At 40.4% G+C, this 131,464-nt stretch overlaps 2 protein-coding genes and 1 long non-coding RNA gene across 17 annotated transcripts; 1 reads left to right on the forward strand and 2 right to left on the reverse strand.

Moving 5' to 3' along the window:
• Positions 1-1,077: 1,077 nt before the first annotated feature.
• LOC149320083 (uncharacterized) lies at positions 1,078-4,124 on the reverse strand. The gene is made up of 5 exons (XR_016279914.1): positions 4,067-4,124; positions 3,636-3,701; positions 2,660-2,716; positions 2,506-2,574; positions 1,078-2,410 (listed from the first exon to the last, which is right to left on the reverse strand). It is a non-coding gene; the product is annotated as an uncharacterized LOC149320083 (long non-coding RNA).
• Positions 4,125-10,010: 5,886 nt separating this feature from the next.
• On the forward strand, positions 10,011-92,685 carry PICALM (phosphatidylinositol binding clathrin assembly protein). 11 transcript variants are annotated; one of them, XM_089512881.1, is made up of 24 exons: positions 10,011-10,516; positions 45,474-45,616; positions 50,180-50,255; positions 50,803-50,905; positions 55,378-55,471; positions 57,344-57,455; positions 59,795-59,901; positions 62,294-62,335; positions 63,043-63,128; positions 64,077-64,200; positions 65,845-65,975; positions 69,261-69,361; positions 74,395-74,541; positions 75,400-75,483; positions 75,753-75,833; positions 78,690-78,794; positions 79,366-79,497; positions 79,611-79,641; positions 80,320-80,419; positions 81,623-81,646; positions 83,815-83,874; positions 85,308-85,412; positions 89,820-89,922; positions 91,098-92,685. In XM_089512881.1, exons 1-23 carry the CDS (start codon positions 10,387-10,389, stop codon positions 89,910-89,912), a joined length of 2,211 nt encoding a protein of 736 aa, XP_089369007.1. In that variant the 5' UTR covers positions 10,011-10,386; the 3' UTR covers positions 89,913-89,922; positions 91,098-92,685. The 11 variants fall into 11 exon arrangements, with proteins under 11 accessions (XP_089369007.1, XP_089369011.1, XP_089369012.1 ...); XM_089512880.1 differs by having other exon boundaries at positions 10,013-10,516; positions 65,839-65,975; XM_089512885.1 differs by lacking the exon at positions 85,308-85,412 and having other exon boundaries at positions 65,839-65,975.
• A 1,252-nt stretch (positions 92,686-93,937) lies between these two features.
• On the reverse strand, positions 93,938-118,727 carry CCDC83 (coiled-coil domain containing 83). Of its 5 annotated transcripts, none has more exons than XM_089512893.1 (13): positions 118,582-118,721; positions 117,453-117,561; positions 116,347-116,485; positions 114,696-114,780; positions 112,754-112,922; positions 111,945-112,112; positions 106,250-106,341; positions 104,079-104,147; positions 102,907-103,028; positions 100,156-100,226; positions 97,874-98,079; positions 95,034-95,223; positions 93,938-94,235 (listed from the first exon to the last, which is right to left on the reverse strand). In XM_089512893.1, exons 3-12 carry the CDS (start codon positions 116,454-116,456, stop codon positions 95,047-95,049), a joined length of 1,269 nt encoding a protein of 422 aa, XP_089369019.1. In that variant the 5' UTR covers positions 116,457-116,485; positions 117,453-117,561; positions 118,582-118,721; the 3' UTR covers positions 93,938-94,235; positions 95,034-95,046. The 5 variants fall into 5 exon arrangements, with proteins under 5 accessions (XP_089369019.1, XP_089369017.1, XP_089369020.1 ...); XM_089512891.1 differs by having other exon boundaries at positions 118,551-118,721; XM_089512894.1 differs by lacking the exon at positions 117,453-117,561.
• Between the last annotated feature and the right edge of the window lie 12,737 nt (positions 118,728-131,464).

A 131,464-nucleotide genomic window follows, 5' to 3' on the forward strand; every position in this document is an offset into this window, starting at 1 on the left:
TTGCTATTCCCTCCCCCCAACACCAGGTCCAAAACTCCATGATTGCATTAATTATTAAAAATAATACTTTTTTGAATATTTGAAGAACCCATGTTAAATAATTACAATCATATTCATTACTGTCAATGATATTCAATAATTTCATTGAAATTATTAAAATTTTAAAATTATTAATTAAAATTTTAAAAATTTTTAAATTTTTTTTTATTTCACTTTTTATATTTTCAGAAACTTACTCTTCAAGGCAAATTGCATCACTCACCCCCGCGGAGAGGCTTTGTTTAATTAGGCGGAAAAAGGAGCGATCGAATTATGAATTGTTGGGGCGCGAATTGATGGAAACCTCTAGGAAAAATGTGGAGAGTCTACTGGAAAACAGTAATGAGCATTTTAAGGAAGAAATGCAATGGAAAAAATTATATCTAGAGGAAACGAGGTCAAATTTCAAGGAGTTAATTGGTGTTTTAAAGGAGTTTACCAATACATACAAGGAGGAGTGTGCAAAGAGAGAGTCAAAGCCAGTCAGGATTGTTAGGCGTGTGAAGAGAAAGGTTGCTGAAAATGTACAAAGCAAAGAACAACAGCTTCCTACAAATGAATTAGATGCAGGCCCAATAGAAAACAAAACATCACAGTGTTCACAAGATCAATCAATCAACCCCGGGCCAAGTAATGCCTTGGAAATTTCTAGAAAATTCCGGGCTCCTAGAGTTATTAAGAAGCCTGTACCTTTTTCACCATGATTTAACTATTAACATTACGATTAGTAACTGCATGTCAGTTATTTTTGGATTTAAGGTTAAAAATTACTAGTGCATAGGTAATAGCAGAGGTGTTAGAGTTTTGTGTTAGTTTGTGTGCTGTAGGATTTAGATGTTTTATGTTTGGTTTTATGAACACTTCATTTAGAGCCAAAGGAGTGGAATGTAGAGACAACAGTTGTACCATTTGTTATGCACTAAAAATAAATCACAATGTTGTTGAAAATGTTACAGTAACAAAGTATTAACTTTATTAAACAACTGCATCAGTAAGATTTTTTATGAAACAATAAGTATATACATTTGTATTGGCACCAAGGAAGTAACAATGGTTCACCGCAGTGAAATGTGTATATGTTTATATCATATTCTTAACATGTTTTACCCGGTCAAACCATTGATATAGTTTTAGGAAGAAAGATGGAGACATATACATAACAACAAGCATCTGTAATGTAACAAGGTCTGTGACATGTCTTTACCTGAGATTGACATAGACTGTTATACATAATAGTGTTCCACAAATCTTACTATGATAGGAAAAAGAACTCAAACTTTGTGGTTGAAACAAGGTCTGTGACATGTCTTAACCAGACATTGACACAGTTTGATCAGAGCAAGAAATCTACCACCTCTGGTAGACATATGTAAACATTGGCTTGGCATAGAGGTAGTGCTGTCACTGTGTGCACTATCCAAAGTGCTCCACAAATCTTACGTTTATAGCAAAATAACTAACTAAAACCTTGCTGTTGAAACAATGTCTTCACCAGACATTGCCACAGTTTGATTAGAACAAGAAATCTACCACCTCTGGTAGACATAGTGCAATAGTGCTTTTAAACATTGGCTTGGGATACAAGTAGTGCTGTGACTGTGTGCACTATCCAAAGTGCTACACAAATGTTACTTTGATAGCAACATTACTTAAACCTTGCTGTTGAAACAAGGTCCGTGACTTGTCTTCACCAGACATTGCCACAGTTTGATCAGACCAAGAAATCTACCACCTATGATAGACATATGTAAACATTGGCTTGGCATAGAGGTAGTGCAGTCACTGTGAGCACTATCCAAAGTGCTCCACAAATCTTACGTTGATAGCAAAATAACTTACTAATACCTTGTTCTTGAAACAAGGTGTCTGACATTTCTTCACCAGACATTGGCACAGTTTGATCAGAACAAGAAATCTACCACCTCTGGTAGACATAGTGCAATAGTGCTTTTTAACATTGGCTTGGCATACAGGTAGTGCTGTCACTGTGTGCACTATACGAAATGCTACACAAATCATACGTTGATAGCAAACTAACTAAATGAAACCTTGCTGTTGAAACAAGGTCTGTGACATGTCTTAACCAGACATTGACACAGTTTGATCAGAACAAGAAATCTACCACCTCTGGTAGACATAGTGCAGCAGTGCTTGTAAACATGGGCTTGGCATAAAACTAGTACAACAGCTAACTTTTTGTAAGTGATATAACATTGCAAACCATAAAACCTATAAACAACTATCAACAGTAACAACGTTAACATTAAAAAACTTTTGCTAACATAATAACAATTTCAATTAGCAAGACTGGCCAGAGTGTGGGCAGCAAACCAGGTCTTCAGGTTATCCACTTCCTCCTGTAACTTTCTGACTGTGGAGAACAGTACAAATTTAACAATGAAATACTCGCCAACCCATCGCGTTATATTCTACATGTAAAAAGGGCTATGAGTAAACAATACGTACAAGTTTCAGGAGAAGGCAACATCGCAATATGTTGCTCCAGTGCCTGGACTCTTTGCTCCAATGTCATATCTGTGACAATGATATATAAGTAAGTGTACTGCATTTGAATCAGCAATATTTCATTCATTAATATCCTGTGCAGATTGATACTCACGGCTAGTACCGGGACTGGAAACCTGAGTCTCCATCCTTGCAACTCTTCTCTCCAAATCTGAAGAAAGCATACAATGTTATGGTTAAGCCTACACATATTAATCAAAATAAAAAATAATTCAATTTTTTATAAACAACATTGATACATGTCTGACTAGCAAAACTGAACAAATGAACATTCTGTAAGTCATACAACAGGTCATGCTGGCCTTGTTTTTTTGTGAAATGGAAGCCACAGAAGGTCAAGCAGGTTGGCAGTATCAACATTTTGTAATGGATATTTCCCCCAATTAATTGCCAAGCAAGGCATTCCTCCCTCTGGCAGCAAAGAGATGACAAAAGAGGTAGCATGCTTGCTGAACTCCATGGCAATGATAACCAGAAAGCAATTAGATAACAATGAAAACAATTTAACCCATGTTGATATATAATATGCAATGTTTATTACATGTTACAGTGGCATATATTCACACTACAATGTATCATTGTGGAGAAGTTCCACAAAACAATGGTGACCTTTGTCCACTGCATAGGTAAGCCTGCAAAGGTCAGGAGTCATGCCATGTAAGCTATTAGTAATGGTTTAAATGTTGATTCTTGCAATCCCTGCCTTAGGCATAATTCAATTTAGTAATGTCATGTTGGCCCTAATCTGACCCTTATCAGGAATTGAAGGATTGGAAAATAAAATAACAATGTAAAGTGCTCCTATCAGGCCTAGATGTATAATGTAATGGAAAATAATGAGACAACAGTACTAAACAATATTTATATAAATAGCAATATGCATATATGCATTAAAATGAAATGTTACCAAGGTAGTACTTGCTTAAAATATGAACTAATGCATTATGTTCTACAAAGTAATGAAACAACACTACTAACCAATATTTTTAATAATAGGAGTATGTATATATGCATTAAAATCCAATACCATTAATGCATTCTCTATGAGAAATATCAAATAATAAACATACCATTATCATCCTCCAAAGCTGGGATGGATGATGGGGCGGGAGAAGGATGCTGCTCATCACTCATTTCTACATATGAATGATAATCATGAGATTGATCAAAAGGAAATAACATCACATTATTATTATCAATAATGAATGCTATCTACAAGTTAGTAAACAAAATTATAAGTTCTGTAAGGTGAGTATGATTCCTAGCTTATATTTTAAACAGCCAATGTAATTTAACATAACCAATTATATATTTCACCTATTTTTATAGCTAAATCTATATACACTCACAAATACACTCACACATATGTAATTTTAAAACTTCTGAATACAGAAACATTGTTGTTTGATAATATTGCAATGAATGTATATTTTATTGCTAATTTATAATGTAGGATTTTACTTTTGGATTATTTGAAAATTTAAAAAAAAGGACAACTTACCCAAGTCTCCCTCAGGAATTTCCTCAGGAGCCCTGGGAGGAGGTGGAGATGCATTCCTCCCTGCATTGTAAGAAATTTTGTAGAGGTTATATATGGTTTTCATGTAATGCAATTTTTATAAAATATAATAATTCTGCATAGGCCGTGACTATGTGACCCTGATGCTATGTTGTCCTCTAATTGGAGGAACAGACAGCGAATAACATGGCTATATGTCTTTAGTACAGAAATAAATATAATTGAAGATATAAATAATCATATTAACTTGATTTTCATTATTATTAATGAAAATATTAATAATAATATTAAGTAGATGAGCTTAAGTCATGTGCTTTTTAAAAGTACATTCAATTATCAATAATGATATAATAATTGTTTTCTGTAAACAATATTGATCCTAACCATGTGTATGTGATGATATATATATATATATATATATATATAAATCTACATTAATATATCAGTGCAAATTTAAAGCCCCAAGGAAAATTAGTTTAATGAAGTAGAAGTAATTAAATTAAAGTTGAACTTCTACTTCAATTTAGAAAAAGTTATTAATTAATCTAATCTTATAAATCATTATTAAGTAACAGTAAATATTATTAAAAAAATTACCTGCAGGAAATCTCTCCCTTGGATGAGGTCTCCCCGCAATTCCCCACAATTCCCTCATCTTTTGGAATTGAGGGAATTTTTGAAGCTCCGAGGGAGGAGGATCTTGCCCAAACCTATCTATAAGGGCATAAAATGCCCCTTTTAAATATTTAAATTTCCGTCGGGCCATGTGCGCGTCCCGCACATACCCTCCCTGTGTCCTCAGCCCAGCAGCCACTCTCCGGAAAATATGTATATTTCTCCGAGGAGTGGACTGCATGAGCTGGGGAACCACTGCTGGGGTATCCCGAAGAACTTAACCTATTTGCTTGTAAGGGACTTCTGAAATCGATCCAGAACTGCAGGCTTCTACCTCTGCTTTATCCAAAGATACTCATGGACATAATTGCAAGAACAAACTTACTACAGAATTGATGGGGCCTAGCTGGGGAAAACAAGGAGCGTAATAAGATGCAGACAATGAGGGCAAGCCAACAAAAGCATCTGGAAATGGGTGTGGTTAGGGAGAGCAGCAGTTGTGGATAATTGATAACAATGGCAGTGTTTTTGGACTGATGGATGAGGGCCAGGTGGTGGAGCAGTGGAAGCACACAGAGCGATATCAAGGAGTAGCATATTAACATATAGTGAGGTGTTGGCCACCAAATGTGTGTTAAGAGTTAAGAGTTCTGCCAGATGTCCTGGCATAACATTCTCAATTGTTTCAACTTTTATGCCATTGTCAGTACTGAGTACTCTTCCACAAAGCATCAGGTCCCAGATACATTCACAGCTGCACACATACCAGTGAAACGTAACACATGATGCACAATAATACTATTATTAATATTTATCTCTTACCTGCCTCGCCCCATGGATCGAGGGAGGGAACAACAACAATTAACCTACAAACAACATCAGTTAAAAAAATCAGTTAAAACACATAAGATGTGCACATGTTAAAACAATCTGCTTTTAAGATGCATTTAAAACTCACCATTTAAAATTCCCAGCCTTAATTCCCAGTAGAATGATTCAAACCCATAAAAGCTCCACTTAGATGTTTAGGACACAAAATCTTTATCATGTGTTTGTGTTTCTGCTTGCAGTATTGTTTGTGTGGAAATTCAAACAGGCTGTTAGGGAGAAAAGCCTCATTTGGAGGTTTGGGAGATGCTGGTTTAAAGAATCCTGGTTAAGCAGGCCATACAATACCCGAGAACGAGAAGTTGCCATGATAGTTAAAGGGGGATATAATGTTATAACAGTATAGTATGATAAGGTTATGCAATCAACAGAAGCAGACTTTATTTCCATTTATTAGTCATGCTATTAAAAACACTGTAAAATTTGAATTTGTTGTTGCTGTGTACTTTCAAGTCATTTCTGACTTATGGCAACCCTAAGGCTAACCTATCAAGGGGTTTTGGCACGGTTTGTTCAGAGGTTTGTGACTGCCTTCCCCTGAGGCTAAGAGAGTAGGACTTGTCCAAGGCCACCTAGCTGGTTTTCATGCCTGAGTGGCAATTCAAATCCTGGTCTCTAGAGAGGTACACAACACACAAAACTGCACCACACTTGAAATGTGTGTTGTGTGCCTTCAAGTCATTCCCGACTTATGGTGGCCCTAAGGCAAACCTATTGTGGGGTTTTCTTGGCAAGATCTTGGAATACCAAGGTTGAAAGTCCTACAAACCTTGCTCTGTATCTTTCAACCAGTCACAATCTTGAGCGTAGGAATGAGTCAGACTCCATTGGGAGAGTTCATCTGAAGTTTAGGAATGAGGTATCATTAATGCATCGGTGGCACAAACAGGAGTTTATCACACTGGGGCTAATTTCGGTATTAAAGAGACATTAAAGCAAAGTTAAGCCATCCCACACAATGTAATTATAACCAAGTGGTTATTTTAAACATAAATAAATAAATAAATAAATAGTTAAATCATCCCACAAATAAAGGGGAAATGACATGCAATTTGACAAATGAGGTTCACACACATTTACATTCCATGCGTAATAATGTGAAAATGGGGAAAACCCCCGAAGTTGCATTTCATATTCAGCGATGTTTACAGCGGAGATAAAGTAGAAATGAAGGAGAATTGGACGTACTGCGCATGTCCACAAACGGAGGGGGACTCGTCCCGTAGCCGAAAATCATGGAGCCCCACAGCTTCTACCTCCTTTTGTGACGACAAGAAAGTGGGAGCTTTGGACTGCCACTGAGGTCTAGTGCCTCGTGGGGCTTTTGGGAAGGAGCAAAAGAGATCATTATGGGATCCTCCTCCCACCCCAACAAGGCAATCTATGCCAGGATTGTGAGTAGGTTGGAGACATAGGCCTGTTACAGTCTGCCAAAATAAAGTTGCTTCGGGTCTCTTTGGAGGTATGCTGTTTAAATGATGCATGTATCCTAAGAATCCGGAAGCTGCACCAAAGCTGCACTCTAGTGCTTAGGAACTGAGGCCGGTTACAAACCGGCACTTGGGACGTCCGCAGGACGTCCCATTTTAAAAAAGGGGCGTCTCTTCTAGATGCCCCTGGGTCTAATACGGACTCTGTCCGTACAATATGGCGCTGGCCGTTCCACACGGACAGTGCCATCTTTACGTATCGGACGCTGTGCGTCCGAACATGTCGCAGCGCCTGTGACGTCGCGAATGCGCCCCTGGCGCCTCGCGACGTCACAGAGGCGCCGCAGAAAGAAGCTCCATTTTGGAGCTTCTTTTTTGCTCCGTAAGGGAGCCGCGCAGTGTGGCTGCGACAGCTCCCTTATGGAGCAAACGGTGGCGGCAGCAGACCGCCTCAAAGCGGCGGTCTATAACCCACCTGAGTGTGGCTTTGGCGCGACCTCTGGACTCTTAGGACCCATGCATCATTTAAATGGCATACCTCCAAAGAGACCCAAAGCAGCTTTATTTTGGCAGTCTGTAACAGGCCATAGAAAGGTGCCTTTATCTATCTCCCTATTACACTATCTGTCTTCGTGTGTGTGTGTGTGTGTGTGTGTGTGTGTGTATGGAAAGATACTACATGTATACATATATGGTTTCATAAACCAAAACATGTCCCCACACATTCTGACAGCCAACATCAAGTCCTCCTGAACGCTGTCTCCCCGATTAATGGGTAATGCTATGCCTAGCCTCCCTTTCCAAAAGCAAAATAACCACATATCAAAACCGGACGCGATCCCGGGGGGGGGGGGGTAGCAGCACTTTCTCCAAGGCACAACCAGCAGCAATCCCGCCCCATAGAACCATGGGAAAACCAGAAAAACAAGGGTTATACTGAAGATTACGTAAATTTGGTGATCATACCATCGCAGTTTCGCAAATAAAGCAAATTCAAAAATGCATTTTCGCTAAAGTTCCAAACTTAAAAAGATGTGGATTAATCCTACTTTATGTCTGGTTTAACTGCAGTGTTTGCGTGACGTCGTCTGAAATTGTGTTGTGTAATTATGTGTGTGTGTGTGTGTGGGGGGGGGGGTTGAGATATTTTTGGGATAACGCCCCAATCTCCTTCGTGTGATAAACTCCACACAGCTCTGCATTTGGGTTATTAAACAGTGTGCTACATGCTATATCTTAAATTAGTATTTGGAGGCTGTAGTGTGTTTTAAGTCACTATAGGGACTAACTAATCAAAATCAGTTAAGATGGAAATTTTCCTAATGAAAAGGGGCACCTTAATCAAAAGTATTTTCAGCTGAAGTGATTGACTTCAGTTGACATTTCATCATGAAAGTTACCTGACAATTAAGTTATTTGTTAATGAAAATGTGAGACGGTGCTAGGCAGCCAACAATTTAGGGGGAAAATACACCTAGAATTTGCTAGCCACTGTAGGCCAGGGAAGTTTATGTCACAAGATTTGGGCCTCTTACTCAAGAGTAGATGCACCTTATCCAGTGGGATAAGATGGGTACTCCAATCCCATTAAATACAATGGCACAGTAAAATGGTGTCCCTTATATAAAATGGCAAAATCAAGGTTTGCTGTTTGGAATTTTTGGGGAATAGTTTCAAGCCATGGATGCTTAAATCCATGGATAAAGAATCTGTGGTAAAATGGTATAAGTGGTGTAAGTGAATAAATTATACACACACACACACACACACACACACACACATGTAGCTTTACTTGGGGGGAAACCCACAGTTATAAAAATAATATATATTATTGTATTATTAATAATATTTAATACACACACACAATAACTGTGAGTTTCCCCCAAATAAAGCTACTTTTATATATATATAATATATGAAAATAAAATATATTATTATATTATTACTAATATTATTATTCCAACTCTACGATTCTATATAAACATATATAATTATTGTGGGTTCCACCCAGGTAAAGCTATTTTGTATATAGACACACAAAAGTAGCATTACTTGCGGGAAAATCCAGTTATAAAAATCATATATATATTATTAACAATATGTTATATTATTATATAACATATCTGAGTTTCCCCCAAATAAAGCTACATATACACACATATATATCATATAAAATAATATATATTACTATATTATTATATTATATTATTTATTTATTTAGGTATTTATATCAGACAGTTCCCTGCCCTCAGGCTTACAATCTAAAAGGCATGAAACCAAAGAAGGGAATGATGGAGGGAAAGGGGATGAGGTCCAGTGGTTCTTCTCTCCCTCTGAGGCCTGGACCAAGGCAGATGGATTGGAGGGAGGGCTCTTCCTTCTTCCAGGCTAGTCCATATTATATTATGGGTTCCTCCCAAGGAGATATACACATATAAAAAATAATTGTGGGTTCAAGATATATATATATATATATATATATATTCAACAAGAGAAATAGGTGCGACTGAGGTGGCTATTTTATTTGTGGTGGTGAAGCATACAAAAAGGGACGCCATGAATTGAGACAACTTTAACGTGTATATATTTATTAACAACCAGAGAAACGGGAGCCAAGAAAGCTGAGGCTGCCACAACGTTTTGGGCGGGAAAAGCCCTCAACTCAACTCCCCTCAGAGCGAGCGACGGTTACAATAACCGCCTCTTTTCCCCAAAAGGGGCGTGGCCATGACGTGACGATAACAGAAAAAATAAAAGAGGCGAGGGGCGGGGCTGGAGGGGGAAGGCGGAGACTAGAGGAAAAGCCACGTGACCCGTCTCTGAGTTTCGTCACCGCCTTCCTCCTTATTACGCCGAGGGAAGAGAAGGAAAGGGGGGGAAAAGGAAAAAAGGGGGTGGGGTGGGGAGGAGGAGTCACGTGGCAGGGGCGGCGAGGGGCGTGGCCTAGGGGAGGGAGGGAGGGAGGGAGGGAGATGGAGGAGGCGGGGATAAAGTTTTAAAGGGAAGGAATAGGAAGGGCGAGAGTCACGTGATCCGGGCGTCCGGACCAGAGCGGCTTCAGCGGCGGCCATTTTCTTGCGGCGGCCAGATGTGTCTAGAGGCGTTGGTGGCCGCGGCGGCAGTCGAGTGGAGAGAGCGGCTGGGCGGGGAAGGAGGAGAAGGAGGACCTTTTCCCGGGTGACAGGCCCGGCCCTTCCCTTCCCTTCCCTTCCCTTCCGGAGGGCGTCGGAGGCTCGGCGGCGGCGCTTGGGGGCCGCCCGGGACCGCCCTCCCTCCTTCTCTCTCCTCCTGCTCCTCCTCCTCCTTCTGCCCAGTGGCTTCCCCAGCGAAGGACTAGCGGCAGCCTCCTCCTGCTCCTCCAGCACCATCATGTCCGGGCAGAGCCTGACCGACCGCATCACGGCGGCGCAGCACAGCGTGACCGGCTCGGCCGTCTCCAAGACCGTCTGCAAGGCCACCACCCACGAAGTCATGGGCCCCAAGAAGAAGCACCTCGACTGTGAGTCCCGCCCCGGGAGCCCCCCAGGCCCTTTGGGCGCCCGCCCTCCCTCCCTCCCTTATTGCTTGACTTCTTTATACGTTGTTGGCCGCCTTGGGTCTCGCTTTGGCGGAAAGGCGGGGTCAAAATACAATGCCAGGCTCTTCTGCCCCAAAGGCTCTCAGAGCGGCTTACAGATCGGGAATTGGACTCCTTCCCAGGTTTACAGGCTTAGAAATGAAAGCCATGACACCCGCCGAGCAGAAGGGAATGCAGCTTCCATTCGCATTAGCAGCAGCCTTTGCGTTCAGTAGCGCTCCGCACTCTCTTCCCAAAAGTACAAGACAGACGAGGGCTCCTCGGGCAAATCAAGGCTGAAGTCTCTCTCCCCGGAAGCCAAGCCGAGGCTGTCGTCCTTGGGCCCCGGTGTCACGGCAAGGCCCGGCTGGGAAAGCTTCAGGGGAGTCGAAAGGGAGGAAGATGGATGGCCTCAGCCTCCAGGACCTGAGCAGAGAAGGGGGGATGCAGGGGGGCTTGGGGACGTCTAAGGCAGCTAATAAGAACGACTCAACTAACATGCCCCCCTTCCACGTTTTAGTCCCTCAGCAGCTCCGTCAGTTGAAAGCCTTCGGCTGATCAGTCGGCTTTACTTCCATGCTTCTGCTGGACCTCGGACGCTCCCCTTTCCTCCTTTCTGTTCTCCCTGTATTTGCTGCTGCTGCTCAAAAATAAGTGTCTGTTGCAGCGTCTTCATAGCTTCATTTTCCCCTATCTATGTCGCATGCTTCATCCCCCATTTCTTGTTGTTTAAACATGGGCTAGGACTGCTGTATGCCTTCGAATCATTTCCCACTTAGACCCAAAGGCGAGACTGCCATGGGGTTTTCTTGGGACGTTTCCCCAGAGGGGTCTGCCATTGCCAAGCTCTCAGCCTGAGAGATTGTGACTTGCCCAGGGTTACACTGGGGGCTTCTGTGGCGAAGCTGGGATGTGTGGACCTTGTCTCCAGAGTCATAGTCCCACGCTCAGACTCCTAGACCTGGCTGGCTCTTTTTCCCTTTATGATATTTGCCCTTTTCTCCCTTACCTCGCCTTTGATGCTTTTCCTTGGCTCCTTCTCCTCCTCCTCCTCTTTACTTGGAGCTCTCTTGCTCACAACTTCAGGGAATTTTCTGGCCAGTGGTTTGGCCGGAAAAGGAAAAGGTTAAGCTGTTCTCACAGAGAAGCAGGAGAAGCCAAGCCAAGCCTCAACTAAACTCATGGCTGAACTCAACTCAAAAGTTACATGCTTCTGAATAGTTTTGGGTGAGGGAGAGGCTGCATATGGCTTTCCCACAGGATAATGCCCAAACTGGACCAGCCATCTTCTTCTTTCCTTGTGTCACATAAGTTTGTCTGATTTATGTACCCTTGCCTTCAGTTCGTACATATATTACTATCGCTGGGGCAAATCACACTCTCTCAGCCTCAGGGGAAGGCAATGGCAAACGCCTCCAAACAAACCTTGCCAAGAAAACCCCATGATAGCTTCATCTTAGGCTCACCGTAAGTTGGAAAGGACTTGACACAAGAGACACAGAAAAGGCCCACTGAATCAGATGTTACCTTTCTCTCTCTCTCTCTCTCTCTCTCTCTGGCTTTTCTTTGCAAATGAAGATCCAGGAAGGACTCATCCGGCACTTACATTTCATATTTCCCCATTGCACTTGTGCCCTGTTTCTCTTTTCCTTTTTAAAAGCAAATCCCCCTTTGAAAGTCAGCTGGTCATTTCATTGCTTCTCTTTGAATTGCCCCATTCCCAATTGAGTGTCACCATTGCTAGGCCTGTCAGAAATTATTATTATTATTATTATTATTATTATTAACCTTTATTTATGAAGCGCTGTAAATTTACACAGCGCTGTACATGCAATCTTTTTAGTTAGACGGTTCCCTGCCCTCAGGCTTACTATCTAAAAAGACATGACATAAAAGGAGAAGGGAGTGGTGGAGGGAAAGGGTAAGAGGTCCAGCAGTTCCTCTCTACCTCCGAGGCCTGGACCAAGGCAGATGGACTGGAGGGAGGGCTTGGCTTCAAAATGGAAGGTTAATCATTATCCAGGGAAAATACATACTCACAAGTAGGATAATACATATACAGTACATAGCAATACAGGAAATGGATCAATAAACAGTCAACAACAATGTTAACAAGAAATGTTAGTTGATCTGTCCCTTTAAATTCTTTCAACTCTTTAAAGCTTAGCTAGTGGCACCTCAGGACAGTACTGGAAGAGGTGCAAAGATTTACAACACTTTACAGTCTGTTAGAGCAACCTGCATGTTTTTTAAACTTTGTTACAGTTGTTCAGCAAAAACAAAACAACTTCAATGCTGTTGTTGATTTTCATTAAGTAACACCATTATCTTTTTGTGTAATTTCTCAAAGTGACACCAAATTACACATTGCCACTTGTTTCTGACACTGTCATCTTTATTATTATTTGGATTTAACAGTTGAAACCCATTTCTTTCTAATTGTAACCTTGTCTGTTCTTTATCTTATGCCTTTGGTGACAGTATCTTAATTCTGTGTTTTGCTTCCACACTGTTGGCAAATTCTGCTGAAGGACAGAGATTGACACCACCATCTCAAAATTGTTGTTTTTCTTAATGTTGCCTGCAATAAAGTGTGGATAACTTTGAATTTGTCATCCCTTGAGTTAGGCTTGTGTAGCTGCAAAAAGAATGTGAAATGCTAAGGTTTTTATTCAGCGGCTGTATCTTTTGAGTCTCATAGTAATGAAACAGTTGTATAATGCAGAACGTTAAGCAGGAAATAACCATTCTCTTCTGCCCTTCCCCATCCTTAGAATAACTGTTCACAGTTCCTCATTATTTTGTGTAGTATGTATGTTTGAATCTGACCCCACATTTTCTTTTCACATCTACAGCTATATGAGAGGGTTTATCAATGGTTACAAGTCTAATTTGGTTATGATCTTTTTGAGGAACTTGGGGACACTTGGGGCATTATCTGCTCCTCTTACGATGTCCTGTTGAAATCTGAAATATGGATTTGTTAATCTGTGTGTTTGGGGATCACACAAGATGTATCTGTATCTGTTCTTGGTCTGCCACCCATTGCAGGCAGTGAAATTTCACCTTGGGTCTTAGCAGCCCAGCTTGGGAAAATCCTTACTGCCATTGATTGCCTCAGTGTTAATATTCTGTGAAGCCATTACTGTTTGGTGTGTCTAGAGTGAAAAGTTACTTTGAAACATCTCTAGAGCAAACAGCCAGTTCATATGTCTTTCCTTTCCATTTCATAAAACAATCTGTGACTGCTACTTTAAGGTACAGCTGGCCCTCCACATTTGCGGCTTTGACTTCTGCAGATTTGATTATTTGTGGTTTTGATTAATATGTGCTCTCTAAGAATCTCTAGGTCCTCCAGCACAGTTCTGCCAGAGGTTGACCATAGAGTTGCACTGGAGAACCTGGAGATTTCCAGGGAGGTCTTCCCTCAGGTAAAAAGAATAACGTTTTTTATTTGCTTTTTTTCCACATTCACGGGGTCCTTCACTCCTAACCTCAGCAAATGTGGAGGGACCAGTGTACTTTGTTTCTGATGTAACGGTCCTTGCACATTTTTCATTAACTGGATTGTAAGACAGTGCACAGGAAGGTATATTAAGTAACAGGTTTACATTATAAAAATAGTTTTGAAGCCTTATGCCTTTGGGAGCAGTTTCAGAGTAAATGGGTTGCACATGACTGGATATTTTAACATTAGAAAGCTCTAAATAGTCTGAAATGATAAGCTATTGCTTCATAACAAATGACTTGGGCAGCATTGTAGGAGAAGAGTGACCTTTAATTTTGTTGTATGGTGAGGTCTGTGTTTATGTGTTTACATATTTATGTTGTTCTGAGAACCTCAGTATTAGGTGTTAAAGAAAAACACCAAGCTTTAGCACTCAGGTTACAGAAGAAAGGGCCAGCAACCTAGGAAGGGATATTTTTTGCTATGATTTTTTGTTCCCTCTTTATGTTTCTTACATTCCACCTTTGATCCTAAACTCCTTGCTGCTTCCTTCATTTTGGTTCTCCTTTTCTTCCAAGATTTCTGATAATACAAAAGATTCCTATTAGAAGAATGCTTGTGTTCACGTATTCTGGCTACAATATTTAGGTTTTCGTGACTTTTCTGTAATATTTATAGTATACACACAGTTGAGATACCCATTAACAACAAAGGCTCAACACTGAGCTTAAGAACACTTGTTTCATGTGCAGCTGAGCTGCAGGTGCATGAGGTGTGTTTTGAAAATTTCCTGTAGGAATCTTTTCTCTGATTGTAGTTTTGAAGTTGGATCTGCTGAAGCTGAAGAAGTTTCCAGCTGATCTCTTTCATCTTAGCCTACAAATGTTTCATGTCCTGGTCTCTGCTTCAGTAGTTTTTCGGTAGGAGGATATATCAGTTCATCTCTAAAACATTTAGAAGTAGATGACAAATTGTAAAACTTTCTGAATTTGGAAATTCTATTTAAAGTAGTAAAACTCAGTTGGAATATTAAAAACAAATCAAAATTAAAAATTACAATTGGAATAACAACTTCAAGTGTTTAATCTACAATATTCCTGTTGGAAAGGCTTGATGGATAAACCATGCTTATAAAGTCTGACCACTGTATTTGATACCAGAAAGGAATCCTCAACCCGGATTGATGTATTGAATGAGCTGGTTGGAGAAAGATGTGTTTCCCTTTGGCAGGTGTCTGGAATGGCTTGAGTAATTGGGAGCTATTTGCGTTGCTGACTCATGAGTATGATGCAGTTGTACAGTACTTTGATTCTGCTGCACTGTGGCTTGAGGTATGTTGGGATTTGGTGAGCGATTCTCATGTTTAACTGGGTGTTGAAGTAGATGGCCTTTTGAGCTCCTTGCAGCTTCCATCTAAAAATGCTTTTTTACTTCCTTCTGTAAACAGCAGTGGTAGAAATGAAACTGTTATATTAGTGTGTTCATTGCATACATAAAGATTCTGTGTAAGCTAGATTCTGAGTAAACTTTCCTTTGCTTACAACTTTAATTTCTGTATTCTTTGGTGCTAGCAGTTGATTCAGAATACTGCTTGTGAGGTCATAAGAATAACGTGAGATCCAATATAACGCAAGTTTGCTCTGACTTATGTACTCTGCCTTCTGTTCATACCTATATAACTATCACTCAGGGGTGGATTAGCTCTTTAGCATTAAAACAAAAAGCCCACTGATTCAGATGGGCAAGTTGTACCTTGCAATGTTGCCCTGCAATCAAAGAGTAAACTTGATGATGCCATTAAAATAGGAATCATAAGGTTCAAGGAGAAACATCTGGGCTTATGACTGCTGCAGACTTCAAAAGCCTGACTGTACAGTGTGATTTTTGTGATTGATCTACTTGCATTCTGTGAGCAGCATGTGGATATTGAATGGCTAATCCCTTAACTGACAACATTCATTTGGTACTAGGAGTACTTCAGCTTCCCAGTAATGCCTTTTACCATATGCTCTGCTGCCTCTGTGGAATCATCGGATTGAAAAATTCTTTTATTGCAGTGTTTTATAATACCAAGTGCTTCATTTGTCTTTCTACCCTGTTCAACATGTTGTCATTAGATAGTGGAATAAAAGTATGCTATGCCTGCACAGTATGTGTTTGGCTTGTCTCTATCTCAGTTATAATTGCTTTGTGGATTGCAGTAGAAGAGAGGATCACACTGTGGAGTGAAGAGAATCTTTCTGGGAGATGGATCTGGCAGAGACAATCCTGGTGGGATTGGACTGCTGCTTTCACAGGATTACAACAAACTGCAGCCAGACTTGAATTGTGTAATTTGGATGCTGTTAACTGAAGTCTTGATGAATTATATAACATGGAGACCTCGCACAGTCTGCCACTTAAATTGAAGCGTGTAGAATTGCTCTGAAGCTTTTGGAGAACATTTTTTTCAGGTGCTGATTCTGATACATCCTAAAAGACACAAATATTGTAAAAGTAAATGTTTTAGGTAGTTTTCGGTAGTTCTTAAAGTTTTTTAGATGATCTGTGTGCTTGATACTTGGTATGACAGTATATGTTTGAGGATCAGTCTGTATGGGTTTAGTGCTCAAGGACTTTTTTGTATATGAATGTTTGAACATTCATATTTTTGTTGTCATTCACATGTCATTTTCCATTCTCTTTACTGTTGGGCATGTTCCATTTGAACACTTAATTTTTCACCATCATATATACTGTGGGCCCTTGCTATCCTCTGGGGTTTGATTCTAGGACCTCCTGTGGATACCAAAATCTGTGGATGCTCAAGTACCATTAAATACTCTCTCTCTGGCTTTGCTTCGCGAACGAAGATTCAGGAAGGACTCCTCCCGCACTTTGTACAAGCGCGTTGGTGACTAAAAAGGCCAATCCGGGACAAACAGGTCCGGTTGCAGAAAACACAGCGGAAAGTCTCCTTGGGTGATGTTTCCGGGTTGCGGTTCTTTCTGTGTTGTCGTTTCTCTTCGAGACTCATTCGGCGTCAGCTTTCGAAAAAAGCTGCAGCATCGTGGATAATGCGTCTCCGTGCCTCCCGATGCAAGGCCAGGGCGGACCATTGTTGGCGAACAATTTGGCCAAGCCTGAGATGTTGTTTCAGGGAGTCCTTGTATCTCTTCTTTGGGGCGCCCCTCTTACGCTGACCCATGGCGAGTTCACCGTAGAATACTATTTTTGGGAGACAATGGTCCTTCGTCCTAGAAACGTGTCCTGCCCAGCGCAGCTGCGTCCTCAATAGCATGGCCTCAATGCTGGTGATCCCTGCTTGCTCAAGGACAGCAAAATTTGTCACATAGTCAGTCCAGTGTATATTTAGAATTGTGCGTAAACAGCGCTGATGAAAGCGTTTGAGGAGTCGTAGGTGTTGGCAATAGGTGACCCATGTTTCAGACCCATAAAGGAGAATAGACAGTACAATGGCTCTATACACACTGATTTTTGTGCTTCGCCTCAAGTGTTTGTTACTCCAGACTCTTTTGTGAAGCCTTCCGAATGAACTATATGCCTTTGCCAGTCTGTGATCGATCTCTTTAACAATCTTGGTGTCTGAGGAGAGGATGCTTCCTAGGTAGGTGAACTGCTGGACGGACTTAAGCACAGATGTGCCTACAGTGATGTGGGGATGGTAGTGTTCTTCCTGAGGTGCCGGCTGGTAGAGAACTTCCGTTTTCTTCAAACTGACTTCCAGTCCAAAGAGCTCTGCAGCTGTTGCAAAACAAGATGTTAGGCACTGCAGAGCTGCTTCCGTATGGGCAACGAGGGCAGCATCATCAGCAAAAAGCAGCTCACGGACTAGATGGTTTAGAGTCAGTGCGGGCCCGCAGGCGGCTTAAGTTAAACAGGCTACCATCAGTATGGTAGCGTATATAAATGCCGTCTTCTTCTTTGAGATCTGCTGTAGCCCTTTGGAGCATCATGCTGAAGAAGATTGTAAATAGAGTTGGAGCGAGAACACCACCTTGTTTCACACCATTGGTTATTAGAAAGGGCTCCGAGAGAGCATCGCCATATCTGACTTGACCTTGCTGGCCTTCATGTAGCAGGATGATCATTTTGAGGAATTTGGGGGGGCATTCTAGTCGTTCTAGGATCTGCCACAGAGCTTTTCTACTCACAGTGTCGAAGGCTTTGGTGAGGTCGACAAATGTTACATAGAGTCCTTGCTCGTCTAACCCTGTAAGGTCAACCATCTAAGCGAAGGAAACTCTAATCAAACCTACGACCCGAGGACCTCACTGCTACCGTCCATGCTTGTCAAGGCCTCAGCAGACGAACCTCTGGTTTAAAGGGTGAGGCCAGTTCTGTGCACGCTGCGCTCCACCAGAAAAATCCATTGCACAGGCTCGAAGCATACATCCAATCTCTGAAAAAGCCCTGTAGCGATAGGCGAGGGACGAAATGGCAAGTGTAAAGATGCACTGGAAGCCGCGGACCCACCCCTGCATGCAGGCGGTTCAGGACTTTGGTCGCTTGAGACTGACCGGGGATGACAGTCTTGGTGTATTTGTTCGGCAGCATCCTGAATGACCAAGCAGCCTTTTTAAAGGAGAGCACTGCTTGCTCCATATGGAGAGGGGCCTAGAAAAGGTGGCCTAAAGAAAGCTCATCCCCAACAACCTGGTTGGCTAGCTGTGGCCAATGGGCATCTTCTGATGCGGTCAAACAAAGACAAAGAGATAAAGGCACACACCAGCCTCCAAAGGTGCAAATAGAATGACGCTTGCATGCTGGAACATCAGAACCATGCAAGATTCTGCAGATAGTAGACGTCCTGAGCGACGTTCTGCTCTAATAGCTCATGAACTGTCACGGCTTAACATCGACATCACTGCACTTAGTGACGTTCATCTCCACGAGGAAGGGAGCCTTAAAGAACACGGTGCCGGCTACACACACTACTGGTCTGGCAAACCCAAAACTGAAAAACATCTTTCAGGTGTAGGCTTCATGATCAAAAACTCCATTGTGTCCAAACTTGAAACCTTGCCAACAGGACACTCTGATTGCATTACCTCTTTACGCCTCCCACATGTTATTCTCTTCAGTATATATGCCCTAACTATGCAAGCCGACCCTGTGGAGAAAGTCAAATTCTACTCAGACCTATGCCACCTTATACAAAAAGTCCCTGCAGAAGACAAAATCGTTATCCTTGGTGACTTCAATGCCAGAGTAGGAAAGACCATAGAAGCCTGGAAAGGTGTTTTAGGCAAGCATGGTGTTGGAAACTGTAATGATAACGGACGCCTCCTGCTAGAATTTTGTGCAGAACAGCAGCTGACTATTACAAACACCACCTTTCAGCAGAAAGATAGCTTGAAGACAACCTGGATGCATCCCCGATCCAAACACTGGCATCTCATTGACTATATCCTAGTGCGCCAGAGAAATATTTGCGATGTCCATCATACCCGAGTGATGCCCAGTGCAGAATGTCAAACAGATCATCGCCTCGTAAGATGCAAACTAAATCTTCATTTTAAGTTCAAACCTAAGAGGGGGTGGCATCCTAAAGAGGAGACTTCAAGTCAACAAGCTGCCATGAGAGACAACTTCCAGGCAAATTTGCAAACAAAACTTGAAGACCATCCTGTAGACTCTTCTTTTACAGTGCTTTGGCAACATATCAAAAACAGCATTCTGCAGTCTGCGGAAGAATCCTTAGGATTCTCCCTCAAGAAAAATCAAGACTGGTTTGATGAAAACCATTTAATACAATAGCATAGTAAAATGGTGTTCCTTGTATAACATGGCAAAATCAAGATTTGGTTTTTGGAATGTATTGTTTTTAAAAAAATATTTTCAAGATGTGGATGGTTGAATCTGTGGATAAAGAAGCCATGGATATAGGGGGCCAACTTGTGTGTGTGTCTCTCTCTCTGTTAAAATTTGGATTGCCATTGTTTGTTACAAGTGATATTTAATCTGTGGATTGTTTTTTTGAAATGTTGATCTATTGTTTCTGGTTTCTAGTATATTTTGTTTGTTATTAAATGCGTTGCCTTTGTGATACATGTTTCTGATAACTTGGTGTATTTGTTACAAATTGTATTAATGTATTGAGTAATTCTTGAAGCAATATTCCTTTTCTTTAGGACAAAGCCATTACTTGAGCCATTGTGTTTGCCATATCTCTTGATGTGGTGTGAGTTCTGAAGTAATACACCCTCATTTGTGGAGGGTGAGAAGGTCAAAAGGCCTACAATATGTTTGCTTCTATCAGTCATGTAATTGGGAAGCATAAAGTAAGAATGAACATGGTCCCAGTAGAAAGGATAAGAGAGTTGTGCTTGTGCAAAAATATCTCACCGACCAGTGAAAGATTTCTTATTAATTACGTTGTTTTCTTAACTCGTTTGTGACTGTACATTGGTTTGCGGAGTACAGCTTATCTTGCTTTAAAATGTCAAAGATACTTTGTTAATCACGTCGCAGATCTGTTAATTATGTCTAAAATTACAAGGAATTGTTCAGTAAGTAAGACAGTCTTTTATTCATCTTTAGGTCACGTCTTCTGTAAATTATATCTGTTGACTGTCCTGTTTTGCAGTAATCAGTTTCACTAGTTTAAGAAGCCATCTTCAGACATTAACTTAGCCAATATAAATCAACTGATGAGGGAGGAAGATCACTAGCCCTGGGCTCCCTTTCTTTGGATCCAGAACTCTGAAAAATAATATTCCTCACTTCATATGTGTTAATTTAAGATACAGCGCGCCCGTGCCATACGCGGGCGTGCCTTACGCAGCCTTGAGCATACGCGCTCAAGCCGCGGGGTGCGCGCAGGGCGGAAGGGGCGGCGCGTCCCATTCAATTGAATGGGCGCGCGTGCCTGTTGCGCCCTGCGCGCGCCTGCGCCACCGCACACGAGCCCCATTGTTTCCAATGGGGCTCGAGCATAGGCGGAATTCGCCTTACGCGGAGGGATCCAGAACGGATCCCCGCGTAAGGCGAGGACGGACTGCACTTAGCTACTTCATATAGTAGGTGAATAGAGCTACAGTCAGGACTGCCCCATTCATCCCAATAGTGGTGCACATGACTGTGCACATGGCACTGCCGTTACAACCAATGGGTCTTGAGGTCCCATGGTTTTGGGTATCTGGGGGGGGGTCTGGAATGGAACCCTTGCGGATGTGAAGGGCTGACTTTACATCTTTTACAATCACTTGTAAATATATTAATCTTTGTTCAAATAGTTGAAACCTTAGTATTTTTCAGTGGTTACTCACCATAAATAATGTTAGAGTTAAATTTCATACATCTGTATATCTGTACCACAAACGAAAGAGATCAGCACAGTCTGCTTGATGTTTCCAGCATTTAAATCTTGATCCTGTTTAGTGTAACTGGTGTTGGGCTCCAATGGAATGTGATTTTGTACCTTTTAATGCTATCCTCTGAGGTACTAATTTTACTGTCCACCATCTCAGAAATCAGCTTTACGACTATAGCTCAAAACTACTTAAGAATGTTTCCATTTTCTGGGACATAAGACTTCTATAATAATATATATACTTTCTCCATACACTCTTTATTGAATCATAGGATCATAGAGTTGCAAGAGACCCCCAAGGGCCATCCAGTCCAACCCTCTGCCATGCAGGAACACAGAATCTGGGCAGATTCAGCCTCTGTATAAAAACCTTCAAAGGAGACCCCAGTATACTCCAAGACAGCATATTCCACTGTTGAACAGCTCTTACTGTCAGAAAGTTCTTTCTGATGTTTAGTTGAATCTCTTTTCTTCTAGTGTGAATCTAATGCTCTGTGTCCTAGTCTCTGGAGCAGCGGGAAACAAGCTTAATCCATCTTAAATATGGCATCCCTTCAAATATTTAAACACTGTGGAACAGTATTTTGTAAAAAATGTTATTTTGTTTATAATATGACAACTTTGTACCTGAAAGTACTAAAACAGTAGGGAGATCCTTGTGGGATTTCATGTTAACCTGATGGTTTTACCAATTAATAGCTAGGTTTGCATGAACCGGTGTGCTGCCTTCCACCACCTGATTGCCCCCTCTGGGCAAATGCTGGACTAAATGTCCATGGTTGTCCTCTATAAGCAGGACCAGTTTTGGTACTGGTCCTGAATTGGTACTTGACATATTTGCTAGGCGATTCCAATAAAAGCATAATAGAAGCAGCTGCAAAATTGTTCTTTTGTACTGCTAAAAGCTCTAAGGTTTCGATCCACGCCCACAAATAATAAATGGATCTGTCTAATGATTAAAATTGCATCCATTTTAATGCTGTTTTTATTACTTTTAATTGATGCTTTTATCATATGTGAATACTATTTTATGTGTGTGAGTTATGGCATATTGATGATCTGTGATATTAATAAAGGGGGAGACTGGAATTCATTTTTTTAAAAAAAGAAATGGCCAATTAATATTTTTAACTTGTTTTTATAATTGTGTTCCCTATAAATGGTATTTTATATTGCGCTGTATGATGACAAGTATTTTAACTAAGAATGTTGTTTTATTGTATTGTTTCAATATGTATTTAATGTGTTGCCGATTGGTCTGTGGCCTGTAATAAAGGCTTTGGGTTCAGAACCAGTTTTCCCATTGTGCCAAATGAACATACTCCTAATGAGACATATTTCAGTTAAAAATATTTTTCTCCAGTTAAAACAGCCTTCCCAGCTGAATTCATCTAAGATTATTGGAGGCATTTGTAAGGTTATGTTTTATTCATCCCCTTGATTTCACTGTTTGAGATAAAGATGTCTACTTCAGTGTTAGTTCTTCTTCTAATTTAAATTATGGATTTCTTCTTTGACAAGAGAACAGCATGGCTTGGACATTACTTTTCATTGGCTTCATAATAGTAATAATTGGCCATAAAAGGCAAATGTAAAGGGCTGTGGTTATTCTTCAGATTAGTTAGGTGATCAAGATTGGCCCTTTTTTAACTTTAGATTTCATATTTATGGTTAAACTGGTGAGTGCTAACAAATTCTAAAACTGATTAGCATTAATGACCTTAAAACTGTTTAATTTTGGATCATTCAGTTTCATTATACAGTCGGCCCTTCTTATACATGGATTTTTTATACACGGATTCAAGCATACACAGTTTGAAAATGTTCAAAAAAAGTATAAATTTCAAATATCAAACCTTGATTTTCCATTTTTTATAAGGGACACCATTTTGCTATGTCATTATATTTAATGGGACTTGAGCATACACGGATTTTGTTATACACGGGGGATCTTGGAACCAAACCCCAGCGTATAACAAGGGTCCACTGTACTTTCTCAGAAGCTGAGGCAGATGACTGAAACTGTGGTTGCAAGTTACAGCGATAATCTCATGATCACAGAGACATGGAGGTGGCTGGCCAGGGAGTGGCTGCCGATATTTGAAGGAGATTAGGATACATTTTTTCCTGTTCCCTTGTGTATTAAAGGCAAAGGCTTTGCTGGATCAACCACTTCCTTGCCTCTAAGTACTCAGTAAAAGTTTCCAAAAGTAATTATTTCCCCTTTAGCATTTAGTTTCTGTTTTGGTATTTTGAGCAGCAAATTGCTTGTTAAAGAAATAAATTGCTTCTTCATATAGCCCTGTCACTTCCAGTTTGGGAAAAGGCCCCTCCTTTGCCTAAAACAGATCAGACTCCACTAATGTGGTGTAATTGCCCCATCACCAGGTGGGTGTTTTTGTCAGCTAAAAATGTATAGTTAGATTACAAATTTGTGTGTGTCTGTGTGAATAATGCACACAAACAGAGGACGAGAACATTGATTTTGCCATTTTATATAAGGGACACCATTTTATTATCCATTGTATTTAATGGGACTTGAACATCAATGGATTTTTTTATTTATATACCGCTATTCCAAAGATCATAGCGGTGAACAGCAAGTAAGCTAATTAGCAAGTAAGCTAATTTGCCCCCAACAGTCTGGGTACTCATTTTAGCGACCTCGGAAGGATGCAAGCCTGAGTCAAGCTTGGGCCCTTTTGCTGGTCTTGAACTCGCAACCTTGTGGTTTTGAGTGAATGGCTGCAGTACAGGCAGTACAGGCATTTAACCACTGCGCCACCAGGGCTTTTGATATCTCTATGGTCCGTTTTGCAAGACCTGGTTTCCTATTCGAAAAACTCTCCATTTAAATACACTTGTTTCTCTCTTTGGTCCCTTTTGCAAGACCTTGCTTCCTATGGAAAAAAATTCCATTTAAATCCACTTGCTTTCTTTCTCAATCCAATGTTAAAACCTCTCCTCCAGCACCTGGGAATATGTTGGGAGAGGTCCAGAGAAGGAGAAGGAGGTATGGAAGTGTTATTTCCAACTTTCCATCCTTCCTTATAGCCCCCCAAGTTTTATCCTCGACTTATCCACAGGTCATATCAAAATCCTGGATAAAGGGTAAATCCAAGGGTAAAACCTGAAACCTTTCCTTGACATACATGAGGTTGACTTGTACACGAGTATATATGGTATACTTAGGTTCTTTTACTGTTGGTTTAACTGCTGTAAGCCACTGAAAAACCTGTCACTCCAGATGTTTTGCTCCTTAACTTCTAGTGTGTGGTAGTTGTCTTATCCAACTTAAATTGGATAAATAATTTAGAGATTTCCAGTTCATTATAGTTTAATATCTTATACCTGGAAACCTTCTGAGTGTGTAACTGCTTATTTAAAATAAACACTATAAATTCAGGTTTGGGGTGTTTGTTTGTTTTTTGCCCTCATTACGAATTTTGCTGATTAATTGCATTTAAGAATTTTTCTGAAATGTTTGTGTACAGCTTTGAAGTAAAGTATTCAGTTTCTCTGAAGATGCCAAAGCCACAGATGCTGGCGAAACATCAGGAATAAACTCTTCTAAAACATGGCCACATAGACTGAAAAACCCACAAAAACCGATTCAGTTTCTGTTTATATGACATTTCATTGTTTTTATATGGAGATTCCGATCTCCATATAAAAACCTGTCCTGTTAACTTTTTAAATCTAAATTTGATTACATTGCTTATCCAGTGGGCCCTTGGTATCCACTGAGATTTGGTTCCAAGACCAACCGTGGATGCCAAAATTCGTGGATGTTTAAGTACTGTACCTTTAAATACAATGTAACTACAATGGTGTCCCATATTTCTAGTCCCCAGTTGTCCCCATTGGCAAAATCAAGCTTTGTTTTTTGGAATATCTGTATATCACTTATAGATAAGTAGATTTTCTAACTATGGATAGTTGAATATGTTGATCAAGAATCCATGGATACAGAGGGCCAACTGTATAAGTCTCAGAGCTCAGAGGTGTGTGTCATCTAAAAAGGATTGTCAGTTTCCTCCCTTTTTAAAATGCAGTGCATAGTGTCTTGAAACTTAAGAAAATGGCTAAGAATTTGAACATGCCATGAATGTATGGGTAAGATATCACACATTATTCTAGTGGGCACCAATTTTTCAATAATTGGTTATGTTCCTTTTACATCTCTTGTCTTGGAACAAAGTACAGTATGTAGTTATTGAAGGACATTGTAATACTACTTTTCATTTTTAAAAATCCCAAAACAGTTTCCCATAAAGGCATATAAACAAATATCAATTGTGAGAAAAGATGGTAATGATAAAAATAGTAAAGGTGATTAAAATCTGTTCAGTAATAAATGGGAGTGACTGCCAGTGCTTATAATGAGGGAAATGGTTGAGAAAATGCTATGATATGCAAATAAATCTTCATTTGATTGAAGAAATACACTGGGAACTGCCTGATCTTGATAGTGCAATTGTTATGGAAAAGGCCATCTTTTGCACCAAGACCACAGGATTTCACTAGGCTATTGTGTAAAGTTTCTTGCCATTGATCTGTTCCATGTCCAGATGACCTAGCAAAGGATGAGCGCATCTAGCTGTGTACCCTTTTCACCTGGTGGTAATTAAATTAGCAGGGTAAGAAAAACCAAGGAGCAACGGGGGGCTAGAAATCAGAGGAATAACTTAGATTTAGGCTGCAACTTGCAGTCCTTCAGGGTGTAACATTTGCAAGATTGCCCATGTTACTACTGAATCACACCATCTCTTTTCCATAAAGAGAGTCTTATTTCAGAAATTTGAGACAGAAATGTAGTGTTATAGTTCTAATTTGAGATGGGTGTGTATATATTTGGAATGGGGCTCAAGGGACAAGGAATACTTAAATTGTTCGCAGCTATTGAACTACACTTGTGCATATTCAGGTCACTGCAAGTCAAAAAAGGGAATAAGTAATCTCATTGTAGCTCAGCATTGAAGGTGAATGCAATGAATACTTCCAGACTATATTGTAGTGTCAGTTAAAATGTTGGATATATGCTCATGTGAAATATGAAATAATGGATAAAATATGTGTACTGGAACGGTGACTGTTAAAGGATAATTCTATCAAAATTTTATCTAGCTACCGTAGATGAAAATGAAATTGAATTCTAGAATTTCAAGTACATGGTAATATGTGAAAACTTATGTAGAACTTCTCCCTTTGGCAAATGATGAAATCCTTGTTTTAGGCTTATGCACATAGACGCCAACAGATCAAAATTACAAGTTGAGTCTACCTTATCCAGAGATAAGGGAATCCAAAATACTCCATAAACTAAAACTTTTTTCATGGGTGGCTGAGATAGTGCCCCCTACATTGCCTGATGGTTCGAGGTACACAAACATTGTTTCATGCACAAAAATATTCAAAACAATCTATAAAATGATTTTCAGGCTATGTATGTACGGTGTATATGAAAAATAAATGAAATATGTGTTTAGACTTGGTTTCCATCTCCAAGATACCACATTATGTATGCATATGCACGTATGGGTATTTCAAAATACATTTAAACACTCAAAAATTCAAAACACTTCTGTTCCCAAGCATTTTGGATAAGGGAGACCTGACTTGTATTCTGTTTGCTACTGGTAAATCTTGAATAAACTATTTCTAGCAGACAATATTGAAAAGGTCTTAAATCAGAGGTGGTGTCTTGGTGCCATCCCACTGGATCCAGGCTGCAGCTTCTGTACCTCCCCACTGTGCATAATAGCTATTGGTTGGGTGTGTTAGAAGCCAGCAACAACTGGAGAGCCACAGGTCTAGTCCTTATTCTTAACCTTTACATGCCTAATTACTACGGTTTATGAACAAGAATTTCAGGATCAAGGCAGTTAACATCAAATTTGTTATGTGTGTTTTTTCTGCCATTGTAGTTAGAATAAATGTTTGCCTGACATAAATTCAAAATAATACTAGTCTGTTGTACATTAGCAATAAACTGTGTTGTAAAGTGTACATTCCTAAAGAGAGGTTGTCACTGTAGTGTGCAATTTTGTCATCTCCTGATTGAACAGCTTGGTTCCTCTGTCCGGGACTTACATAAATTAAAGTTAAATGTTCTCTATCCTGACTGTATGGATAGATAACATTTTAGACTAAATCTTATGCAATTTGGGCTAGATAAGTTACTGGTAGCTTTGGATCTAATGCACTAGTGTTCTTGGTATGTGTCACTCAGTGAATGCCGCTCTTTGCTATCCTAAGACTAAAAAACCAGCAGTTTTCCTGCCTTTAAAAACCAGAATATTACATGCCAAGCTACTGTGTGTTCTGAACGAATACAAGCTTTTCCAAATGGCTGGGATAACTTTCATTTCTTAGAAAGTAAGTTTCATAACCATGATGTACTGTGCCATGAATTCTTAGGCTTGCTGTGGATTCCTGGCTATTCATTTTCATGAAACAACAGACATTTTGGGATTAGCACAATTTTTGTTATTAGTTGGATATAATTCAGATGCCTCCACCAAACAAAGTATGCTGTTCTGTAGATTTCCTCTTGTGAATCATCTTTGAAGAAGATGATCTGATACTGATGGCTTGGAAGTCTTTTTATCAAGTGCTATCAACTGGCTAATATTTTGATATGCTGTATATACTCATGTATAAGTCTAGAAATTTAGGTTAAAAAATTGACCCTCAAAAAACTGACTCGACTTATCCATGGGTCAATGTAAGAACTGTGTCTTAATTCTTAGTTAAAAGAAGGAACCATCTCCTGATGAAAAGCAATATGTGAAGTACTGACCCCCTCTACTCTCTCATCCATCCAACCTTAAGAGTAAGCACAAAATTATATCTGCTGGAATTTTATAAGTTCTTTGACATTGTTTTGCATTGCTTCATCCTTTAGATTGTTTGCGATATGCCCCTAAATTTTACCCTCAATTTATGCACGGGTCATAGCAAAATCCATAATTTTGGCCCCAAAACTTGTCCTCGACTTATACATGAGGTCAACTTATAGTCGAGTATATACAGTATTCTTGTAGTATGCACAGCTGTACTGCAAGTGCACTTCATCAAAAAAGATGTCTTAGTGTTTGGTAGATGGACATAAACTAATATTCTTATTTAGCAACAAGCTGAAGAAAACCTTGCTAGTAGTCTCTGGTTAAAAGACATATAATGGCTATAAAAAAATTTCTTCCCTTAAGTTTTTGTCACACTTTATTGGTTAACTATAATTATATTTAACTTCTTGAAATGTGGCCACACATCTCAACTTGGTGAATCTCAGCAGGCAGCCGGTACCATGAATCCATCTAAAGAAGGTGTCTGTTCCATAGGCAAACCAAAACTAGTTTTGTAAAAGATACAGCAGTGTTCATAGTTCTTTAAAATACTGCGGGCAAGTAAACTAGGCAAATAATAAGAGTGGAAGAGCTTCAGTTTGATCACCACAGTAACAGAAATAGAACCTATATGGGTTTTTTGGTTTTTGTTAGAAAAGTGTGTTCATTATTACTAAAAATGACATCTGTTCAAAGCTAGTTAGCAAATTATAACTCTAATGAGATATTTTTATGGCCTCTGTTTATCCTCATAGTGATTTTATAGCTTCTGTTTATTCTCATATTAATTAAGAGAACAAACTTCATTTACTAACAGATGTCCCATCTTGAATAAAAACAAATAACTCAGAATTATAAGAGCAGTCGGTATGATACCAGAAACCTGATTTCTGTTGTTAATAGCAACGAATTCTGTCAACTCGCATGGAGAAGGCTGAGTGGAAGGCATCAGAGAAAACAGGTGATTGGACTGGATGGCCCTTGAGATCTCTTGCAACTCTATGATTATGTGATTCTATGTAAAATCCTTAATTGAGCCAAAGGTTTCTGGGCAGTTTCAGGGTTAAAAGTGTGTACAGGAGGGGCAGCTACAAGCTACTTTTAATCTTTCTTGCGAACTAGTGGCAATTAAGAGGAGAAATGATGCCCTTCCTTGTGGTAGGTTTTGCACCCCTTGTTTCACCTTACTGTAGAAAAATGGTAAGTTATCCATTTTCACTGCCTTCAAAATGGGTGGAGGTCACCCCCGCTCAATACAATCTCTAGTACTATTCTAAGCAATTACAGCTGAATGCAATTCAGATCTTGGGTGCCATTGAATTGTCATATTTCTCCATCAAGTAAAAGTTGCAGTTGCTCTTGGATATCAGTGTATTCTGAATTTCAGACTGTCACCAGTGGATTGCTCTCCCATGAACAACTGCTGAGAAACAGAATGCCTAGACAATTATATATATTTTAATTTCTTGTGATTGAATCTCCATGGTCTAGCATGAGGGGGTGTAATGGTATCAGTAGCTAAAACAGGTTTTCCATATCTTTTGTGTAAGGCAGCTGAGTTTTCACTGTTGATTTTACTGTGCTTATGCATGATTCTAATTAATATGCTGTACAAGCAGTAATACGCAATGGTCGTGTAAGTTTTGAGTTGTCCTTAAAAGCTCTTGTAACGTGATACCTTTCATAGAATGTTACGCATACACCCACATCATGAAACCCAAATCTTTGTGTGCCACCCACAACTTCACCCAACCCATTCATTATACTCCACCTTTTTGCCATGCTAAATATTGCCTGTACTAACCTGCATTCAGTTAACACTCCATGTCTTACTTTCACCTTGAATAATTCAAAGGAGAAATTTGAAAGAAGGAGTATTGTATGCATGAAATCTTGGTATGGTATGCCAATCAAATAATTCTGTTTAAATAGACAGCTTTGGCTGACCTCTGGATAAAGTAGTCAGTGTTTATAGCCATGCGTGAATGAATTTATGAACTGAACTAACAAGCAACCCCATGTGGCTATGAAGCCTAAATTATCCTTAAACTTGTAGCTGTTGTGTAAGTTACAAGTAAAGGATAATAGTAAAATATACTTAAAAATAAGATTGATGAAGATTAATTAAACTTTATATTTGTTCCTGAGACATTTTCCAACCACACAGGGAGCTAGGCAGATAAATTTCCTTGGTGCACCTGATTAAAAGATACTGTTGGTAACTAGCCAATCCTTGGGTAACTTTGGCAAGTTTTGACATCACATTACAAACTTTGTCCTGTGGAATTATGACAAGGTGAAGGAAATCTTTAGGTGGTATTGCCTTGATGAACCTGTACTTCAGTATTTATCTGGTGAGTCCTCCACACAGATGTTGGAAAACCAAGGGTGTGCATTTTTATGTGTTCCTACAAAAAGTGAAGAATAATAAAGCTAGTCAAAGTCATCTGTATGGTGTTGCTCATTTGGGGTTGGTAAGATAAAATCTGAATTCTTGTTAAGCAATTCCTGCTCAAAGAAATGAATTAAAAGTGAGCATGTAGTAAAAAATGAAATAGTGTTTGGTTCCCATTTCATGTTGTCCTTAGACTTTTAGAATACCATATACAGGTTGTGACAAAGGTTGTCTACCACATGAGGAGGAAGAACACGAGTGAAGAGATTAGAAGAGGGACTAATAATCATGATTGTGATGGTTGAATAATTTTACTTATAAAGCTGATGGCTAGGTGACATGCTGCATTATCCTATTAACAATTCAACATTTGGAATGCCTGTGGTGGTTCCTCAACTCCAGGAGTTCCTAGATGAGGTAGATTATCTAGATTCATTTCAGTCTGTTTTCATGCCAGGTTATAGGACAGAAACAGCCTTGACCACCTTTGTGGATGATCTATGCTGGTACTGGACAAAGGAGTGTGTTTCTGTTTCCGGTGAAGTTCCTAGTGGCTTTTGGTATCATTGACGATTGTATTAATCTGAGTTGCCTCCCTGGCCTGGGGCTTAGAGGTACTGTTCTGTGGTAGCTTCATTCTTTCCTGGAGGGGGCTCTCAGATGATGATGCCAGGAGGTTCCTGCTCGACTCCTTGGCTCTTGGCCTTTGGAGTTCCTCATGGTTCTGTCTTCTCCCCTATGCTTTTTAACATGCATGAAAGCTCTGGGAGAATTTGTCCAGTGTTCAGGCATCAGATGTCACCATTATACCAGTGATAGCCAGCTCTATTACACCTTTTCACCTAATTCCAACAAAGATGTTTCTTTGCTAACTGATGCCTGGTTTCTTTGCTAACCTGGTGCCTGAGGTTCAACAAATTGGAGCTCAGTGTAGATAAGATTAACTCCTGGTCAGCTGGAAGGCAGATATAGGAATGGGGATTCAGCCTGTATTAGATGGGGTTGTTGTTGTGTGCCTTCAAGTCATTTCTGACTTATGGTGACCCTAAGGTTGAAGCTATCATGGGGTTTACTTGGCAAGTTGCTGTAGAAGGAGGTTGCCACTTCCATCCTCTGAGGCTAAAGTAGTGTGAGTTCCCCAGGGTCACCAGGTGGTTTTACATGGCCAAGCCAGGATTTGAACCCTGGTCTCCAGAGTCATCCAGCACTCAAACCACTGCATCATGCTATCTCTTTAGATGGGGTTACACTCCCCTTGAAAACTCAGGTTTGCAGTTTGGGGGAATTCCTTGGTTCAACTCTGAGCCCGGAGGCCCAGGTTTCAGCAAACCTCAGTTGGTTCAAAAAGCTGCACCCAGGTTGTGAACTGTGGCTAGCTGTAGGAAGTACATAACTCCCTTGTTTGCAACAGCTCCACTTTTTTGGACACAATTCAAAGTGTTGATTTTGTCCTACAGACCCCATCCAGTGTGAGTCTAGGTTATTTGAAGGACCATATCCCCCTTTATGAGCCCGTTGGAGATCTAAGATAATTTATAGAGGCCCTTCTCTCTGTTTCACTACCTTCGTAGGCTTGTTTGGTGGGAACAAGGGTGTAAGGCTGCTCAGCACTTGCTCCCAGACTTTGGAACTCTCTCCTTAGAGAAAGCAGGATGGCCCCCTCCTTGCTCTTCTTCTATCAGCAAGTCAAAACATTTTTATGCCACCAGACCTTTAGAAACTGAATGGATTGGGGTTTTTAATTTAATTTACTCTCCAGTATCTCCATTGAGAATTGAGTGAGACTTCTTTCTGAAATCCTGAAGCAACCACTCCACTTGAATTGTTAAGATAGATAGTATTAAACTAGTTGGACTACAAATTGATTGAAAGTACAGTCGGCCCCCGGGTTACGAAATTAATTCGTTCCGCCGCCGCTTTCGTAACCCGGAAACTTTCGCTAGCCGAAAAGCCCATAGGCGCTAATAGCGAAAGCCGCGATTCCGTGTGAAATCGCGCCGAAAAGCACCAAATTTTTCTTCGTAACCCGAAATAACCTTCGTAACCCGGAACAATGTTTTTAAATGGATTTTTTTCGTAACCCGGAAATTTCGTAAGGCGGCGCATTCGTATCCCGGGGTACCACTGTAGTGTCAAGTGTATTCCCTTGCATCATATGGACAATGATCTACTATGGTGTGATGCTTGTAATAGCACTTGGACTTCCTTGCAACTCTGTAGTGCATAAAATCTACTTTGGATGATCCCCCCCCCAATAGAATCTTCTTGACAGCTAGGTGATTACTGTTGATCTAGCTCAGAGGTAGGCAACCTACGGCCCACGGGCCGCATGTGGCCCGCCGAGCCGTTGGGACCGGCCCCTGCTCGGTCCTGCTGCCGATTGCCGCCGCCAAAGGCCCCACGGGGCAGCTGCGCGGGGCCTTGAGCCTCTCGCGCAGGCCCCTCAGAAGCCGGGAAGGGGCCTGCGAGGACGCGCGCGCGGGCGTCCTCCGCCTCCTTCCCGGCCTCTGAGGGGCTTGGAGGCCCCTCAGAAGCCTGGAAAGAGCCGGCAAGGACCCCAGCGCGGGCGTCCTCCGCCTCCTTCCCGGCCTCTGAGGGGCTTGGAGGCCCCTCAGAAGCCTGGAAAGAGCCGGCGAGGACCCCAGCGCGGGCGTCTCCTGCCTCCTTCCCGGCCTGTGAGGGGCCTCCTCTCATTTTACAGCAGGAGGGGCAGAGAGAGAGAGAGAGGAGTTGTGTGTATGTATGTGTAAGAGCAGTGTGTATGTAAGAGAGAGAGGTGTGTTTTGTGTGTGTGTGTGAGAGAGAAAGAGTTGTGTATGTCTGTGTGAGAGTGGGTTGTGTGAGAAGGTGAGGTTGTATGTGAGAGAGAGATGTGTTGTGTATGTGTGTATGAGAGAGAGAAAAGTGAGTTGTGTGTGAGAGGGAGAGATAAAAGTGGGTTGTGTGAGAGAGAGAGATGGGTTTTGTGTGTGTGTATGTGTGAGACACACAGAGAGAGAGAAGTGGGTTGTGTATGTGAGAGAGGGGGTGGTTGTGTGTGTTAGACAGGGCTTGGTGTGTGTATGTCTGAGAGAGAAGTGGGTTGTGTGTGTGAGAGAGCAAGTTGTGTGAGAGAGGGTGTATGTGAGAGACAGGGGGAGGTTGTGTGTGTGAGAGACAGGCGTTGTGTGTGTGTGTGTGTGTGCAAAATCCCCTCTCAGCACCTTGTGCCTTTCTGGGTTGAGACAGTGTGCATGCTTTCTTCTTCTTTTTCTTCTCCTTTTTTTTTTTTTGAATTGCTTTGTAGTAGTTTCCATGCTTGGAACTATTATTATTATTGTTATCACTCCGGGGGCGGAGCATGTGGCCCCGCCCCTGGATTGTGGAAGCTCCACCCCCAGCATGCAGCCCCGCCCCCAGAGGGTGGAAACTCCACCCCCCTGGCTTTGGCCCCCCAGTTGTCTGAGGGACAGCAACCCGGCCCCCGGCTCAAAAAGGTTGCCTACCCCTGATCTAGTTTCATGCTGATTAATTGTGGTGGGGTAGAGTTGGGTGGATAACCAAGAAGACAGTGATGTTATGACTTCCCTTCTGGATTCTCTGTGCACATGACATTCAGCATGGTGTTGGTACTGGGTGAGGGAATTGGTAATCCATTGCAAACTAGGTCTGTGAATTTTGGGTGCTTGCCTAACCCAACAGTAAAAAAATGTGTCTGTAAAAGGTTTGAAAGAGATTCAGTATTAATAAAAATACTGGGCAATTTACAGTATCTGAAGTATTTTCCTAGTTCTGTGCTACACCCAAGTCACTGGGATGCAACCTAGGCTTGCCATTGTACCCCAGTGGAATCCCACCACAGTCACACTCTATGATGTCTCTTCCGAATAACAGTATTCATAATTTGAAAACAAAAACATATATCCAGGCATAAGGTGGTCAGATGTTGTGAATGTTAGTGTATTGCTATCTACCTAACACAGTCCAACTGCAAAATGTTAAAACCTGATGGAATCATTAAACAATATGAGCATGTAACTAGTGACTGTTCTGGCTATTAAACTAAATAGTTTTCCATATTGATGTGTCTCTGCTATTTTCAAAGATTGGAAAATACTGTAATTGCTTCCAACTGAATACTCAGAAGACATATTGGCTGTATTTAATATACCTGTTCTGTAGTCACAGGCCAACATGGAGTCTTTCAAAGGCTGAAAAGGGGGTATAAAATGCTTATTAAGCTGTTAGAACTGCCATGTTTATTGACTGCTCTTGAAATGCCCATTCAAATATTATAGATCTGGAAAATATTTGGGCTTAAGTGGATCTCTAGAGCAGATGTATCCAACTCTTTAAGGCCAACTGTTGCCTTCTGCCTATTTGTACCCTCATCAGAGAATGAAAAATGTTATTTGTGACCAGTTCCACTTCTTTATGGAGAATTGTAGTCACCATAATCTGTTCATCAGTGGGGAAAGCTGAATGTTGCTCAGCATTCCTGGATTCAGGGGCATGTGGTAGCTGCTGCTGTTCTTTCTAGGGGGGTGTTCTCACTTGTGATTTAAAACGAATTTAAATACAGCGGTTCATTTTAAAGCGATTCAAAATACAGCGAGTGTTATCCCGCTTTTCAATTCGCTTTATTTGTATTGTTCCCATTTACTTAACGTTTTATTTTAATTCGTTGTAATTGACCCTGTTTCGTCCCCATTCAAGGATGAATCGGTGTATATTTAAACCGGTTTTGTTACTTTTTCGTTCACATTCACTTGTTTCGGCTGTCAATCAAAGCAACGTCATCATGACGTCACATTAATTCGGAGTAACATACACCGATGTAGCCTGTACCTGTGTTCCCACTACCTGGCCGTTTTTAATTCGTTATAAATTTCGCGGTTGTTTTTTTTTAAAGAGCCAATCAGGAGGTGCTTATTCATCCTCTTCTGTGTCTCCCCATATTAACTGCCATAACTCAGTGCTAGGGAATCCTGGGAATGGTAGTTTATTATGGCACCAGCACTCTCTGGCAGAGGAGGATGAATGTCTTACAAACACAACAAACACAACCATCCCATAGTTCCTTTGGAAAGAGCCTCGGTAGCCCCAAATTCGCTTTGGCTGCCCCACGGGGAGAGAATCTTTGGGGAAGATTGCTCCCAGGGCTGTCTGGAGAGCCATGAAGTGGGGATATGTCCTGCAAAACCCATTCCATAGTTCCTCCAAAGCCCATCTGCTGCTCAGGCAGAGGTGAAAAAGAAAAAAAGAATAGTTAAAAATGGTGTTTAATGGCTCTCCTCACACATCGGTCTATGAAAGAGGAGCAGAGGGGAGGTTGCAATCCACCGGAGGAAAGGCTATTATGCGAATGGAAGAAAATGGCGCTGGCGATGCAGAAAGAGACCAAAGAGGGTGACACCCCCAGGCCAGCCCATCGCGCTCCGCTCCTCCCATCCAGTTGACCCGATTCAAAGGCCAAAACGTTCCTATTTAAATACTCCGAATCCTATCCCGAATCAAGGAAAAATTGTAGGTTCGACCCTTCTAATTTTTTAACCCAGATTATACGCCATTAACACGGATTAAATAAAAATCCGGTTTACGATTCGGATTTTAGTGGGAACGATTGCGGGTTACTCTGGAACTGTTCTAGAGTTAATTCGGTTTCTAATAGGAACGCTATACCTTGGATTCAATTTGTAACACAGAGTATAAGCCAGTGAAAACACCCCCCTAGCCTGTTGAAATGTACCTCCTGATTCACCTCCATTCAATTGAATTGTGGAACTTGGAAAAGGCAAGAGAAATGAGATGGTAAGATACACAGAAGAAATATGGCTGGACAGACTGACTATGTATATGGCAGGGAAAACAAACCAAGAATTTAAGACTAAATAAAATAATAAATAAAAAAATAAAATAAAACTTTTATTTTTATCCCGCTTTTCTGTAACTAGACAATCAAAGCGGCTCACAACATATTAAAATATCCACATTTACAACATTATGTCCCAAATTCCCCCCCCCCTTAAAACAGGATTAAACATGTTACAATTAAAATATCTATTAAAAACACAATTAAAAAACACAATAAAAATATAACAAGGACAGAGCGGTGGGCTAATACATGATGTGGGGGCAGTCATTCTGTGGCTGGAATGGGAAAAGGTTGGAAAACTGTGGTATTAGTAATATGTTTAAACCATGTCACAAAACCTGAGATGCAGTACTTCAATTAGATAAGTATATTATGTTATTATATTGAAATGGAACCATGCTTTAGTTGATATGACATTTATTTTTTATTTTATTTTATTTTCCATTAACTCGGGTTACATGCATTATTATTATTATTATTATGCTTTATTTATATAGTGCTGTAGATTTGCACAGCGCTGTACATACAAACAATAAAATAGATGCGAGTAATCCTGCCCATGGTGTACAATCTAAGAAATAGTAGCATAATACATATAAATAATACATAACAATACAGGCAACAAATTAAAAACGTCAAATAGCAAATAATAGTCACGCAGTGCCTGGGAACGCTTCTCTGAACAGGCTGGTCTTCAACTCAGTTTTGAACTAGTTAAAGAAGTGATTGACCCGTGAGGCTCGTGGGGGAAGAAGGTTCCTGGAGTGAGGGGCAGCAAGTGAAAAGGGACGAATCTGGGACGGGGCAGAGAAAATCCTGGGCTGAGACAGCCGACCTTGACTACCAGAATGGAGGGCCTGAGTGGGAAAGTGAGGAGAAAGAAGGTCTGATAAATAAGGAGGGGCCAGCCCATGAAGGGCTTTAAAATTCAACAACAGGAGCCTATACTGAATACGGAAAGGTAGGGGGAGCCAATGAAGGGATGACAACAAAGGAGAGATATGGTCAGAGCAGAGGACGATATCTCTCCTGTAGTATTGCAAGATGGAGCTTTAGAAATCATTTTATTCTATTGCATTTTGGCCTTATTCTGCCTTGTTGTATGAGGTGCAAAGGGTGATAAGCAACATTATGTGAGTAAGCTTCCATTTACACAGCAGGACATTCCAGCTTTGCTTATTGATTTTTATTATTTATTTAATGTATATACTGCTTGTTCTCTCATATGGGACCCCAAAGCAGCTCACGTCATATGATAAATACAAAATGTCTGAAATACAAAAATGAAAATAAAATCCACTTAAAAACATTAACATAAACAGTAAAAAGCACATTAAAACCTTCATGTTGTACTATCCCAACCTGTTAAAAGCTGAAGACCTGTTAAAATAAGAAGCTCTTTGCCTGTGGGCGCAAAAGGAGAACAGAAAATTCCATAGCCTGGGAACCAAGAAGGCTGTCTCCCCTGTCCTCACCAGCCGAACCTGTGATGGTAGTGGGGCCAAGAGAAAGCCCTTCCTCAAAAACTTTAGAACTCAGATAGTAGAGAGATATGATCTGTCACTTCCCCCGTAATCCATCAGATTTGTTGAGGGGCACAGGAACTGCAAAGGGAGGGGATGATACTTTACAGACTAATTTTGAATTGACAGAGTTAAACATAATTCAGATCTCTGTATTAATGGAGAATGGGGTGAAGAGAAAACAACTTAAAATGAGGCAAAAATGGTCACGCAGTTATCATTGTGTGTTCCTCTTAAGTGTGATGTTTATTATGGAGTTGCTAATTTTATTGGGCATTTGAAGTCAGGTTATCCTCTTCCTCGTCAAACAACTATAATACTGTCTTTTTACCCTCTCCCCTAATGGAGTTCCCCCTCTTTTTGCTGGGATATGGACTATTCAGACAACAAACACAATAGCTAATGCATCCAAACAATGAATCATACGAACACACTGGACTTTAAATACCATTTAAAATGTAAACTTGTGTGTGCGAGAGAGTGCCTCTCAAGGGAAAGAATGAATCTTACCTTTCAAGGGATGAACAACTCCAGGCATATTTACTTGCAATACCTACCTGCTTGGATTGTGCAAAAATGCTATATTACAACTACTGAAAGGCTTATAATTAACACTAAGGTATGCATTCCCTTTCTCTAATCACAGGAAGAGAAATAAACTTTGATCAGATGAGTGTTCTGTCATCTGTGTTTTTCTGGTATTTGGATTTAGGACTGACACAGTCTACCTTTCCTCTGCCACTTAACCACTGGAAATGTTGTTTGTCTTCTTCCTAGATAAAATTTAGCCAGAACAATCTCAGGAGGACAAGTGTTTTAGGAATGTGCATTGTTGCATTTGCATCTTTGATGGTTCTGTTGTTTTGGTAAACCACATAAATTTGTGTTTTTTTCTGCCTAGATATATATTTTTTATCTGATGACATCTCCCTGGTTTCTTAAGTTCCATTTGTGTATCATCTGTGTATCCCTTGTTCAAACAGAAATTGTAATAATAATTACAATTGTAAATGTAATAATAATAAATAATAATCATTAGACTTTAGTTTATATCTAAAATGTGTTGATTCCAAAATGTGTCAATGATGTTGCCTTCAGTATTTTAATAATATTTAAAGTGGAAATATTTAAAATGAAAAAAAGCATATTAACCTGGATTGACCTCACTATTGGGCCAAAATAGAAAGCAGCAGAATTCTGATATGCTGTTCATTTTCCTGTCAAAAGCATCGATAAGCAATTACTTTCAGTAGTTGTATCTTGATTACTTGCTTTTGAGCTGCAAGGTAGAACTGAAAGGCGCATAAAGTTATCCCAGTTAGCATTTTCTGCCACACCAGTTTTTTTTAAAAAAAATTAATAGAAGAACTAGTGATAAAAAGTAGAGCACTAGTCCATAACCTTCCAGCTCACTTCCCTGGTTATATGGTATTTGGGTGATCTTGGGTGGAAATCTGGTGAATTCTGGCAGAAAGAGATGATCAAGATTCACCATTTATTTGAGTAATAAGTGGACACGGAAGGAGAACATACAGCTCCAAAAATGCAGCTAGGTAGGTTAACACTAACATACTAACCATATAGTATGACCTTTGTGCATACTCCTACTTCATTCTTTGGAAAATTTGGTTCATTTGCTTTAGTGAGATCTGCTGAATGTCTGATCAAGTTAGACTCCATCCAGATACATCTAGAAGACGGGGAAATCTTAAGTATATTTGTGCATGTTTCCACTAGAATGGAAAGTCCACTGCCTCTTATGCTTGCCTTCTTTGAACTTAAGAAGAGGCCTGTTGGATCAGACAGAGGTTCTGTTCTAGGATCCTGTTGTTCACAGTGACTAATCATATGCCTCTGGGAATCCCACAAATAGATCATGAAGGCAACAGTGTCCACCAGGCACTGGTACTTGGTTGCATACTGGTACTCTGGTCCACCATCAACTGGTGCTCAGAGGCTCCCTTCAACCATTATGACAATAGCTGTTGCTCAACAGCCATTGTGGATTTATGGTGCAGTCTCAAAAAGCCACCATTATTTACACAACAGGCATTTATATTATAATCTTGGTAATTGTTTGAGATGGTGCAGTGAGTGAAACAAGGCTATCTTTGTGGTGTCGTTGTGTGCCTTCAAGTCATTTCTGACTTATGGCGACTCTATAGACAGACTTCAGTTTTGTAACCTGGCTGTCCACTAGCTGTAATAGATCAACACCAAGGCAATTCTTTAGTTAAGTTTTATTTCCCCCTTAAAAATAGTGCTCAGAGCAAAGGTAAATCTGGGGATTTTTGAAATAGCAATAAACATGTTGGTGGTTTGTTTTTTTTAAAAAAAACTTAATTGTTTAAGCAGCTGTACAGTTGTCTTACATTTAGGCTGCTCTTTGGACAGTGGCATCCCTTTAGTTTCTTGCCTGGCTTATTATCCCCCACAAAAGTGAGATAATGCATAGATAAAATCAAGGTGTAGCTAAATTAATAGAGGCCATGAAGTTCAAAGGGCCAAATGTAAAGGCAGAGTAGACTGATATGGGCTGTTCGTTTGACGTTCATCACCTTTTAAAAAATTATGTAACATGTAAATATGTGCAGTAGTTGATTCCTTCCAATGAACCTCTGCAGTTCAGATCATTTGTCTGTTTTAAGTAACATTTGCTCACTTTTAAATTTTTTCGAATTATTGCATTTTCATGGAGTTCATGTGTATGCATGCTTCAGTTTGGGGGGGGGGGGCAGCTAAGGAGCTAGCTTTTACTTGTGTCTAGGTGTGCTCCTACTTGGTAATTTCCATTGTACCTACTACCAGGATGTTGGAAGAACTGGACAGACATTAAGCTTAAAAGCGCAACGTATTATCAACCAAGCTTCCTCTGTCCCACTTCTGAAGACCAGCCTGCTTGAATGGAACATTATTTTTGTTATCAAATGCTTGCAAATATATCTAATGCTTTCTTTGCCTAGATACATAGAAATTTCCAGTAAACATGGAGGTGTGTCACTGTCTAATTTACAGATTCTAAAGATTGGCTGGCAAACGTATATGCGTTGTCTCTGGCTAATCTTTGCCTACCCCTCTCACTTTCAGTCGATAAACTGATTGCTAATATAGAATTGCTGACCGATGTTTCCATGGCAGTAGGTCGAAATCAAGAGCAAGATTTTGATTTCTCTACAGCTCTTTGCACAAAGAGTGTAAATAGGGATGAAATTTCTTGGCTGCAGAAAATGTGGAGCTGCAGCTAAGTGTGTAGAAATTGTCAATTCTAGGTTCGGAGTGACATTGCTAGTGAAATACTACTTTGTGATGGCTGCTTCATAATTACAGTTTTCACTTCATGATTCCACTGTGTGCTCAGGGCCAGAAGCTTTATATGCATTTTTCATTAGCTGTATCAAATGGTTCCCTGTAAAGTGCATCATTTACTATTATGGCATATTTGTAAGCCCTGAGATCCTGAAGATCTTCCAGTCAGGGTTGATGATTTCTCGTTCAGGTTTTTGAACTTTGGAAGGGCTTCCTTTCCCAAGGGAATGAGGCACTTACAGGATAAACATCTGAGAGGGCTGGGCCTAGGAATGACCCAGGCTTGCAATTTTTAGATTAATAGTGCACTGTTTTGCACATCTTGCTGTCTGTCCCTCTCACCCACCCACCCCCAATCTCCTATAGCAAAGCATTAGTAGTTTGAGAAAGGGAGCAGAGTATGGGAGGAAATTGGGCAAAGTGGAGGATAATGATATCCAGTTAATAGTTTTGGGGTCATTACATAGAGCAGCTGGGCAGATCTTGTTACAGGTTGAATATACCTTATCTAAAATCCTTGGGATCAGAAGTGTTTTGAATTGAAATTTAGATTTTTGTTTTTTTAGATTTTGGAATACCTTTATTTTCATATATGTACATAATGAGATATCTTGGAGATGAGCCTCAAGTCTAAACACTAAATTTATATAAACACCTTATACACATAGCCTGTATACACAATTTATATACACACATGTTTCATATACACCTTGTACACATAGACTAAAGGCAATTTTATACAGTACAGTGTTTTTAAATAATTTTGGTAGAATTCAGAGACGTAGCTGTATGAGTCTGGAATATCAGTATGCAAAAGAATTTTGTAGCACCTTTGATGTGTGAAAGAAGTTGTAGCATAAACGTTTACAGACTTGGTCTACTAAGTCCAAGTCTATGAAAGCTTACATTACAATTTATTTTGCACAATTAGTCTTAAAGGTGCTGCAAGATCCCTTTAATAATGTTGTGCATGAAAGAGGGTTTGTGTACACTGAGCCATCAGAAAGCAAAAGTATCACTATTGCAGCTATCCATGAAAAAAGTTTGGGGTTTTGGAATATTTCAAATTTCAGAATTCTGGACAAGGGAGATCCAACCTGTAGTACTAGTTCTAGTGATCTTCTTGATGTTTATGACCCACTGTGCTTCCTAGATCTATGGGGCATTTGGTTTTACTTGATCTATGGGTTATTTCATTTATTTTACCACAAAAATGTATATGAAAAAAGTGCTGCAGGTCTTTATTGTACAGATGCCTATACTGCAAGCCACAAGGTTGTGAGTTCAATCCCAGGCAGAGCTCCAAGGTCTACTCAGTCTTGCATCTCTCCATAGGTCGCTAAAATGAGTACCCAGCTTGTTGGGGGCAATTAAGCTGTAAACCGCTGAGACACTACTTAATTCACTGAAACGGTATAGAAATGTACTTGCTATTTTTATTGCTATTTATTCCATTTTAATTATTAAAAAACTAGGTAATGATTAATAATATCATTCATACTTGTTAAAATGATTCTTTTGGAGCTCTTGCAATGTGACTAGCTTGCTCAACACAGGCTGGAAAGTTGTATGTGTCAGGCAGGGCTGTCCTTTCACTTCCAGATTGCATATGAAAGGGAACATTGTATGAAGTGAAACTTGGGAGGCTTCAGTGAAAATACAGATAATATGTGGACTGAGCACAAATAATAGTTTTGGCATGTGTTCAACGTACAGTGTATTTTTGTAGGTGTGAATGATGTAAGCCCCATGGATGTGAGCTAAAATCTGAATCCAACGTGCTTCAAGTTGCCCCATCTATTGTAGAAAGCTTTGTCTTGGATTAGCACACATGTATCTTCTATGTATGGCCAAAACCTCAAAGGTCTTTGGAAGCTAGATGCTCATAATTCTTGAGCAAAATTTAGAATAGTGTATCTTTTTATAGAGCTGAACAGTGGTTGGAATTGTTGCAAATTACTTCAGCTGACGGCAACTGGGAGCTAACTTTTATTCATGAAAGGTGGGGGCAGGAAACTGTTTGGCTTGGTTAAGGAAATGGCGAATACCTTTCTAGTGAGCATTTTGAAGGCTTTATTTTTGTAAGACTCCATTTATAGACACGCCAGGGAAGAATAAAAAGAAACTTAGCCTTTTCCCTCCCTATAGACCATATCTGTCGCGTTGTCTCCTTACCCTCTTCTTCCTGGGTGCACTAACATTAAAGCCATTAAACTAAAACTTGGCAGGATGGCTAGCTTAGATGGCTGTAATGCTGCTTTAACATTTTTAATCTGTTAAATCACTTAAGCATCTTGATGGCTGCCAGACATAAATCTCTTAACTTTGAAGAAAGTCGTGGTGTAGTTGAGCTTTATCCTTGCTAATGGATGACAAAGCTGGTAGCTGGCTTTTCTTGCCTCCATTTTTGGGTTTTTTTTCCTCCAGTGTTCCAACACCCATGAGTCGATTTGAGCCAGATCACACACTGGACTGGTATTAATACTTGCAATATAGTACTGGTGCATTCAATGCTCGGACCTGGAAGAGTTCAGTTTGAATGGCTCTTGGGGTGAACAAATATGGTTCCAACCATGGCTCATTTTATGCGGCACTTGAGAGATAAATTAAAATTGTGCTATTTGGAAAACTTGAGGAGGATGATTCTTGGGTCCTATAAAGATGTTAATTCTCCCTTGGGGTGATATTTGGAATGGGATTAGAAGTGGCACTGGGCTCATGCAGTCTTTCTCTTGCTTTATAAGAAGGGTTAACTTTGGAGAATCGGAAAGGAAAATGTGTTCAGAATTGTAGAATCTGCCAGTTCAGTTATTTACGCTTCTCTGCTAGGGGCAGGGAGCATGAGAATTGGACACCATCCTGATATGAATGCTAGTACAAGCTGTCTGAAAATAAAATATGGTAAATGAGCCTCTCAAATGTTCTTGGGGACATCATAGAGCTGACTTGCACACACTCTGTGTAGCTCACTGAATCCACTTTCTCTTATTCCTTGTTAGATTTCTCCAAGAAGACTACATTTTTCTTTAAGCTACATATACCACAGGACTAGGAGGTTTCTCTGGCCTTCTTATTGTTCAGGCTCCAAGAATCAAGTTTCCAAAATGAAACAAGAGTCATGTCTTCACAATTAGTAAACCAGCTTGCTATCTGTAAAGCCTACAATGAGCTGCGACCTGATTATTTATTTTAAGAGCTCATGTATGAGCTTCCCTGAGAATTGTGGTCAGTAGAACCCTCTACTTATTTCATTATCTCCACAGTACAAGGAACAGGTCCTTCTTTGTGATATTTTTGGACAGACTTTCCAGGCTTCAGGTGGGATTAGGAACCTGGAGCCCTCTAGATGTGGTTAAACCACTATTCCAATAATATCGAAAGGGCTACAGATTCCAAGGTCTTTGTTAAAGGCATCAGTAGAAATGTCTTCTTTTAAGTCTTTGAGGATCTGTCTCAAAAGGTGTCAATGAAGTCTCTTGCTGGATTTTATCATCTTTTTGTTTGTAATTTACTGTGCTGCTTTTTTTTTTGGGAGGGGGGGTTGATGGCCATAAATTTTAAAGACCATTTTTATCATAATTGGTACTGTAAAATAGCAATGTATAATAATTATGTACTGTATAAAGTGCTCTTTTTGTTGTTGTACTTGAGATTAACACCCAGAAGTTCTAATGGATCTTAAAATTTAGTGTTGAGAATGGATAGAAATTATTTATGATGTTTATAATTTTATTAAAACTTTACTAGTCCTTCTCCTCATGTCATTTCAGAATAAACTAAATCAAAAACCAGAAACACCTTAGATCTCGCAATTCTTATCTTATTCTAAAGCCTTGGGTTAATGCTGTGCAGATAAATTTTGAATCTTTCCAAACTGCCTTTCCTCGGGTAGTTTTTTCTGCAGCAGTTCAGCTTTAGGGGAATTCCTTGTTATGGATTGCAGATGCCAGTGTGTACACAAAGCTAATATTGTTCACAATACAAGTAGCCAACACCATCAGAAGATGCTTTTCAGAGAGCACTCTCACACATATGTCCTCTTTCTTATCCATGAGACGTTTGGAGAATTTCCCCACTCTTCCATTGACCTGACCTGGTGGCTTTTTATTTGAAATAATAATATGTAGGAAAACTGAATAAAATTATATATATATTAGTGAGAGAGAGAGAGAGGAAATAATAATAATATGCTGTTGTTTTTTATGTTGCAGATTTAATACAGTGCACAAATGAAATGAATGTAAATATCCCACAGTTGGCGGACAGCTTGTTTGAAAGGACAATGAACAGTAGCTGGGTAGTGGTATTTAAGTCGCTCATCACAACTCACCATCTAATGGTGTATGGAAATGAGGTAACTGATTAATGCTGGTCACTAAAACTTTAGAATTGGCTTTCCCAGTGTAAACTGTTTTTTGTTTTTTTGCTGTCTTTAGGGACAGTGATTGGTGTTTAAAAGTAGTCTAAGAGTGTGAAGGTTGCAGAGGAAGGCCTTAATGTTTGTTAAAAGACCATTTACATGTCTGAGACAAGGCTATATATTGGTCAAACACAAGGGTGTGCAAACTGTAGCCTACGATGGCATGCAGCCTCTGGACTCACTTTTGAGGCTCCTGAAGCTGATTTAAAAGAGTTGGCACATTTTCCCAGCACTTACCCAAACATTGCATGGAGTACATATGCAATATGAAGACAACCAAGGTGAAAATATGCAAAAATACCCCCAGTCCACACAAGGGTCCCTCAGAACTCCAGAGAACTCCTAAATACTTCTATTCTGGTTAGTGAACCTTTTCAAAATAGTGACAGAAAGTAATGTAACATCATGCCAAGTCACCATTTGAAGGAGGATTCAGATAGAGTATTTGGGAACACTGTTGTGGGTGGTGGTGCGAGGCACTTGTACACTTGCCTATCCCCTTGGTTAAAGGATAAATGGGCATCTGTGGCTTTCATGATATTAAATTACAGCTTTTGTCAGTTTTAGCCCACATAGCCAATTGAAAGGGATTGCAGCCCAATAATATCTGGAGGGCCACAAGTGCTCACCTCAGTCTGAAATTACTACAGATATTAGTAAAAAAACAAAGAAACACACCCTACTATATTTTAAAATTGTTTTTGTTACTTTTGAGAACACCTACTGGTATATTGAAGTTGTTGTTGTATACCTTCAAGTCATTTCCAACTTAAAGAGACCTAAGATCAGTGATGTCCAAACTCTGGCCCTCCAGGTTTTTGGACTTCCGCTCCCAGAAGCCTCAGCCATCTTGGCTAATGGTCTGGGATTCTGGGAGCTTAAGTCCAAAACACCTGGAGGGCAAGTGTTTGGACATCCCTGCCTAAGATGAACTGATCATGGTGTTTTCTTAGCAAGATTTGTTCAGAGGAGTTTGCCATTGCCTTCCTCTGAGGCTGAGAGCAAGTGACATTATTTAATATTTATTTATTATTTATTTACAGCCCTAAAGGCTCTCAGAATGGTTTACAATTATTATTATTTTTAATTACATACCATCCAGTGGGTTTCATGACTAAGCTGGGAATTGAACCCTGGCCTCCAGAATCATAGTCCAGCTCTCAAATCGCTACACTGGAAATACCTGCAACAAATGAGAAGTTACAGAAAATGTATACAAAGATTTATGGGACTAATGAGGTATCATATAAAATAAAGCAGAGCTGCAAGTGTTTATATGATAATTAGGTCAAGTCAAGAAGATTAACATTCCTTATGTATACTGTTTCTGTTGCCACAGAAAAAGAGTGTATGACTTCTGCCAGCAGAGATGGAGGGAAAATGGCTTCCTTCTAAATCTGATGAAAATAAATTACTTGGCAACTGCCTCAAAAATAATTACATCTTACTTAGGATCTATAGAATCTTGCATGTATGGCCTATAACTTCTGGCGAATGCTAGGGTTTCCCTTATTTTCGAGTTTGGTCATACCTCATGTAGTTTTAGTGACTAAGCATCTGAGGAAGTAGACTGAATATATGAAAGCTCATGCTGCCAACTTCTTTCTTTCATTTAGTCTCAAAGGTGCTACAAGAACTCTCTACATACTAACATTTCCTTTAGTTAGATGGATGTACACATGACGCAGCCTTATACCAAGTCAGACTGTATCCCTCTAACTCACTGTTAACAAGAGTCTTACTGAAACTGAGCAATAAAGGAGGTAGACACTGAACATGAGTATGTAGGCTATAGATACCAATGCCCTGGTACCTCTCGACTCAGAGGTACTTTGTGTGTGCTCTTAAATCTTGGGGAACATTTGTTATCTTACTGTTTCAAATTCTGAGTTGTCTGCTTTTAGTATAACCTGTCATTTCAAAGTCAGACTAGAGAAAGATGATTGGTATCTAGGTATTTATCTTGATATTGGTATCTAGGTATGTTAATACAGCAATAAACCACCCTGTGTTTTAATCAGTTTCCACATACAGTCTGCCTGTCCCAACTGCAGGCTTTCCATCCACGGATTTGAGCATCCGCAGAAGGCCCAGTCCCATTCACCCCAGTGGCAGTGTATGCATGTGGCTGCACCGCTGTGGCAGCGCTCACGGAACACCATTAAAGCCAATGGGACTTGAGGTCTCATGGTTTTTGGCATCCACAGGGGGCCTGGAATGGAACCCCCACAGATACGAAGGACCAACTGTACATGATGGCACACATGCTGTAGCCTGTCTTTAATACAGTGACTTAAATTCCATGCTTCATATAGCGTAACTGCTTTATAAGTGGCGATAGTATAGAAAATAATCTCTTTTTATGCCTAATGTGACTTGTGCATTTGTTCCATCTAATTTGGCTTCCACTTCTCAGAAAGTAATGTTTTCTTTATTAAATATTTGTATACTAAAGTTCAGCAAAAATTGGTTCCAGAACAATCACAATAGTCCAAGATCTGGGGTGGGGGGATCAGAAGGAAAAGCCATGGGTCTGCCATATTCGTTCAGTTTCACGTCATCATAGGCATGGGCATAACTTGCAAGAATCCAGGCAATTGTGTTATATATACAGGAAGAACTTTGATTTTGCTGGTCTGATGTTGCCTATGCTAATTTATCTCATAGACTGTGATATTCCCTGTTGGAAAGGAGGGGTTGTTGAGTATGTTTGCAGAACAATGGTGCCACATCACTCTCTGAAATATGTCTAGGATTGTATTCTTGAAACTATTACCTCATGCTATACATTTATACTGAATACTTCATGTCTTTGGCATTGATGGGGCTTGATCAGTGAAGGAAAAGGAAGTTGTGGGCTGCCTGAAGGCTGTGGAATGAATTGGACTGATGTGAGTCATCTGAACTGTGCCTCATCACAACATGGCTGAATTATTGACTGACTAAATGCCCAAAGAGGCTCGCCTTCAATAAATATAATCCCATCCAATCATTTGGGTAGTTCAGTTTTGCAAAGAAGAGCTTTCATTGTTAGAATGAGATTCAAACTGAACTGGAAGATAATCTTTGTTGAGAGTTCTCATCTACTCAGGTCAAAATAGCAGCTATTCTCAATTTTTTCTAGACCAAGTAGACAAATAGAAGCCTTTGCATCTGTAAGCTCTCACCCACTTTAAAAAATGTTAGCTATTCAACATCAGGTTCACCTATTATTGGTCAATTGAGCCTTCAAGATTTCTTGCCTTTCCAAAACTTCAGATCTTACCAAATCTTGGAAGTGTTCTCAGGAAGCCTGCCAAAAAGAGTGTCTCAGGAATGGAGAATTTCTCAGACAGGGAAAGCATTCTAACCTAATCAACCCTCCATCTCTCTGGCTCTGTAAAAAGGTAGAAAGAAATGAATGGTATATCTTGACTGTCTTGTTGGTTCTATTTATATACACACAAACTTTAAGGATGAAGATTATTTGAATAACACAGTTTGTATTGATTAAATTGAGCATTGAAATGCTTCATGTGCAGCAAATTTGAGGCTTTCCTACACTAAGGATATACACTGGGCTCATCCCAGTCTTGGTGCAAACTCTCTAGAAAATGTAGAGCCACATCCACAGCAAAGCCACTGTTTCAAGCAGTTAATCTCATTTAAAAGAACTCGCAGTTTACTCTGGAGGCACTGAGGGGGATGGGACAGTGAGACCAATGTGGTGTCAGCCTGGCTGATCCACGTGCATAACAACATAATGTTGTACCAGATTCAGCCCATTGCATGTGGCTGCCATTGTGGTCAGTCGGGCCAGTCCAGGGCATGATGCTCTGTAAACGCCCTGGTAAAAGAGGTACACATAACACTCTGCATATAAAACATGAAAACCATTTGGAATGTATAGGTTTTTGCTCTTTTAAGATCTACTTTCAGAGATCATGTTGAATCATGGTTTACGTTTTCTTAACTAGGATGTAATGTTTCATTTAGGAAATTTTTGGTTGTCCTTCCATGGGCAGAGGTGATTTATAGTAACTTTTTAAAACAAGGAAACTTTATTAAAACAAGGAAGGAAAAGTGTGCTGAATGAAGTGCAAGGTGAAATGAATGCCACACAGATCCTCCTAGCAGCCAGTAAGGAGCTGGTAGTGTGCACTTGTCAAGTAGATCATTCCACAGCCTTGAGCAACTGTACAGAGTTCACACGTTTAGCCATAATCATTCTTATTTTCTGCTGAGTAGGAACATAAAGATTAGATGATTGGAACTGGTGTGGGATGATACACAGTGGAGTATTACACATTGCCATCTTTTGTTCTTACTACCCTTTCAAGGAAGGTTTTAAAAAGAGCTACTCATGAACATACCTAAACAGGGCTTTTCACCAATTGTTCAGTGGCAAGTTTGACAGAGGAGTGCTGATGTAGGTCACTTGTATTGTATTTCTTGGTGAGAAAAATACACATTGAATTATGAGCAACTCAGTCAGATAACTGTTTTTGTTTCTTCTAGCGTTTTATCCAGTATCTGGCTTCCAGAAACACATTATTTAACTTGAGCAATTTCTTGGACAAAAGCGGATTGCAAGGTAAACTACTGGGGTTGTTTCAAACAAGTCACAACATCTTAGGAAGTCTCTAACAACCACATGTTTTCATCAAAGCTATGTTACTATTCGAAGGATTGTGGGGCTTCATCTCTCCATTTGACCATCTCTGTTCAGCGTCTTGTCAGCTGGGCCGTATTTGAGTAGCAAATTCTGTCTATTTTTCCCAGAGTGTAGCAGAACTAACATTTATATGGAAAAGGCACCAAGCTAAGCCATCCATGAGAACTGATCTGGATTTGTGCCTATAGTGGGGTGGGGGTGCAAGGTGGAGAACGAGTCTTTTAATTTTAAAAAAGGAAACATTGGAAAACCAAAACAGAATACCCAAGGCACAGTGTCATCATCTGGAACTAATCATATAAAAGTTTTCTGGGCTTTTAATTGCCGACTAATTCTCACAATAGCTCATTTAACATATATAAAGTAACTGCTTGATAGTCCTTTGAATTTAATGTACCCTTTAATATTGATATACTTTCATATTTCCAAAGAGGAAGTTAACTTATTTTGTCTTTTCTTTCTTTAGGGTATGATATGTCCACATTTATCAGGCGGTATAGCAGGTATTTGAATGAAAAAGCAGTTTCCTACAGACAAGTAGCTTTTGACTTCACAAAAGTAAAAAGAGGGTAAGGATTGTGCTGCTTGTCATTAATCACTTTGAACATGCTGCCTATTAGCTTCTGAGCTCAATACAAAGTGTTGGTTATTAACTATAAAGCCCTATAAGGCTTGGATCCGAGTTACTTGAGGGAACGCCTCTCCCCATATAGTCCACCCCGCACTCTCAGAACATCAGGAAAAAATTTAGGTGAGACTAGCAGCAACTCACCAGAGGGCATTTTCATTGGCTGCACCAATGTACTGGAATAAACTTCCAGAAGAGCTTCATATGACCTCTGATCTTGACGCTGTTATTGGTTCAGAATCGAGAGTAGAGGCGTCCAGAGCTTCCGTGGACTCAGTTATACTGGATCAGTTTGAGTCTGTTAGTACCGAGGATGTGGACAGGATCCTCAGCAGCGTTAGGAAGACGACCTGCTCTCTCGATCCCTGTCCTTCATGGCTGGCAGTCCAAGGGGGAACGGCGTCAACAGAAATGTTGCGTCGTATTGTCAATTCATCATTCAGGGAGGGCCGTTTTCCATATAATTTAAAGACGGCCATTGTAAAACCTTTATTAAAGAAGCCCTCCCTTGACCCCCTAATTCGAAATAATTATCGGCCTGTGTCACTGCTGCCATTCTTAGGGAAGGTGATCGAGAGGGCGGTTGCCTCCCAGCTGCAGAGGGTCTTGGAGGATACGGATTATCTGGACCCATTTCAAACTGGCTTCCGGGCGGGCTATGGGGTTGAGACTGCCATGGTCGCCTTAGTCGATGATCTCCGTCTGGGCATGGACAGGGGTAGCGTGTCCCTGTTAGTGCTCTTGGACATCTCTGCGGCCTTCGATACCATCGACCATGGTATCCTTCTGGAGCGCCTGGGGGAGTTGGGTATCGGGGGCACTGCTCTGCAGTGGTTCCGTTCCTACCTCTTGGGTAGATTACAGATGGTGGAGCTGGGGGACTGTCGCTCCGATAAGAGGGCCCTCACATCTGGGGTCCCTCAGGGAGCGATTCTGTCCCCTATGCTATTTAACATTTACATGAAGCCGCTGGGAGAGATCATCCGGAGACACGGGGTGCGGTGTTATCAGTATGCTGATGACACCCAAATAGTCTTCTCTGTGTCTCCGACTGATGCAGTGACTAGGGATGGCATCTCTCCGCTCAATGCCTGCTTGGAGTCAGTAATGGGCTGGATGAGGGAAAACAGACTCAGCCTGAATCCAGAGAAAACGGAAGTACTGGTGATAGGCTCCCCTGGTCCAGGGATGGAAATTTTTCCACCCGTCCTGAACAGGGTCACGCTCCCTGTAAAGGACACTGTTCGTAGTCTGGGGGTGCTTCTGGACTCGTCGCTCCACCTAACTTCTCAGGTGGATGCGACAGTCAGAGGCGCCTGTTATCAGCTTCGGTTGATACGCCAGCTGCAACCCTACCTGGGCTGGGGGGACCTTGAAACAGTGGTACATGCACTGGTAACCTCTCAACTCGATTTCTGTAATGCGCTCTACATGGGGCAACCCTTGTACCAAACTCGGAAGCTTCAATTGGTTCAGAACATGGCGGCTAGACTGGTTACGGGTACCTCCAGAGCCAGTCATATAACACCGGTACTGGAGGACCTACACTGGCTGCCAATTGGCTTCCGGGCGCAATACAAGGTGTTGGTTATAACCTATAAAGCCCTAAATGGCTTGGGCCCAGGGTACTTGGAGGACCGCCTCTCCCCATACAATCCGCCCCGCACTCTCCGGTCGGGTGGGAAACAGCTTTTGAGAGTTCCTGACACGAGATATGTGATGTCTGCACATAGGGCTTTTTCTGCTTCGGCCCCACAGGCTTGGAACTCTCTCCCTGTTGAGCTCCGCTCAGCCCCCTCCCTAGAGTCTTTTAGAAAAAACCTAAAGACTCATTTTTTCCGCCTTGCTTTCCCCCATGTCCCTTAATTCCACTCTTCTCCTTTATGCTGCTGTAATTGTAATGTAATGGATGTCTTTGGGGTTATTGCTGTTATTAGTTTTAATGGTTTTAAAAGGTGATTGAATGATGGATATTTTTATTGTTGTATTTTATTGCTTAATGTGGGGGGATTTCTTTTATTGGATTTGTTGTATCATATTTTAACTGATTGTAAACCGCTGTGATCATTGGAATAGCGGTATACAAATAAAGATTCATTCATTCATTCATTCATTCACATTGGATGCCTTCAAAAAGGCTTTAAAGACCCACCTCTTCCGATTAGCATTTCCTTTTTAGAGACTGTCCCCCCCTCCTGATTCAAATGTCTAACTGCAATTGATAGATTCCATGTTTGTTTTACTTTATGTTCGGTTTTTATTAATTATTACTGATGGATATGTTGTGATGGTTGCTTTTTAAGATGTGAAATTTTTAAATGACTCTGTGAACCGCTTTGATCGTTTCGGAAGAGCAGTATATAAATAAAGCATATTATTATTATTATTATTATTATTATTATTATTATATTTTCCAAATTCTCTTTAAGGATTTTTTTTAAATAAACATATTGTAAAACAGATGACCTAATCTGCACAAGGCTGACTATACACATACCCAGAATCTGAGACAACTTATTTTGAAAAGCAGCCTAGAAATACAGTGCGCCTGCGTCATACGTGGGCGCTAAATGCGGTTTTCGGCATACGCTGAAAGCTGCACAGGAGCGCACAGGGTGCGAGGGTGGTGCATCCTGTTGGGCATGTGCGCTCCGCCACACCACCACATGCACTGACCCCATTCAGTTAAATGGGGCTTGAGCATGCGCTGTATTTGCTTTACGCAGGGGAGTCCAGAATGGATCCCCCGTGTAAAGCAAGGACGGACTGTACCTTTAAATCAATAAAACATTCACCATTGTGCTTTATTTTCTGGTGAATAATAGTTTGGTTCCCATATACTTACTTTTTTCTAAGAAGATAACTGAGTTTCCTTTTGAGAAAGCAAAAATCATTGCCAGTGGGTTGATGTAGCACTGATTTGAATATCTTCCATATTCATTCTTGAATTATGAAGATTCAACAGGTGTGTGTATTTGTGTATGTGCATATTCTGCACTTTAAAAAAAAGTCAGTTGAAGGCTAGAAACATGGTCTAACTTATGCAGATGGGTCAGCAAAAGCATCCCTTAAAAATGTATTGGCATGTACAGTTCTTAACATTAATTCCATACTCTTGCACCTGATGTCATGTATCCAAGTGGTATGTTCTTTAAAATTTTTGTTCCCGTTGGATAGCCTGAGAGCAGGAAGTACCCCAATGGCAGCCTCTAATATATGCATTTTTATTGAAGTTCAACTCAGACCCGTCATGCTATAGTGTTATCAGACATCCATCTGGAGTTACAACCAGTCTTGTTTCTATAACCACCTGATACTCTATAACCACATGATACACAAACAGCTCTGCAGCCCAAAGAATGTTTAGATTTGTGTTGCTTCACCAGTAGTCTAGTCCCATATAATGCCTGGCAAACCTCTGTTGAAGTCATAGAAAGCTGGAAAAGCAGGATGTGATAACAAACACAAGAAGAGCTTTTCTGGCTCATTCTAGCCCACTGTCCTGCTTCTACTGGAGCAAGTGCTATTTAGTGGTTAGTGCTGAACTGGATTTGGGGAATCTAGATTTTATTCTGCCCTGACATAATTTAACTCAGTTATGGTTCTGCGAAATCAGACTCTTGGTCAAGGGCTGCAGAAATATGGCTTGATCAACTTGTACCTTTTAATAGTACTCTGTTCTGCAGATAGTACTGTCCAAATCTATTTCTTTGTTTTGTCTTTTATGTACTTTCCCCATAATCCGAGATGTTTAGGAACTGCTGAATGACAATTTGAATTCAAGCTGTTTGGTTCATGGAGTTTGTTTGTTTGTTTGCAGTTCATGGAACTCTTCATAATAGTGCACGGTGCTTCCACATTTGGTGCATAGATACTTCAGACTGGGATAGATAATTGTCTATGTAGTTCAGTATTATGTACATTGCTGGGCCTAATTCCTTGGTTTCAGATATAATGTTTTTGCAGCCCTTGCTGGAGATATCAAACATTCAGTTTGGGTTCTTCTGTGTCTACATGCAAAGGCTGTGGTTGACTGTCCCTTCAACTTGCTATGTTTCTAATTAGCTCAGTTCCTTCAGTTTTCTTGCTTCTTATGAGCAGTGTAAAAGGTAATTATAAGGTTATGGAAGGCATATGTTGTAAGAACATGGAGGATGGAGAATTTATTGAGACAATTTAACTTGCCAAATTGCTTATATTGTCCAAAGAGTAAGAGCTAGCTGTCAGATTCTGTTATCCATAGTAGTTTAACATACTGATAATGTGCCTATAGACAGCTAAGGAAAGAAAGAACAGAACTTTACTGATTTTTATGGGAGTCATCAGTGAGTGTGCACTCGGCGCTTAAAAAAGGGGAATCATATGAAATGGGTTTGTTTTGTTTATATTTTTACAATTTCTCATTTCTCTTAGGGCTGATGGAGTCATGAGGACAATGAATACAGAGAAACTCTTAAAAACCGTACCAATTATACAGAATCAAATGGATGCACTTCTTGATTTCAATGTAAGTTTTTTTAGAGTTGCTGCATGCATAAAGGCTTAAAGAACAAAGACTCTTTATAGAATCAAGCCAGTAATTTAATTCAGATATCACATTAAAACTATAGTTTGAGCTATTATTATTCAGAACCCAAGGGTGGTTAAGTTTTCATATAAACAGGCAAACCACAGCATATTCTTTTTTAAGTAAGTATACATAGCATTGTCGTCAGGCACATCTGGATACAGTATATAAAGTCCTGAATTTACACAGGGCTCTAGAGGTGTATGGAGCATGTGTGTGAATGATCCCAGCCATCTCTCTCCAGCTCTAAACCTGGAGCTGGAATCTGCTATGGTACTTGACAGATGAGGAGTTCTTGAATACCTGTTTGTCTTGCCCAAATGCTTTTTTCCCTTCTTCTCCCTTGAGACCTGCAGGTAAATGCTGGGTTCATTTGATGCTAACCAGCAGAGTGTTCAATGTGTTTATGCCACTAAGTACCTAAATGGCAAGCAGAGACGTGGGGTGGAAATTTCCCATGGAAAATTTTCAAGAAAATCTTCTAATGCTATATTTTCTCATGGGAAATTATCCCCTCCCCCAGTTTATCTATAGTTATGTCGGCTGTTGTGATATAGTCAAACTTTTAGTGCAAAAGAATGTTCAGCTAGTTGCATTGAGTCAGATTTTTCTCAAGTTGAAATGCAGCTAATAAGTAATGCCGAGTGAGTGAGTGAAGCTGAAAGTACTACAGTTACACTTCATCATAAGAAGGTTAAGCTGTTGATGTAAGATATATCAGGTACAACTCTCTTTAGGTACATGTCCTAAAAAGTAGTATTATTTCTGATGTGGGCATTTAAGGAGCCCTGGTGGTTCAGTGGTTAAATGCTAGCACTGCAGCCATTCACAGCCACAAGGTTGTGAGTTAGATCCCAGGCAGGGCTCCAAGGTCCACTCAGGCTTGCATCATTCCATAGGTTGCTAAAATTAGTACCCAGCTTGTTGGGGGCAATTAGCTTACACATTGTAAACTGCTTAGAGAGTGCTTAAGTGCACTGATACACTTTAGCAAGAAATGTACTTGCTATTACTATTTTTTGGTAAATATCAAAAGTGCATCCGAGTCCCTTTGCATTATTACAAAAATATGAGTAAAATAATTTCTAAACAGAGCTTTGCATATGTTTGAATATAATATTAAGCCTTACATGCTAAATAAGGTAACATTTAGAATGCTGGGGGGGGGGGGTGTCTACTACTTTTTGGAAATATAGTAGAACCTTTTGGGGAAAGTCGTACTTTTTTCCAGAAAAATCCCCACATCAGGCAAGTCTAAGTCTTCTTCTTAGGCTTGAAATTTGATAAAAGAAGGTGACCACAAACATCCTCCATAGTTGGTTTGTGCCCTTAGTAGCTCAGCACTTGCATGAGGGACAGTCTTAGTTTCTTCTTTGACTCCCAAGTTGAACAGGAGAAGAGGGCTCCTTTCATTATTTACCAGAGGGCAACACAACATTTACCATTAGAAACAGGATTGTTATGTTACAAAGTTCTGTATCTGAGTGGGAGATCTACCTGAATATCAAAAGCATGAATTATAGTAGTACATTTTTCAAGCTCCTGTATGGTAGTTGGAAGTTTAATCACAGTACTGCTCACTAGGAAGTCTTCCTTGGCATTTTACAGACTGTATGCATTTTGTTTCAGCCTGGTCCATTGCTGCAGAGTTCTCAAAGTCAAATATATGATGTAATTTTGACAGGCTCTGGTTACACAGGCTTGTAGTACTCTATGTTAAATGGTAATGAAGGGTCTTCGTCCTGAGCACTGACAAAAGAAAACTGCGGAAGTGTCTCTACTTGAACTGAATTTCTTTCTTGTTCTTGGCAGGTCAACAGCAATGAGCTTACAAATGGTGTAATTAATGCTGCCTTCATGCTTCTCTTCAAAGATGCCATTAGACTCTTTGCAGCATATAATGAAGGGATTATTAATCTGTTGGGTAAATACCACCTCTGTTACATCTCTTCCTTGTACAGTACTTAATAAGCAAGATAGTCATCTATGTGACTTGACTTCCTTAAAGACAGTTTTAGGCTGCCTTTTCAGGGCCGTTTCTCTTTATATGTAAACAAAAATATGCCTAAATGCTAGCTTTTCTAAAATATTTTTGGCAAGAACAGTGACTTCCTTGAACTATAATTTTGTTCATTTCCAGCTACCGCATTACTGGATTGCAAAGCTGACAGTTTGGTCTTTGCATCCTATTTTGGGAAGGTGATAATTTTGTGAAGATTTCAAATGTTTAGCCTGTCTTTAATCAACCCTGTGTCTTCAGGATGGTTGTCATAAATTAAGTTTGTAGGACTGAGACTCTGCATTTGATTTCGGATAGCTGCCAGACCCCAAGAGGAGAGTGCAGTAGGCCAGGCATCCATTAGGTTGGATCTAGACTTAGTGTTGGTTAGAGAAGACCCAGTGAAATTATCCTTGACTGTGGTCTCATTTCAGTATGCCTGCTCTAAGCATGGTTAAATTTGGATGCAACTCAGTACAGAGAGGAAAAATGGGTAGCACTTGGGGTTTGTGGAAGCATAAACACTCAATTTCATTTATAGTATTTCTCTTTGTGAAGGCACAAAGGCAGCAATATGCTCTGCTTGCAGGCTTCCCAGAGGCTGTTGGGGAAACAGTTGTTTTGATGTAGCTGGGGCTCATAGGTTCTTCATTTATTAAATCTATACAGGATTTATGCAGTATAGTCCAGTTCTTATTGGCCTGTTAACAGACTGCCAAAATAAAGCTGCTTCGGGTCTCTTTGGAGGTATGCTATTTAAATGATGCATGGGTCCTAAGAGTCCGGAGGTCGCGCCAAAGCCACACTCCATTCCTAAGCACTAGAGTGCAGCTTTGGTGCAGCTTCCGGATTCTTAGGATGGATGCGTCATTTAAACAGCATACCTCCAAAGAGACCTGAAGCAGCTTTATTTTGGCAGTCTGTAACAGGCCATTGTGTCATTAATATAGCATCTTTTAGTTCTGGGAAAGGACGTGGGATATAAATAAAGTGAATGAATGAATATAACTACCTATTTGGTACATGTTTGGATGTCAGATTGCCATTATAGAAACCAAATTCATGTTTCCCTACGATTGCTGAGTAAAGTTGTATTTGTACTGCAGAAATAATCCAGTTTGACACTGCTTTAACTGCCATGGCTTAGTGCTATAGAATGCTGGGAATTGTAGTTTTGTGAGATCTTTAACCTTCTCGGTTAGAGAGCTCTGGTGCCACAACAAAAGAATTTGATAGCACTGAGCCATAGAAGTTAAAGTGTTGTCAAGCTTGATTGTTTCTGCAGTGAAGGATCCAGCCTATGATTCTCTAGGACAGCTCTCAGCATGAATGATTTTTCTAAAATAAAATGGAAACTGTTTGCAATAAAGCATATGTTTTCTGACCTATACTTGTCAAAATTAATGAACTTTACCAAATGACTACATAAAATATCTATTAATGGGTTTGAAGTGATACGTTTTAGAGAAAGGTGTTTCTTATTCCACCTATTATTACATACCATGTTGAACTGTTGATTTTTCCCATGCAAGACAATAATACATTATGACAAATGTTGATGATAATCTGCCTGTTGGGTGAATGAGAAGAAAAAAACAAATGCAGAACATCAGTGAGATTAGAGAACACTGAAAATGACAGCTAGATGATTATTTACACTCAAAAATTTATCCTCCCCCCCCCCAAAAAAAAAAAAATTGGCATTAAGAAATCTACAAGAGACAAAGGAATATTCCTTCCTGACACTTGACTGTATTTTGGTTATTTCATAAAATAGATTGTGAACTGAAGTATTCTCCTTATAGATACTTGTTTAGTTTCTGGCTTTTTGTATTCATCAGGGAAAAGTTTAAAAATGAGTCTTGAGTAAGAAGGGGTGATTTATAACACTATTTTTGGATTTAAGAACAGCTCCAGTGACATTTTTACTGTGACTTAAAATATAGCCTTTGTTAATTTCTTGTTTAAAGAGTAAAACCATATTTCAGGCTTCAAATTACATTTCTTCTATCACATTCAGGCTTCCCACTTATTATTAATTTGGAATTGTTCTTGCACCAAATTTCTGAGTTATGTGCACAACCAGCTCTCTCTGTTTCTGAACCTGAACAAATGATACAGTGAAAAGAAGAACTTACAAAAGTTATCCATTCATTCTTTGGCAAACATCCCTGATTTCAGTAACTGCAGTAGTACAAATAGTTCTATACTGTAAACAGGAAGAAAGGTATCGACTACTTTAATTTTTAAATTGTTTTTCATAGAAAAATACTTCGACATGAAAAAAAACCAATGCAAAGAAGGCCTTGACATATATAAGAAGTTTCTGACCAGAATGACAAGGATTTCTGAATTTCTCAAAGTTGCAGAGGTAACAAATGCTGATCCTGTCATGTATTCTGTAATTAGTCATGCTGATAGAATGCTGTCAGTGAAAACATTACCAAGGATAGAAATTAAAATCATGAAACCAGAATGCTTTACCCTAATGTGTGCCAAGCACCATTTATACCATTCTGAGGTAATACGGGTACAGAATGCAGCTTGTATAAATGGTTTGCTCAAGGCAACAGCTTACCAGCCTCTTCGTCAAAAATAGTCAAGGGGCCATTATAATAGTGATTGTTGAATTGTTTATTTATTAAACCATGACAAATTTTCTGGATAGCTCACAAAAAGAACGTTAAAATATAGTATAAAATAGCAGATTTTAAAAGCAGACCGTTACAAACACAGAATTTCAAACTGAAAAGCCCAGTCTAAACAAAACCCAAAGTAATTTAAAAGACCTAGGTAAGCACAGGAGTGGGCCTTCTTGAGTGTGGTGTTGTACCTGTGGAATACTCTCCCCTTGGAGATTCAACTAGGGCCATTGGTTTCTTTTTGGCACCAGATAAATACATGGCTTTTTATTAAATTTACTTTTAAACATGCACATGGTTTTCACTCTTTTAGCCTTTTAAATCTTGTTTCAGTTATTTAAAGTGTTTTAATATTTTTATCATGTTTAAAATTTAATTTGGAATAGTGTTTTAAGTAATTATATTGTTCTGTTTGCTGCCCTGAGATGCAAAGATAAAAAGGCAAGATAAAAATATTTTAATGGTTAAAATAAAGAAAACATTGGTTCAGACCATGGAGATTGTGCTGAGGAGTCATCTCTGGGGAGGCTGTTCACAGCTAGAAAAACTTCAACCTACTGGTCACCTATCTCATTTGGCAGGGAAATAGGGACTTGGAAGAAGTTGTGAAGGTTTGGTTAGGTACATACAAAAGAAATTAGTCTTCCAAGTTTAGAATTTAAAAAGTTAAAACCAAGGCTTTCAATTGGATATAGAAAGTGCAAGGGAGCTAGTACAGTTGACCAAGCACAGGCATTATGGGTTCAGATCATCTAGTCAACACATTAATAATCGGGCAGCCCAGTTGCAGCTTTCTATCTCTGTTTAAAGGCTGTCCTATATATAGCATCTAGTAATAGTTATAGATGGAGGATGTCAGAGTATAGGTCATTGTGGCCAAATCACTTCATTCCAAATAAGATTGTGATTGGCTTATGGGCTAAAAATGATAAAAAGGACGTGGTGGCCTCTTCAACCTCTAATGAGAGTGTTGGATCAGTAAGTATGTCCAGACTGGAAACCTAAACTTTTAGGGGAGAACATAACCCCATCTAGAAGAAGCTGGTCCCCATTCACTTGATGGTCAAATCATCAGCTATTGAGTTTCAGCTTATTACCTTCATCTAGTCTGTTACTGTGCTCAAGCACAAATTTGAGACATCAGAGCCTCACTTACATCTGATGAAAAAGAGAATTCTAGGCATTATCCAAATACTAGTGATAGCTAAGGTCATATCCCCAATTTATCTCATTTGTTGGCTGAATTGGTCATTGGGTTCCTTTAAATCTTGAGTCATGCATTAGTGCCCATTCAGGTTTTTGGTTGTGAGCTGTCTTTCTGGAATAATTGGAATGTACTTTCCTGTACATAGGAATATGAACCTAGTGGATTTGTTGATGGTGGGATTTGGTCCACTGCTGTGGGAGAGTGAATTACACTATTTGCAACTATCACCTCCCACCCTCGTTCCCTAAAACAACTTGACGGCAAACATGGTGTATGTGTGCTTCTCTCATGTTGGTTAAGTCAGAAGTAGAACCAGAAAGTAGCAATCCCTGTCTTCCCATGATGAAAAGGGAGGATGTAGGAAGATGTTTTTAAGAGCTTTTTATACTTTTACTGTAATTGCATTTTATTATTTTATTGACATTTGTTTTAATACTGCAAATAATTTAATTCTGTTTAATGCTCCCTTTTTGTATGTTTTTGATTGTATCATTCTTTTAAATTTTGAGCTGCATTGAGTCTAATTTCTGGGGGAAAGCAGGAAATAAATATTATTCCATCCTTTCTATTCCCACCCCCACTCCCTGTGAATTGCCTTTCTGGGAAGCCTCCATGAGGAGTTTTTTAAATACCCCCTTCAAAAACCTGTTTCCAGAATTGTAAGTGGGTTTCAGTTCACTTCGTCATTTGTAAGGAATTTTTGTTGGTCCATGTGGCCCCCAGAAGTTCTCAGGACAGAAAAGTAGCCCCAGACCAGACTTACTTGTCCATCCTGGTATAGACCCCAAGTTCTGTGAATCTTCATAGTGTGTAAACTGTCTTTCTCTTTGTTGCCACCAATGTGCTTCTTTCATCACATGTTTAGCCAAACATGCTTAAGGCCTATATCTTACTGAATTTATTTGTTGTTACAGCAAGTGGGGATAGACAGAGGAGACATACCAGATCTTTCTCAGGTAGATAATTTTATGCATGTTTGTTTTGGGATTTCATAATTGGAAGAACTTGGCTAAATTGCTAATGCTTTAATTGGTTGTCATCATATTTGTGTATGCAGTTTTTTTAAAAATGGGCTTGAGTCTACTGTTCCACCCATCCCCAGCATAGAACATTTTCTTCTGGTTTGTTTCACAGTTGAGGATCCTTAGTGAAGGATTATACTTGATTTGAAGTTGATTATACTTTAGATTCCTGCATTCTAAATTAACTTAAATTCTGTGGTACAAGTGCATCTGTAGTATAAACCTTTGTATCTTACTGATTTTTAGTAAGCTATTACACCTGATCAGATAAATGCAAAATGCCCAGTCAGCATGGCAAAGATTTATAGTGCATTAACATGTTTATATGGCTTAAAGTAGCACAGTACAGTAGCTCTTCTCAAGTTCTATCCCTTGGAATGTAGTAACTTCACCTTCATTCAGTGTGCCATTTTCCTTTGTGCTTTTGTCTTCATGGATGGATGTTTAAATGAGCAGTCTTGACTAATCAGCCAAGAAACCATACTAGCATATGTGTTGCTTAATACAGTTTTGGTGTTACTGCAATTAAGAGTTGTTTAATGTCATTGAATCTTGAGCTCTTGTGTCAAAGAAACTGGTGGCAGGGAGCTGCTGTTGTTATTTGGCCTGAATTCCTGAAAGGCTGCTGATTTGTTTTGTAGGCACCGAGCAGCCTTCTTGATGCATTGGAACAGCACTTAGCCTCCTTAGAAGGAAAGAAAATCAAAGACTCTACTGCTGCAAGCAGGCATGTATTCAATGGTTGTTGGGCAGTGCTTGAAACTTCCTTGAATTTGCTTTGTTTTCATTGAAATAAGGGACTTTAGACAGCTGTTGAAGCCAGTCTGTGTCTGATAGAAGTAGTCATTACTAACTTTTCTAGACTGTATATTTCTTCATGGAGCAGAACTCCTGGACATTATGAAATCACATATTAAAGAGAAGGCTAGCTGAAGACTTCTCATCGACAAATGTTCTGGGAAATTGTTTTAATATGAAGCGCTATGGCAAAAATGTCACATTTCCAAAAGAACTGTTTGATTCTGTTGAATATATGAAAACTGCAAGTGTCACATGGTGTTTCCTTTCATTTAGGGAGCTGTCTGTCTGTAATGTCTGACTTGGAGAAGCTCAGCTTCAAACCCCCTTGAAATCCATTAGGCTTAATTATTCCATCAGAGCTTTAAGTATAATGACATCTGGATACAACCCTAAAAGAATTATTCCATTTAATTCCCTTGAAGTCCAGGAGATGGTGTTCCTCTGAGATAGTCAAAGGTGGGGCGACTTTTGTTAGTAACCTCAGTCTTGAACATAAGTCCACAGAACATGTGCAGCATTGCCCAATTTCTTAGTATCTCCATCCTATGTCTTCCAAATGGTAATAAATCATAAGTAAGCGTTTTTGGGCTGGAACATATATTTTGCAATACATATTTCCCCTGCTTGTCCCATGGTTTTAAAAAAACCCTCCTCTAATCTAGATTACCTTTAGGCATTTGAACACAGTGGTTAAATTTTATTGGCTATTCAGAAGTAGAAAGGAAAGTCTATATCCTAAATTATGCCCACCATAGCATGCCCCTGAGAAACAAGTATATTGTAAGGTATAAAAAAAATGAATGCATTCTTGAGCATATTTTCCTGTCATGTCATCTATATAACTACCAGGTTTCCTACTGACAACTTTTCCTAGGGCTACCACTCTTTCCAATGCAGTCTCCTCCCTGGCAAGCACTGGCCTGTCGCTCACCAAAGTAGATGAAAGGGAAAAACAAGCTGCACTAGAGGAAGAGCAAGCCCGTTTAAAAGCTTTAAAGGTGAGCATGATTTTCTTCCTTCACCCTGAATCCTGTCTGCTGTCTTCTAGTATGAAAAATGGGTTGTGGGCATACGAGACAACTACTCATAAATAATTTTGGTGGGGTGGGGAGCAAGTCTCCTGCAAGCCAAGACTTGAGTTATATGTGGATTTTGTGAGCGTTGTGCACTGCAGCATTTGTGTTTCCAAGAGTCGCAGCCAAAAGCTGCTTATGGTATTGAGCTTTAAGGTTACATAGTACCAAGCACCAACAGTATTTAATTCTAGTCATTTGTAGTTTGCATTTCTGATTTTGTGAGCTGTACAGTATGTAAATTGAAGTGACAAGGAGGGCTCCCTAGATTGTGGAGTGGGCAAACTTTAGGCTTGTTGATGGTGGTGTTTTCCAGAGCCATAAGTTCTACCAGTTAGAGCCAGTCACATAATGGGAGTGGAACTATTAATAGAATTGTGGATTTTTGGACCCAAGTCTGAATATCAATATGGATATTTGCTCTTGAGACTTTTTGCAGCCCAAATATATGACTGTTGCAAGCACAACCAAAACAAAATTAATGTCCCTAATTACTATCATCTTAGGACATACTACTAATTATTGGCTTATGTCCCCTCTTCCTTTTCCAAAAGGAAAATGCATACAAATATGAGCAACTCCACTGAGAACAGGAAAACTTGCTTTTGACTAACATGCATAGGCTTGCACTCTTGTCTCCCCACTTTCATTTTGAAAAGGATAAAATACTTTTAACTCCACCCACTTCCACAAATTACCAGTTATTTTCCCTACTTGTCTGTCCAGGCTAGTAGTAATGAATTTCTACCAGCACATGCTGGCTTTCCCAGTCTCTCTTCCGCTGCCTTAAGTATATGGGTTACACAATTCAACCAGTGGTTGCTTTAAATCTCAAAGTGATTTTCTCCTTGAAACACATGCCAGCTTTTGCAAGCACTGAGCACTGAAGGGTCCAGCAGATAATACTCCTTACCTCAAGTTCTCACTCTTCACATATTTCCGTGTGGCTAGCAATGCATCTATGGAAACTTCAGGACAATGGCATGGGAGTGGCAGGCAGCACAGAGTGGGAGGGCAAACAGTATATGAGAACTGAGCTCAGTAGCTAATACAATAAATCATACAATAGAGCAAGAGATGAGGGAGGTGAGGTAAAGCCATCAGGATTGTGAGTGTCCTATGATGAGGCATGGATTGCTTGCAGTTGACTGGTAGATCATATTCAACATATTGCCCACCTCTATCCTAGACCGTTGTTTACTGTCATTGGCATTACATGAACAAAAGGGGGACTGTTCAGGTGATGGGAAGAGTCTGCCTGAGATTCTTGAGAAGCCCTGCTAGTCATAGTAAATAATATGGAGCTAAATGTACAAAGGAACTCTAAGAATAAATAGACGTTACCCTACTCTTCTGCATTTTCTCCTCTGACCATATTCCTTTTCCTTTACAATTACAATGTGTAAAATACTTGACAAGGCTGTCCTGTATTGCTCAGTGGTGAAAAATCTCTTGTTCGTAATAGTTCATTGAGCCCTAGGAAGACAACTGCTGGATGGTTTTCTCTGCTTAATCTTTGCTACCTTGTTTCTGGGTTTCTTATGATGGTCTCATTTCCAATAGGAACAGCGTCTAAAAGAACTTGCAAAGAAACCTCATACCTCCTTAACTACAGCCTCCTCCCCAGTGTCTAATACAGCAGGAAGCATAATGACTACGCCAGCCATTGACATTTTCTCCACACCTAGTTCTTCTAACAGGTATTGTTTTCCTTGCTTGTTGACAAGTGCTCAGTAAGAAGATCTGAAAGGAATTTACAAATTAAAAAAGAACACAAAACATTACACAAAAGTAATATTTCAAGTAGAATAAAATACACTTATCTGTCCATATTTGCTAGGGTTTGGGGCACAAGACCCCCATGAATATGGAAAAACTGCTAATAAGAAACACCATGGTTTTTTATCTGAGAGGACACCTCTCTAAGAATCTCTAGGTCCTGCAGTGCAACTCTGTGGTCCACGTCTGACAGACCCTACCTTAGAACTACACTGGAAGAGCTACAAATGCCCAGTAGAATATTCTTTCTAGGAATCTCTTGGCCTTTCAGTGCAACTTTTAGTTAAAGTTGACCATAGAGTTGCACTGGGGGACCTAGATATTCCTACAGAGAACATATTAATCAAATCCATTAATAATCAAAGCTGCAAATATCAAAGCTGCAAATATGGAGGGATGAGTGCAGTAACAGAATACTAGCATAAATAATACATGTACAATAGATAATAAAAATCACTAAAATATTTAAGATAAAAAAGCATAGGAGAATAAAAGATGTCCACCTAGCACTTAAAAGACTAAAATGCAGGTGTTAATTTCATCTTTCTGAGCAGCTATCCCATAAACTTGGATGCTAATATTGAAAAGGCCCTATCCCAGATTGCCACATGCTATACCTCGTTTGGCAGAGATGTCTGTAGAAGGACTTCAGAAGATACGATCTGAGGTATATGTGTGAGAGAGAGTGTGGTGTGGTGTGGTTTGAACACTGGACCGTGACTCTGGAGGCATGGTCCTGCTCAACCATGGAAACCCTTGGACAAGTCTTACTCTCTCAGCTTCAAAGGCGAGCTCCCTCTGAATGAATCTTGCCAAGAAAACCCCATGATAGGTCTTAGGGTAACCATAAGTCAGAAATGACTTGAGGGCATAGAACAACAAATGTGGAAAAGGCCCGACTTTTCAGTTAACCTGGGCCCAGAACCATTTACATCTTGAAAGGCTAATACCAATTTTGAGTTAAGCTTGGAAGCAGACAGGAAGGCAGTGCATATGACAGGCCCGTAATTTGCTGTGTTTCAGTACTGCTGCTAGTTGGAAAAGATTTCTTCTTGCCAAAGTGGCTTCTCAATATGAGACTGCTCTGTAGAGTGTTTTGATTGGATAATACTTTGACTTTGGTATGACTTATCAATAAGGTTAGCTTCCAGACAAAATAGCCCAGGTATCAAAATTGGATCATGAGAATACTTTGCTATGTAACTGCACAGGGCATACATACTTGATTGGGAAAATACCTGTACTGTCCATGAATTTGTAGGACATTTCACTATAGTAGTTAAATCATGGTTGATCATTACATGCTCAAGAAAAAAAGATTCAGTGTGACAGCTTGAACTCGTGTGCTGCTTCTCATCCTCCTATCCCATGACTAGGAAGAAATACAAGCCAAGATTGAGTTTTGCTTTTGCAGATAACTGACTTGTTTACATATAAATCAGGAACTGTGGTCCAGAAACTTCAGTCAGTTGCTAAGCAAGCCAGTAAAATCACTCTGTTCTTGGACTTGTTTAGGAATTGTTTAGCATGAATTAATTATGCATATTTATACCCAGACTTGCTTGGCACGAGTTCAAGGTAGAATACATGTCTCATCTTCTCCACACTTTATTCTCACGACAGTTCTGCCGTGTTGTTCAGGATGAAAGACCATGACTTCTTTAAGATCATTCAGTGAGTTCCATGGTTCAGTGAAGACTCCATCCACATCTCCCAAGTCTCTCTTCAGCCTACACTATTATATTGCTGAGGCTAGGCTAGTTGACTGCTTCATTGTATTTCTCTGACTATCTCTACTGTAAAGTGCAGAGTATGCATGTAGCCTTTTAAAATGCAAGAATTCACAGATGCATACTTTTTGGAACAGGAGTATCATATATCAGGATTGGGGGATGTACTTTTTTGTTTGTTTGTTTGTACAGCCTTTGGAGCCAATACAAAATGTTGGGGTCATCTATGAATGCTAGCGTGGCATAGTGGTTTGAGTGCTTTACTATGACTTTGGATTTGATTCCTGCTTGGCCATGAAATCTGCTGAGTGACCTTGGGCGCAAGTCACATGCTTACAGCCTCAGGTGAAGGCAATGGCAAAACCTCCTGTGAACAAATCTTGCCAAGAAAACCCCATGATAGGTTCATCTTAGGGTCACCAGAAGTCGGAAAGGACTTGAAGGCACACAGAACACACACACACACACACCAAAAAGGAGGGAGTGCCTCTGACCATGTTCCAATAAGTACCAAAATCATTATTTCAAGTAATTTTCATCCATGGTTCTTTTCCAGTTGTTTTTTTTTTTAACTGCTGCTGTTACATTATTGCAGCGATGTCCAAACTCTGGCCCTCTAGGTGTTTTAGACTTCAGCTCCCAGAAGCCTCAGCCGCCTTGGCCAGTGGTCTGAGATGCTGAGAGCTGAAGTCCAAAATACCTGGAGGGCCAGAGTTTGAAAAATCACTCCATTATTGTATGTGAAAACCTTGTTGATCTCTACATCATCCAGTTATTTACAAGTGTCTGTCCCAAGCTATCTTTTTGCAATTCCTGCTTTAGAATGTGTTTTCTACAGTTACAATTTATTTGGGACATGAGTAGCCAAAGTGATACAGGATAAAGAAACCATTTCTTTGGACTACAACTCTCAACTGATCACTTTGGCTAGGGGATTTTAGGAGATGCAGTCCAAAAAAGCAACTCTTTTAACACTGTGACCCTGTCTCTCATTACTCGATATCTTCACTGTTCTCTTTTGAAGATTACTACATACATAGCTTGTACGCTTTCTGGTCTACAGCTGTGAGAATGACTTTATATATATATATATATAAAATAAAACAAAATGTTATGAAAACCTGGCGAGGAACCAAACAACCATGCAGTTAGTTCTGTGAGCCCAAAGAGGCAGTTTCTCAAATAATATATCTTCCCCCCCTTTTTAAAGCAATAGAAAAAGCTACTTTGTCTCCAAAGGGATTTTTAAAGAGATTTTGAGATAGATTGGTGGGTGGGTGGGAAACTCAGTCCCTCTGGGTATGTTGATCTCAGGCATACATTAAGTGTATCTTTGGATCCTCACTTCAGATTCCCAGGAAGCTGAATTCTGTATGTGTCTGTCCACGATAGTTCTTAGAAACAGTTTGGTAAGTTTATTGAAAGAATGACACTGCTGTCCAGATCTCTGATTGTTGCCTCACTTTGTATCTGTAGCACATCAAAGCTGCCAAATGACCTGCTTGATTTGCAGCCAACCTTTCATCCCTCTGTGCATCCTATATCTTCTGCACCACAAGTAGGAGGGACCTGGGGAGGTAAGAAATTCAGTTAAATGCTATTAGTGATTATTGCATAGCTGCTTCCACCATTAGTAAGGTTTGAGTCTAGGTGCTGTTTCCTTGCAAATTTAATTAACAAATGTCCCAGTTGTTTAATTCTTCCAACTATTGTTTGGACGATCCAGAAGTTAGTAGTGGCTTTGCATGTAGCTTCACATTAGTTTTCTGTACAGTATGAACCACTGTTGTATTTTTGTTGAAATGGTTTTATTTTCTTGTGAATCTTGAATTACTGCCCCATGGCAGAAAAATATTGTAAAGTAATTCTGGAGTGATATTCACATCATCAAGCTACAATTTCTGCTTGCTGTCCAAACAATAACAAGAAAATATGGAATAGAATTTCAGCTTGGTAGCAAAATATGATTCATATTAAATAGAAAACTGAAAACAAAGCCCTGTTGGAAGAAGCAGGCAGAGACTACAGTATATTTCTAGTCCTGCAGATCATGCCTTTGGAGAATAAACTGAACTAGGTTAGATCCTCCAGACCATCTGGAAGATGATGAGCCTTCATTTTTTCAGAGCAAAGACTGGATGGCCACCTATCAGAATTTCTCTTCTGATTTTTTGCTTTAGTAGGAGATCAAACAATATGACTTTTTGAGGGCCCTGCCAATTCTGATATAGTGTGTTCAAAAGGGTTGAGCAGGGAGATATGTGGAAAGCAAATGGGTTCTACTGTTCAGAGGAGACTTCTTTTTAGTGTGTTTTTTAGGGTTACAGTCTAACAGTTGGAACCTATGTTCTGTTCTCCATGTGTACCCCAGTACAACTAAAATGGTTGAGGAGCCTAAAAACATAGCTGAAATTCGCAACACAGCCTGTAGAGGGTGTTGGGGAACATTTGGGACAAAAAGGGTGGTTGGTGGTGTTGGTTTTTTTGTGGTGGGGTGTGTGGTGGCAAGAGTGCCCCCCCCGTCTCCTAGGGACTAATGTGGCTCCCTAACCTCCCACAGTTGCCCACTCAAGGTTTAAGTGGTAGATAATTTCTAGCCAGTAAATAAATATTTGTGTTTATAGCCACTACTGCTCTCAGTACACTGACAGAGTTGTGCCTTTCCTCTCCGTCATTTTAAATTAATTGAGAAGTTGCATACTTCTGTACGTGGTTACTAGAACAAATGAGTTGCCAATATTTCAAATGCCTTTTTAAATACTATGTAATACCTTATACTAAATAAAATACATTTCTTTAAAATGAAAATAAGTAAATTAGTTTTATCATGAATGGCATACCTCAGTTTTGGGGGAGGGGGGATCATATAAAGTGATGATAATGGGGAGGCTTCTCTGCTAATTAGTTACAGGGATTTTAGTTGACATTTAATTGATTAATAAAATAATTAAGTATTATTGTAAGAGCATGCTTTCCCACCTCATCTCACAAACTATTAGGTTCACTAGGGAATCCATATATCCTGTCATTTGATCAATAGAAAAAACACTAAATATTTTCTGGATTTCCCCCCTCCATTTTCTGAATAGAAAAAGATAATGCTTAGTTGACCACAACTCTGTAACTCCAACACATCATATTTTATTCAATATATATCTAGATATATAGTATTAAATACGTTTTCTCTCATCTTTAAATGTCCTTCAGTATACAGTATATATTTTTCCTAGCTCCTGTTTGTGGTGAAATGTTGTGCATTCTTGTAATCATTCCATAAATCTTATCTGTCAAACTTTATTTGGTGACAAAATTATGCCTCATAATGTCTTGAGACTTACTAATTGGGACATATTTTTGAAGGTGTACATTAATAGCATGTCTAAGCCTGATTTTTTAAAAATCTAGTCTTGTAGGGATTTAGTTTCTGCTTCATTTGGTCAAAAATGTGTCTATTTTATCCATACTTCAAAATTGCTTTCACATAATGGGTACTTGAAAATCTTATCACACTTTTCAAAACACAACTTGTGTGTTACAATCTCTTACTTAGTATCATTCAGTCACTTAAGTTGCTACATTAGCCATTCTGCAAACCCTTTTCTGCAGAGAAAGGTAAATTCACCCATGACTCTTTCTGCAGAAGTAATTGGCAGAAGGGTGTCACATACTGAAAACTTGCTGCTAAACAAAATCCAGAATCTTACTTCACAAATTCATTTTGTTATTCTTCATTCTGATTAAAATGAATGCCACTGCATATTCATCAAAGAGATCTTGCAGCACCTTTGAGTCTAACTGAAAAATAGAAGTTGGTAGCATGGATATGATCCCTTTTCCAGATTAACATGAATATATCTTTGAATTTTGCCATTGTATATTAAGTGTATTAAGAAACAGTTCTGATTGATGGAGCTGAATTTAGACAAAGTGGGAAGAAACTGGGTGCTTTCATTTCCATGTGTCTCCCAACATGTCCATAGTGGAGCTTTCACATGCCCTTTTTTAATATGAGATATGCTAACTCCAACTGTACCGATACTGCAGACCTCCTGTCAGGCTGATGGTAGCAGGTGACAAGGTTCCATTTTGGCTATTGTGGGAGAATGTTTGGCAGCTAGTTAGAGACAGGCATTTATATAATACTAGAAGTTGCTCACATTGCAGCCTTACCCCTTTTCAACTGAGCATTCTTCTTAGCCTTTCAACTATCTTTTTGACTTGAAACTTATATGAGATTCCAGCCAAATCCCATCCTGATCTCCCCAATCCCCACTTACTGAGAAGCAAGCACTGTGATTGATGAAGGTCTTTTTCCGTGTTGATCATGAAGCACCTGACTGATGCTCCTACTCTCTCCTGTGAGTGATATATGGTGCCATAGGCTGAAATAAGAACGTTGTCTCAATTCCACCTCACTTGGGAGATCACTTGAACAAGCGTGTGGGTGGGTAGGACCACCAGCCAGCTGCTTCCAGATTGACGGGGGAAAAGACCCCTGTTGATCACAGCTGCTGCTTCCAGGTAAGTGGAAATTGGAGAACTTCCATGGTCCCTATGCAGTAATAGTCATGGGTGTGTAACTCTAGGGTGTATATTCATAGCTGCAGTAGAGGATTTTGGTTCCCCCCCCCCCTTTGTTCAGTCAGCCCTCTCTACAGATTCAAGCATCCATGGTTTGGAAATATTCCAAAAATATATAAATACCAAAAAGTAAAACTTGATTTTGTCATTTTATATAAGGGACACCATTTTATTAACCATTATGTTTAATGGGACTTGAACATCCCTGGATTTTGGTATACACAGAGGAGTCCTGGAACCAAAGCCCAGCAGATACCAAGGACTCACCATATATGCAATAATACAGTTGGGCCACTTGCCTTTAATATTTGGTCTGTCTTCTGCATTGTTACAGGATTCTTGTATTTTCTGTTTTTAATTCCACCGAATCTCTTGTGGGTTAGTTAAGAGGGCAAGAATGATTTATGGTAGTTATTCATTTTATTTATTTGTTTTGTTTGTCTTATGCTGATTTCAGCAACAGGATTTCCATCCTTACTTAAGGTGCTAATACTAGAATTGTGTAGACCCTAGCAGAAAATAAATGAACACAATACGATGAGGCTGCCCCATACCCAATGCTATTCTAGGTTTTTCCTCTAAAATGATAGGAAGCTGCATCCAGGTTTTACACTGTTACTTTAACAACATCTTCAGCTGACATGTACCCCCCAGTAACTATAGTTTTTAATGGGACATATTCTGAATGAGCAAGGCAGCATATACCCCATCTCCTAGTCCCTTTGGGAGCTGCTGGAACTCAGGTAGAGAGTTTCCTGCCTCCGTCTTCATCAATGCGAACCAGAAGAAGCTTTGTGCAATTGTCTTGTCTCTTCTAATGATAGAGGTATTAAAAATCAAAAGTTGAGGCGCTCATTAAGAAAGCTCTGCCAAAATCTTCGTTGCTATCCACATGGGTGAAGGGGACTTAAAGAGCCATTTACTTGAATTTTGACTTGTATGAGGGAAAATGGCTCAGGAATATAATGGGTTTTTAGGAAGTCCATTTATGAAGCCTATGAGGGTTAGAAGAAACTTCTTGATTGCCTATTCCTAACCACTTATAACGCTTCAGAGGTCTCTATTAGGTGCTATATGTGCAACTAAGACTAGTCTTCTGCTTGAATGCTCTTAGACTTAGGACGGGGGAGCTGTTTTGTTTGCTGCTACATATGTCTTAAGTCATCAACTTTGCATAACACTTTATCCATTTGATGTTGTGGAGATAATCTTCCAAAACATACTAGAAAAACTCCTACCATTATTTGCAGTGTTCTGCCAGACAGAAAGCTGTGAAGACATTCTAATTCAGTTTGCCTGACGCATACACCAACTATGCAAGTGCCTAAGTTTTTAAGTTCTAATTCAAGCGCAGACAGTGTCTAATTTGTTCAGTACAGAGTCCAAAACAATGACTGGAGTACTGCTACTCCCTTCCAAAGCTGTTGAGATTATAGTACCTCATCCTTGGTTTACTCATTTAGTACCGTGATATTTAATCAACCTTGGCAGCGACTCCTCTTTGTCTGCCATATAAATATTAGGTCTGTAAGTTCATACAACACTTTTTACAGCAGTAGCAAGGAAATTAGACTGCTGTGGGTTTTTTCTGCCAAGCTTAGCCATGTACAACTTGGGAGAAGGGAAGTTGTTAAAAAGGGAGTTGTAAGAACTCAAGACAAGCCTAGAAAAACACACATATGGAAGTTACTCTCAAGTTAGAGACACTGCAACAAGAGTCTGATTTGGATCAAAAGTGGTGTGCAGTGTGTATATGCGGGTTTTCTAAATACACAACATTTAAAGGAGAGCCTTTTTCAGGAATCATTTGTAACCTTGGGAATGCCTTCTGGTTCCTTCCCAGAATTCATTTAGAGTAGGTGTCCGTTTTCCTAAGAATTAAAAGAAAATATAGTGTATGTTCAGGAGTGCCAGCTTATATTCTTGAGCAAAAGTAACTTCATGTTACACTAATGCTGTTCCTGATGACTAATGCACAGCTAACTTGGTTCCCCCTCCTTCTCCTTCCTGCTCTGTCTGGGCTGCACAGATCCATTCACTTCTACCGCTGATGCTGTTGACGATGCCATTCCAAGCCTAAATCCTTTCCTCACAAAATCTAGTGATCACCTCTCTGTCTCTTCTGATGTACTACCCACTTTCACTTCTAGGACACCAACTCATGAGATGTTTGTTGGTAAAGTACTGTCTGACTGGCTTTTCCATTTCTTTAGTGCTGGGCAAATTAAGGATTTCCAAAAGATTACAAACTAATGAGCTTTAACTCTGATTGGCAAGGTCTAGTTTAAATTGCAGCCCAGTTTTTGAAGGTTTAGTGGTCTGGTTGACAGAGAGCACAGCAGGGGGTGGGTGAAAGAGGGGGCACACTTCATATTCCTTGTCATCCCAGTCTTATAGATCTATCTAGTATTTACTGAGAAACCCAGAGATCACTCTTCTTGAGGATATCTCCCTCCCTGAAAAAAAGAGGGTGAACATGTCACCATTTCACCAACAGCAGGGATGGACAAAGAAGTACAGGCTGTAGGCTATATGCAGCCCACAGGGCAGGGGGACATTTTGGCCATTTTAAGTCCAGGAGAGTCCTTTTTTAAGGGCTGTGACTTCTGGTCACTTCTGTTCTAAAAAAAAATGTCCTGTTCTGGTCCTAAAATGGTCTGGGGGGCATAAAACATAGCCAAGATGCAGTAGAAGGAATTTAGCATTGTTTTTTGTTTTTTTTATAGTGGAGGGGTGCAGACCCAAGGTCTTCTAGGGGTTACTGAGGACTCCCAGCCTTCCACAGCTGCCCACTCTTATCAACCACGTTGGGCAACCAAATAAGTATAATTAGCAAAGTTTTGACAAGTTGCACAACAGGCTGTTATGGGTCACATGTAGCCCATAGAGTTTAGCAAATGTGTGCCCTTGGTTTTCCCTAAATTAGTGTTCAGAATTTGAAGCAGATGTGGGCCAGTCTGACTTCAAAAGCATACATTCCAAGACTGTCATGTCATACATGGAACTTGCAATTTAACTTTTTCTGGTTCTCTAGATCACTTCAACCCATTTACTGACTCAAACCCCTTTGTGACCACCAAATATGCATCCACTGTTCAGCTCTGTCACTTTACTTCAGGTATAATACAAATGCCTTAAGGGTTTTACACTTCCTTATGTTTCCAGAAGTGTAAAACATGGCATTTGAGCCTCGTGTCTTTAGGTAGTGTAACATTTTCCCCTTTTAGAAGTTGTCACTATATTGCCTGTATGTATGTGTGTGTTGTAGATGTAGTCTTAACTTAGCTTCCAAATCTTTGGGTAAGCAAATAGAGTATGCCCTGTTCGTTATTTCTTTCTTTCTATAACATTCCTTCTCTGCTCTTCTGCTTCATATGCCTTTATCAGATTCTTTTTGTGGTCCACAAGCTTATCCTAATGCTTCCCATTTCTGCAGTGAGCCCTCAACTGTAGCTGGTCTATATGGAGGTAGGTAAACATTTTCAAAAACCAGGAACTTTGGTTCACTTTGCAGACATGGGTAGAAATACAATAGCTATCTCAATTTCAGGATTGTCATTGGCTTATTGCCACCTTTCGAAAGCAATTGAGTACAGGTGAAAATTGGAAGCTAGACCAGAATAAAAGTACCAATCCCTTCATTGTAGTTAACAGATTGCAAGCAGGCTGCAAGATCATGGGGATTTTTTGTCATTGGTAAATAATTTTTTAGAAAAATCTGTTGAAAGCAAGAGTGGGAGACCTGTGGCCTGACAAGCTAGACAACAAAATGATTGACACTATATTCCAGCATAATTTAAAGGACTACTCTTTTACCACCCCCAACTTGCAATATTGAACATAGATCCAAAGTATTTCAAAAATAGCTTGGTGTTATGCCTAAAAAGTTGCAAATGTCTTTTTCAAATCAGATATTCCAGTGTTAATATCTCACATTTTGGTTATGTTAAAACAGATTTTAAAAGCTGTTCATCAACAGGTAGTTGCTAACCATGGCCTTTTAAAGCACCTAGAATTGCATGTTTATTTTATTTCCCAACATTTCTTATAAGTAACTTAAAGCCATTGCCCTGTCTTCTTCCTGAAAATGTATGTTAAATACAGGTTGAAATGTTCAACAGACCCTAGCCCCAATTTAAGAATGTGTTAGCTTTCCCTTGTAAGGAAACACCTTCATTATTCAGTGAAGAGAAATGTTTATTTATTTGTTTGTTTATTTACAGTATTTATACACTACCCTTCAGCCCTAAAGGCTCTCAGAGCAGCTTACAATTATTATTATTTTTAATTAGTTGGTTTACAGTGGTCCCTCCACATTTGCTGTGGTTGGGGTTGCAGGACCTCCATGAAAGTGGAAAAACCACAAATTAAAAAAACCCACTGTTTTTTGTTTTGCATTTTTACCTGAGAGAATGTCCCTCTCAGAATCGTTACATCCTCCAGTGCAAGTCTGTGGTCAACATTTGCCGGAAGTTGACTATGAAATTGCTCTGGAGGACCTACAAATGCCTAGAGAAGAGTTCTTGCTAGGAATCTCTAGGTCTTCCAGCGTGACTTCTGGTGGAAGTTGACCATAGAGTTGCGCTGGTGGACTTGGAGATTCCTAGAGATAAAGTGTTAATTAAATCTGTGAATAATCAAAGCTGCAAAAGTCAAAGCCGCAAATGTAGAAGGCCAACTGTATTGTGTTAGGGGTATTGAAGTGATCAGAGTCCTTAGGAAATAGTCTACATCGTTTGTATGACTTTTGTCATACCACTGCAATTCAGATTTTCTGTGTTGGTATTCCTATGAATGCATTATCTCACCTAAAATAGAATAATGGTGTAGGAAGTTGCTTGATACAAGTATGTCATCTGGAGTGGTGCCATGCTTTTTTTTTTTTTTTTTTTTTTGTACTTAATGTAACAATCCTAGTCTTAAGAACATAACCATTTGGGGCCCTAATCCATGTAACGCTGACAAATGGACAATGTAGAAATGCTTTTCCATATTATATTAAGGTTTGATGCAGTTCAGGTTTGGTTCATCTGTCTTCTCTTCCGGTCACTAATCTTTTGTAATAGTGCTTTCTTTTACATTTTGTGTTATGTACTTCCTTCTGTCCTGAATCTACTGCCAAAATATTTAATAAGATGATCCCAAGCTCTGGTATCTTGCATTTCAGTATTCTGTTATGACTATGGACTTCTGTCATACCCCTCTGTCTATTTCTCTGAACAAGAAAGCCTTTCTTTCTAGGAAAAAAGCCACCATGAATTCTAAAACCTTTTTCTATTCCATCTCCAACTATATGATAGATTGAGGGGGCCAAAACTGCTGCATACATGTGCTTATATACTATAGGTGTATTTGCAACTCTTTCTGTCCCTTGACATAGATTTCGTAAATTCAAATGTACCATTTCAGTACTGCATCAGGCTGATCTGATTAGGGAAGCTCTTCTCGAGCTCTCAGTGTGCTTGGGATTCATCATAGTGATTCTCAGTAAAATGAAAGAAGCTTAATTTATGTGATTCTGTGTATGTGTGCCTAATATTCTGTATAAAGAAATCGGTAGTAATTGTGTTTCAAATGATGGAAGTTCCTTCTGATTCAGTTATGATGCCACATTGACATATATGTTTAAAACATTTGTACATTTTTAGCAAGAGGTATTTTGTAAAAACATGGAAAATAGAATGTGTAACATGGATATCAGATGGAAAAAGAATTTAAAACAAGTGCTTGGCTCATGACTGAACTGTATTTATGGACACAGGAGCTCAGGGTTAAAGTAATCGTGATATAGGTTCTAAATCTCAGTGAACTGTTTGTGGCTTAGTGGTGTGGATGACAGAGAAGCTATTGGGGTTGGGAAATGGTAGTGGAGACAACAAAGTCAGGAGAGCCAGAGTATGCCATTTTGAACACTACTTAAGAACAGTGGTGACAGGTTTGGTGGAAATGAACTGAAATCAGAAACATTGAAGACTCTCAGTATAGCAGTGACCAAAGAAAATTCACAACTGGTCATCTAGTTTTGAAGAATTCTACTGTTTCTGCATTAAAGGCAACACTGGAAAATTCTAGTTTTAGAAGCTGGGCCTGTGTGTACTTCCACTCAGTACCTCTATTTTGTATGCAACAAGCAGTTTTGATGTATCGCTTCTTGCATCATAGACCTTTCCTCAAGGATCACATATCATGCAGTTCCTGCAGGCTCCTTTTCCAGTGTTTATCCATCATCTGTTTATTGGCCACTGAACTGCTACTTGTACGGCAGCTGAGAGTTCACATACTGCGTATAAACAAGCTTAGCATTCTTTCAATGTCTGTTTGTAGGGTTCACTCCATCTCCTGTTCCATCGCAGCCCCCTGCAAGCCTTAACGTTGACTTTGAGTCTGTGTTTGGAAACAAAACTTCACATGCACCAGTGGATTCTGGTGGTAGGTCTTTTAAGTAGCAATTACTTACTATTGTGCAAAGAAGAGAGAAATCTCAGGGCACGCCAGAAAATTGCAGTGTTTTTATTTTTGAATACACTTTCATGGGATCCCTAAGATTTTTCACTGGCTGATGAACCCATGTTTATTGATGCTTCTCTCTCTCTCTCTCTCTCTCTCTCTCTCTTTTTTTTCTTTCTTTCTTTCTCCCTCCCTCCCCTCCCCTTCCCACTGAAAGTAGTAGGTCCTAGTTCACAAAAATGCTTATGTTGCAGTAAATCTGTACATTACAACAAGACCTTCCCCTGCATCAGATTAATATTGCTACTACTCTGGCATTTCTTTTTGGATCCTGGATGCCAACTGTATGGGAGTGAGGTTTCTTACCAGCAAAACAATCAGTATTTGCCTACTTTTTGACCCAGAAACATAGCAACACAATTTATTCTAAGGCATTTTGAAGCTTTATCATATCTAGCTTTTTTACATAAATATTTTAGATCTTAAAGGACTTCAAAATATTTGATAATGCACCCTGCTTATTTTTTTATTTTTATTTTTATTTTTTGGAAAGCATTTGATGAATTGGGTGGACTCTTAAAACCAACAGTGACTTCACAAAACCAGAGTCTTCCAGCTTCCAAAACACCACCAAACAAGTTAGTCTTGGATGATCTGGATTCATCTTTAGCCAATCTTGTGGGCAGTAAGTATATTTTTGTAAAAGTTTTACAGTACCATCTCATTAAACAGTTTTCCAAAAGAAGAAAAAAGAAAAATTAACAGTATGCTTCCAATTATTTTCCTTTCTTGTAACAGATCTGGGCATTGGAAATGGAACAACTAAGAAGTGAGTATTTCTTAAACCAGCATTAACACAGCACATCTTCACTATGTTTTATGGCATAGTGTTCCTTGATGAAGTTCCTTGATGTGTTACTTGATGAAATTCATTGGGAGGAGACAAATACTGACCCCACCCTCAGAAATAGTAATTCTAGGTGGAAAGGGAAGAACACTGGTCTCACTGCCCCTTCCTTGGAGTTTTTGTTCCTGAGTGTTCCTGAATCGAGTTTATTTACCCCATGAGAGAAGGAAGTAGCCTTCAGAATACCAGATCTGTTGCTGTGTTTTGATGATCAGCACTGCTCAACATTAACCAGGGTCCCTCATTAGGGACTACATCCTCTGCCTTTACCCCTTTAAACTTCTTCATGCCAGTTTGCCATATATGTTCCTGCTTTGGCCTCTTCAATGTGAAGTTTAAGCCTGTGGTGAGCTATTTATCTCATGGTGGATTTGCATGAATGAAATTTGTCTGCCACCTTTTTTTTTAAAATCGAACTAGTTTTTGACGGCTTGAACAGGTTTTTTCAAGTTGTTGAGATTCATGGGGAGACAGAGAGAAATTGTTTGTAACTTTTTAAAATTGTTCTGTATCTCATCTGCCTTTTAATATGTCTGCAAGAAAAGGAACTGGAAAGGAATAGCCAAGTAAGTATTAATATGTTAAAACATTTGTTTCAAGTGATGTGAATTGGACGCAGCCAGGAGAAAAAAAACTAACAGGAGGCTCCAACTGGCAACCCAAAGTTGCGCCTACGACAGCATGGAATGCTCCAACAATGGTAAGCAATTGTTATGTCAGCAGTTCAAAATGTAAAAGTCAATTGAAGATTTGGGTAGGAGAAACAGAGAACCTGGTACCACACTGTTAGAGCCCAAGTAACTTCATAGATGTCACAATAGAGTGTATTACAATGGATATTTGTTGGCCATTTGTCTTAAAATCAACAGCCATAGACTTCCTCAAAAATTTCATATCAGATCATTTCATCTCTCACTCACGTCAGATCAATTCATCTCTCAATTCATCTCTTATCTCTCCCTTAAGAGGGTGAGTAAAACAACTTCCTAGATTTTGCAGTGCTTCTAAATTAGTGTGTATTAAGTATGACCTAACTGCTGGTGGATATTGTGCCCCACTTGTGCTCTTTTTGCATTCTCAAATAAGACGTTAAGGCATATTTTTAGTTACTGCTTGCCAAGGAAACTTAGTAGAAGAGGAGAAGGATTGAGCACTTTTCCCCACATATATGTTCTCTGGAGGCTTCGGTTTGAAGTGACATTGTGAAGGGAAATTTAGTTGGGAAACCCTCATTCCCCTGGTGACATGTAATTCTGTGCTAAACATTAATGTACAAAGATTGATGCTTCTAAATTAATAATGTTACTCCCAGAGCAAGATGATTATGTGATACTACTCTGTCTGAACTGTACCACTTCATGTTGTAGATGTTGGAATAGTATGTTTGGATGCTTTCCCCAGTCTATGCACTTAGAAATTCATTATATTGTTGAGAGGGGGGTCCAGTCCAGGGATAAAGTCTGTGTTCTGACACAGCCAAAGCTAAGAGTTCCTAATAGTTTTAATGTTAAGATAGGAAGGACTAACATGTTTCCTTCATCTTCTGCCTTACCTCTGTTTGTTGTCTGGGTCCCTTGTGAATACTTTGCCTTTTATTGGTGGATTCCAGTATTCCCGAAATCCATGGTTTTTATTTATTTATTCATTTGCTTCTTTAGGGGAAGCTTGTCCACATGAAACATATTAAAACAAGTGCTGAGTTTGCGTTGTGGACTCATCAACCTTGCCACTGTCCTTTTGACCAGATGCTTCATTTAAATAGCTTTGGATTATAAGAATTTGTGTTTTCAGGGTTGTTAAGCGCACTTGTGACTAAAATGCTCTGTGTATATTCTGTTGTGTAAGTACTCATTTCTAATCCAGTGTTATTGCATTATGTAATTGTTCTTCTGGGGAAAAACAGAATGGCATGCATTTTCCACAATACGTAAGTGAACAAAACCCGCAGCCTTTATTTGCAATCAAACTGGCATGCTGATATTAACCACTACAGCAGAACCTCATAATCCTGCTATTTCACACTTTCGTTATGTTAAGATCTTCGAGCATGTTGGAAATCTTGAGCAGCTCTAGATCTTATGGGTGTCCTGCAGGTCTCTTGATGCCAATGATGGCATGGAAAAATCCTACAATGATTTTTTCCCCCTCTTGCTTCAAACTCTGCCATTTGCTGCCAGATAGCTGGTGTGGGTGTGCGTGTCTGTATTGCCTTTTTTAATGCATTTGAATAAAGTAAATAAAAAAGGCACTTGTGTGTGTGAATAACTGCATGAAACCTCACAGGCTTCTTATTCACACTCCACTATTTATAGCCTTGATTTCAAATGGGGAGAGACCAATATGTCCCAAAATGCTAAGTAGGGTGGTTGAAAAGCTGATCATAATTTTTGAATTCTCCTTCTAAAGGGAGTGCCATCTCACTTTTTTTAGAAAAAGCGGCAATAATAGTGTTTAAAACGACAGCACAACTGTACACAAAGGATCAGTAAGCCTAATTGTTCATAAGAGGCAATAAGAGCTAAAGGATAAAGTCACTAATAGTTTTAATGTATTCCAAATACTCATTTATGGTAAATTTCTTGCTTTCTTAATTTACTGTGGGATGTTCCCTTATTTTTTACAGCCTTGGGTGTGGTTTATTCAATCTGCTTTACACATTGATATTTTGGATATTATGAATTGCCTCATATCTGCAGACTTAATTACTTTATTTCTTTAGCTCGTCTAGTTATAGTGATATCTCACTTTAGCATAATTTGTTCCTTCTTTTGTGTTACTGTTGGTCTTTCCCTGTACTCTTTTCATTGTGGGGAAAATCCTAAACTAGCCTTAAGCACTCAAAAGTCCAGCAGCTGTATGGCCATATGTATCCATATGCATAATATCTTGCTTTTTCAGCTTTATGAATATTAATTGCTGTATCATTTCATTAACCATGATAGCCAGTGGCAAGTTGGATTCTGTTGTCCAGTGGATTTTGTAATTCATGAGAGCAATTATTTCTGAAAAGCTATATTGATTTTATTCACCTTCCCTTTGTCCAGAGCAACTTTGTTTTCAGGAGATTAAATCTCTTGAAGAAATACTGCTATGTCGAGTACTGGCCTAACATGCAACAACGCTTTTGTATTTCCTCCTTTAGCTTTGATAGCTGCACACAGGAGAAATTTCTAGTGTGGGTTGAGCAGTCATGTATGTTCCCAGGTTGGCATATTTAGTGGGAATTTTCATCCATTTCCCAAAATGTATGGATTATGATGTGGGAATATGTCAAAAGTAGAGGTTTGAGTGGAGCTTAACTCAGACTATGTTGCAAAAATAGCATTCAAGACCCAAGCCTGTCCCCCTTATTTTCAGGAGTTCAGAAGTTTTGACTGCCTAGATAATTGTGAAGGCTGAGATTCTGATATGAAGATGCCTGTCTTCTTCAATTACACTCCTATATTTAATAAAATTCTTGTAAGCTGTGTTTTAATTGCAATATCTAGAGGCCATCCAACAAGATATGCTAAAAACCATGAAGCCCTCCATATAAAAACATGCCACAGTCTAAACTCCTGATAAGAACTAACTAGTAGTAACATCAGATTAAAAAGTTTCCTTTGTTTAGGTTTAAACAGAGTTCCTTTTCAGGTACTATTGCAGATGCTAATCTGTGGATTTGTGATTGAATGAAGTTCATCAAGTGGGGCTTAGTTTGTTTTTGTTTTTTGTTTTTTATAAAGCCTTAGGAATGAGTTGACAGCACCTCTGTTTGTGCTTGTTAGAAGCTCCTTTACTTAAATGTAATCACTATACATGTTGTCAGTTAGGCCTCTTTGGGAAGATGCCACACTACCTTGTCATGGATCATGTTGTGCACCAGCTGTCATGTGTGACCTTGGATATTTTCAGCAGTGTTAACACAAGAAAGAATTCCCTTCAAGGACAGCAATGTGGCTTTCTAGGAATTTGCTTGAGTGCCAGTTACTGGCTATATTGGTAACCAGGAGATTGGCTGTGGCTGTCACTTAACTTTCCCAGTCCAGCCAATTCATTACTGTTTTGTGGAACTTTTGTCACCTCTTGTCTTATGTTTAATATTCTCTTTATTAGGCACCACCTGTCATGGCCTATCCTGCTACAACACCAACAGGAATGATGGGCTATGGAATGGTAAGTAAACTTTATTTCTAGGTGTGGAAGGATAATTTTTGTTTCAACTGTTAGCATTGTCTTTCCCCCACATCCCGTATATGTATGGAGTTAGTGAGAGGGAGGTACATAGAATGACATTCCGTAAAGAAACAACTGAAAACCTAATAGAGCAAAGAAATTGGTTTCAGACCTTACTGTCGCATGAAAGGCCTGTTTGTAAAGCAGAACGTACGTACCAGAAGGCCCTTGTGGACCTAAAATGGCCCAGGGAACTCTGAAAATGTAGCAGAATTACATCTCTGTGTCCCTTGAGGGACATTTTGGGGCAGAGACTTTTAGTGGCTGATTGGTGCTCTGATGGCATCAACAGTGGGTGTGTTAATATAGCCTGTGGGCCGTTTTCCCCAGCCCAGTTCTAAGGCTTGAGGTGAGATTGTTCTGTGCATCGTATGACAGAGCATTCTCTGTGGTTATGCTTGAACTCTGGACCACTTCCTTTTTGACCTCATTTCTCCTTCTTCCAGGACATTTATTTGGCTTCTCTGCCTGCTTTTAATTGCCGTTCTTCCTTTTTCTCTTTTTGGACAAAATTTAAATTTGCAGATTTCTGCTGTTTTAATTATAACTATTATGTGTCTATTGTTTACCTTGTTCTACCCAGTAGTATCCCTAATGTTGATGTCACCTGGTGTGGTGCTGGTTTGTGCGCTAGCCACCCAACTGTAGGGGAGGCTGGACAAGTGAGGCATCTGGGAAAGCATGAGGGGCATGTGCTTGCGCTCCCCCTGTGCTTTGGCCTGCTGAGGTAAACTGGCCAAAGCAGGGGGTGGCGAGGGGCATGTGTGTGTGTGCTCACCCCTCCTTCCCCCATGCTGGGCCCTTAGCACCAAGGTAATTTTACTGTTTCTTTGGTTTTCAAATTATCTAAACCAGTCTAAACACTATTAACTGTGGGAGTTCAGGATAAAAAATTTCCAGACTATGTGCAGAACCTAGTAGACAGAGGTGGTTAATTCATCTGTATGTATGTTATTATAGTATGTAGAGTGTAAATATAATATCATCTGGTATTTTAGTGTGGTCAGTGTATGAAAGGAATATCCCGAGACTTACAAAGAAGTTAATTTTGGTAAATTTTTGATTTAAAAAAGCCCTGTAGCTAATTCCATACTAAAGCATTAAAATGAAAGCATTTTCTATGTGGAGGAAACATGCACCATACCTTCACTTTGTTAGTCATGAGGGAGTGGAAATGGGAAGAGAACTAGAGGTCAGGAACAGTGATTTCAGTCCTCTTTTGGAGGTGACATTAAATGCTAAACCTTTTTGATTTCTGAATATTTTTTCTACAGTGCCGTTAGCTATACTTGATGACTTTGAAGCATTTTGTTCTGTTAGTGGTTTTAAAAAGACATATGTGCAATTAATTCTGTGCTCTTCTGGATTTTTAGCCATCTCAAATGGGAGGAATACCAGTACTGACACAACCAACCTTAATATATAGCCAGCCTGTCATGAGACCTCCAAATCCTTTTGGCCCGGTATCGGGAGCCCAGGTGGGTGTTAAATTGGTCATTAAAGCTTTAAGGTTCCAGCAACACAAATCAGTTCACAAGAAGCAGGATCTACTGCATGTTGTGTTGTTATTTTTTAATGGCATATTTGGTTGTCTTGTCAGGAAGCACACTGTTTCTGTTTCAGAAATAAAATAGCTCTGCATAGAAGGTTTGTAGCCCCGGTAAAAAAAGACAATGTATTTGTTCAGAGTTTTTGCCAGTGCCTCCTTTTGAGACCGAGAGAATGTGACTTGCCTAAGGTCACCCTGTGGGTTTTCATTATCGAGTGAGTACTCGAATCCCAGTCTCCACAGTTGTAGTCCAATTCTCAAACCACTACACCATGCTGGCTCTCCCTACTACACTATAGGCTCTTACTACAGTACCTCTGTTTATTTATGTGGCACTTGTGCATGGAAATTTCATTCATGCAGCCTGAGATGAAACTCAGGGGCTGCATTACTTGTATTCAGAGAAAAGCAAGCAAGTTTTCTGAGGCCCAAATTATTCCCATACCCAAGATATATAAAGACAATACACTGTCCAAAAGAAGATGAAATTGATATATCCTTTTTCTGTGGCCCGGTTTATATTTGAATGTAGGTAGTTGTTAGTAAATATGAGGATATCTTCCTCTACTTCCCTGACAAGAAAGTGTGAAATGCGCTGTTTTTGAGGCATGGTGGAATTGTGCAAGCTAAAACATTGCTATTATTTTTTAAATAGAAGGCTTGCGATAGTTTTATGACAGGGGTTCCCAACCTGGGGTGCCCAAGAGGGTGCGAGGTGGAGTTTCAGGGGGAGTGATAAAGAGTGGCTTGTGTCCTTGAGTCATGAGTCATCGCTCATTTTTTTCTGAATAAATTAGAATTTAATTGCTCAGTTTAGATTTGCAATTTACCCACTGAGTTAAAAGCTTATCTTTTAAGTGCAGTCTGTTCACCTGCAATATTGTATGTGATTCAATTTGTGGTACAGAAATTGGAAGTTAGACTTCAGATGTGATACTCCTTTTGCAGGGGTTGTGAGCATTAATCAAATATTTCTTAGGGGTGTGGGGCACAGAAAGGATTGGGAACCACTGTTTCATGAGATGCATACATACTCTAGTGTAATGGCAGTGAATGTAGATTTGGATGTTCAGCAGGTTGCATGAACTGTAAATCTCTTAGAACACATGGTTAACATTTACCGCTGGACTGTATCACTTCACAATGCAGGCAAAATGCTAGCATGAGGAAGAAATGAATGTTCAGTATCTCCAACCAAAAACACATCCTAGCATATCCAGGAAATGTGCTGTTTTGAGGCATTTTTTTGATCATGGTGGAATTTTGCGCAATAGTCAGCTTTTCACAGTCAGGAAAGTTTTGATGAGAGGAAGTATTTGGACACAGCTGTTCTTCCTACCCTCCCTACTATATTCATAACTGATACAGTCTGAAATGAATTTGGACCATGTTTCCTTTCAGAGCATCTAGATAGATCCTGACTGTGTGCATTAAGGGTGAGGAAATACATTTCCTCTGGAAAACCACACATGGTGTTGGAGGTATATTCTTGATTTAGGCACTTGCTGAGTTGGTCACTGGATTGTTTTGTGCTTCATCCTTGTGCTTGGTTTTACTTTGCTGATGTCAGATTTATTAGCGTTTCTTGGGAAGGAAACAAAGGCCCGTTGTGGGAGAGTGTTTGGTGCCATGAGTTTTGGCAGTGTTGGGCCTTCACTCTGCCTCCTGCTTCTTCACACTGGAGGTATTGTGTACTCTGTGCTCACTGCGAGTTCTGGAAGAGCCTCCACTTCTTGGTCACTTGTTGGTGTTGGCAGGTCTTTTGTTATTAAACTACATGTGTTGCGGAACCTTCCACACAAAGTGTTGCAAAACTAACTTGAATGGATGAGCCCCAACTCCCCATCCATGCCATGAAACTAAAAATGGTCATTCATTGCACCTTCTCCTCTTCTTCTGTCATAACCATCTATGCAGTTTACTCTTCCTCTTTGCTTCCATATTTACTTCCTCATTTCCAGGCACACAATATGAGAAAACATTGTTTGATTCCTGACCTCTACAGCCCATACACTCAAATGTCTGTGTCCCAGTTGAATCTGATCTCCATGAGCAAGCCTCAGGTTTATAAAAAGGAGACTCTAGCTGCTGTGGCTCCCAACAACTGCTACAGCCATGGATGAAGAGCTTGTTTCTTCATAGATACCACATTGTTTCCTTTACTGTTCAGTCTAGGAAGCACTGTGCTCTTGAGAGAAAGTGAAGGCTGCAGCAGTTGTTAGAACTAGCAGCTACTACAGTCATTAGTAGTTTCTTGCACCTTGTAATGTCAAACTTTGGGCTGCTTGAATTCCACATGGTGGTATCTCCAAACAGTGAATTCTTCCTGTGTAGTAACAGGAAGGCACCAAATATTGGTACGAAAATGGCAGGGGAGGATTTCAAGGGGTTGTAGAAAACTATTTACACATCATGTTTTGAATAGAACTCTTCCTTGGGGGTGACTGATTAGATCCAGTTGTTTGAAAGACAGGCCAAAAAAGTTTCATCCCCTAGCTGAAGATAGTAAATGTGCTTCCCTTCATATAAGAAAATAGAAAATGCAAGAATATCACATTCAAAAATAATCTGAACAAGATTCACTCATGTTTAATTCAAAGATATAGCTGTGTTAGTCTGTAGAATCAGTATGTTGGAGAGATCCTGTAGCACCTTTGAGACTAACTGAAAGAAAGAAATTGGCAGCATGAGCTTTTGAAGACTTCAGTCTACTTCCACAATGTTAATAGAGATGTGTAGGCAACATGTATTTGAATAGATTGTAAGCATATCCTCAGCAGGGCTCTTAAGGGGCTGCCCAGCTGTAAAATGTCATGCTGCTGACCCAGTGACCAGTGCAGGGGGTCCCTGGATGTGGTACTGTATGAGTCTAAAAGTCCTCAGTGCATAGTGTATACAGAGCACATGGCTGCTCTGAGAAGCACTAGACTATGCAGGAGGTTTTTTGTTTTGTTTTGTTTTGTAGTTCTTGTCCCTTTGAGTCATGTCCTGGGCTCAGGTTTTGCCATCCAATGCACACTTGGGATGAAGCTCCATTTGGTGGGCTGTACCTCTGAATGAACATGTCTATGATGCTATGGTGGCTTTAGGCAGAATGAGTAGAAATAGATTTATAAACAAAAATTCTGCATTCTTACCCCATTTCCCTCAGTAGGGAAGCTAGCCAATACCAGGTCAGCTAGTATACTATGTAGCCCAACATTGCTTATTCTGTTTTGCAGAAAGTGATTTCCTATCAGTTGCTTTCTGAAGCTTTTAAGTGGATGTGCCAGCAATTTAAACCTAGAACCCTTTGCATGCAAAGACTGAGCTCTTCCTAATTTCTGAAAGTATAGTCAGTTGTGGCTTCATGATTGGATGCCTGGCCCCTTCTTTCCTCCTTCCCCAAATTGTGCTTCATGTGAAGACATCACATATATATCTGGCATCCCATACTTATGTTCAGTCACCAGCTTTATCTGAATTTCCTGGTGGAAAGTGATCCTTAAAGATGCTTTGCTCTGTATACTAATTTCTCCTGTAATGGTGGCAACCTGGATTGTGTCTTGTCATCAGCAGTAAGGTTTTTAAAAAAACAAAAAAAAAAAAAAAACAGCCAGAAAGCAGAGCCACTAATTTACAGAGGGGCCATTTTCATAAGATGGGTTTTGGAGAAAGCAAACAATGCATAGTTGTGGTAACAACTGTTGTAAGAACAATTCCAAATGACCCTGTGTCACATGATGTGAAAACATTGGGATAGGTAGATGAAGTTCAATGGGCATAAATAAATCAGTGCATAGTGAAGTGTTTGGCAAGTCAAAACTACGATAAGAGATTGTTCAACTCTAGCCCCATTGCATTCTTCCCTTCATGCCATGGGATGGATTTGTCACTAATCTACATATAACCCCCTCCACCCCCATTTCTTCTGCAGATATTTGTTCCTTTTGCAACATTTAGCACCTAATGCTGCAGACTGGCCATGTTTGGTGTGCCAATACCAAATAAATAGGAGGTTTATCAAAGGTTGCTTTGCTCTGGCTTCTGCTGTTGGCTGGCTGAGATGCTGATTGGACCTGCTGAGATAATACCAGGCTACTGGCTGAGGCACTGGGCATTTCAGCCAGTTACATCCAGTTCACCTTTGCTGTGGGTAGCCCTCTAACCAGCATCTGCCATACCATTGGAGCAGGCTCAACTTTGCATGCAGTCAGACGTCTCCTTTTAAGCAGCCTGCTTCAGCCCTAAGTACCGTCCTCCTAACTGCCTCCTCCATCATTACATTTTCTGCCTTCATATTTCTCTCATTGAGGCCTTCTTTTTCTCTTTCCCTCTCTGCCATCTTCTCTCCCAGCTGTCTGCAGCTTCCAGCCCATCCACTCAGAGTCCTCACAGAGCTTCAGGAAAGGATCCTTTTGCAGAGCTCTCCCTCCAGGATTTCTTGTAGGACAATTTAGGTATTGCATGCTAACTCTGGGAGCATTGACAACGTGCAGACTGTCTCCTATGTGTCAACACCAATGTATAAACCCTGAGCACCTCCCTTGTGATATACATTATCACATTAAAATAACACATTTGGGGGCTCCATAGATGTGCATGTTCCGATTCTGTGGCTATATATAAACCATGGCAGCCAATGTGGAATTCAGGAATTTGAGGAGCATACTGAGAATTTTTCTTTGTCAAAGAAAAGCTTCTAGTCCTTATAATGCCACAGGCACATATGAAGAACTTCTTTGTCCTTTGTTTGTTGAAAATGATTTTAAAAGTTAAGAGGCTTGGATTATGTGTATGTGAGGGGAGAGAAGGGAAGAAAGGGGGCTCTTCACCCAAAAGGAACAGCTGGCAGTTATGGTTCTGTGTCTCCCATTTAAGAGCAAGCCCCCTCCAAATTATGTATGTATGTATGTACGTATGTATTGGCCATCTCATACCATTTACACTTGCAAAATAACTGGGACCACATTCAAAAGAAAATCTTTTTCACAAACTTGGAAGTCAGCAGAAAGTAGAAAAATAGTAGAAAAGAATAGAAAAACAAGGAGTGATTGTAGTTTTGTAACTCATCCCAACAGTGCACCTTTCCTATTTCACTGTGCCCAGGGGGTATGGGATATTTTGGCATTGCCTTCTGGGTTTAAAGTCCCAGGATCTTTTTAAGAGAGAGGTTTTAATTTATTGTAGAAATATACAGACCCATTCACAGTTTTTAAATACTGTTTTCTGCATAATAATTAGTTGTCATCAGCACAACTGGTCTCACATCCTCTGATTACCATTCCCAAGAGCTTCAGGTTACAGTTTAAATTCTGTATTGAGCTAGTGGATGACACAAACACAGCAGTCCTCATGGACACACTGCACCCCCAAAATCTTTGAGGCTGGGGTAGAATAAAGTCACTGACTGCCGCACTTACTTTTGCACTTTGCATGAAAAAGGAAAGTCCTTCCCCCCAATGGATTTATGCTTCATTGAACACAGATGGATATCACTGTCTTTCTGGTTAACCACCAAGGAGCTCTATTTCATGTTTAAGCTTTTGGATAACCAAAGGAGAGTTTTGCTGGCAGTAGAGGCTGAAGGTGATGTTTTGGATGTGCGATGCTGATGCTGTCTTGTCTTCTCCAGATACAGTTCATGTGACCATGCCAGACAAAGCGGAGAGGAAGGGGAACAGTTCCAGAAAGACACGTGCTCAACAAGAAACCCTTCTTTCCAGCCAGATCAAAACAGATGGTGGCTCAGACTCTCGTTCACCCGAATTGTCCAGTAAAATCACACAAGGCCCACGACAACAGTGGGAGCACCAGTATAGAGAAGCCTCAGCATCCTCCCGCACTCGGTATAAAGCCAAGAATTTGCCATAATTTTGGTGTGGGATTCTTTTTTCTCCTCCCCCCCCCCCATGACTTAACATGTCAGTAACTTTCATCATCTGTTGCATAACTTCACTCGATACTACACAAAAGGAAGCCTCTTGTTCTCCTATGAAGGGTAAAACATGTACCTGGAACTGCCCTATGGAACAAAGAGCTGGGCATCCTCTTACCATTAACGCCAATGACTTTTCTCTAGGGGATCAAATCCTAACTCTAATTTTACAATTTCCTCTCTTCAGTCATCATAAACGTTAGACTCAATAATGAAAAGTTTAACTTTAAAAGAAAAAGAATTATATATTCCGTTTGCATAGACATTCCTTTATGTATTATTATTGTTTGTATTTATTTATGATTATCAGTTTAAGTAACAGTGTATCGCAAAGTCTCCTTTGTGGGGAAATGAGTGTGGATGTATACAATATGTCTCCCTCTTGGAGTTCTTTTTTCTCCCCCTTCCTGTTTTTATCCACAAGAACAATGCTGGTTCAGACCCGCATCTTCATTCAATATGCACCAAACCACACAGAGCACTGAGTATGTTCAAAAGGTCTGAAAACACCAGTAATCAAATTTCCACAGAAATTAAGAGTTGATGTATTAAGTGGTCAGTTCTGTTAAGGACTGTGGCAAGGAAGATGGTGGGGGCAGGGAGACAGCTGACTGATGGGGAGGAGCACAATATTTCTGATCGGGCATCAGTGCTTCTGGAAAAAACTTTCCTTGCTTTGTGCTTGGCATGTCATTTATCTTAACACTTGACTTACGGCCTTTCCAAAATGAATGTGAGGAATTGCTTTCATTTTTAAAGACTTTCCTTCTTCTCTGTATAAAAAACAAACAAACCCACACACGACAAATGCAACTTCTGAGATATTATGTGAAAAAAACCTGCTTTGACCTCCTTGCCCTTTCATTTGGCTGGTGCCATCTCCGTGATCATGTACCATGACATAGAATAAAATCTCAGAAGGGAAGTAGCATCTTTAGTAAGGGCATAATCCACCATGAAGTTGTCCATCAGAAGCTCCAGTTTAATGGGGGTTTGTGCCAGAGAACTTCCAGGTGTGTTGTCCTCTTGGTGTGTAAGAGTCCTTTTAGTTTTCTGCATAATTTGAAGCAGCACTGTTGATCGGTGCTTTGTGTAAATACATCATACCAGTTTGGGTGGCATCTGGGGCCTTAAGAAGGATAGTCAAAGGTATGAAAGCAATTCTGTACATGAATTAAGCATACTTGCTGCATTGTCTCCGCAGATTCTATTTTTGTTTAAAATCTTAAAATGTAAGTTAGCAAAAAAAATGTGGATTTTCAAATAAAATGCAGCTTCCACAGAACTTTTGTTACGTTATGAAGGTCTGCAGTGGCTGGTGGTTGATGTTTTTGACTGTGAGGCAAAATATGTTTTTAGTTACTAAAAGTGCCATATACTGGAAGGCTGGTGTTTATCAAGTGCAGATTGACATTCTAGCTGCTTTTCCACGTGTCCCATCAAGGTAAGTGATAATGCGCACTTAAACTGCCATCATAGCTGAAACTGCTTGTACAGCCTCACAGTCAACTAATCTTTTAAAATCAACACCCCTCAAAATCCTCTAGTCAAAATCATGTAAGATTAAGTGAATTTATTTCTAAGTGAGTAATGGCAAAATTATATCAATTTCATTCCACTGGTCTTGTGCCAACCTTCCTTTGATTCAACTATGCATGATGAAGGGAGCCATCCCAGTACTAGTAAATGTCCTGAGCTGTTGTATGTCCAGCTGCACATCAGGGAGAAGAGTAGGACTAGAGCCATGTGCCCTGATGTCTTTAGATAGAGGGCTTCCCCATCTATAGAGAGAGAGAGAGAGAGTTATGTAAGGTCTCTCTCCTAGTCACCCTTTCCTCTTTAATGCTCTTTCACAGGAGGATGTATTTTATAGGAAACACTAACATAGGTTATATCTAAGCTTCTCACAATTGCCACAAAAGGTGCAGCACTGGATTGTTCAGGAATTTGGGATGCTGGATATTGTATTACCACAGTGTTTAGTCATTAGCTGTATTACCACAGTGTTTAGTCATTCTTAGTCACTGAATGTTTGTTTCTTAGGTGTTGAATAATTGATGCAAGACCCTCTGACATACTTCAGAGACATGGAAACAAGAGCCTCGAGTAACCTTTGGGCCATGACAAAGGATTCCTGTGTTTCTGCCTCACCATGTGCATGCCTAACATCTTTGTTTTAACATGGGAAAAGGCAACTTCAGCAGGTCTTGGGGTTAATTCCCTCTGTCCCCCCCCCCCCCCATCCATTGTGAAGCACAACCCCACCAGAAATGTGCTTTCCCCAATTTTTCAAAACCAGAAGGGGCTATACATTTTTTCTAATTTAGATCACAACCCCAAACATTTTTGCCGTGTGTTATTTTGTGATCTTCCAGATATGCTAAATTGCAATGCCTAGCATTCCTCAACATTTGTTCTGTTGGCTAGACTATTGAGAATTATAGCCCAAGAACTATTCAACTTGCATGGCATGGTATAGTTTTCATTCCAAAGTTTCAGTTGGTTGTAATCAATAAACAGTACAACAAACATGGTACCCCAAACAAGGGTGAGTTAGTTTATTAAATCACCTTGAGAAAAAGCTTTAAAGGCAGCTCTTGCATAAAACCAATGGACGTAACTGGCTGAGATTTTACAGATTGTTTCTATAGGAGTATTTTGTATGCAGACAAATTCCCACATTTCTACTTCGTATTCAGGTAGGCTTCTGGCACATAAAATGGTCTGCTGTAGAAGGGTAGAATAACTTGGATGATGGCTTTCTCCTTCCTCTTCCTTCCTTTCTTTCAGTTAAGGTTTTAACTTATTCCAGTATTATTAAGCTATCCTGCATGCCTTTTTCAGTGGGAAGGCAGGGTATAAATGTAATAAAGAAGCCATTAGGATGGGCGACAAATACTTTTTTAGTCCCCATCCCAAGTCATTGTTAAAGGCACCTAGCCCATCCCCCTTCTCACTAGCTTGATTCTGAAATTTTGCAGCCCATTTCTAAAGGCACCTTGTCATATAGATTGCCCCAACATATGCAAGGAAACACACAATCACTGTGTTTTTTTCTTTAACAAAAATGGCACAGCTGTTCTTGCTCAAAAACTAGTGCCTTTATATAAAATTTGATGGGTTTCATTCTCTCAGAGTGGGCAGCTCTGATGAGAGACCAACCCCATTCTGTCAAAGAGCAAAAATATCAGAGCCTTTACTGATTTTCAGCAAGTTAATAGAAGGTACAAAGCTTCAGAGTACTGAATCATGTATCTATCCCCTCGTTAAATTGAATAACCTCCAGATCAGCCAAGAAGAATCTGATACTTTTCAGAACTGAATATCGAGACTGGTACACACCCGATGTGTGAACCTTATACTCTAGTTTAGCAGTGCTTGTGTAACCGTAGCAGTAATCTGTTGCTCCTGGAACTCTTTGTCATGAAGAGACATAAACAATAGAGGGAAAAAATGTCCCCACTTGCCCTCAGCAAAATCACTTGTATGTATATACTGTGTACAATATACACATTTTTGCTAAAACATCCAGTTAAAATCTTTTTAATATTTAAGTCAACTACTAAAGTCACTCTCACCCCCCTCCAAAAACCCTACAGTCTATATTTGTTCTCCTGCTAACAATTGGCTTACCTTTTCTTTCTTTTTAAGGAAATACAGATTTGATCATCTGGTAGGTGATGCGGCGGGTTGACCTACCACTGTCATATTTTTGTTCAATCTGAGCTTTGCTTGGCATTTCCTTGATATCTTCATGGATTGGCATGGCTTGGCCAACTATACTCATTAACTTCACTTCCAAAGACCCCAGATCCTTGTATTTCTGGAATTCAATGCAGAAAAACAATTATGCTATTCAATAGCAAGTACTCTTGAAAAGCTGCCATTCCTCTCCCCCTCTTTTAAAAAAAACAAAAAATAAAATAATCACCTCCTCACAAGCATCAAGTCAGCCAGCAAAGCCTTATGGGCCTAATCCTTTTTATTGCACTCTTGTAAGAGCTTCTCTTAGGTTCTATATTTTGCATTTTGTTTTGTGACTGGTCATTTGAAGGTAAACTGGCTTAATTTACAATTCTGATTGCTGAGGCAAGCATGTCTCTGGAAATCCCACTGAGGGAGAAAAAAACAGTCTTATTGCAGGCAATACACATTAGAGAATGTGCATTGGTACCTAGTTTGGCACTCTACGTCCAAGTGTCACTGCATAGATAAATGTGCACGGTGGAGGAGAAGGGAAACAATACAGTCAGCCCTCCATATCCACAGATTCAACAATCCATGACCTGAAAAAAAAATCCAAAAAAAAACCCCCACCTTGATTTTGCCATTTAACTATTGTGTGCCTTCAAATTGTTTCCAAGTCTTTTCCAACTAAGGCAGTCCTATCACGGGGTTTACTGTGGCTGAGAATGTGTCATCAACTCAAGGTCACCCAGAATCAAACCAATCATAGTTCAATGCTCAAAACACTACACCATACTGGTTCTCTATATAATGGCTCTCTACTACACCATTGTATATAATGGGACTTCGGCATCCAAGATTTTGGTATCCATGGGAGATACTGAAGCGAAGCCCCAGCGGGTACCAAGGGCCCAATGAGCCCTGGTGGTGCAGTGGTTAAATGTCAGTACTGCAGCCACTCACAAACCACAAGGTTGTGAGTTCAATCCCAACCAGGGGCTCAGGGTTGACTCAGCCTGGCATCATCCTCCAAGTTCAATAAAATGAGTACCCAGTTGGGGCAATTAGCTTACAGTTCTAAACTGCTTAGAGACTGCTTAGTGTGGTATGAAGTGGTATATAAATGAAGCTGATATTGCTATTGCTGTTTTGAATATTTTGGATGAAATAATATGTTACCAAAAAAGTGAAGATTTTTATTTGAAACTTTAAATAAAAGAATGGAGGCAGAAATGCAAATGAGGAACAGGAATTGCCTAGAATCCCATTGCCTGAGAAAGCTGGGATATAACTCCATGAAGTAAATAAATAAAAATAAATAGCCACAATGGCTAAGTTGGCAACTGCTAAAATGCTTGCTCTAGCTACTGTATGTAAATGTCAGAGTGAAGCTGCTTAGCTTAAGCAGAGACAATCTCCAGCTGAGGGTGAGCTCCTGTATTTCCAGAGAATGACAACCAGCCAGCTAATCACCAAAGACAGGCTGCACACCGTTCTGAAGTGAGGAGGAGGTAAAGAAGCAGCAGACTTCTTCTAAAATTCTGGAAAACACTTGATTACATAGGCGGGATACAGACGGGCAGGGGAAGACGTCTTGGAGGTGTATTCTGCTGAATATGGAGCCTCCAGACCGCCCGCCCCGGGGGCGTGGCTCAGGAGATGGGGCTTCCACATGGGGGGCAGTGAAGACGCCTCACCTGGGGCCGTTTCAGACCCGGAGTTTCCAAACCGCCGCCTCGGAGGACGCTGCAAAGAGAGAGGCAGCTTCCTCACGGGCGGCCAAAAACGGGGCTTTTTTTTTCTTTTGCCGGCTGGCGGGTGCGCAGCTGCAGCGCTAAGCAGCGGCGGCAGAAAGCCTATGGGCACATTTAAAGTGCCCAAGCCCCTTTAAAACTTTCCCCCCCCGCTCTGCCCAAGAACAATGGTGGTCTCCTGCCAGCTGGTGATCAGCTGGTGTTGGCATCCTTGTCCGCTTGCACTTTGCCAGTGTCACCAGCATCATAGATGCCTCCTCTCCTTTGGTCCCCGCGCTCTTGCTGAATCTGCAATGCACAGCTACAGCTGTCTCCGCTGCCACCGCTGTCCCCCTGCCATCCCCCATCACCTCCCTTGTATATATGTAAATATTTACAGTTTTAGCGTTTTTTATTGTTAGGTGAAAATGGCACAGGAATGTGTGTAGGGGTTCACTTTAAAGTCCAAACTTTCCCCAATTCTAGCAGCGCATGCGTACATGTTGCTCTAGGGTTAGGGTTAGGGTTAGGGTTACGAGTCTTAAAATGCGCTGCAGCTGTGCTGCAGCTTCCACACCTGCATGGCAGCTGACGCTGCAATTAAAGCCTGACTGCAAACTGCGCATGTTCCAGGACCCCGACTCATTATGCGACGCAGCAGACACGGAGCTTTTAAATGGGCAACTTAAATTAGCGGCGTAGCAATTCTGGCGTACCGGTGCAGCAGCTTACAGACGGAGCTGCGCAGCTGCGCATCAAACGGAAAAGAAGCGGAGAAAAGCAGCACCTTTTTAATGCCGCTTCTTCCCGCTTGGGGCGTGCGGGGGGCGTGTTCATGGCGGCATTCAGGTAAGGGCCATCTGAAGGCTCTACCTTCATGACGTCATGAATACACCCCTTTTTGCCCGTCTGTATCCCGCCTTAATGTGTGATTGTTAGGTTGTTCAGTACATAAGTCACTAGGAAATGGTGGAAATTTCTCCTACGTTTAGTAGCAGAAATATCTGGCATTCCCTCATTTATATCCCCTCCCCAGAAAAAACAGATCCTTACCTTGAAATCTTTGCTATCTTCATACAGGATGGGGGGAAGAAACTTTCTGCATGGAACTCCTCGCATATACACCTCATCCTCTTGCACATTATCACCATCATCATGTGTATCTTTCTCTCCCTCCAAAACAGTTTTTTCCTCACTTGGTTTGTTCTCCACAGCAAGCACAAGTTCAGATATTGATTCCAAGCTGATACATTCTGCCTCTGCAAAAAGAGGGGGAAGCATTTCGTCTTTGCTGCAGGCAACACAGGGAATTCTGGCAGGTGCTCCTTGACACACTAACTCACTCACTTTGAAATTCCTTCTTTTGCTAAGTCTCTAGTCTCTTCTTTGCATCAGCATATCCTAGTACAGGACAATTAAAGGATGGAAGTGCCAAAGTGTGAAGTAATCTTTCCCCAGTGTGACTGACTACTTATTGAAGTAATGCTTCTTTAGCTTTGAATATAGACTTCGAGTAATAGTAACCCATCCCCATGTGAAAACAGAGACCTATTCCCTCCCCCACCTTAAGTTTTGCTTACTGTTTTCTAAAGCAGTGGTTCTGAAGTCTGGTCCTCCAGATGTTTGGCACTATAGCTCCCAGAATTCCTGGGAGGACCACAGCCACTATTCTAAAGCATCATTAACATAGATAGTACTGTAAGGATTGCACATATTTCTCATTTTAAAAAATCCTCCTCCTCCTCCTCCTCAGAATCAACTTTGTCAATGAAGCCAAACTGGCTTTTTAGGAGGTGAATTTTGAATGCGTCTGCACAGAATACAAATTCTGGCTAAAGGTATCTCTCAGTTGTCAGCATCACCAAACTGCAGTTTCCATGTTTCTTTTGTGGCACTTCTAATCAAGCATAAAGCTGATTTATGGTAAAATATACATTAGACAATGTGCATCGCATAAAGATCAGCATAAACACACAGGCTAGATATTTAGTGTCTTACTAAGGTTCCACATTATTGATCCTCAACTGCCTAGGTGGCTTGTAGTCCTTTAATAACCATGGTTAAGTTACTAATGTTCATTCCCACAGCCTGCTAGGAAGGGGAGAGACTACCTGGCCCAACCTATTTGCACAATGTAGTTGGCCCTCTGTATCAGTGGGCTTTCCATCTGCAGACTGGAACATCTGCAGATGGCCCTACCCTGTTCTTGTCATTGGCAGTATGTGCATGTGGCCATGTCACCACTGGCTATAATGGAACGAGTTCCCACAATATTTAGGATCCGAAGGGAGAGGTCTGAAACAGAACCCCTGTGGATACAAAGGGCCAACTGTACTACCCTTTCATCATGGCCTCTGTACAACTCAAAATCAACCTATTTTATATCACGTGGTACAGATGGGAATTATATCTGGACTACCACTTTCTCTCCCAGAATGCTTATCAACAAGATTATTCATTCCCTAGGAAAGGCTTGGACCATGATCTACCTGGAAGTAGGATGAAAGAAAAGGTGTTAACAGACTTGTATTCTTGAGCGGGGTGTGTGTATGTGAGAGAGAGTGTGGCAATTGCATTTCTCTTTGTAGTCCTTGCATTCACTTGAGAACAATGGTGTGAAGTAGTACACAGTAGAGAGAGACCTTGAAGCCTCAAGATGCTTGTAACAGAGGGCCTCAGAAAGTGAAGACATGCTAATATGTTGTTGTGTGTCTTCATTTCTGACTTATGGTGTTCTCTCAGCCAGATTTGTTCAAAGGAAGTCTGCCACTGCTTTCCTCTGAGGCTGAGTGGGTTTCCATGGTTGAGCATAGATTTGAACCATGGTCTTCCAGGGTCATAGTCCAAAACTAAAACCACTACACCATGATGGCCTCTCATGATAATATATTCAGGTGTAAATTCTACTAGTTCCAGCTAGAGATCCACTAAAACAGTTGCTGAATGGATATGTCAAAACGTGTAAATTCTACTGACTGAGTGGAATTATTCTTGGTACTAGCAACCAACCAGAGAAGGCAAAAGATAGGGAGCCTGTGGCTTTTCAGATTTTGGACTCTCATCACATATTTGCCTCAACCAGCATGGCTAGGGATTATGTAAACCATAGTACAGCACCACTGACAGCCATAGATCCAATCCCTTACTCCCCTGATATAGATACCAGTCTCTCAAGGCTTTATTCACAGGCTGGGAAAGTTCCTAGGCAGGTAGATTTGGTTTAGGTTCAGAGATGGGTAATTATCAGAGGACTCAGAACCTGTGCAAATTTTCCAATTGAGGCACCCCTGTAGCCTTGGTTGCTAATACTATGTCCTCACTGCAAAGTGCATTACCTGTGGAGTTACTGTGTTCCAACTCATTTCCAGGAATCTGTAGGCCAGCACCTTGGGTAAGAAATAACTTTCTGGAAAGTTACAAGGCAGAAAAAGGTAACATCAAAAGTTTGCAAATGTTAGCATCTTTTTTTAAAAAAAATAGTAGCATATTTTTTTTCTTAAAAAAAAGTTCATTCTGGCAAGTTCCATTGATCTATTGCTTGAATTATTCCTTCATCCACTCTTTCTTAGACTCACACCCAGAGATAGCAAACTGTTTCCCTTGAGATGCTTGAAATAAGGATCCTGGTCTCCCAGGGCAGAAATGTTTCAGAAGTGACTTCTCTCACATTCTCTTAACCAATTCAAAGAAAAATGAGAAAGCCTTCCTTTTGCTTGCCTGAGAACATCTAGTCCAGTGTTGTTAACGTTGACTGGCAGAAGTTCTCCAGGGTCTCACAAAGATCCCCCCCACATGCTACCTGGAGATCTGAACCTAGCACCTTCTGAATGAAAAGTATGTGCTCATGCAAAATGCATAAAAGGGCTTGTTGCCTCTGGCAAGATCACTGGCACACTGGGGGAAACCATCACAGTGTAATTTGTGGTTTTTTCTTTTCTGTGAATGCTTGGAAAAATAAGGGGCTAGATGTTCACACACCCAACAATTTGTTTTGAGTTTTTTGTTTTTGTTATACATGTTAGAGCAGGGATTGGAAATGGTGCTTATATTGTTGAGCACTGCCTGCCGAAGTAATCTGTCAGAAGCCAAATGCCATTGGAGAGAAGGGCTGAAGCCAGTGAAAGTCAGCACCAATGTCCACCACCCCCTTTCTCTCTCTCTCTCTCTCTCTCTCTCTCTCTCTCTCTCTCTCTCTGCTATCCTTTTCCCCCCCTCTCTTACTTACCAGCAAGCAGCCTTTTGAAAAAGAGACAAATCATTCTTGCAGAGACCTGAACTTGAGAAAGCTTTTGGAATTAGGCTGAAGGACACACATGCTCACCTCACCATAAATATATAGTCCTTGCACTGGCTCCCACTTGTGCCTGAAACATAACCTAGGGTTGTAGGTCTTCGGAAGAAGCATTTCATAGAGGGGTTTAAATTCTTTTTAAATGAATCACTGCTTGCTAAGCAAGTGCTCTGCCACTGACCTGTGGCTTCTGCCCCAAAGAAGCAGTGGGAATTTAATGCCCAGTGAAATGGGAATGAGAATCAACTGGCTCTCCAGATGCTGCTGATATGCTACCCCCAGTGCTTCTCATCACTGGCTATGCTAGTTAGGGCTGTTGGGAGTTGTAGTTCAACACCCCCTGGAAGGCTGTATTATTCCTGTTCCTGTATTAGTGCAAAGCTACAGGCAGAAAGTATTTTGTGCCCGCATTGACTTCTAATATGAAACTACTATTGTTTAAGAGGTGGATTACCTGCATAGATTTCAGTAACAATAGTTACTAATTATAAATTAATTATAATATGATGCACTACTACTGTGGCTGAAAGGTCACAAGGGAGGAGTTAAGCATGTGCTGAAGGTTGTAATCTGATGTACACTTAAGCTCACTGACTTTTTTATTTTATTTTATTTTTATCCTGCCTTTCTCCCAAAATGGGACTCAAGGCGGCTTCAATCAAACTGATTTAGAAGGAAAGCAAGACAGAGGGCTTGCTGACATTGGAACTAAACCTGGCCAAAATTAAGTACTTTTATGTTCATGGCTTTCGTGGTACTTCTCACTTAAAAAAGTGCAGGTGGCCACGGGAATACAAAAAATGAGAAGAGAATGACAAAAAAAAAAATTAGTTTTCTTAAGAGCCATACGCTTTAGAGAGGTGTGGGAAAGCAACACTGATTGATTGTGGACAGCTGTCACCTCCATTGTTTCAAATGTAGTAAAGAAAAATGTTTGATCTAACTTTTCATTTCTTCTGGATTAAAAGGCAGAGAATATAGTGCTGTAACCTATAAGATAATTCAACAAATGATTCACTCCTTAAAATGCTTCATGGCCCACAATTAACTGGCTAAACAATGCTAAAAGGCTGAAATTTTTATTTTCATGCCAAGTACAATTAGTACTCATTCTAAACAGTGTAGCATGATAGCTTCTCATCCAAATTAGTGATTATGAGAACAGAATAAGGGAAGCATTTATTCTGTATTAATTGCAAAGAATAGGACTTGATGTTGCTAATTCCACACCTTCTGTACCTATGTGCTACTGTGGAAGAACACATGACTTTTTCATATTCATCAAGTGGTCTGTTGCTACTTGGATGCCTGCAGAAAAGTTATATGTAACTTTAAAGCCCAGCTACACAACATTTGAACATGGGTTGAGCCCATATATGATACTGTCCTATTTTCATGGCTGTTTTTGCCATTTTAAAATACGCAGTTTATCACCCCTCTCATGCTTATTATTCAGTATACTTTGATCTGCTTCTGCTCAAAAGGCAAGGAAATCCCCAACTTTATTTGGCTCTATTTGGCTCTGGGGCTGTCCGTCATCTGCATGCCCTGCCCCTGTTCTTTTCTGTTTCAAGCCTCAATTTACTTGCTGTCCACATCTTAGAACATGATTCTCCTCCAGCTATACCCAGTTGGACTAATCCAATCACTAGTCTGTTTTGTATTATCTAGTAGTTGATGATTTACAGTTATAATGAAACTACAGTAAGCTGCAGCAGGAAGGATTTCCCCCATGTTTACAGACAGCTGAAATATAAATGCTCAGAGACATTTAACTTCTAGGGACTTCTTTTACCTGGGTACTTGAAGAAACTGTAGTCTACGGTCAAACAGTCTGTTGATGAGATAGATGTTCTCCTTTTCCAGTGTATGGATGGAGGCTTCCAGATCATTCACTTCCCTTCGGTAAGCTGCAACCTGCCATGACATACAAAACTCAGCTCTGAAATCCTGTACCAAGCCATTGGTCTATCTAGCCATATATTGTCTACTACTTTCCTGGCTGTGCTACTCAACAACTCTTTTCTGGAGAGGCCAAGATTCAGTTGTACCACTAGGATCCTTCAGATGGCTGATGCTGGAGAGCAGGAATTGCGGCAGCCTCCCTGTCTATCATTTACTTACTTACTGTCTGCCAGTGTGCCGCGGAAGACACTGCTGGAAGAGGCCTGTGACTGAGCTAGCAGGCAAAGAAAGAGTCAAACCATGCTGAACCTCTCACCCAACCCATAAACTGCTGCTCCTGGAAGCCTCAAAGATTGGTGATCCATCTTTTAAATAGTTTGCAAGGGCCTTCTACACTCTTCAATATTTAAAAATTTAAAAGACAGATTTTTCAAACTCAGAAGTAGACTTTTTCTTCTCACATTTACTGCATTTATTGCTACCTAAAAGGGAACTGCTGTCAACAGCTATGGATCTGCACAATTGTTATTTTTATGTGTGTTCGGGCAAGCTCCCTTATTGCACCCATGCCAAGGGGTTTTCTTGGAAATATTGCTTTGGAGGGGGTTTGCTATTGCTGTCTTCCGAGATTGAGAGTGTGTGATTTGCCCAAGGCGATCCAGTGGGTTTCTATGGCTGAGTATGGATTTGAACCCTGGTCTCCTAGAGTCCTAATCTGACCTACAAACTACTATACCACACCGGCTGTCATATCTGCATGGAATTGAGCCTAAAACCCTCTACTTCCACAGCTACCTTATCATACCCATTGCTTTACCCTGGGTTGCCTCATCATTGCCTTGGGAGCTGATATAGAAATACTTAAAATAAATGAAAAATAAACTCCCTACTTCCCTTTTTGACCACAGCTGAATGTGCTAGTGAGCTCTGTCCTGTTGCTTGTGAATCTGATTATGTTTTCAGTCCCTTTTGTTGTTGTTGTTGTAGAAGAATAGATGCAGGCTTTTCTGTCCTGGTGGCTGCTGATCAAGAAATGTAGGTTTCCCATTTTGATGCACTCACCTCTTCCTTTAGCCAGTCATATTCCTTAATCTCCCTGCGACTGATCTTGTCAATGTGCTTAACGGCATTCTGAGGAAATACACCAAAATTACAACGATAGCTAACATTTGAACAATTTCACTGAAGGAAGTGAGAGGCGAGCGTCTAGACAGGATACCCGCAGAGGAACATCAAAAAATTGGAACAAAAGACTCCATTCTTCCTTTGATTTGTTTACTTAGACTTTTATGTCTACCAACTTCTCAAAAGATACTTACGTACTGCTGCTTATGACATGTCACATGAGGCACTTTTTTTTTAAGTGAGAGAGTAAATTGTGTCCAATCTTGGCCATATCAAATGTCTGTCTAAAGACAATAAGCTATATTGTCTATGGAATTAATATCTACAGCAGGAGTAGGAAACTTTTTTTGATCCGGGGGCCAAATTCTAGTGTAAGAAGAGTGGGACACATTCCAGTAGTGGGTGAAGCAAAGAGCATAGGACAAGGAAGAACAGTTGGAAATCTTCCTCATTTGCCCCAGTACAACTGAGTTCAGTTATACAAAACTTTTCAGGATTGCCAAGCAGAATTTCTCTTCCATGTAAAAATTTACCATATGTGAAATGGCCTGTTATCTGTTATCACTGATCAGAGATCACAGCCGATAGTTCTGGGCTGGCTGGAGAACCATTAAAAGCTGGATGAACCTGACAGGCCAAAAGATTGCCTTATCCTAGACTATGTGGGGCGGGGGTGCTAAATCACATCTCAGCTATGTAATTTTTTTATTTATGGATTACATTCATATATAGTGGGCTCACCATATAGGCTGGCGAGTGATCCATGAATCTGACCACCTGCAATCCATGGATCTGACACTCATATATAGTGGGCTCACTGTATTGGAGGGATAGCAATAAATGGATTCAAGCTCCTCCTTCAGTGCATGCCCCATATTGTTCAATGTCTGCCCGGACATGGACACATGCACGTTGCTGCACACTGAATAATATGGAGCTTGAGCATCCATGTCTTTTCTCATCTGCAGGGGGTGGGGGTGGTCCCAGAGCTGAACCCCCATGTGTGGAAGGGTTTGCTATATCAACCTTCTACCAGTGAGCTCAAAACAGTGTACACAGCTCTTCTCATCTTGAGCTTCACAGTGAGATTAAGTGGAGAAAAAGCAATTGGTTCAATCCTACCTAGTGAGTTTCGTGGTTAAGAGAAGGCTGACAGCAACATCTCCCCATCCCAACACTCTAGCCATTGGTGCACTAGACTGGTTTTTTTTAACAAGCCAAATTTAAGTGGTCTAAGATAGGAAAGAAATCAGGGAGCTACTTTTAAAATTAATAAATGAGAGAAACATTCCTATTTCTAAGGGGTACCATGAATATTCTTCCTTTTTAAAAAACGACAGGGTATGATTCAGCCAAAACTAAGCACTTCTAAAATCTCATGTCTAATTAAAAAGATTGTATATCCAGCGCTGTGTAAATTTACAGCGCTTTATAAATGAAGGTTAATAAATAAATAAATAAATAAATAAATAAATAATTCAAATTGGAAAATCAACCACATGCTTAGGGATGCAGTTCTGTCGACACTTCCCTGGATGGCAGCCTTGCTTATTCCAGAAAAAGGCAAGACTTAATTCTGAAATTTCCTGTGGGTAAGACTTGTTGGTAGAGTCCACTGGCCACCTCTACTAACAAGTCTTACTCACAGGAAATTTCAGAATTAAGTCTTGCCTTCTGGAATAAGCAAGGCTGCCATCCAGGGAAGTGTCGACAGAACTGCATCCCTAAGCATGTGGTTGATTTTCCAATTTGAATTAACGAGATTTTAAAAGTGAGAGTGGAAACCACACTTGGTTCCATGGCTTCTCCTCCCACATGTGTTCCAGTTTGTACAAAAGCCACCCAGGTGTTGCATTATGTTCCCACAAAGGTCTGGTACTGTGAGAGGTCCTGTACACCTCAGAGGAACTGCAGGAAGAAGGTCTCAAAAGCCAAAAGTGGATTTACTGCTTCTCTTACTTGTTTTTTTTTAAAAAAACCATTTAGGATAATGCAATAAAGCACCACTGTTGAAAATGACATGAAATTGAAAGTTGTTTAATTTTTGGCTGTATCATACCCTGATTCTCAAAACACAAGAACAGCCAAAACAAGCAAACTCTTATTACCTCAGTGGCCCATTCCTTCTTTTGTTCCATTTGTCTCAGAGTGTTTTTGTCAATTTTTTCCTTTGTTTCTTCCAGAGCAATTCTAAAATATTCTTTAGCAGGGAAAAGGTAGTCAAGGAAGGGAGGGAATAAAACAGAAAATGGAGGAGTATTTTATAATAGAACTAAATACAAGCCCTCTATGCAGTCACTCAAAATATTAGTTAATTCAAAGAGCTTGATAGTAACACTGATGTTTCTCAAGCACTTGCCTTACATCATTCTATGGAGATTACATGTGCAGGGAAAATACAGTCTTCATGATATAAGTTTTTATTTTTTGGATAGGTGAATAAGTTTTTGCTTTGCATTTCAATTTGGTCCACAAATTATTTATAAACTGGAGGGAAACAGAACAAAATGTGTCTCTTTTGCATGCATCTTAGATCTGTATAGTTCAGTTGGTAATAAAGAGATGATACTGAGGCGAAGCTGAGTTTCAGAGCTGCAAACGCAGAGGAGGAAATGAAGAGGAGCCTTGAATGGCTCTTATCTGTACCCACCAGACTCCGTAATACTTGGCAGTGAGTCTATGGGCACTTGACAACCATGCCACTTCCTGGCACTGTCAGCCGCTGTCTGTGAGAACTAGGAGGCTCTTAAGAAAAGGGGGAAAGGCAACCTAAAGGCATTTAAAAACAAATCTGAGACTAGCATAACAAGCAGTCCTTCAAATGAGTGTAGAACTTTCAGAATGAAATTAGATTTCTCATAAACGCAGCAGAGGGTCAAAATGGATAAAAGAAGAGAGTTCAGTGGCCACAAAATTTTCTGCAACAATACAGTTCATTTTTTGTTAGAATCACAGAATCATAGAATTGTAGAGTTGCAAGAGACCACAAGGGACATTGTATGCCTTTGGCAGGGCTGGCTGTTTGTTGTTGTGTTACTTTGTCTTTACTTATTCTTGTTTGAAATTACTGCAAGTTGCCATATATTCCATTCTGGGAGAAAGACAGGGTATAAATTCAATAAAGTAATAAAATAAATTTATAAAGCATCATATACACTGATGGTGCTATATACTGATGGCGCTATATAAATGATAATAATTGCAAGATACTGAAATTTATGTATTTGTTGTGTGTCTTCAAACTGTTTATGACTTATGGCAACCATACATCATAAGGCCAGAAAAGTCAGTTGCAAGGTTGAGGTCATGGCGTCTCTCCTCTAAATGCCTGTCTTGAGTCAGTAACGGGCTGAATGAGGGAAAACAAACTCAAGCTGAATCCAGAGAAAACGGAGGTACTCGAGATAGGTTCTCCAAATCCAGGGATGGAGATTTGTCAACCAGTCTTGGACGGGGTCACACTTCCCCTAAAGGACAAAGCTCGCAGCTTGGGAGTACTCCTGGACTTGTCTCTACAGCTGTCATCTCAGGTGGAGGTGATGGCCAGGAGTACTTGTTACCAACTTCGGTTGATACGCCAACTGCATCCCTACCTGGCCCAGAGGGACCTTGAAACAGTAGTAAACGCACTGGTAATCTCTCGTCTTGATTTCTACCTGGGGCTACCTTTGTACCAAGTTCAGAAGCTTCAACTGATCCACAACGCTGCAGCCAGATTGGTCACAGGAACATCCAAGATTTGACCATATTACTCCAATATTAAGATCTCTTCATTGGCTGCCGATCAGCTTCCGGGTGCAATACAAAGTGCTGATTATTACCTTTAAAGCCCTACATGGCTTGGGCCAGAGTTACTTAAGAGAACACCTCTCCCTACACAATCTGCCCTGCACTCTTAGAACATCAGGGAAGAAACTGTTGGAACATATGAAAACTAGACTAACTACAACTTCCCATAAAGCCGTGGCCCCTAAATTATGAAAAAACTTACCGGAAGAGATCCATCTCATTACCACCTTAGAAGCCTTTAAAACGCACTTAAGACGGATCTCTTCCGGCGGGCCTATCCACCTGACTTTTACAGCTGATTTTATGGAACATTCCCACTCTGACTTGATAGCACGGAAAATTGACGACGATTTGGCCTTTTTAGTTATTGGTAGTAATATTGCTGTTGTTTTACTGACTGTATTTTTAGATAATATTGTATTTTGTATTATATTGTGGCTTTTATTCTTTGCTGTATTCCTTGGTCTGCATGGAGAGGCAGTATATACAAATAAAATTTACTATTATTATTATTATTATTATTATTATTATTATTATTATGTGGTTTTCTTGGCAAGATTTGTTCAGAGGGGTTTGCCTTTGTCTTCTTCAGAGGCTGAGAGAGTGTGACTTATCCAAAGTTATCTGGTGGGTCTCCATGGCTGAGCAGGTCTCCAGAGTCACTGTCCAGTCTTCAAACTGCTGCACCACATTGCTCTGCATTTGCATTTTATGGAAATAAAGGCATACTTCTCTCTGTGTGTGTGTGTGTGTGTGTGTGTGTGTGTGTGTGTGTGTGTAGATATAGATATGCCAACTGAGGGGAAGACATTGTGAATTTGATGACTTCAGGTCCAGTCCACGAAACAGGGCCAGCTGCAAAATTGAGGGCACTTTTAGCAAGATGCTGGTTAGTGGGCCCTCCCAGAATCTGTAGGTGACTTCAACTGTCATCTCGGCCTCAGAGGGAGCCATCAGGCAGACCCAGCAACATCAAGGTCTGCCTGAAGGAAGAGGCCCCTCCCTCTTCAACTGTCATCTCGGCCTCAGAGGGAGCCATCAGGCAGACCCAGCAACATCGGGGACTGCCTGAAGGAAGAGGCCCCTCCCTCTTCAACTGTCATCTCGGCCTCAGAGGGAGCCATCAGGCAGACCCAGCAACATCTTGGACTGCCTGAAGGAAGAGGCCCCTCCCTCCTCAACTGTCATCTTGGCCTCAGAGGGAGAGATCAGGCAGACCCAGCAACATCAGGGACTGCCTGAAGGAAGAGGCCCCTCCCTCCTCAACTGTCATCTTGGCCTCAGAGGGAGCCATCAGGCAGACCCAGCAACATCGGGGACTGCCTGAAGGAAGAGGCCCCTCCCTCTTCAACTGTCATCTCGGCCTCAGAGGGAGCCATCAGGCAGACCCAGCAACATCGGGGACTGCCTGAGAGCTGGTGGAGGACTACTTCTGCCGCTGCCCCCCCCCCCCATGTCACCTGGGAAGAAGCTCCCCAGAACTGCGGAGGACTATCTTGCCGCTGTGGTGGCTTTTTACCAGGGGGGAGGGGTCAGTGAGAGAGGGGTGTTTTTATGTATTCTTAATTGTTTTATTGATATTTGCTGTGAACCGCCCTGATCTATGGAAGGGCGGTATAAAAATAAAAAATTTATTTATTTATTTATTATTACTCAGGTGGTATCAGAGGATCCAAGAAACAACTACTCCCTCTCCCCACAACAATTTCTCAGAAGTTGAGTTGGCATTTTCTGCACCACAGTTAAATACATGGCTATTGTCACAAAAACTGGGTGTATTTAATATTTTGGCAGTAACAGCAGCATTTCCTTCTCATGACAATGCCTTGGAAGGCAACCCAACTTCAAGGCATTATAGAAAAGAAAAAAGAAGAAGATAAAATCGGTTGGGAGCTGGTCAGTGTGCTATGGTTTTAAACAAAGCCTAAAGCACGATTCCACAGAGGGCTCTGATGGCCCCTAGCAGTAGATGCCAGGTACTGACTTCTTAGAAATGCCTATGCCAATAATGTATCTGTCAATCTATAAAGTGCTATAGGGCTTTGTTGTTTTCATTACAACTACCTAACACAACTACTAACACAACTACTTCTCCATGCTTCAATGTACAGTTTATTATTTTTCATTTTTTAAAAACTATTAGTTTCATGTTGTAAAGTATCTTGAAGGCCTGGTGGCCAGATCCAGCTACAAGGACAATGGAGACTTCTCCACATATGGCTGTCGGTTATGATGGATCTAGTTTGGATTTTGGTTAAGGGAGCTGGAGACATGTTTTTCACCAGGGTTGCTATTTTGTGCATTGAACCCCCCCCCCCAAAAAAAAAAAAAACCAACATTTACAGCTTTTGTTAAAGCCTGATTTTATATTGGACAAGACTCAAATCAAAAAGGAGCTGAACAAGATGGAGATTGTGAATTTATTTTTATTTATTTTAATCTCAAGCAAGTGGAAAAGCTGGCTTGCTTAAACTGTAACTAGAAAGGTTCCCTCCCCCCATGATCTCATGTATATTTTATTTATTTATGTATTAAATTTATATCTTGACTTCCTGCCATGAAATTAAGGCACCTAATATAACTCCAATGGAAACAAACACAATTAACCAATAAAAAGAAACAAATTTGCCTAAACAGGCAGAATCCCCCTTGAGAGCAGCTCAGCTGTCTGAATAGAACAGAGAGGAGGCCAGCCTAGCTTCTCCTAGCAGTGTATTCCCAGAAGCAGTCACTGAGAAGGCCCTCTCTAACCACACCCAAGGTGCTTTCAAGGTGCAAAACCCATTCAACCTTCCTTTCAGAACAACTATGTGTCCTGCACTGGGTTCAGAGAAAGTAACCATCAAGGTTACTCTGTGAACCTGATGTTGAAGCAGAAATGTATACCTGATCTGTTCAGCCTCGATCCCTCCATAATGCCACATTTGTGTCCCAGAGTGATGGAACTGTCAAGAATTCATCAACCATGTTATCTTCTCTCTTGCACAATTTACCTCCCAGTTTCTGCAGGATAGTTCAAGTGCAGGCTAATGATGAATTTCAACAGCAACTGCAGCAAGGCAGGGCCAATTTTGGTCCATGGACCCCCGGTAAGCCACACTGGTGCATTAACAGTAACCCAGAAGTAACTAGTACATGTTGAATCTCTCTTAGCCAAAATGCTTGGGACCAGAAGTGTTTGAGATTCTTGGGGATTTTGGAATACCTGTATTAGGATTTACATACCTAAAGTCATATCTTGGTGATGGGACAAAAGTCTAAACACAAAAATTCCTTTATGCTTCATATACACATTATACACATAACCTGAAGGTATTTTGATACAAAGACAGCCAGTGTGGCATAGCAGTTTGAGTGCTGGACTACAATTCTGGGGTCGCTTCCCAGCTTGGCAACAAAGCCCACTGGCTGGCCTTGGACAAGCCACATGCTCTCAGCCTCAGAGGAAGGCAATGGCAAACCTCCTCTGAACTAACATTGCCAAGAAAAACCCTACAATAGGGTCACCATAAGTCAGAAATGACTTGAAGGCACACAACAACAAACATTTATACAATATTTTAATAATTTTGTGCATGAAACAAAGTTAGTATACACTGAACCATCAGAAAGCAAAGGTGTCACTATCTCAGTCACTCATGAAAAAGGTTTTGGATTCTGGAAGATTTTTAGATTTCAGAATTCTGGATTAGGAAGACTCAACCTGTAGCTGAATCAGGTTTGGGCTGATTTTCAGCCAGCTTTTCTCCTATGTGTCGGTTGTGAGATGGAAGGTAAAGCATCTCAAACTGCTGTGTTTATATGTAGTTTTGTATTTTTTTTAAAAAAAATTAGGGAAGTCTTGTGGGGGCTGCAAAAGAAGGGGTTTAGGCACTTTCCCCTTGATTCATATCCTGGTAAAAAGAAGAGCAGGGGGGACACATCAAGAAGTTAAGGCATGGACTGAGCAAGGAATTCAGGACCTAACCTTCTGACTTAATCCCTGGCTGAAGCACAGACATAACAGCAACTCACCTATCATTTCTTCAAGATCTTCTTTCAGCTTCTTGATGTCTTCTTCCAGGCACTTGATCTGATTGGCATGTTCAGTACTCCCGACATTTTTGTATGCCTGCCAGTAATCCACTTCAGCCTGCTTCTGCAGAATCTTTTGTTCAGCATAATGTATCTGGCAGCGCAGGTCTTGTTGAAAGAAAGAAGATGGTTGGGGAAGTAAAATCTCAAAGTTATTACTGTAATAACTTTTGCTTAATAAAGGCTTATTACTGGATAATTTTTCCCTAAAAACATGTATGCCATTTTAAGAATGAAAGTCATAAAAAAACATCAAAAACATTGACAGGAGTCTTAAGATAAAAAGTAAGAGATAGAGGATCTTTAAGGCTAATCACACTTTCAGGCACAAGAAAACTTGGGCCTGTTACAGACTGCCAAAATAAAGCTGCTTCGGGTCTCTTTGGAGGTATGCTATTTAAATGATGCATGGGTCCTAAGAGTCCGGAGGTCGCGCCAAAGCCACACTCCATTCCTAAGCACTGGAGTGCAGCTTTGGCGCAGCTTCTGGATTCTTAGGATGCATGCATCATTTAAACCTCCATGCCTCCAAAGAGACCCGAAGCAGCTTTATTTTGGCAGTCTGTAACAGGCCATGGTTTTCTCCCAGTGTCTAAATGATAACAATGTAGGGAGTAGGGGAACATCTCTGGGAAAGATGTTTCAAGTACTGTAAGTAGCATTACTACCCAGAAAGTCATAGTACTATAAAGCCAAAGTCTGGAGAAGATGACAGGCCAACCAAATCCAACAAAGATCTTGCAACTCACCTTTAATAAGCTTCTCTTGGTCTTTAACATACTGCCATTTGTCCTTCATTGCTTTCTCTACATCATCCCTAGTAACTATTTCAATTTTCTCTAGTTCCTTCTCCTGTTCTTTTAGGCTGAGAAAGAGTGCCCGGATGTGGCCGATCTGTTCATCCTTTAAGTGCTGATTCTGAAATAGGAGATATCATTACTGTTGTTGTTGTATCTATATCCTGCCTTTTCCTCATTTTGGAACTCAAGATGGCTCACAACAGACTAAAAAACATAGCTAAAAATTCACAAAATATAAAAGTTAAAATGAATAAGCTATCAAATAATCAAAGTAAGTTAAAAACATAAATTATTTTTAAAAAACCAAACAACTAAAATAATAGAAACTAAAATATAAAATCCAGCGCATTGTAAAAGGCCTGTTCTACCTAAACAATCAATCCTCAAAGGCCTAATTAGAGGATCGGGACACTGAAAGCATTTTGCACAAGGACCTTGTGATTCAGCACTGTTTCCTATTACCCTGCTATCTCATGTTTTTAAACCAAGGACACTGAAATAATGGTAAAAGGACTGGAAACTATGCCCTATAGTTTCCAGCTGGGTAGGCTTAACCTGGAGAACAGAAGGTTAAGAGGGAACATGACAACCATGTTTAAATACTGAATAAGGAGCAAACTTGTGTTCTGCTCCTCCAGAGACCAGGACACAAAGCAATGGATTCAAGCTACAGGAAAAGAGTTCATACCTAAACATTAGGAAAAACTTTCTGGTGGTAAGAGCTGTTCAACAGTGGAATATGTTGTCTCAGGGTGTGGGGGAGTCTCCTCCTTTAAAGGTTTTTAATCAAAGGCTGAATGGGCACCTGTCAGGAGTGCTTTGACTGTCAATTCCTGCATGGCAGGGGATTGGACTGGATGGCCCTTGTGGTCTCTCCCAAGTGTACTGATGCAATTTCAGCCACATTAGGACTCAGTGCAGTGAAATTAGGGCAGAATACTGCAGAGTGGACCTGAATTATTTTGCTGGTATGGATGCGGCCTATGATTCTATAAGAGGGGTTTGCATGCTCAAGCTAGGCCTGTCTACATCAAGGGTGGCAGAAAATGTGGCCCGTGGCCAAAAGCACTACCTGAGGCTCACTTTTATGTCAAATTCCTACCAGTCTTCCTAACTTCCCATTTTTAAAGAAAAGTTTTGGCACAATCTGGGGGCAATTTTGACTCAAAAACCATGCCAAAACAATCCCCCAAAGGGAGAAAACTACCCAAGTTTTACCCAACACCCACTGCCTACCATATCTCTGCTTTCAGCCATATATTTGTCAAACAGTGATTGGAAGTAGGGTTGCATCACTTTCAATCACCATCTTGGCCAATGTACAGCAGTAAACAGTGGGCCAATACAGACTTAAGTTACTTTGATTTGTGACATGGCGGCGGTGATATTAGGGTTAGGGACTGCAGGGCAAGCGCACAGTCCCTAACCCAAGCACGGTGGCATAACAATGACGGCATCCCGTGTACACAGGCACCGCCATTGGGACGTAAGCAGTGTGCAGTGTCCGCATGGTGCTGCACGTGGCTTACAGCGCGAGTGCGCCATTGGTGCATTCGTGATGTCCACCCTGCGGCGCAAAAAGAACCCGTTTTTACCAGGTTCTTTTTACTCTGGAGGGAAACCGTGTGTTTTGGCGGCTGGAGGGAATTAGGCCACCTGCTTACCCCTTTCAGTTAGTACCGCACCAGAAGTACTCTGTGGTGAGGTCTCTTCCAGCTCTACTATTATGTGATTAAGGAATAGGAGGATTTGGTCCACAAGTGGATTGGAAGCTGAAAACTGGCCTCTGCCCCCTGCACCATTGCCCACCTTATGTCTACAGACAAAGCAGGTGCTCTAAAACTGAGCTGAGATCCTCCCAAAACCCAGTGACAAACATTTGTCTGCTTACCCTTTCTTTGTTTCTGTCATTTGTAGCTTCCAGACTCTTTATGTCACGCAGAAGCTGATCAATTATCTCTTCCTTTATCTGAATTCTGAAGGTATGTACAACACAGAGAAGAAATTAGCAGGCTACAAAAATGACTACCAAAGTCCTTTCCCAAAAGAAGGGCAGGATAGAGATATCTGTGTATTGCCTTGTTTGTGAAATCAAAGGCTTTCATGGCCAGCATCCATAGTTTTGGGTTTTTTTGGGGGGGGCTATGTGACCATGTTCTAGAAGAGTTTATTCCTGACGTTTTGCCAGCATCTGTCTCTGGCATCTTCTGATAATGCCTTGTTTATTTTCTTAATGCATTTTATCCTGCTTTTCAGACCATTACTGGCTCTCAAAGCAACTCCCATCACTTAGAGAGAGACAGAGACACTGCCATCTGGCTTACAAACCAAAAGGCCAACAGAAGGGGAATGGACAAGGAAGGGAGAGCAATCTTTTATCTTTATCTAAAGCTTTAATGTGTGTGTATGGGCCTTTAAGTCACCTGTTGACTTATGGTGATCTTATGGAATTCACAGTGTCCTCTTAGGCAAAGAAAATGCATGGCCTGAGCAGACAGACAAGATACCCTGGCCAAGCCCACGATATCCTGGTCTGCATTCGGACCTGGTCAGTACCCAGGCTGGCATGGCAACAGGTGGATGTTTACACACATGTCTGCCACTGCGCCATAGAAATACTGCCGCCATGCATCCTTTATCTACCATTGCCGTTGTCTTCTCTGAAGGCCCTGTTGCGCTCTGTAAGGGCAGAAACAGGGCACCTTGCTCCACTCACACGGCCAGATGCTCCCTTCTGATATCAGAGGAAATAGTAGAGGCCTTCAGAGAAGATGCAACAGCAGCAGGAGGTAAGGGGGACAAAGGGCTGCTTGGTCTGCCAGCTGTTAGCATGGAGTTTCCTGGAAACTCCACAGCAAACAGCCAGACTTTTTGGTCCAGGTTAAGGCCCCTTTGGGCTGGGATTAGCATGAGACTGCTGGATCCATGTCCAAAATGGCTAATTCTAGTTGGGGACTAATAGCTTGCATTGTCTGGACAGGACGGTGCCAGGCTGGAGGAACAGAGGTCTTTGGACCCGTGCGTACAGGCCCTTGAAGGTGGTTTGCTATTCCCTTCTGCTGAAATATAGCCTATAACATCTGGTATTCCTTAGCGGTCTCCCACACAAGTACTAACATCTCTGACAGGATCTGGTGTTTTCAGGGATATCTACTCTTGGAATATGAGTTTACTATTTATTTATTTATTGGATTTATATCCCACCTTTCTCCCAGAATGGGATTTAAGGCAGTTAATACTGTAAGAGTAAACTCATATTCCAAATGTAGATTGTTATGTAGTCAAAATAGCACAATCCCCACAAAAGCTATAAAATGTGCTTTCAATTATAGATGAGCTTCCACTGCTAAATAATATACTTGCTTATTTACATACTTATATATCATTTAATAGTATACCTTTTCTAATCATTTTACACTAATGAGGTAAGCAGGATGGAGGGAAATATTTATTGTCTGCAAATATGACAAAAATGCAGAAGGGACCACAGACAAGAGACAATTATACAAAACGATTTTAAATGCCCTGTTTGTTAAACGTACTGATAAGCTAACAGAGCTTCTGGAAAATAGGTTCGAGGTTCCTTGGATTGTTGAGTGGAGCCTTTTTTCTTGCCCTTCTTTTTTTTGTCCTTCTTTTTGTCCTTTGCCATGGCTTATGTCTTTGTAGGGTGAAACAGACCTGACGGAAAGAAACAGGACAGATTAATACTTCATAGAAGTCTCTCTCCATCTGTGGCTTGGCACTAGATTCTGTAGTGATCTGTACACTGTATGCTTGGGAGGGGAGTTATTGATGAAATAATTCAGGAATAGAAGGCTGAGATGTTTCATAATACACGGCTGAACTTACAGAAAAATACTACCTCACTGGTTGAAAGTCTACATCATGCTTGTGTAACATAAATCCACATTTCCTGTACAGATTTGTTGTACAGCACTCTTCTGCTGTGCAACAAAATTGTCCAACAGGTGATTGATCTACCAATGTTCCTGTTTACTGTCCCCTTGTCCCCTAGCACACAAAATGCAAAAAAACACTCCTTTCCACAGACAACACTTGTGGCTCCTCAGACAATGACAAATCCAGTCTTTGCACTTAGCCCTTCAATGTATCTGATGAAGGTGACTTACTGTATAAACTCATGTGTAAATCTAGATTTTTTAGTGAAAAAATTGACCCCAAAAAACTGGGTCGACTTATCCATGGGTCAATGTAAGTACTGTACTTTAGCTCTTATCAAAAAAGGGAACCATACCCCGGTGAAAGGTGAGAGCTCAATCTCTTCTCAGAGCACCTAAAAGAAGCATAGACCCTCTCTACTCTCTCATCCATCCTGTCAAAATTTTAAAAGATCTTTAGCATTGTTTTTCTTTGTTTCATCCTTTACAACCTTTCTTGCATGTCCCAAGTTTCACCCTCAACTTATTTACGGGTCATCTCAAAATCTATAATTTTGGCCCCAAATCCTGCCCTTGACTTATACACGAGGTTGACTTACAGTCGAGTATATACAGGTAAGTCTATGGAAGCTTAGGCTACGAACCTCTTTCTCCTAGTTAGTCTCAAAGGTGCTACAAGATCCTTTTGCATACTGATCCAGACTAACACAGGCTTTGAATCCCTTAGCCATTCAACACAACCGTACCTAAAGCAAGTGTGATTCCACTTTTTAAAAGAGGAAATCTCCAAACCACAAGAACTTCGATCTTCAGTCAAGGAAATACCATGAATACAAAATGTCTGCAGGTTTGTATCTGGACAGGACAAACACAGGCACAAATATGTATTTTTAGTCACTATGAAAAAGCAGTTATGAAAAGTAGTTATGAAACTTTTGGAGCATCCTGTATTTTTCTTGAATGCCCTACATTTTGCGGTGCCTTGTCCTCCTTTGTGGTTAGGTCTATCTGGCCACCCTTAATGTAGGACATATCCTGGAAAAGGAGGACATCTGGTCACCCTGCCTACATTTCAGCCTTGTGTCCAGGAGGAATTCCAAAATGTCCTCCGTTTGGAGCATGACTAAAGGAGGCATGCATTTATATTTCCATTGGAAGTTTTAGCGTTTCTTTGGGAACACCCTGCATCCTTTTTGAACACCCTGCGTTTTGCGGTGCCTTGTGTCCTACCTTTGCAGTCAGGGGGACATCTAGTCACCCTGAATGTAGGCCATGTCCTGGAAAAGGAGGACGCCGGGTGACCCTACTTACTGTATAACACAATAGTTTTAAAAGTAATTCTGGGCACAAAACCAAGTTTGTGCATATTGAATGGCCAGGAAAGCAAAGAAGTCACTTTCTCAGCCAGACGTTAGAGATATACATATATTGTTATTTGGTGTGTGTGTGTGTGTGTGTGTATGTGTATGTGTGTGTGTGTGTGTGTGTATGTGTATGTGTGTGTGTGTGTGTGTGTGTATATATATATATATATATATATATATATAATTTATTATTATATTTATTTGTATCCTGCTCTTTTCCCAGGACTGGGACACATATATTTCCACTAATACAACATATATACATATATATTCCCACTAATATAACATGTATATCTATATCTCTCTATATATATATTCCCACTAATACATACATATATATGTGTGTGTGTGTGTGTGTATATATATATATACACACACACACACCAATATATATATATATATATATATATATATCTAACCTAATGCATACTAATGCGCACAAACACACATACAGTATATATGTTATGGTTAACTATATACCTTATATGTCTATCTCCCTTCCTTCCCTTACCAGACCTTTCCCTTGCTTGAAGTCAACGTTTGCTCAGTTGCTATGGCAACAGAGCCAAGATGGCCTCCTACAAACCAAGGCCTTCTGTGGCTCCATTGAGAAGCTTTTCCTGGGGAACATCGCCCTCCGGCGCCTCTTTTGGGGAACTGCAGCCCCCTCACAAACGCATGATGAACCTTTAAAAAGCACTGGTCCAAAACACACTGCAGGAATAATCTAGTTTGAGACCACTTTAACTGCCCTGGCTCAATGCTGGGGAATTCTGGGAACTGTAGTTTTGTGAGACCTTTGGCCTCCTCTGGCAGGGAGCTCTGGTGCCACAATAAACTACAATTCCCAGGATGCAGTAGTGTTGAGCCATGGCAGTTAAAGCAGTGTCAACCTGGATTATTTCTGCAGTGTGGATGCAGCCCCCAAGGCTATTTTTATTTTTATTGGTTTCGGTTATTATTAATGAAATGTAAATAAACCTCAGTACTTAAAACTGTGATAGAGGAGAGTTAGCACTCCGTGTGTGTGTGTATACTATATATATATATATATATATATATATATATATTCTTTAGTAGTAACGGTACGCCTTTGTAGATTTCTGGGGGGGGAAAGGTGCAAAACACACACCGAAAACACACTAGAGTTCTGGTTATCATTATTCATTATCATTATTTCTCTCATTTTATATCTTCATTTTCCTAAGTTATTCACTTAACCAATCTATAAATAAGTAATCATTTCTACAATCTTATCACATTATCTATCATAAACTTTAAACTAAACCAGTAACCTTTATCTACTATTTATATCTTTATCTATATTTATATCCTAGATACAATCTGTCATCACCAATTAATCTCTAAATCCTTCTGTTGCCATTGAGCCCCATATTTTTCTATAAGGATATAGTCAAATAGTTCCAATCTTTTTTTATAATCTTCCAAATTTCCATCGGTTATATAAGTCTTGTAAACTTTATTCCTGATTGCCAAATAGTATCTTATTTATCATAGTATGGGAATGCTGTATTCCTCCAGATGTTGCTGGATGACAGGTCCTAGCATTCCTCACCACTAAGACTGCTGGGACTGGCAGTCCAATAACATTTGGAGGGTTGGAGGGTTCCCATTTCTGGATTAAGACTGCACACTAGAAGCAAAACTCCAAAACAACAAACAAACAAATCCCCTGCTGCATCCTAAATATTCTGAAGTATCAGACTGCTGCCACTCTGCAGAATTAATGTTTAGTGAGAAGCGTTGGTCTGTATAGTTCAGAGGTTGGAAAAGTTACTTTTAGGAATTGAACAATACCATGGCCATACTGGTTAGTTGATTCTCTGAGTTTTGATAGAAAAAAATCAAACTTTCTAAGCTCCGGCTCAGTGCCCATAACCATGGGACTTACTTCCAGTAAGTGTTTGTTATAGTGCAATCCTAACTATGTCTACTCAGAAACAAGCCCAGCTGCTTCTGTTTCGGGAGTAAATTTGGACTGCAGCCTTCAAATATCTTTGCTTTTATCCTGAGTTGAAAAGGCAGGTAGCAACAGTTCCGAATTATGTAAACTGCATTATTGCGCACTGTTCTGCATGCTTAAACCCAAGGAGTTCACTTGAGACTGACTGTTCATGTATAGCCAAATGTAGGATTGCAGCCAAAGGCTGTTGTTGTTGCAGGCCTTTAAGTTGTTTCCAATTTACGGCGGCTCTAAGGTGACCCTATCATGGGGTTTTCTTGACAAGATTTTTCAGAGAAGCTTTGCCATTGCCATCCTCTAGGGCTGAGACAGTGTGACTTGTCCAAGGTCATTCAATGGGTTTCCATAGCCAAAACGGTATTCGAACACTGCTCTCTCAGTGTTCTTGTCCAATACCCAAACCATTACACCTATGCTGCACTCAAACATTTTGCGGGTGGTATTAGGGATGTTTATGTTTAATGGCCCATTCCCATAAAGGCCTCATAACAAACAGCCAAATTCAATGCCTGGTGGGAAACTGGGGGTGCTCCTTGACTCGTCGCTCCACCTTACATCTCAGGTGGATGCGACGGTTAGGAGCACCTGTTATCAGCTTCGGTTGATACGCCAGCTGTGACCCTACCTGGGCCGGGGGGACCTTGAAACAGTACTACATGCTCTGGTAACCTCTCGTTTGGACTTCTGCAATGCGCTCTACATGGGGCAACCCTTGTACCATACCCGGAAACTGCAATTGGTACAGAATATGGCAGCAAGACTGGTCACTGGTACATCCAGGGCCAGTCATATAACACCGGTCCTTAAGGACCTTCATTGGCTGCCTATTTGCTTCCGGGTGCAATACAAGGTGTTGGTTATTACCTATAAAGCCCTAAATGGCTTGGGCCCAGGGTACTTAGAGGACCGCATCTCCCCATACAATCCGCCCCGCACACACAGATCTGCCGGGAAGCATTTGTTGAAGGTTCCAGAGGCCAGATTAGTCACCACCTCTCAGAAGGCTTTTTCCATCTCAGCCCCTAAACTCTGGAACTCGCTTCCCGATGAGCTCCGCTCGGCCACCTCCTTAGACCGCTTCAAGAGGGTTTGAAAACACACCTTTTCGAGCAGGCATACCCTGACTCCTGACTCCTATAGACCTCCCCTTCTCCTCCAGACAGCATTGTTACGCTGTCATGAGTTTTTAATTGTATTTTATAGTTGTTGTTGTTGCTGATGGTTTTAATGTTATTGTTGTTATGTTATTGTACGTAATATATGATGTGAACCGCTTTGATTTTTTAAGAAAAGCGGTATATAAATAAAAATTTTCAGAGAGGATCTCTTCCGGCAGGCCTTTCCAGATTAACCATCCCGGCCCGGGCTCCCTGATCCCCTCTTTCCTCTCGTGGCCCCATCTTTAGTGATGGTTGAGGATCTCCAGAGGGACACCAGGGTTTTTAGTTTGTTTTAATTATGTTTTATGTTTTGATATTGTGTTTTTATTCTGTCATATTTTTTTAATACTTTCTTAAGGAGGGGAGGGATTATAATGTTTTTAATTTTATATTTTACTCTTGTTATATTTACTGTTGTCAACCGCCCGGATTGGTTCGCTACAGGGCGGTATACAAATAAATATTATTATTATTATTATTATTATTATTATATGCAGGATAATGCTCAGCTGAGCCAAAGAAGCTGTTGTAGCGATGATAGCTTGCAGACTCATTTCCTTCTCTGACTTTGACTCTGTCATTAATATATCTAGTATGGTTGGAGAAGAATTAATTTAAAAGAAAAGCCAGAGCCGGGAACTATGGCCCATGGGCTAAATTTGCCCAGTTTGCCAACTCATCCAGACTGTAAAGGCCTCAGGCGAGTCCAGCATTGCTCTACTCTTCAATGGTTTATCTCCAGAAGCCTTATTGCCCCAGTTCTTTACCTGGAGAAAAGAATAAAGTCAGATGAGTCCATCCATGGGGAGTTAGACCAACAGAGTAGAATAGGCAAGGCATCTCTGAGATAAAAGGCCAAATCTACACATTGCAAGAAGTACTTTATATACTCACACAGAAGTCTAGAAATTTCAGTTAAAAAAATTTACACACACACACACCCCCCCAAATAAATAAACTGAGTCATGGGCCCACGTAAGTACTGTGCTTTAACTCTTATATTATAAAGGGACCACTCCTTGGTGAAAGAGAAGAGCATAATCTGTCCTGGAATCACTGGTCCCTCTTTAGTCTCTCATCCATCCAGCCTTTATCGTGAGCGCAAACATGCCTGCTGTAATTTTGTAAGTGTTTAGCATTGTTTTCCTTTGCTTCATCCTTTAGATCCTTTGTTACATGCACCTAAGTCTTACCCTTGACTTATCCACAGGTCATATCAAAATCCATAATTTTGACCCCAAAACCTGCCCTAGACTTATATATGAAGTTGACTTATGTATTTGAGTATATACACTATGTTTTTTTTAAGTGTACTTAAAAAAGAACATTTTTATTTTGAAGAAAAAGCAACTGTGAAGCCCTGATCTCTTTTAAATAGTATGTTTGTCAACAAGCACAACTTGGACTCAAATAGATACCAAAGGTGTACCTATTTAGTTACTCAGCACCAACTCCCTGCAGATGATAATCACTTCTAGCAGGCCAATGACATGACGATATTGTGGACTTAAAGGGTGAAGCCGATTCTGTGCGATGCTGACTCAAGACATTTTATTTCCCAAAGTGCAGCTCCTCTATTTTCAGGGCTGCACTGTTCAGATCCAGATCACAAACCTCCCTCCAGTTGTGGTGCCATTTGAATCAGGTTGTTTCACCTTGATGCACAACAAAAGACTAGCCTTGATCAAGAATGTAATTCTTTGGCAGCAATTTGTTACACTACTATTTGTTACTACGAAACTCTTTCCAACACCAGATTAATTATGAACAAGTCCACTCCAAATATGCATCTGAGATAGTAGGCTCAAGTCTACGAAAGCTCATGCTACCAGCTTCTTTCTTTCAGTTAGTCTCAAAGGTGCTACAAGATCCCTTTGCACAGGAATATTAGCTAATCCTTAGAAGTTTAATCAGGTCTGTTGGCCAAGTTTCCAACCTCCTGTACCCCGATATGAGGTTAGACCCAGGGCCAAACCTACCCTTAGGTAGAGAGGTGGTTGCCTTAAGCAGCAGATTGTGGATGGCATGATGAAAAGGCACAATGTCTAGCTTAATGAAGGAACTAGAACATGGAGGGAAAACATTAAGAAGGAATTTAGCAATGATGTAGACTTAAGCCAACTTATTTGGACTCAAGTTCTCTCAATGATTCAACTTGGAATTCATTCCAGATAAATGATGCACTGAATGGACTCAACTAATACTTTTGTAGTTACTGATTTGATATTCCTGGGTTTGGCAGCTGGCATTCAAGTCTATTTGACAGCCTGTCTACTCTGTGACAAATAGGAAAATGGTTCTTTTTCCTAGGAGCAGCAGCACTCAAGAATTTGCCCCTATGCTCAGAGTACCTTTGTTTCTTGGAGGAGAAAAGGACAGCAAATCTGTTATGTAATGATCCCTCTAAAGTTAGTTTTCAAGGGCCATCCAATATGCAGCAGAGACAGGTTGCCAAGTAGATTTCAAACAGCCCATTGCCTAACATGCTTGTTGTCCTTTTCACCTTAAAAAACAAATGCACCTCAAACTCTGGAGGCAAGTCTTGACTGCTGCTGCTGATAGGAAAAAAGAACTTTAGGATCTATGCTATCATCCACTTCCTAGTCTCCAACTATATGCATGTCTTCTTGATTTTCTAGGTATTGAAACTCCACCCAACACACGCTTACACACCACCTCCTCTTTTTCTGTTAAAGTTGGCTCCCAGATATCAGACTTCACTTGAATGTATCTTGCAAGGACTTAAGACTCACTTGAGACTTCAAGGAAGAATCTTGAGACTTGACTTGAGACTTGGTGTAAGAGACTTTAATGCATCATTGGAATTTAGGTTGAATTGGAGCACTCTCGGTTGTGCCCCCCTTAGCAATTGCTTTCAATAGGGTTCACACACATTCTCTTCTGGTATCAGAGATTCTAGGTGGCACTGTCTCTGTCATTTATTAAACTGTCCGTTCTGTTCAAGATCTGGTTTGCAGGTTGACTGGTGTGACCACATTCTCTGGAAGGCTCCCCTCCTACAACATCAATATTTGCCAAAGGTTAATTTCACTTTGCTAGAGTAGGAGGACTCCTTGTTTACACTGCTGTGAGCTGCCAACTTTCTAACTGCTGCTGGGCTCTATGAAGGAGGCCAGATTATGACTTTAATTTGGATCTAACCAGCAGACTAGAAGCTCATCCAAACGAAACTTTATTGCTTCTATTTAAACAACAACAACAACAACAACAAATTAGACCTGGGATTAGAATTTAGAATTATTATTATTATTATTATTATTATTATTTTGGATTACAGCTTCCAGAATGCTCTATTCTGACCCAGGCAGTGTCTATACTGATTTTGGGAATTCAAAAAGGTGTAGCTCTCAAAGTAACCTTTCCATGCTCTAGTCTAATTAAAAATTTAATCTAGAGATTGGCTTTAATGCAGCATATGGGGATGGATAGTGTCTTTATTGACAGATTGTCTTAGCTGTGGCAAAATCCCTGGTCAGATAAAATACTGATTGACCCTATATATGGTTTGAGCCCATGGCAGTGCAAGAGGGTTAAGAAGGCCATTGACATAAGAGAGGATCCTAACCAAGGAGATTACTACACATGGTTTTCAAACTGCAATTAAAATTGGAAAATAGTGCCTTTGGCAATACTTATTGCATAATGTTGCCTCTGAGCCATAGCTGCTGTGCCTCCGAAGCAAGACTAGGGCGTCCCTTTTCATTAAAGGGAGAAACTCATCAATAAGCTCCCAATTATACTTCCTTTCTATTACTCAACAGGTGCAAAACATCGCAGCCGGTTGCAGTTTCCTCCTTTCCCCCATCTCCTCTTCCCTTCACTGTTCCCAAGCAGGCTGATTTCCTTTATTTTTTTCCCCCTGATTTATTTTATTTTATTTTAAAAAGCATTAGCACAACTTTGCTGTTGCATTAATAATAAAAATTAAAATTAAAAAAGTGAAAGGCACAGTGGGGAGGACTTCGGTCACAGAGGTGGGGTTAAAGGCAAGTGCAGAAAAGAGCACAATGGCAGAAACAGCCCTAGTTGTGCTAATATTCATTCTGTGCTGCACGGATTGCATCGGCAGAGTCCCGTCCAGCAGAGCTGTTCAGGGTGGTCAGGGAACACAACTACCGGCCACCCTGAACCCCTTACTTGAACCAACCATAGCCTGCTGTGATGCTTTTAATGACTATTTTGCCGATAAAATCTCTCAGATAAGGGCGGATCTTGATGCTGGTCTTTTGACAGAACCAATAGCAGAGGTATCCAGTGACTCTGGAAACAAGGTTATTCTGGATCGTTTTGAATTTGTAAATACCGAGGATGTGGACAAGCTCCTTCGTAGCGTGAAAAGGACAACGTGTCCTCTCTACCCTTGCCCTTCTTGGCTGACCGTTCAGGGAGGAGATGCTATAAAATCTTCATTACATTGTATATTTAATGCATCTCTTCAGGAGGGGATTTTTCCATCAGCCTTAAAACAGGCAATAGTGAAACCACTTTTAAAGAAACCCTCCCTTGATCCCCTGCATATGTGTAATTATAGACCGGTCTCTTTATTACCATTCTTGGGCAAAGTGATCGAGAGGACAGTCGCCTTTCAGTTCCAAGCCGTCTTGGATGAAACTGATTATCTAGACCCATTTCAAACTGGCTTCAGAGCAGGATACGGAGTTGAGACTGCCATGGTCGCCTTAGTCGATGATCTTCGTCTGGGCATCGACAGGGGAAGTGTGACCCTGCTGGTGCTTTTGGACATCTCAGCGGCCTTCGATACCATCGACCATGGTATCCTTCTGGAACGCCTGAGAGAGTTGGGTATTGGAGGCACTGTGCTTCAATGGCTCCGGTCCTACCTCTCGGGAAGATTCAAGATGGGGCGGCTGGGGGACAGCTGCTCTCGCAAAAAAGAGTTGACATCTGGCATCCCTCAAGGCACCATTCTGTCCCCCATGCTATTTAACATTTACATGAAGCCGCTAGGACAGATCATTCAGAGACATGGAGCTCAGTGTTATCAGTACGCTGATGACACCCAGATCTATCTCTCCATGTCTCCGACTGATATAGTGACTAAGGATGGCACCTCTCCTCTGGATGCCTGCTTGGAGTCAGTAATGGGCTGGATGAGGGAAAACAAACTCAAGCTGAATCCAGAGAAAACAGAGGTACTCGTGATAGGTACCCCAAGTCCAGACAGGGAAATTTGCCATCCAGTCCTGGACGGGGTCACACTTCCCCTAAAGGACAAAGTCCGCAGTTTGGGAGTACTCCTGGATTCATTGCTGCAGTTATCATCTCAAGTGGATGCTGTGGCCAGGAGTGCTTGGTATCAGCTTCGGCTGATATGCCAACTGTGTCCCTGTCTGGACTGAAAGGACCTTGAAACTGTAGTACACGCACTGGTAACCTCTCGTTTGGACTTCTGTAATGCGCTCTACGGTTACCTTTGTACCAGGTTCGGAAGCTTCAGCTAGTTCCAAACGCTGCAGCCAGATTGGTTGCTGGAATTCCCAGACCAGACCATATAACACTGGTGTTAAGATCTCTTCACTGGTTGCCTATTGCCTATTAGTTTCCGGGCTCAATACAAAGTGTTGGTTATCACCTATAAAGCCCGAGCACCACAAATAGAAATCACAGGGAAGAAATCAAGTAACTCGGGCTTGGGCCCGAGTTACTTGAGGGAACGCCTCTCCCCATATAATCCGCCTCGCACTCTCAGAACATCAGGGAAAAATTTACTAGTACATCCTTAGGTGAGATTGGCAACAACTCACCAGAGAGCATATACATCAGCTGCTCCAATATACTGGAATAAACTCCCAGAAGAGCTTCGGATGAATTCCACATTGGATGCCTTTAAAAAGGCTTTAAAGACCTACCTCTTCCGGTTAGCATATCCTGCGGACTCTTTATAGAGAATGTTTCCTCTGATAGAAATGGTTAACTATGATCGATAGATTCCATGTATGTGTTTGTTTTTATATGCTGTTTCGGTTTTTATTGATGTTTAACTGTATAGATATGTATGATATGTGTTTTTATGATGTACGTTTTTTAAAGACCCTGTGAACCGCTTTGATCGTTCCGGAAGAGCAGTATACAAATAAAGTATATTATTATTATTATTATTATTATTATTATACAATTGTGGCAAGAATGGAGATCATGTGTCAGTGTCCCTATGGAGAGCTCTGCTAAGTGCAAACTTTCAGTTCAAGTAGAACACTGAGCACAAGGAGGCTCTGTTCGCCAGACCCAATATTCCTACAGTACTTACATATTAAAGCACTCTCCATAGTTATGTGCAATGCACTCAATTCCTCAGCAGACAAGTAAAATGTGAGGGGGTGGGAATCTGTTATCACACCACAAATAGAAATCACAGGGAAGAATTACAAGAATTACAAGACAATTACAAAACTGGTGGAGTTAACCAGTTAACCAGCTGACATACACCTACTGGGCTTGGTCAGCAAACAGATGACTCAGAACAAGCTTGATTAAAACATTTATTGGCAAAGAATGATACATCAAATACAATGTGCAATCCAAGTAGAAGAATGAGAATTGGAAAGTAAAGATAAGCAGAATTCCATAGGATAGAGCCATGATAGTTAAAGCAGTGTCAAACTGCATTAATTCTGCAGTGCAGATGTTGCCCCTTTGTGCAGGAAACCATTTCAAAGTGTGTTCTATCTTCCACTATGAAATGATAGTAGTCAGTTCATGTGGGAAGGAATTAAGACATTGTCCCCCCAAATAAAGATTCTGCCATCCCCCATAAATTTTTTCTTCCATCCTCAAATTTCTAGCATTACAGAGAATGAGACATTCAAGATTGTCCACACCTAGGAGTCTGATATTTGCTGTGTACCATATTCCCAGAGGCTATACAGATTGGCACCAAAGGCTGGCATGGGGACAGAGTGGGGGTGTGGCATGCACATGATGCATGCCTGGACTCCACTCCCATGCCAGCGTGATGCCTTGCACCCCACCACACAGCGGGTGGCATCACAGCGCTCCTCTGGTGCTCCGGCCTCATGAAGGAGTACCAAAAGCAGTGCTGAAAAGCCATGGTGTTGGCAGCTATGCCACCCTTTCCGTGGCACAAAAAGGACCCATTTTTTGCAGATCCTTTTTGCTCTGAAAGGCCAGATTAGGGCCGCAGTGTGTAGTTGCTGCAGCCCTGATCTGGCGTAGAAAGAGGGGCTGCAGGCTGCCCCTTAAGGGCAGTCTGTTCAGCCCCCTTGTCACTTTGTCTGTCCCTTTTCTTTGGATGCCTAAAGGGTATTTCCCAATGTTCAACTGAAGTTTAAAGTTGCTGGAAATTTAGGGACTGAAGGAAAACTTTATTGAAAGGGGCAACATTTTTATTTAACTTTTTCACTGCAGCAGAGCTTCTTAGGACCTGAAGAAGTATGTGGACTTAGGGCCTCAACAGACTGGTGATAAATGCTGGCCTGGGGGCAGAGGGGAGACATGGCATCCACATGTCACATGCCCTGACACTGCCCTGATGCCGCTGTCACGCCTTGTGCCCGACCACATGATGGGCAGCATCACGGCACTCCTCTGGCGTTGCATCCAGATGATGCAGTGCCAAAGGAGCGCTGAAAATCCACAGCTCTGGTGGCTATGGTGCCCTTTCCAAGGACAGGTGCAAAAAGCTTTTTGCAGCTACTTTTTGCGCCGCAGAAAGGTCAGCTTGAGGGATGCAGCGTGTAGTTACAGCAGCCCCAATTAGCAAATAAAGAGGCGGCTGCAGGCTGCTCCTTAGGGGTGGTCTGTTTACTCCTTAGTTTGGGATACACTGCTCTCTACAGCACGTTGGTTGTATATTCCCGCCCCCCCCATGATTACTACAATGTGGGTAGTGTACATAAACAATTTATTATTGTTACATATATCTATTAGAGTGGTGGTTTTATTTTTAGGACCCATTTATTTCTTTGATACATCACAGTTCAGCGCATTGTTGGTTTCTCCCTTCTGTTTTTTTTCTACATCCCTGTTCTGACATTTTAAAAAATGTCAATACAATTTAATTATTTTGTTTATATGCATCTGCTTTCTTGCCTCCTAGGGCACCATTTTGAATGTTGCTTAAGAAGTCTGGGACTGAGGGATGCTTTTTCCTGCTGTCAGCCATCCAGTTTATATCTCTTGGCTGAAAATATTATCACTTGGTTAAAAAAAAACCCTAAGAGAAAACCACGTCATCTTCTTCCTATCTGTAGATCCTATCCATCCAAATGCTAGCAAAACCACATTCCACCATCCCATGATGAAGGGCTTTGCCAGTCTAGTGACAGAGCTGCAATTAGATTGTTCTAAAAACACACAGATATTAGATTTTAACAGTTTATGCAATCTCTTGGTTTCAAATTATAAGAAAATAAATTCCACCTAAATATTGTGAAGAACCTTTCACTGTAAGGACTTTTTGGAAGTGGAATAGACTGCTTCAAAGTGTGCTGGAGTCTCTTTTTTTGGAGATTTTTAAACAGTATGTCAAAGATTTAAGAGGAGACATAGCAATATTAGGATTCAGTTTATAAGTACTGTTTGAAAGGGCTTTTTTAAAAGAAGAAAATAAGAGAATTAGAATAGGATAATTTATTTTTAAGAGGAGTAATACCATAATATGCATGTAAGAGCTGCATTAAAGATGAATGGGAAGTCTTACTCACTTGGGTGCTGGGATTTGGATTGCTAATAAGTATTGCATTGCTTATATCTTTTTATTCACATTAGTTGTTTCTGTTTCTCTTTTTAAATATATGGTATATATATAAAACACCTTTCTTTACTTGATTTTTTGCATGTAATTGTTGTTTATATTTCACGATCAATATTTCTGTTTAAAAAAACCCAGATGTTTGATTTGGGTCTTCTTAAAGATGCCAATAACTCCTTAAATAACTCCTTAATTTAGTTTTTTATTCCTGCATGGCAGGGGGTTGGATTCAGTGGCCCTTGTGGGTCCTTCCAACTCTATGATTCTATTATTCTTGTTGTTCTGGGGCTTCAAGTTAAGTTATGGTGACCCTAAAGTGGGGTTAATCACAGGGTTTTCTTGTCAATATTTGTTTCAGAGGGGGTTCACATTTGCCTTCCTCTGAGGCTGAGAGAATGTGACTTGTCCAAGGTTACCCAGTGGGTTTCCATGGCTGAGCAGGGATTTGAACCCTCCTCTCCAGAGTTGTACTCTAGTCAGTGCTGCATAGTGGTTTGAGTGTTGGACTAGGGCGCTGGGGACCAGGGTTTGATTCCCAGCTTAGCCATGAAACTCACTGGCTGAATTTGGGCAAGTCACATGCTCTCAGCCTCAGGAGAAGGCAATGGCAAACCTCCTCTGAACAAATCTTGCCATGGAAACCCCATTATAGGCTCATCTTAGGGTCACCATAAGTTGGAAATGACTTGAAGGCACACAACAACAACAACAACAACAACAAAGGCCTTTAATAAATATATAGTAGAATACTGAAATGAGATATATATGCAATTGCAAACATCAATTTACTAGGGAAAAAATTGCAATAATGTTGTCTGGTTGTTGTTGTTGTGGGCCTTCAAGTCATTTCTGACTTATGGTGACCCGAAGGGGAATCTTATCATGCTTTTTCCTGGGGCTGAGAGTGTGTGACTTGCGCAAGGTCACAGTTTCCATAGCCAACCTGAGAATTGAACCCTGGTGTTCAGAGTCATAGCCCAACACTCCAACCACCCCACGGTGCTGGCTAAAATGTTAAAATAGGAATCCATATGAATGTATGAATGAAAATATGTACATTATACAAACAAACTATTTTTATTCATATACTATATGGGATGTGGGAGACACAATGACTGCATGTAGATGGAAAGAGGGGGTTCCAAGGGTACCAAGTTTGGGTAAAACTGACTTAAATGACATCTCTTACTTGAGGGTTGAAATGCCTTTCCTTTTATATAGCCTGAAAGAAATGTCCCCCACCAATATATATATATATATATATATATATATATATATATGCTTTCAAGTCATTTCCGACTTATGGCAACCCTTAGGCGAAGCTATCATGTGGTTTTCTTGGCAAGCTTCTTCACAGGGAATTACCATTGCCACCCTCTGAGGCTGAGATAGTGTGACTTTCCCACATTCATAGGCCACACAACAAAGTGTCTATCTTTATGACACACCCAAATACAGATCTATCTATCTATCTATCTATCTATCTATCTATCTATCT

This window comes from Sceloporus occidentalis, unplaced genomic scaffold (genome assembly GCF_023333645.1).
Source record: "Sceloporus occidentalis isolate IW3139 unplaced genomic scaffold, rSceOcc1.0.p SCAF_2, whole genome shotgun sequence".
Taxonomy (NCBI): Eukaryota; Metazoa; Chordata; class Lepidosauria; order Squamata; family Phrynosomatidae; genus Sceloporus; species Sceloporus occidentalis.

Bases quoted from the DNA above. Each gene is read 5' to 3' on its own strand.
- PICALM (XM_089512880.1), top strand. From the start codon at position 10,387: ATGTCCGGGCAGAGCCTGACCGACCGCATCACGGCGGCGCAGCACAGC. The intron at 57,456-59,794 runs GTAAATACCACC...TGTTTTTCATAG, and splicing joins AGGGATTATTAATCTGTTGG to AAAAATACTTCGACATGAAA. The intron at 62,336-63,042 runs GTAGATAATTTT...TTTGTTTTGTAG, and splicing joins ACATACCAGATCTTTCTCAG to GCACCGAGCAGCCTTCTTGA.
- CCDC83 (XM_089512894.1), bottom strand. From the start codon at position 116,456: ATGGCAAAGGACAAAAAGAAGGACAAAAAAAAGAAGGGCAAGAAAAAA. The intron at 112,923-114,695 runs GTAAGCAGACAA...CTCCTATTTCAG, and splicing joins ATGACAGAAACAAAGAAAGG to AATCAGCACTTAAAGGATGA. The intron at 100,227-102,906 runs GTAAAAGAAGTC...GTAACTTTCCAG, and splicing joins CAGTTTCTTCAAGTACCCAG to AAAGTTATTTCTTACCCAAG.